Source organism: Lonchura striata, chromosome 24, assembly GCF_046129695.1.
Source record: "Lonchura striata isolate bLonStr1 chromosome 24, bLonStr1.mat, whole genome shotgun sequence".
Lineage (NCBI taxonomy): Eukaryota > Metazoa > Chordata > Aves > Passeriformes > Estrildidae > Lonchura > Lonchura striata.
Window position 1 is genome coordinate 5,414,587 of NC_134626.1, and position 139,649 is coordinate 5,554,235.

Below are 139,649 nucleotides of genomic sequence, written 5' to 3' on the forward strand. Positions count from 1 at the left end.
AACAGCATCGAAAGCATTTTGTCAGCAGTATGCTGACAAAAAAAAAATCACCAAATTCTTGTTTATTAGCCAGATGAAACAATGCCAGAGCTTCAAACTTCATGAGGAGCCCCAGGAGTACTAAAGGCAGGGTTGATACATGCTACAAACCTTGGGGTACAAATTAAAAAAGAGAAATGAAGGCATTTCCTGCAATGAGATGTGCAGAGAACCTCATGTTTAAAAGAAGCAAGAAATGAAGAAAGGAGAAAGCCAAGAATGACTTTCTTGCTGCCTTTCTTGATCTATTTAGGCATTTTAACCATCAGAGAGCTCTGCTCCTGGGTGCCCTGGAATACACAGGATCTCGATGATTTTAGGCATTGTAAGGAAAGACAATACTAAATTTCTCAGTAAATCTTTCCACAGCCAAAGAGGACAGACAGGAGGGAGGGCAATGGGATCCCACTGAGACACATCACACAGCCAGTCACTGGGGTTTGAACTGGCTGTAGCTGACACAGTATTTGAATTGCACATGGAAGAAGAAATAGAACCTCATTTATGCCACAGACTGGCAAAATTCCGTCTCTCTATGCCACTCTGGTACTGATATTTATTTGATGACACATGCACTTCTCATTCTTAGAATTAAATATTTGTCAATGCATTTAATTATGTCACTTCAATAGATTAAATGCACTGCAGGTGCTCTTGAGAACATTATCTAAGAGATGTCTTGATTCAGCAATTTACCTTAGTGTATTTCTCCATTGTGATCAACAATTAAGAAGGTTTTAAGCTCTTGTTGCACACTTGTTAAAGTGTAGCAATGGCTTAAAATGGGTTACCATCAGGAAAAAAAAACGTTACCGTATTAATAATAAAGATAACAGATCTTAATTTCCACTTACACTCCTTTAAATGTCATTTAGATAGATTTTATGTGGACAAAAAAATCTTATACCTTTGTTTTCATTATCTCAACTAATAACACTGCCTCACATAAAGGGATAAAACAACTAATGTAACAAAAAAAAAAAGTATAAAATGTCTTTAACTGCCCCATAGTAGCTTCAAAACTAAAGTACATTTTGAGTCAGACTGGAAAATGAGAAGAGCTGACAGAGAACTCAATTCTCTTAAGAAAGCTGGGGCTTCCATGAAAGAAACCAAAATCATATCACAGAATTACTATGTCCACAGGCTGGGAGAGACAGCGAGGGAGAGAGAGAGAAATGACCTTAGAGGAGAGATCACACCATGTCTGTACTTTCAGTAATTCTGACTGCAGCTTCTGGAACAGTTGTATAGTTAACACATGGTCACTCTCCATAGAAAAAGCTTGTGATAAAACAATTTGAAAAAGCACCAAGAGCTCAAATTCTATGCATTTTAATCCCAAATAGAAAATAAGAAAGTTCAAACACAGAAGTAGGACTCATTAGTTCCCCACAGTGTCCCAGACCTTTTTGGGTACCTCACATCCTTTCTTGATACTCTGGTTCTCCTCATCTAAAAGCTGAGTATTAAAGCTTAACTAATAATAAAAAGCAGATGAACTTTCCTTTGTGGACAAAAACAAAAGAAACTTGGGAAATATTAAATATTTTTTGTGAAAAAAATCAAAAGGAAAGATTTTCACTATGTAGTTTTTCCAAAGACTGTAAAACATCTTTTCTTTGACTAATTGAGCATCTCAGCCCTAAAAATTTAGGGTGTAGTTTTCATCTTCCTGGCATCTTTGCTCTGCAGAAACCAATGGAAGGGAGAAAACCAAGTCCTTAGTTTTGCTCAGCCATTATCCAGGGAGCTGCTGAAATTGAGGGGTTTGACTCCAAAAAGAATGGGCAGAACTTCCCGTGTTTTCAAATTTGAGACACTCTGAAAAGAAATCCTTATGGGCCTCGAAAACACAAGTTCCAAAGAGATGAAAACCCCCAAAATCAAAGTTTGCAAATGATTCAAAAAGCAAGTCCAAGCCACATGCAGCTGTTTCACCTGGGAGTTCTGGGGAGAGTCACTACTTGATGTGCTGATAACAAAACAGAACACATTAATCAGCACAACATTCAGCCAAAGCTCTTGATATTAATTCTTACTGACAGCAAGAAACTCCTGATCCTGAGACACCATGAAAATTATCTTACCAGAAGGCAAACAAACACTAAAGACCATCTAACACTGCTACTGAGAAGTAGGCGGGAGCTGCATTTAACAGCTGAACTACATCGCCCCGTTCAAAACAATCACAAATACATCATTTAATGCATCTCATTTGTCTAATTAAGCAAAGCTGGATTTCCCATCTGATGAATCAGTTTTATATATATGCAATACAGTCAGAAAGGGGAACTAAGCCAGCTTTACTACCAAAACATCAGCAAAATGAGCACACACAGAGCCAGCCATCAACAGGATACACAGCTGCCCAGACTGAACCAGCATGTTCCTTAGTGCTAAATATGGGAAAAAAAAAAAACTAAATCCAGGTCCAGCCTACCTCCAGGACCAGCAGACAAGCTATCCCATACTTCTGTGCTTACACAATCAAGCCCAGTGTTTGTATTATTTTGAGGCTTAAGAAATTCTTGGCCTCAAAACATTTCAGTATTTCTAACCCCAATCCCAACAACCCCCCACCCCACTCTCTGTTCTCCCTGGAAATGCAGATCCCAGCACTGGCCCCAGCACAGGGTCCACTGTCCAAGTGCAGAAGCTGTTTTAACACTGACTGAAATGCAAGTTCTCAAGCAGTAAGTAGATGTGCTCCTTTACAATGTCCCCCCAGGTGCCATCTCAGTGTTATCCAGGACTGTGTAACATGCTGCAGGACAAAGCTACCCTGCAAACCTCATTATTCCTGCACAAAACATTCCTGTATCCTCACAGCAACGGGCTGAAAGGGCACCTGTGACTCAATGCCATGCAGTGGAGATGGAGATGTGAATTTAAAAGAGAGGCTCCACAAACAGGAGCATTTTCAGGCTGTTTGAGCTTGCAAATGAAGGCAAGATTAAACACACACACAGACACAAATGTGAGTGAGCAGGGGCAGCATCACCAACTTCTCCCATCTGTTTCTAATGGAGGGTCATAATCACACCTCCAATACTTTCACAAGTGGGAAAGACAATGTATTCCCATCTATCAAGAGACATTTTGAATTCAACATTGGTTCCAACCACAGGTTACTCAATCTACAGCATGACCTTTTCTCTGTAGCGTGGAACAGGCTTGCTGTAATTTATTTCAGGATAAATTAAGGTTTATGATGTCTTGAGTTTGAAGGTAAGGTAGTAAAAATGTTAAATTTGCCCTGTTTGGTATAAAATTCAGCACCTAGTGTTCTATAGCCACTGGATTATTTTATTTTTAAATTAGTATTTCCAATAATGGAAATTATGTGACCGATTCCGTTCAGTAGGGCCTACAGATACATAACCCAAAGCTAAAGTCAAGCTAAGTCATGCTTGCAATATTCCTCTCCTTGTTTAAAAAAGTCTATTCATGCATTTAATAAATAATGTATTTCATATAAAAGTAAGTGAATGCCAGGAAGCTGCACAAACCAAATTCATTCTCTCAAGTTAGCTCCCTAAAATACATTTGAGGCAGGAATTTCTGTTTCAGAAAATTCAAAGCAAAATAAAACATCAGTTTTATTGTTTTCAGACACGGAAAGTAAGACTGGTCTATAAGGTTCAGACAAATCACACTATGTGAAGTAGTTTGTTTTAATACAGTTTAAAAATTCTAAAATGCTTTTTTGGTTTATCTCCAGAAAACTTGGAAAAGTAGAGGTAAGCAAAATATGCAACCATTTTAAGGCATTATCTAGCTCATTGATGAATAAAATCTCATTTTAACTTTCTTTTCACATTCAAAGTTACTCTGATGTACTACACTCTGTAGCTACACACATTGCACTGAGAATAAACTAGATTTTTAAAATTTTTACAAATCATTGAGGGACTCAAGTTTAACACGCTAGAAGATTGTGTGCCATGTTTCAAGTATTTGGAAATAAACATATGTATAAACACAGTGGAGTGTTTCACTCCACTGAGCCAGGCCCTTCACAGGCCAGTTCCTTACCCTGGCATTCAGAGTTTATGCTACACTGCTGGTTACTCAGCTGAGGTGGCAGATGCACTAATGATCCTGCACACATGACTTTATCCAGCCCTAGCTGGGACACTTCATGCAGCTGCTCAGAAGTAGCTGTAAAAGGCAAAAAATGCGAAGTGAACACAGTGACTGTACAAACTCAGATCTGTGTATTGGCTGCTCACATACACCCACGACTACAAAAACTGGGGAAAATCTGTCCAAAGAGTTATTTTTATCCAAATTGCTTTGTTCCTGAGTTGTTTCCACGTGCTGTGCCCATCCCTTCCCCAGGGCAATCAAGTCATGATCCAGAGTGTTGAGGGAGTGGGGTCTGAACTGAGAGCTGCTGTCTGGTGCCTGGGTTTGCTCTGCTACACCTCAGGTGTGCCAAGTGAGGCAGGTGTAGAAACTTGTCAGTTCTGGCTTCTCCTGACACTCTGGACACCGAGTCCTGGAATCCAAATAAAGAGGATGTTAATCAAAGAATGCCAAAGTGACTTTTCCCATTTTGATGAAGACTGGTGAGCTGAACAGGATTTTGCCTCTTACTCAGCTCCATTTGCTCTTTTGTCTCTGTGCACACCAGTTAGCAGAGGGAAAACATTTCCCAGCAGTGATAAGGAGATACTCTTCCAGGAATTTCTGTTTGCTCAGCCCCCAGTAATCACACCCATTAGAGATGGGGCTGCAATTTCCATTTGTGCAATTCTCAGCATCTCCTGGGACTTGTGAGGCTGTGCTTACCAGGTGAGGACAGGGAGAAGCCTTCTCTTCCAGAGAGGCTCGCAGATCCAAACTGCTGAGCAGGGTGTTGCTGGAAGGAACCATGTTTTCCCAGCCAGCCAGGCAATGCTGTGAAAAAAGATGAGAATCCTTTTCCCTTTTTTTATCTATTGTGGCCCTGTTATTGTTTAGAAGTAACTTCTGCACAGGGAGGTTTAAGTGAGTAATTAATCTATTATTTTTTGAGGAGTTTTATATGACTAACAGGAAAGAAATGAAATCTCAAATAAAGGAGAACTTCCGTCTTTCTAAACTGACTTCCCATTTTGTCAACTCAAGCACCTGACCCCTCTGAACCGGTCTCGACTGACTCATCCAGTTCCCTAAACCACAAACTAAGCTCCCTCCCACCTCTTTCCTGGAAATCTCCAGGCCTGGGCTAGGTTAAATTAACAATACTGCCTGCAGCATTGACTACTGGCTGGAATACAGGACCAGCCATACAACAGCAGCTTTAAATCCACCCTTGCCACTACTGATTTTGTGAATACTTTACACACACCTGCCTTTCAGACTCCTTAACATCTGTGGAAACAAACACAGCTACTCTTAGCTATGGTTCATGGTGTTGAGAGGCCAATGCCTGAAACAAGTCAGCCAAATCTCCACATGGCATTTTCTTTTGTGCACTGTAAAGCATTGGAAATACATCATACATCTTATCTCACACACAAAGGCATGAACTCAGAACCTACAAAGGACATTCTGGCTATCTTACAGATGCACATCAAAAATTTTAGTGGAAACTCTGCCAGATTCTCTTTCCTTCTTGCTATAAAGCAAGGACCACCTGGGGCTGTGCCATCAACAGGAAGACAGGAACTTACCGAAGGCAGTGCCAGATCATCTGCTGGCTCAAAGCTCCTCCTGCGATGGGCTTTGTACTTGTAGGCTGGCAAAAGGGCAGACCTGGGAATGCTGACCCTGGAACCACACAAGGGAAGTAACTGCCTACACCTCTGCCGAGGCACAGGGAATCTGCATGCCTTCCCACTCAGAATCCAAGGGTCTAGCCCCAGAGTGAACCAAGTGAACCATTCTGGGTTAGGACAGTAGACACTTCACATGTCCATTCAGATTCTGGACCAAATTCAGACAAAACCTGCATTTCTCATTGATTTCAAGACTGTTTGTGCTTAAGATTGGGAAAGAGTTTTTAAGCAAGAGATCTCTGCCTTGAGAACAGGAACCTTCTATAGAACTGTTGGGACGCTCTTTTTTCCTTCCCCTGATCAGATTTTCTTCTCTGTTGTTTCCTTGGGTTGTGCACATTACAAAGCAGTAATTCTTATTTACCTGACATAGGTTGGCTCCTCCAGTGTCCCTGGGGGCTGGTGTGTACGTGGGATTTTACACACAGGGCAGGCAGATTCTGAATCCACAGGGACAGTAAAGAGGCGCTGGTTTAATCCATAACAGTAAAAACCTGCACGGAGGAACAAACCTTCATCATAGCTCTTGTTTGTCACAAGGTGCCTGAACCCAACCAAAAAAGCTGTTTCTACCACACTGCCACATCTGCATTCTATAAAAAGAGCTGCTTTTCCTGAAATATCCTATACATTTCCTGTCCCGAAGTAAGTTCCTAAAAAGCAAAACCAAAACTTCAATCTCTTCAATTCAGAAACAGAACATTAGCCAATTACAAGAAACCCTGACAAATTAAAATGACACTGAGAGTGGATCCTAGAAGACTCAAAGTATCTTTGGAGTAGAAAGTTCAATCTGGTTGAAGAGCAGCAGCTGAAAATAACACACTCTTGCTGGTCTTGCATGACGTGGTGCTCTCACAGGATGACAGGTAAAGACTGCTTAGTTGTTTATTCACAGAAATTGCATTAGAAAGAAATATGATCTTACACTTATGAGAATCAGTTATCAAATCCAGTTCTTCTTCAGGACCTGTGCAGTCCAGAGCCTTGGGCCTAGAGAAACACACAAGAAAATCAGTTAGTGACACAGGGGCTGACCCTCTGAACAGCACTGCCTTTTCCAAGCACACATAACTGAGAGATAAAGACCCTCAAAGCCACGCTTGCAATGTCCTGCTCCAATCAGACTATGTTTATCATTACTACAGGGATTACTAAGGGATTGAACATTGCTGCTTCAGCCGTTCTCCATTCCCACTTACTCCAGATGCTGCTGATGAATACAGGTCTCTCTGTTGGACTGTCGGAACTCTTGCAGCTCAGCGAAGTATTGCTCAGATTTTTCTGTTACTGAAGACTTTGTATCAAGAAGCCCTGAGAATACCAAGGAAAAAGTTGAATGATTTACAAAATTTGGGAAAGTACTAAAGCAAGCCTCACAAGATACAGTCAAAGCAAAATAATGATAATGAGAAGGGCAGAACATCATGTCAAGCCAGAGATTTACTGTGTGGTTTGGGTCCCTTATTGCATTCGTTCACTCCAGGTATTTGGTATCCCTTCTGACCTCACTAGGCTTTGCCTTTTGCTGCCTGAATTCCCATACCACTCCACTTCACCACTCCAGGTAAGCACAGATCACCTCTAGTCTGGAGAGGAGCCTCAGAAAAAGCTGCAGCCCCTTTGCTGGGGCCTGCTGCGCTGGCTCCAGGACAGCACTTCCAGCACACCTCAAAGGGGTCATAAACTGTGTTTTATCTCTAAATATCACCACATCACACTGACAACTTTGCTTTAGAGTGAGGATTCACCTGCAATCCAGTCATAGCCCAGGAAAGGACGGGCAGACCAGCTGCTGACAGGTATGGCATCTTCTTCAGGATCAGGCTGAAAAGTGACATGACGAGGTTCCTTCTGAAAGAAAACAATTCATAAAGACTTCCTAATCACCTGACAGGACATTCAAAGGTACAGCTGAGGAGACAGCTGGAAGCTGTTCAGATGGGACAGCTGTGGCTTAGTTAGATGGGACAGTTTGAGACTGGATTCCAGCTATGCCTCTACCAGTAATTTGCTCACCAGCTCTTTGTCTTGTCAATAAATAAAACAGAAAGAGGAGGCAGGGACTTGCCCAAGCAAGGCAGGATTTTTCAGAGCTTTAAACAAAATGCTGAGCTGCATCACACACTGCCAAAGATGAGGCAACCTGTGCTGCCTTGGAGGATGATCACAGCCCTTCATGCCTAAGGAGACAAACTGTGGAACAGCAGCACTGCACCTGCCTGGTCTCCCTCAGTGTGTGGATGGCACATGCAAAAGACAGACAACACTTTACAGTGAAGTGTTATGGATTTCTGGTCTTTCAGTTCACTGGCTAAGGAAAGCAGGGCCTGAACAAACTGCCAACAGCCCCTGGCTGGTATAGCTGGGAAGAGTTCTGAGCCCAACTCCCAATTTACACAGTGGGAACAGGGGAGGTTGTGTTCTCCTGGCCTTTCCTCCTCATCATTCTGTAGACTTGGGAAAATAAGAAAAGCATTGGTTTAATATTTACCTTCAACTCTTTGGACTGAGACATCAGCAAGATTGATTTAGGGATATGGGGCTCTCTGATGACCACATGCTGCTCACTAGTCTCTTTATTTTGCACTCTGCTCAGTGATGGCCCCAGATGACTTCTCTCATGGGAACCATGCAGCAGAGCAAGCTGTTTTCTGTCCTCTCCATGTCCCAGGGAGAAGGATTCTTTCTTTGGACTTCCTTGAGCACCACCATCCCCATCCACGCTGGAGATTTCTCTGCCACATGTAATGACTGCAGACACTGGCATAACATTCTTCTCTTTCTCAGGAAAGCTGGAATGGAAACCTGCTCCTTCCTGTGTGCTCACTTGTTGTTGCTGTACCCCTCTGGCACTGTTGCTGGACTGAGATGAACTGAGGGCTGAGCCAGCTCTGGGCTCCACAGACACCATTATTCCAGGGTCAGCTGTAGGTTTTACTGCATCGACCTCATTTTCCTTCTGTAAGGACAGACTATCTTAACATACATCATCAGTCAGACTACAAACAACTTTTGTAAGAACATTTCACTCATTAAATGAAACTCTCATTCTAGTCTGTTCATTTTTTTGAATTCTTTTAAAGGTGGAAAAAGAAAAATCCTTATGTTCTGGAGAGTCTAAGAAAGAGATCCACTTCCAGCTAAATGCAGCTTTTCCCAATTTGAGGAACCATTGAAATTTCAGCCCTAGTGCTTAGAAGAAACAAAAGGATTTTGTTCCACAATGCTCATTCCTATCTTAGAAGAAGGAACTTGCCTTTCTTAGGCAGGAACTGATCTCCAAACCCTTTGCCAGGAGAACAGATTGAGACCACAGAGCAAACAATAACCAAAGGACAGCTACTTTTCTAACAGACTGCATATTTCACATAGCAATTTCTAAGAGCTCTTTCATGTCCATATGTCTCCTTGACCACACCACACCATAGGCAGAGCTGCTGTCTGTCACAGAGACCCATTTTCTTCCCTGAATTTCTAGCACATACCACTCTCCTGGGCAAGGGGGTCCATCTCTCAGCAGCTGCACTGCCATGAAGAGATGCTGGAAGGAGTTGCTTGCTGGGAAGTCCTTTTCTGATTTCCTCCTGCTTCATTCTCAGCCTTTGCAGAAGGTCCTGGCTGGCCTGGCGCAGCCTCTTCAGGAGCTCTAAGTCCATTCTACAAAAACATTTTAATGTAAACCCAGAAGAAGAGTGAACTACATAAATTCACCACATTAAGTAAAGAAGCAGACACACTCTCAGGAGACTTTTCCTAAAAAATACTCACAGCTGTTGAAATGTTGATTTTTGCTCCTGAGAAATCAGCCAGTCTCAAAACCCCTTATGCCCAGAACCAGCACCACCAATGCTTCTCTCCTCTTGGATATACTGCCAAATATTTTGCACTCAGAAACTGGGAGCTGACTTAATAGAGAAAAGAAACTCTGACAGAGGAAATAATAAACATGAAAAACTCACATCAAAAAGCTAAATAAGAGGCATTTGGTTTAGAGGCTATTATTTAGCCTTATGCAATATACTTATGCAATTCTGCTGTAATGTTCTTCTGAAGCATTTAAATTTATATTGTGGTAACACCAGGATGCTCATAAATTCAAAATATAACTAATTAATGTGAATATATCTGCTACCCCCAAAAGAAATATAGAGTCAAAGCTGTCTTCCATGTTCCCTGGGCAGGAAGGCTCCAAAAGGCTCAACTATGACTCACAACTACAGTTCAGGCAATTCCAATCCCACAAATTAATTAAATCCCACAAAGGGATTACCTTTTATTAGAAGTGGAAGATAAAAAGGAGTTAATAAACAGATAAATAAATAAAAGCTAGTTTGACTGAAAGGCTGTCACACTGTCCGACAGCTTTACAATATCACAAGCTCCTCTACATTTGCAGAAAGTGGATTTTTAAATAAAGCAGCTGCAAACCCAAAACCTAAACTCCCACACTGCTTTTGACTAGACTGATAAATTATCTTCTTAAGAAGACTGTGTGTTTCTCTGGGACCTTTAGGTCTAAAGGATCCCCAAAACTTTCTGCAAAGCTCATCTAATTTGTTTTTGCATCTGCTACCTCGGCAACTGGACATGAGGAATCAAATGCATATGTGATACAACAGCAGTGCTAATAATCAACAAACTACAACATCTCTTTGTTACAAAAAAATAAGGGAGAGGTGCACTACAAAACTTAAATAGATATCCGTGTTGAGGCACTAAATTTGAGATAATTTGAAAAAAAAATGTAGTTCTCACAGCCTTCACAGGACACAGCTAATAGATTTGATGAGCATGCACTTATCATTGCTTATCAGAAAGCAAATACTCGGAAAATAACATCAGTCAAGGGACTTTCTGGAAGGGTTTTACCAGATGACGTCCACTCTTGGCATAATCTACAAGTCCGTCACGTCCAAGCCCGGGGGCTCTGGTTTATGAAAGTGCTGTAATTTGAAACCTTTTTGAAAAGGAGCTTCGCCTCCCGCAGTTAGAAATGAACAACGGTTGTCTCGGGAGCCGAGAACCCTCCTCCCTGCGAGCTGTTCAACACTCCGCGCTGCTCCGGCGCGGACAGCGCTGTAAAACTCCCCTTTCCTGCCCAGGAGGCGGGCAGAGAACGGCGAACCCTTCCTTCCTTCCTGCCTCCCTCCCTCGCAGTGCCGGGAACCCGCGGCGCTCCAAGTCCCCGCGCTCCCGGCCCACCTGCGCCGGCCCCGCCGCTGCGGGGATGCCGGCCCGGTTCCGGGGATGCCGGCCCGGCTCCGGGGATGCCGGCCCGGTTCCGGGGATGCCGGCCCGGCTGCGGGGATGCCGGCCCGGCTCCGGGGATGCCGGCCCGGCTCCGGGGATGCCGGCCCCGCCGCTGCGGGGATGCCGGCCCGGCTCCGGGGATGCCCGCCCGGCTCCGGGGGATGCCCGCCCGGCTCGGGGGATGCCGGCCCGGTTCCGGGGATGCCGGCCCGGCTCCGGGGATGCCGGCCCGGCTCGGGGGATGCCCGCCCGGCTCCGGGAGCCGCCGGGACTCCCCGGGCGGCCGTTCGAGCTGCCCGCCCCGCCGCTCCTCCCGGCATGCGCGGGGCGGCCGCTCGGGACCGAGCCCCGGCCGCCCGCGGCGCTCCGAGCCGGAAGGGACGCGTACCCCGAGCGACCCGCCCAAAACAACACCCGCGGTTGTTGTTTTGAAAACTGGTCACGGGAAATTTGACTTCCCCGATGTAACTTACCGGCCGAGGATACTGATCTACCAGAGTTTCAGGCCAACTCAGTAGTTGCTCACTATTGTTTCCTGCAATATTCTCAAGAAATCATTGATTCAATACTGACAATTTTAGTGCAACTAAAAGCTTTCTATCAGGCAGTTCAGTATCATTGATCTCCTTGTTAATTTTCAAACACAGAAAAAGGTCACTAGTGTCACACATGCAATTCAGTAACACAAAGCAACAAAGCTATACATACTGATGTAAGCTGATACTGCTTACACTGGGAAACTGTATCACAACATGCAGGACACATCAGAAGAAATGTTTTTTCCAATTCATTTTTATTTTGGTTTCCATTGTTTACAGCACTGTTACAGGACTAACTCATGCAAATTTATCACCTTAAATACAGCAGAGAGAAAACCCACTGGTAAGAGTATTTTGAAGAGCTCCATCAACATAATGCAAGAGGAAAAGTAAGTAGCAGCAATAAGATAAAAGTGAATTCAGCTGACCTTCTTTAATGGGAGTTTAGGGAAGACTGTTCCTGGAATCACCTGTTTTAAGGAATAATTTAGCATTCTTTATAAAAATCAGAATAGAACAAACTCATGATAGTGTTCATTCCTCTACCACTCTCAATTAAAGAAGTACAGCTGTAATTTGTTTCAGAGGAATCCAGCTTATAGGCCTGTCTGTTAAAAGTTTGACTCACGATCACTTGGGCTTCCAGGACAAGGGTTACACTCACGTTAGCAGCTCTGTTTCTGAAATAGTTCAAGTGGTTCTTTCCCCCATTCTGTGGGTTAGTGAGTTCTGCAGTGAGAATGCCAACAGCACCCAGGCCTGAGCAGCATCAGACATGCACACAGCAGCAAGACACTGGGCTCTAAGATTCAATCTCTTTTCCCTTCACAGATAAGACACTTGGCTTAAAGATCAGCTCATTTATCAGATTTCCCCTGAAGGCCTGATGAAGAGGTTACACTACTAAGCAGCAGAACATCATCCTCTGCCTTGACCTGGAATTGACAATATCCTTGTGTATTAGGGACATGCTTAGTATTTTCACTCAATAGAACAGAACATAGCTTATTATAGCTGTGTGTGTGACAGCTGGAGAGAGTAAAGATTTAAATTTATTCAACCAAGACCTGCAGAAGACAAGATGATTCCACTTACTCCAATATACTTCACCACAAGCTCAGAGTACACACTTCCAAAAGCAAGGACTCTAATTTCTTCCTTGCTCGTTCTCAAATTTGATCATATCTACATTCTCATTCTGGTGGATGCCTGAGGAACCCAGTCAAGGTCAAAAAAACCTTCTGATAGAAACAGCTTTTCAGTCTGAGTTGGAGTCAAAGCCTTCTACTAGAAGGGAAAGTTTTTCCCTTCTGCATTCTAGGGATGTCTCACTGCCAGGTCATACACAAACAAGATTCCTCAAGTCTTTCTGCAAATCTCTGAACAGCCTTACCTAAGAAGTACTTACTGACATTTCACTATTTTTACTCCCTCAAGTATCAGGCAGCTTCTTTCTGGAATTTCCATGATTTGAAAAACATGGCACTTATCACAGGCCCATATATTTACACCTGATCATGAATGAGAAATCCTAAAGCCATTTCAAGGGAAAAATCTCTTTGTCAATATGAAAAACACCCCACTGCTGAGTAGCTCTGAATTCAGGTGGGACCTCCTCAAAGACAGAACGTATTTTGTGTGTGTGATGCTGCAGAGATACAGATTGTCACTAACCTCAGAACCACAGGATCTGAATCTGGATTCCTCAGACATTTTGTTGGCAACAAAAAGATTATAACCAACATGTGGCAAAATACTGACCCACAAGGAGAAAAGAAGCTTGCAGGAGAGGAACTTAATCCTTAAGGCTCCTAAAATCAGCCAGACTTTTTTATTTGTCAATTCCAACTGGAAAAGACTCAAGTCCTTACAATTCCCAAATATTATATTCTAAATGCATCAGGGCAAAACTCAACAATTAATTTAATGTACTTGCAAATAAATAATGTATTTTAAAAACTAAGTTGCTTTAAGCCATTCTTGCCCTGGCATCAACTACAAGAGCCACAACTCCCCCCACCCCACAGGAGCTGTACTTGCCAGCATGTCGTGATACTTTTAACAGAAGAGAAAACATACCAAATCCTATTGCTGCCCAGACTGTAACATCATGTGGGAACTCTACATGAAGCAACATCTCTTACAGCGTGTAATCCACATGCTGTTCTTGTGGCCACATAGTGGTAAGGGAATTCCACAGGCCTGCTTCCAGAAAGACAGCTGTGCTTTTCCAAAAAAAACCCACATTCATCAGCTGAGCTCATCATGCAGTGCTTTACATTGTGTCAACTGGCTTCTCTTTCCTAGTTTTCTTCTTCAACAAGCTGCCAAATTATCAGCACTATCTCCTTCGCCAGAACTCGTTCTGTCTTTGCAAACTACGTGTCCACGACAGGAAATGGGCTGGACTGTGTTATTAAAGAGCTCTTAAGAGGAAGAAACTAACTCCATATCACTAAGCTTACCAAAGAAAATCTTAATCCCTCTTGCTCCAGAGGAGAACTGGGTTTTGTTCACAGGTTTTAAGCATCCTGAGAGCAATAAACCTTTCTATGCAGGGACATTGTGATTTTCTGTTATGTTCTAGAATAACGGAATGTTAACCTCAGAGACAAGCCTGTGTGGGCTACAAATGCTTTGTGAAACCACCATCATGTCTGTGTGTGTGTGATTTGTGTTTAGTCAACCAGCTGCTTGTCACACATACGTCAACCTGGGGCTTGGAAGTCAAAAGTTATCTTTATGAAGTAAAACAAATTACTCAATAAAGATGTATCAGAATAACTTTTAACCTGATAAACATTTGCTTGATTGCTTTGTTTAAAGCAAAATGAAGTACAGTAAAAGCCCCCTGTAAATGTATATAGCACACACTCCTCCTGAAGTAACCTGGTCTCACAAGGAAAAAGAAGAGTTATTAACAAGTAGTGTTTAGAGGTGGGACACAGAACAGGGAAGCAGAATCCTACTGTTCACACAGCAACTGGAAACACAGCAATATGTTCTTGCTCATTCCCTTTAGAGAATTCCATCACCCACCATGTTCTCTGCAGTAATTAAGAGAGCACTGAAGGGAAACTGTTGTTTTTCTCTTTTTCTCACACTATCTGCTTTGCTGCAGATACTGATGTGTGAACATGTTGAGCTCGCTGTCAAGCCAACCTGCTTTGTTCCTGCAAGGACACAAAGGTTTGTTAGGTGAATGAAACAGCTCTTCTAAAGCCAGTCAGAAAGAAGTGCAGCAAAAATGAGTATACAGCAAGGCATGGAGTGCCAGAGGTTCATTCCAAAAGGCTGCTGGCGTTCCTTTGCAGTCAAAAATGCTTCCCTGCTCTCAGTCCCTAAGCTTTGAGGTTTAAACAGAGATTTGGGACACAACTTCACATTGGCCTTACTGTGTAGGTAAGGTATGTTTGAAAAAGTCCTCCCAACATCCTCTGCAGGGTAAAGAAAGCAGCAGACAACTGAGTACAAAGGTGAAGGCAAGACTTTTTGCATAATTTTATAAGGGCCTAAAGAAGTTTGTAGGAGTGGAAGACTGTGTATTTTCATAAATAGGAAGAACTGTAATTCCAAAAAAATAAAAAACAGGAAGAAAAAAGTGCTTTGTGAGACAGAAGCTTTAAATGACTGTCAACAGTCCACAGGAAAGTACCTAGTGAAAGGGAACATGACTTGGTAGGGAAAAGTGCTGGTATCTGCACATCAAGTGCTATGATAAAGACAAAATGAACTCTAAGCTACAGCTCATATGAACATCCTGGGGCAATCACATGAAAAACAAGTGTATGGAACAATCAAATCTCACCTGAGCAGTTTTGCTTTGCTCTGCAGTGAATCCAAAACTTCTATTTTTTTATTCATGGCAGAAATTTCTTGCTCAAGGTTCTCCCGTGTGACATCCACTTGCTGACACAAATGAGCAAACGTTCCAGCAAGCTCTCTATGAAACAAGAAGAGTTGAGTATGACGGAAAGTAAGATCAAGCAGCACATTCAAGGAATAAATCCCTTTCATGTATAGGGATAATGGTATTGTGACTGAGACACTCATCTTTCCACTTCTGCACAAGAATATATCAGAGCATTTTGATTTGAGACATGGAAGTATATTAAGACTAATACCTAACAGCGCCCAAACACTACATATTCAAAATAAAAGTAATGTTATTACAAAACATGCGTCATTACGTTTTTTAAAATCTGGAATTCAGCATGAAGTTACCTTATTTTTAACAAGGTAAAAATAAAAGACCCTAAACAACAGAATTCCCATAAGGCGTTAGCTGAACATAGGGAACTCACTGCTGGACCTGGTGGCTGCAGTTGGAGCCCGTGTAGCTGACGATGAGCTGCAGCTTCTCCCCGGCGTACTCCACGAACTGCCGCTTGAACGCTCTCTCCTTCGCCTTGGTGGTCCAGGTGAGGCGCTCGTACACATAGAGCAGCCCATAAAGGCCAAAGGAGAGAGCAATCAGCCTCCAGCCCACGGCCTTCCAGACCTGCAGCAGCACAAGGATCAACAAATTACACGGTCATCATCTCACACTGATCTTCACCCCAACAATGGTGCACAGAGCATTGCAAAATCAGCTCACTATACACAAATGGAAGATCAAAGGAGAAAATAGGTTTTCTATTTCCTATCACCTATCTGTCAATAGCAAATATCTACAGGATTCGGCAGTGCAAGTGCTTTTGACATCAGTGTTCCAACTTAAGTTATAAAAATGCTACCTAGAATGCACACATACCACACCACCAACCACGATGATCCCCATGGAAGTTCGGGAGGTTAAAGAGGCCAGTCCAGTCACCATGGACACCATGAGTTCTTCCTGGGTCATAGAGCCCTGAGGCAAAGGAGGCAGACTGGGATTTGCTGGTGTTAAAGGGCGCTGAACCTAATTAAAAAAGCAGGGACAAAACAAAATCAAAGGAGAGAATAAAAGGAGGCGAATCGCTGCTCTTCCCACCAAAGGAACTTCAGCAGCCATTGAAATAATGAATATCTACCCCAAACACTCAATGAGGTGCTCTACCTGGTCATTATAGCCCATCAAGGCCCGACGGCCATTCTTTGGTCCCAAAAATCTGTTCACCAGCATTGTCCATCCAAGAGAGAAATGGAATTCTATGTCCTCCTGGAAGTCGGCACAAAGCTTGTCACAGTTCAGATCATAGCTGAGCATGAAGCACTGCCGGGGAATTAACATGTCTATCTGCCCCCGCACAGAGACTGGGAGGAGGGGTTTTAAACCATCTACACAGAGAGAAAACAAAAACACGCAAAAAACGGCTGTTGAGTTCACAAGAATTCACTGGTCTTGTAGTCTATAATCAGGGTGCTAATGACTTATTTCATCCTCTACACTCAGTTTTCTTAGTATGTTAAATTTCATAAGCCAAGCATATTGCAAAGTAACAGATACATCATCAATTATTATTCAATTCTTGTTTCTTCAAACCAACCCAGGAGAAAATCTTTCCATGGACCCTCCAAAATCCTTAGAGGTAGCTGGTAAAGTTTACAGATTAGCAAAACCTTGGAAAACAAAATCTGAAACCCAGTTCTTTAGGCACTACGGTCCCATATTCAGACAGGCACCTAGTTACAAGTACTTTGTATTTCATTAGGATTTGGTGTGAGAATCTCCCAAATTTCACCACAGTTCCAGTCTGTCATAAGGATTACATTGTGACTGTACATGTTCATCAGGAAATCACTGCTTAAGTTCAGAGACAGAATCTCTGCACAACAACGTTACTCATCAAGATGGAAACTAAGATGGTGTCAGCTGCACATCAGCCACTGGATTAATGAGAAACCCAGAACATCTACCTAGTTACTTCACATTGCAATTCAAGAGAAAAGAAAGGGAAATATTGCCTGTAGAACTGACCTATCATTTCTTGCTGCATTGTCTGCAAGGAAGTTGTGATAGCACTGGAGCAACGATCTGACATGTTACGGCCCAGGCCCTCCTCAATGTGCTTATGCAGCTCCTGACAAACAAAAAAAGGATTATTAAGATGAGAATAAACATAGCTAAGATGCAGGCTGAAGGTGCTAGAGCTTGCTAGTTAAAAAGACCCTCCCAAAACAGGAGCACACAATCTGTCTGCCCAGTGTTCTAACATTAATTTCATACCTCCCCCCAGTTTTCAGTGAAGGGGATGAAAAGGCAAATTAAAAAAAGAAATCTCACACAAGACTCTTTAGTTCAGGGAATGTTCTGTTCAATCTATATAATATGATATAACATGTATCAATTTATTATTGAGATCATTAAAAAACTAAAGCTTTAGCTCATATCCTAACTGGAAGACGGAGATGTCTAACAATAGGCTGGCATAATTACTCAGAGCTAAAAAAGGTCTCTTAAATTGCTTAAGCAAACATGACTTACACTCTTGTACACTTTAAGAACTACTTGAGATGGATGGAAGTCTGCTTGGTATTCATCTACCAACACTGAGAGCCGTCTAATTTCTTCTGCCATTGCATTTGACACCTAGAGAAACAGCACAGAAGAGAAAATAGAGCTTCTGACAGCTTTTCTCCTCTTCCCATATGTATCTCCCACATTTTTAGTACTTCAAAGCTTTGTCAGCACTGCACATTTTCCCCACCATACTGGTAGCTGTTTCAGACAATCCAGTTTTCCACAGACACTCCTCCCTACCTGCCTCTCCACCTCTTCGGTGATTTGTTTGATTTTCCGCTTGTAGTCTTGAGTAAGGAGCTCCAGCTGTTTGTCAATAAACCCTAGACGATCCTGACGTTCCTCACGCATTTCCAGACAGTAAACTCTGGTGAAAAAAACCCTGTCCTTCAAAATGCCACATAAATGCATTTTTGATCTATAAATATATTTGAATTCCAGAAGTAAGACAGATTTTCCTGTCCAGTAACCAAACATGTAAGTATCTGCAATGCATTACACAGTCATGGCACAGGTCCTTTCCCAATACTTCCATAATTCACTAGAAGCAAGACCACCAATACATGTCCTTCCTGCTCTCAAACATGCTGTATTCTGCTTTGCATTTCAAATGCTCAGGTTCCCTTACATCTCTCCCAGAATACAAACTTCAGTTAAACAAGCACCAGCACAGTTCTCACCTCTGTTCCTGGGCAGCAACATGCACGGAGTCCATGATGAGACGAACATCTTCCGCAATCTGCTTTGCTCTCACCGTATGCTGCTCAAATTTTGTTTTTACTGCTGACTGTGAGATACATTCCTGTGTACAAAAGGCAGCCCAAGATTAGCAGCAGGCAGAACTATACTGACACAATTTCTCCTTCCTGTACAACCTATTTCCAAAAGGTGCCCCCATGAATGCCAGTCTTACAGGAGTAAAATCTGACCAAAACATTGGCATACATAATGCTCACCTCAAACCTTCTCTCGAAGCTTTGAAATTCAAGCATTCTTACTTGAAATCCATCTGCCAATGCTCCACCTGAGAGAAGGAACGCACAAAACAACCACTTAAATTTTGAGAAAGCAATCAGAGGTTGGACATCAGGAAATGCTCTTGCTTTACACTGAACCCAATGTAAAAGTGCTACTAAGTCACCCCTTCCGCTGTGATTGCCTTATTAATAATTTGGCCTAACCCAATTTTATACATTTTTTGAAACAAGATGCTCTCTATTTTCATGCCTAAGTCAATAGAAAGTTTCTGCTAGCTTTCCTCACCTCCTTCTGGCATCCCCTGAGCCTTCTGAATCCTGGCATTCAGCACTTCTTTTGCAGACACAAAGAAAATCCGATCCCCTGCCTGGGCTCGATCCACCACACCCAGCTCATCCACCAGGAACCCAGTGCAGCGCTCCATGTGCTGCCGGCGCACCTGAGGGGTAACCACGATAAACCACACATGCAGTTAAATCCACATTATCCACCTCTGAAAGGTTAGACCAGGCACCCAAATGCCCTCTGCTGGTCTAAGCCACCAAAAAAGCATGAAAATAAAATGTTGCTATTTAATGGAATTTTCCAGAGGTTTTCTAAAGTATCTAACTTCAAAGGTGCCCTGTGAGACCTTGATTCCCTGCTCAGAAATGTCAAGAGTCATGTCCTGATCACTAGTCTATGTTCTCTCTAGTCTCCACAATATGGTGATAAAAATCCAACCTGTAAAATCATCACATAGCACTGATTGTATCCCCAAGGACCAGAGTCAAAACAGACTCCATAATATCCATGCAAAGAGAAGTAGTTTAAACACATCACAAACCTCTTCCATGTATTCTGGTTCAGAGGCAGATGCATCCCAACGGTTATTTAAAATAAATATATTGGGTCGAGATAGACGTTCATTCACCTTGTGAAAGAACTGCTTCTCCTAAGGAAAATGAAACAAAACCTCTTTAAATTAATATGTCAAATATTTTTAACCTTTAGCCAAACTCATTGAACAAGTGGAGTTGCACATACAGTTTGCATCAATGTTGATTCAGAATTTGCCACCAGGACAAATACATCAGCATCAAGACAGAATTTGTCTATCCAGCTGTCCAGCTCTGTGGTTACATCAATGCCAGGGCTAGAAACAAAGAGAAATGAGATATTACTGTGCTGTGAATACAGCAAAGACAGAATTTAAGAAGTTAATAAGAGCTTTTCAGAGCATTAATATCCCATGTCTGACCTACACTGCCCTGAGGTGACAGAGTACAAGCTAAAAGGAAGTAATGACCAAGAAAATCGCACTGTTAATTGCAGCAAGGGACTTTGGTCACTACAGGGTCAATTCCCCTGAGGTTTGTTAAATATGTACTAGAAAACATTTCCATAATTAGTCTGTGATAAGCAGGAAAGGAAAGAAAGTTATTTCTCACCTGTCCATCAGCACCAGGTCGTCCTTTAAGAGAGAACATTTGGAATTGGGCCACATTACACTGACTAGGCTGCCAGCATTCAGATGTTCATCCTGATGAAGGGCATGAGCCAGCTGGTTTACAGTCTACAAAGAGATGGAAATAACATTTCCTGTATGCTAAGACCCACTAACACAATTATCCTCCATTCAGAGCTGTTCACAAATAATTTGAGATAAAGCCCAAGTTGAAATTATTTTCTCTCTGGAATGTTTTCCAGATAAAACCTTCTTGAGTGTCCTAGTAAAAAGGCAACTGCTAGTGAGAGTTTAGGAGAGAGGCTACTGTCAGGAAAGGCTACTGAGGAATTACCAGGAATTACCATGTCAGTTATACAAAGCTCAGAACTTCCCGAGTCATTGTTCCCTGCTATCACTAACAAATACAACATACCATCTCTTCCATAAAACAAACAAGTCCTCATTCTGCAACTTGCTTCATTCCTTATTTCCTGCATCTAACAAAGACTCATTCGTCATCTTCACTCCTTTAATGAGTAGAATCCTTAAGTATGACATTTTTTTTCTTTCCTTTTCTGACATTTCTGAAGAGCTCTTATCCTTAACCTTATGTTTAAGGAAATTGTACCTTAACACTCTTCTTTTCCTCTGAACCTTCAGTTAGCAGGAAAGCCTCATGTCCATCTGTCCCTTCTACACGCAAGAAGCAATTAGTGGTGTGGCCAATTCCTGAAGGAAGAACTTTGTCCCACAGCATGGCATTTATCACTGTGCTCTTCCCATTGCTTGTCCTGCAGTCACATTAAGGACAGTGTTTCAGGCTTCCAAGAACCAGGTGTGCTCATTTCAATATTACAAAAAGCAAGTTTGCTGCAGCCAAGTTGTACCAGAGCCATTAACAATTTAGCTGCTAGAAGCAACCTGCGAAAAGACTTTTCTATTTCCCTGTTTAAAGAATTCTTCAAATTGAAGAATTATGTCATACAATACCCGCTTCCAGTTTACAAGAGCACCTGTATCAGGGACACGGACATTGCAAGCAAAAGCTAAAGCACTAATGTTTATATAAATGTTTTTTACTTGCTACAATACTCAAATGCTTTGCCGAATGGGGAGCGTAGGCAACACAAGCATGTGACTCACCTCCCAAAAAAAGCAACTTTCATATGTCGTCTTGCCAACACTTCACTAATACCGCTGACTTTTGACAGGTAGCCTTTGACTTCCAGTACCTGCTCTTCTGTGGTGACAGGATCAAGCTCTGCATTCTTGTGTGTTTCTAAAATCAAAATAGATCATGTCTCTGAATGCCAGAAGCCATGTGGGTCAGACCTGGGTGAAACCCCTCTCTGTAATGCTATCAGCTAACATCTGTGTCCCACAGCTTACATGGGTGTTCTTGACATAGGCAATTACACCCTGAAGTAATTTTACATGAGGATTTATCAACTGGATGCTTTTGTGTATCTCATAACTGTTCACCCTTGGGACTGCCTTGAACAGAACAGGCAACACTGGAAACATTCCAGCACCCTTAGAGGTAAAACCTGTGTGTGCCTTAAGCTGTTAAAGCCAATTACTGGCGTATGTTACATGTCAGTCACAATGATCTGTTCAGGCAAGAATATTGAAAGGATTATAGGCAAAAAATACCTACTGGAGTTGTGTCATTCATTAAAAATCTCCCAAACATAAACACCAAGCATAGCTCCCTAACTAGCTCAGATTCTTAACATGCATGAACTTCTCATCTTCAAAATATGAACCTGAACTCCACACAAATCGAACAAAATAATTTTTGGTTTTTCTTACAAACATGAATGCATAAACTGACGTGCATGTCTAAATAAACACAGATTTAGCAGTGCTGTTTAACTGATTGAGGGGGTTGGTGCATATTCTGGGGGAATTCACATGTAGGTAGAGCACTCATAGTTCAAGAACTCAAATTACCTTCTAGGAACAAGGAGCTCTCATTGATGTACGCAGCCAACTGTTCAAAGATACCATTGATTTTCTTCTTTGCAGTGACAAAATGTTTAAGTGGAGAAGCATTTACCTCAGCCATGTGTCTTTTATCCTTCTTCACTGCAACTATTGAGTTGGAACGAGTAAACAACAGGGACATTGCGCTACAGGGAAAAATCCAGCAAAGAGCAGTGTCACCAAGTGTCAACATCTATCCAAGAGGGTGTAGTGACAGGACACAGGGCAAAGGCTTTCCACTCACAGAGGGCAGGAGATGGGATATTGGGAAGAAATTCTTCCCTGTGAGGGTGGGGAGGCCCTGGTTGTACAGAGAAGCTGTGGCTGCCCCATCCCTGGAAGTGTTCAAGGCCAGGTTGGACAGGACTTGATCCACGTTTGGCAGAACGTGCCCCTGCCCACAGCAGGGGGTGAAACTGGATAATCTATAAGGCCCTTTCCAACACAAACCATTCCATGATTCTGTGATCCAACCAAGCATCTTTACAAGAATTAGATAAATATGAATTTTAAGGACTATCTTCTTTCTTTCACAAATTGTTCCACTTTATACAACTCATGCATCAGAAAAAAAAAATAAATAACCCAAAACTCTTTCTTTCTCCCTTCCAATAAACAGGCTAGCAGTGATCACCCCTCCCCATCCTCTGCTTACTTTCAGGATGAGTTACGTTTTCACAAGTCACGCATGGCCAGCTTGAGGCCCTCTCGAAGACAAATGACAGCAGCCTTCCCTGCCTTCCGGCCGCAGCCCCTTCAGCGACGCCGAGTCCAGCCGGTCTCCGGCCCTGTGGCAGAGTGACCGCGGATGACGGACACAGGCTACCGAGCTCCGCCGTCACGGGCTCTGCTCCCCGCCATCCCGGTGTGCCTCAGGGATGCTCTGGGCTCTGCTGCCCCGAGAATGCGCTGGGTTAATGCGGCGGACGGACGCCGCCGCCGCCTCCCCCTCAGAGGAGAGAAAAGGGCGGGAAGGGACCCCTCATGCCCGCCTCGCGCCCCCTCAGGACCCTTCCCCAGAGGGTCCCGCACTCACCCGTCCCTGCCCTTATCCTTATCCCTGTCTCTGCTCCTCCGGAGGTGACCCTCAGAGAGAGCGGGCCGGCCTGGAGCAGCTGCCAGGTCCCCTCGGGCCGGCCCCGCCCGTGGCTCACCTTCACGGCCGCTCCCCCACAGCCGCCATGTCACCCCGCCGCCCGCGAGGCGCGGGCCGCGCGCGTCACCGCCGCGCGCCGCGCGCGGGGCACGCTGGGAGTTGTAGTTCCGGAGCCTGAGGGCGGCGGCGGCGGCCCGGGCTCCCCTCAGGAACAGAAGGCACAGAGCGAGTCACGGGAAAAGGTTTAATGCGAGCTCCCCGTGCTCAAACCGTACAGCTCGTTAGCGCCCACCACCGCACCGGCCCGAGGACAAAACAACAAACAAAATAACAGCGAAATAAAATACACAAATAAACAAAACCAACAAAAAACAAAAACCCCCAAACCAACCAAAAAACCTGCTGCTGAATAAATACGTAATACACATTTTGCACATCTCGACGACTGGCTGATCAATCCCTTCGTTCAGTAAAACGCAGTTCTGGATTTCATGTAACAGGATTTAATACAGTTTTACTTCTCAAATGCTTGTCCCCCTGCCTGGACTTTTCTCTCCTGGGCACGGGTGAGTGTATGGCCTCAAAATGGACCTAAAAAGCTCAAGGAAAGCAGTCGGGAAAGCTTTCAGTCCCTTCCGTGTCTAAAGCTGTTCTGCCCCCACTAGAGTGACCCATCCAGAAGAATGGCTCGATTCTCACAATCAGGCAACAGAAGCTGGAGACAGACAACTAAAAGGCACATAATTTTTTTTTTTTTTTGTTTTCCCCTAAGGACAATCACTCTATGAATTTATTGCTTGTGAAACACACTAGTCCGGCGTAATGGTGTCTGATAAGCAGAGCAGGTATCCCACAGGCACAGGAAGAAAAGGTTTCTGCCCCTTCACTAACCACAGGTCTAGTCTAGACATATTTTTACAGCTGCTGGTTCACCACAATGCCTCAGCACTTCCCAGCCACTCATTTCTATCAGCCTTGACCCCATTGGAGAAGTTTCTGCAATGGAGTGTTTTGGTTTTCAATCTCAAATAATAGAAACACTGAATAATTATTTCCTCTAAGAACCAGAGAACAGCTCTTTCCATCTAATGTGAATGGGCCATCAAATAAAATTATTAAAACAATCTCTGACAAATGGAATGAGGACACCAAAGACCACTGGGACATCTGGGCTATTATCCAGAGATTGATCAGAGCTTTTGACTATTGTAACATGGTATAGAACAGAGACTAATTCTGCAGTGAAGCCCCCTGACTGATGTAGCTGTTCCCAGCCTTCCCTTTCTTAGATTTAATCTACACATTCACACATGGCTTGAATTTGTGTGGGTATGCCTGCTGCTCTTAGCTGGAGAAACAGAAGGTAGGGAGGTTTTTATCTCTTCAGTCTAGTCCCAGAGATAAAGCATCGTCAGAGGACCTTCCTTTAGCTAACCAGAAGCACCTATGTTGCCACTGCTGCTGCTTTGAACTTTATGATTTGTTTGCAAGGACAGCAAAGAGGTAAGGAATCAGATGATCTTCAGGCTCTTCCAACTCAGTTTCATTTGGTGTGACACTTAACTGTTATGACTCCTGGAGTCAGCTCCCTGATTGGTTTATATTTGGAATAATGTTCAGGAATTATTGTGTAACATCCAGTCCCATATACGCTGTGGATGAAAATAGGCTTCCAGCTTGTAACTTGCCTCCAAAAAGCTGGATTTACGGTCCAAAAAAAACCATTTTTTTAAAGCAAATGCATCACTGATGAAAGTTCAAGTAAACAGCACTTGCAAGAAACAGTGGATGAGGAACAGAATCAAAAATGAAGGCACAAAATCTCCTTTGGACTTCTACAGCAATATTCCTAGATATTACCTGCAGTATCAGAGAGTGGAGTCCTCCAGTAGTGGAGTCTTAGAATATCATTAAAAATCATATTAAAAATCATATAAAAATCAAATCCAAATAGCTTTGAACAACGCCTTAGAAACTTTCAGCAACATTCCCTGTCTCTACTCAAAGTCAGCAATGAGCAGGACCAGGGAAAAGTCCTTCCTGGGAAGCAGAACTCTTGTCTAGGGGTCAAGGAAGGACACTGCAATGTAGCGGGTTCCTTTGGTGGTTGGAAGACCTTCATGGTAGTGGGTCAGGCGTCCTGGATGCATAAGGGTCCAGCCTTTCCTTGGAGCTCGAATGGAGCAGTTGTAGCGCAGGAACCGGCAGCCTCCTCCCTGGGAACACAAGAGACACATCAGCCTGGAAAAAGCACCTCAGGGAAGGGGTCCCTGCCTTCTGACAGCACTTCTGAAAATGTGACAAGGTGCCTGGGGAACCTCCCGTGTTCTGATGTGTTCAAAAATCTTCTTCCTAGCCTGAGCCAGCCATTAATTGTAATCTGTTGGAATCTGAGGTATTGATGATTCCAAGATTGTAGAAAGTCTCTGTCTTTCTGCCCCGCTGCCAAAGAAGTTTGAATTCATCTATGCTGATTTCAAGGTTGTTGATTCTGTTTATCTCTAACATGTTCTGCTGCCCTGCCGCAGCTCTGTCCTGCAGGGCAGCGTGTGGGGCTCTGCCCTCAGTGGGATGCTACAAACATTAAATAACAGAAACTACCTGTGCTGTCAATATCTGTCACTTACGTTGAACAGTGTGTCCCTAGCCTGAACCAACAGAAAAATGCCAACACCACAGTGAAACATGGAGGGCATGAAGAAGGAGAAAAAGGACAAGACACACCCAATTTCCTCCATCTCGTCCCCTTTGAACCCCTCATCTAGAATCCTAAAATTTTACTTTTGCACCTGTGCCACACAATTATTACTTATAGCAAACACTCAGAGCTTGTAATTCATCCTGCAAGACTGAAAACTCTTTTCCATGCACAGAGATCACAGACAGTGTCTCTGTCCAGGGGGGTTCCTGACCCCTGCCAGGGTCCCAGACCTGCCAGGGCAGCCAGAGGGAAGCTCTGGATTCCCACAGTAATCCTTAGTGCAAAAAAGCCTGATGTGGGTGGGGAAGGGTTTTCAGCTGCTCCAGGTGGTGAGCTGCACTCCTGAAGCTCTCACTCACCTCATAGTCGATGCCAACTCTGTTCAAGGCAATGTTGATGGTGAAGGTGGACGCGTCGTGGTGGGGCACTAGGGATGGCTGCTCGTCGGGTTTGTAGCGAACCACGAAGGCCAGTTCAAACTGGGTCTGGGAGAGAAGCACAAAGCACACTCTGTTAGAGGGCCAATCTGTGGCTTGTGAGCTGCAGAGAAGGGTGTAACACCAAAATTGCATCCCACTGCTAAAGGAGAAAGGCAACACTCAGGCAGAAGAATGGCAGTGAGAATTGGGTCACACTGCAGGGTCAGTTCCTCTGTACTAGGAAATAGTGTGTGTTGCTGGAGGATTCTTGTCACAAAGCTGCAGCTGGAGGAGGTGCTGAGCTGACCATGAGTTTTGCTGTTAAGGTGGACATACCTTGGTGTAGTATCCTGGGTACAGCTTCTCTGTGATGGGTGCAATATAGTCCAGAAGAAATTTATACCATTCTCTTTCAAAGCCAATTTGGTTCATGTGTATATCAATAGTTGGGACATTCTCATATCCACCTTGTATTCTGCTGTCCTGAAATAGAATTAACAGAAATACCCATAAGGATGGGAACCTTGGAGTTCAGGAATGAAAAGTACTTGTTCCTGGTAACTACAAATAAATATTATGTTTGTTTATCAGAATTTGCAGGATGGAAAGTTCATTTCAAACCATAACTAAACCCTAAAGGAAACAATATTACCATCAGAGAGGCTGAATACTGGAACTTCAGAGGACACTAAAGAGAAAAATCAGAGTTAATCAGGAGAAAAATTAAAGTATTGTCTCTACTTTTCTGGTTTAATTCAGGATCTAATGCCTTTCCACAGGAGGCACTGCTATCACCAGATATGCACAGAAAATGGTGTAGCCCAGAACTCAAAAGAGCTCCTGCTTTTACTTACCGTGTTGTCACCTGTGGACCACTGGCCATAATGCTCCATTTCTTCCACCAGCTCATCACAGGCAGTGTCAGTGAATATGGGGAACCAGTAAACATCTGGGCAGGGCTGCAGATAGCAGACAGGTGAGAACAGCAGAAACAAGGACAGGTGCTTGAGGCAAAAGAAGTAAGGCTAAAATAAGTGTAGACTAAGTGGAAGGAAACTAAAATATTGAGGACAGAAATTTGTCTTCTGATTTATGTGCCCCACTTCCACTTAAGAGAGCTGGAATGATTTGACTCTAAAAGTACTTTCAAGGCCATGTTTCCTGTGTTCAACTGCTTATACATGAGAATTACAATAACGACGATAAAGCATTGTCCTAAAGCTCATTTCCCATTCTGATGGATGAGTGATGTTTTCTTACCATTTCTACCAATTTCCCTTTCAGAGCTGCTGTGTAGTTTTCATGGATGTACTTTTCTCTCCAGTCCTGCAATTAGAACATAAGCAAACCAGTAATTTCTGTGGGGCCCCTGCTTAAAGAGGTAATAAAAGGCCAGGCATTCATGCAAGCAGTATTTCACAAGCTTTAAAGACCCATGTGTTATGAATCCCAAAAACATGTTCTCTTCAAATTTTGTGCCTGTGCTCCTCATTCCACCTGAGAGTGGCTATTATTACAAAGCTTGGGCTTCCCATAGTGATGAAGCTAATATCAGGTCTCCCCACATTGCTGTGCCTTCTGAGTATGCAGGTTATCTCACCTCAGGATTGCTGAATATTTGCCAGAGGTCATTGTGGAGGTGACTTGTCTGGTAATTCTCCAGGGACAGAATGTGTCCAAACTGATGCTGGTTTGTCAGGTACATAAAGACTCCCTGTAGGACAGAGAGAAATAATAAAGGCCTTATATTTCTGAGAGCCACTGTGAAATCAAGCACTGGACAGTTCTCCAAGCTGTTCGTATACTCATTCTTTCTCCTGTGGGTTTTTGGTTTTATTTCCACCCTGGATATGAGAAATTCTGAAAGGTTACAGGCAGAGACAGTAATTCTGTCCTGTCAGCCAGGGCTGGAAGCAGAAGAGAGCAGCAGCTGTGAGATTAGGGTCTTCCTTCTTACCCTGTCAATCCCATATAGAGCAGTCCTGAAAAGGCCTAAGAACAAAAATGTTATCCACGTTTAGTGGTTCATGCTACACATGGTTTCACAGCAAGACAGAAATCCCATGCTGTTCCAAAGTCTGCACTGTACTGACTAGTACGAGTTCACCCTGCCTTGGCAGAGCTGAATGCCTTGAAACTGCTTAATCCTGTCCCCTTCACCCTGGCACGCAGCTCTCCCCTCCAGCCTCTCTCCTTGACTGACCTGATTGCGAATGTTGTGGCAGAAAGCCATGTCAGCATCCAGCTTGCCACTGTGGAACAGATCTCCCTGCTCAAGCTCCGAGCGCAGAGCCTTGGCTTTAACCAAGTAAACACTGCTGATGTAGGGAACATTCCAAAGCCCACTGAAACACAGCAGAAGAAAAGTGAGACTTGAAATACCATTGAGACAGATACTGCTGCACTTGACAGGATGACAGGCAGCACTGCAGCATCAGCCAGGCTCGCCTAAATGAGCCAACGCAGAACAGCAGGAAGAAACCATACCAATAGAGATTGGCATTCCACAAAAAATCGCTTATATTGCCCACAGCTTTTAAGCGACACAAATGCTAGTCCACCAGGAAAGCAATTAATTGCTACTGGGTGTTTTTGCTAGGGACATAATTAGTGGCTTGAATCTCTTCCCAGAGAGATCAACATTTTTTTTTCCAGTGATTTAAAGAAACTGAACCAGCCAAAAGTGCATAAGCTGATTTCCAGCATTTACTGCACATACAATGGCCTATAAAAAAGAGAGTCCCTCAAGAATATGAATGAATCAACAATTCTATTTTGTGAATCTTCCATTCAAAGATCACCTGAAAATTGATGTGACAGAGATTAAACAGCACTTTACAGGATTTTAAGGATCACACTAACTATAATCCCCAGGTGGGAAAACATGACATGAGTAAGATGAGATGATTTCAGCAGTCAGCACTCTCCAACCCTTACTTTGATCATAAGAAAGTGCCCCAAGTATGTTATTGTCTCTGCTTGGGGGAGAATAAAGCAACTCCCAAATGGGAGCAGAGACTTCTTTTCCTTCCCTATACACAAATACATTTGCACTTTCTGGTTCTTTGAAATCAGTTTGATGACAATGTGCTGCAGCAAGCTTTACATTTGAGGGATTTTATCAGGGAAAAGCTCTCTTTGCATACTCACACTCTCCGCCTTTGAACAATATCCACATAATCTTCTGAGCGGGCGTAGTACCCATCAGGGCTCAGGGCTCCCCAGAAATTGGACCACAGCTTCTCGTGACGGCTTACCAGGGGGGCAATCACCAGCCTGGAAGTATGAAAGAAAAAGGAATTGCAGGACAGGATGTTACCACAGGAAGAAAAGGAAAATATTTACAAACCACAGTACTGGAAGAGCTATTCCCTCCCTCACTTACAGAGTTGCTGTTTTGTTAACTCTGTTGGAATGAAATGCCACATAAGAAAGGGTAAATATGGTCCCAGTCTCCTCTCTAACTACACCCTGCACCAGGTCTGTTAGAATCTGATTTGTTCTAGTGACTATAAAAAACAGGGATTACAAGTACAGTGGGAGAAAAAAAAAAACAACCCAAACATGTAAAAGGTGTTTGGCTAACATCCCATCTCTGGCATAGCTCTCCTGGTTCCCTAAACAGCTCAGGGATGTGCACTGAATTCCTCATGTGAGATGACCAGTAAGCATTGCTCAGACCAAAGAACTCACTTGTTCTGTTCAATCAGGATCCTCAGAGTCTCTGTGTTCTTCAGAACTACCTCAGCATCCAGGCTAAAGTAATAGTCACAGTCAGGATCCTTCCTGCACAAATCCCTACAGCCAGAGAAAAGGAAAGTCACATCCTAAACCAGAGGAAGACAAAGGACAGAGCACCAAGAATTCCTTCACCTTGTAGTCTAAAGGTCTTCCAGGTGCTCCGAGAAGTTTGGTTTAATGTAACAACCCAGAGGGCCAGCAGAGTACAAGCACACCAGATTCAGTATCCAATAACAGATACTGAGACACAGCCAAAATCACATTTAGCAAACTGTTTCTTCAGCTCAAACTGAAGAGGTTCCCATTTACAGCTGGCCCAGATCCACACCTGAGCTCAAACCTCCTGAACACAGACAGGAAGATACTCTCACACTAGTTCTTAGTTTTGCTTCAACACTCATCCTCTTCAGAGATATGGGTGTATATCCTTTGTGCTCTGTGACTGGGTATTTAGATGAGATCAGGAGATACAGGGCTATCCTTCTGTCAGAACAAAGGACCAGTAAGAATTTAGTTTCTGAAATTGGACATAGTGAGCTGGTATGGAACCTGATTTTTTCCCAGTATATAAGGGCATCAGAGTTAATGCTAGAAAAACTGAAAGGGTGACTGAGACAAGAAGAGCAATCACTTGATAGGGATGATCCTCAGAACAAACAGATGTCCTAGTTTGGACACGGGCTGTCTCTGCTAGCTATCATGCATGGCCTCTTCACTTACATGCCCAAGTTACGTGCCTCAGCATTCTCCACCTCATCATCTGGTCCGATCACTTGGACAGTGAGATATTCTCTGCCATGCTCTTCTACAAAAGAGTCCACCTCCAGCAGGTGATGTTCCTCCTATTGCAAAAATAAGGAAAAACACTTAAGATGGGCTCATCCAGGCCACTGAGCCTCCTGTGTTTTAAAATGAGTAGCCAGGCAACAGCTCTTAAGCCCACTTCCACAGCTGGATGGATGTCACTGCAGGTAAGTATGCAATCTTGTGGGTGCCATTGCAGGTAAGTACTGTGATTACACAGCCTGGAAGTCTAACCCAAGGTTGCAAAAGTGCTTGGAGTAGAGGACGAGGTGTACATTTTCCCCACATTTGCTAAGACTATCACAAGCCAACTTCACTTACATGGTTGTGAATGAAGAGCTGGATTCGTTGCTTTGGGTAATGAAGGTTACGGAGCCGCAAGAAAAACTGGGAGAGGAACGGGGTGGGCTGCTCGATGAAAATGCCAACGAGAATCATTGGCAATGCCTCATCCTACATTCAGGGACAAGAGAAGTGATGAGTCATGTTTAACATCACACACATAACAATTGTAAGATTTGTTTTGAGAGCTTTGAATAGACACAGCAGCCTTACCTTAAACCCTGAGAGGCTTCGCAGACCTTCATCACACACCGTGCAGCCAGTCTCAAATGTCCATATTTGAGGAATGTAGTTTCCCAGGTAGTTCAGCTGCAGCTGCAAAAGGAAGTTTGCCAGATTATGCATTACAGGGCAGAGGAGTTTCTTTGTGTGCACCCCCACTGTGGGGTCACATTTGAACTTTGTGTACCTTCTCCATGAACTAATGAATCTGAAAAGCATGACAGCCTGATCATCCAACTACATCTGAGTCTTTGAACCAGACCCATCTTACTGCTATGGGCCTGAACTGCTTATTGTTTCTCAAATGTAAAAGTACACAGGGAAAGTCAGTATATATTGAGGCAGTAACCTGATCCATTGAGCTTATAGAGTCACTTTGCAACAAACACAGACCAAATCTTTCTCTCAGGACAGTCCACTTACCTTGGTGGGTCCATTTCCATGGATCACCACAGGCAGAGTGTCATATAACAAGTTTCTTGCTCTCACTCGTGAGTTTTCAAACTTCAGAACTATCTCATCTGGAAATGACATTGTCATCATGTTAAGGCTTTTATTGATAATTAGAAGCACAATGCCTCATTTATACAGAAAAGCTGCTGAAAGATGAAAGTGTGAACAGTGGATAACCGAGCACAAGTAGTTTAAGGGCTACAAACAAAATCTTTAAAGAAGAAATAAATATTCAGAATGATCCTGTGAAGTAACAGGAGGATGCCTGGGAAGCTGGACAATGACTGGAATTGGCAGAAGCCATACTGAAAGATTCTTTCAAAACTGGCATTGACAAACTGCAGTGAGGAGCAGCTGCTGCTGATAAGGACAGCTATTGATGGGAGGACTCAGGCCCTTCTCACCTAAGTGGGATGCACCTAAGTGCACTGATGCATCTGATGTCTCTCTTTGTCAGCCCTCACAAAAGTCCATCCTCCCAGCAGAGATCATCGAGGATATTGCCTCAACACAACCATACCAAATAATTTGGAGAAAAGACTAGCAGAGATACAAGCTGCAGTCTATCATTGATGTAATGAGCACAGGAGCCAAAAACTACACTGCAATTATCACTTTTTACTTGACCAGAATAAAGATGGAATGGTGCAAGACTGAAAACATTAGGCAGCACTGACAAGAAAATAAGTGAATCCTTCCTGCCAGGACTAGCAAAATCAATCAGCAGGTCAGGTCAGAAGCCTGGTACAATCAGTGAGTGCTCACAGGCATATCTGAATGCTTCTCACCTCCCGTGGCATTCCAGCACGGTTCTGAAGCAGAAAGCGAGCCCTAGGCAGGGCTCTGTGTTATTACTTGCATTGGAAGTCCCTTCCAGTTTCAATCCCCAAGGCTAATGCAATCTGACATGCCTGGAGATCAAAGTGGCAAGGAGGTGTAAGATGAAAAACCTGACCTGCATTCCCTGAAGTGGAGAAGGAATTGCAATAAGAACATAGCTGGTCTCAGTGGAATTGCAAATAAATCCCAGAACTCTGGCAGAGACTTTTACTAAAGCTTTTTCTGTGGGGACAGCCATTTCTGACCATAGCTTTATTTCTGGTGTCAACATGCAAGCTGCATTCCAAGGAGAAATGAGCTCCTTTCTTCCATCTCACCTAATGCTCCATTTAGGTTTTGGAAGATCCGGCTTCTATGGTCTAGACTGATGTTGATACTTTCCTTTAAAATAATTAGATAAATAACCTTAATTAGAACACAAAAGGCATCCATTCTTTACATACAACATACCCTATGCTCAGTGAAGATGTGTCCCATTCCTACAGTCATTTGCAAACTCTCCAAACTCTGAAGTCTTAAACATTCCCAGATAATCATAATTTTCATTCAAATCTGGGACAATTCACCATTTTCAAGAACAAATTAAATATATTTTATTAGGAAAAACTATTCAAACCCCCTCTCCCACTCTTTTAAAGCTGCTGTGGGTGTGTCCATAAAATCACATCATATGAATGAAGTAGACTTACACACAGTCATACAAATCCCACAATGCATATAATACACAGTAATGCCAGAGAGCAAAACCATCTGCTGTGAAAAGTTTCTTGCCTTCTATGCAAAGGGCAAGTGTGACCCCAAGCACTACCCCAGGTACCAGTGACAAACCAGAGGACAGAAAAGTGCAAGATCAGCTTGTGCAATCTTTGTTTTTATCCCCTGCAGCAGGTCACACTCTGACTGAGTAGGACTAAAATGTGGCTCTGGCTTAACAGAATTCTGTGTCCCTGCAGGCATCTGTAAGACTGATTACTGGAAAGGACAGCAGGGTGCTAACATCCACTGTCTGAGTGCCAAGTCAAGGGAATTACTCAGCCTTGTGTGGCACAGGGCCAGAACTGCAGATGAGAACATTAAAGGAACTGTTCATGTTAAAAGATCGCAGGCCATACTCAGATTTGGGGAACTAAAAAAGTCCAGCTGTTCTAAATTTTCTATCAGCCTTGCTGGTAAAGAATTGCAAGTGTCTCTCTAGCCTGATAGCAGTTCCCTATTTCAAATGTTTCCTCTTGATTTAATTTAAACTAGTTACAGTTTGAGTTCTCCATGCATTTGGTCTATCCCCAGGGACAGACTGGCCTCTGTAATGCACCAGAACCAGAATGGCCTTTGGGCTGGCTGGTCTGCCCAGTGCTGGAATCACAATGCTGCTTCCAGGGTCCATTCCAGGCTGCTGTAGGATGTTACATGGCATTTTCCTAAAATGCACTTCAGTGCTAGGTTAGCTAAGTCAGAACTGCACTCTGCAGTTTCACATCCCCTTAGAGGAGGCTGGTTAGTTCCTCCACACTCAATGGCTTTAAACACCAGCACTATACAGATATGGTCTGAGCTCCAGTAAGACTTGTTTTCAGACATCTCTCTTCCCATTCACATTTTATGCTTAAATATAAAAACTGCTAATAACAGAAAATAGGGCTACTGGCTAGAATGCAAATTTTCAGAAACCCATAATCTAGATACACCTACTCTTTTTTCTGGATCCAAGAAGATATTTGTATAGAAGAGCTGGTCACTGTCATCATCCTGTCCTTTCCACTCCTCTACCAGCTTCTTCAGGTTTGGAGCATAACCTATGAAGCCTGTGGGAATAAGCATGAGGAGGTGTTTCAACCCAGATGACCAAAAAATAGAAGTACTCTATCTGTATACATGTACTTTCACTTCTCTCACATAAAATCTCACTACATCCTGTGTTGCTGCAGGACTCATCAACTTTCAGTTTGCTTTGCCACTTCTCCCACAGGTCAAATAGGAGGAGAAAGCTGAAAGCAAGCTCTGTGTCTCACCTCCAGAACCCAGGAAGCGTTTTCCATCTCGCACCTGAGGATACTTGGCTTCCACCTTTCTGTCAGGATAGATGTAATTCTCTGCTGAGAAAACCACCTTGCTTTTGGCTTGTTTGAACTTCTTCAGCAGTTCTGTGGGGCCTGAAGCAAAGAGCACATCATAGCTAGAGAGAGAAACAGACAAAAAAGGGACAAAAGGAATGGAGTCAGAAAAACACTTAATTGAGAAAAGTTTCTAGAAACAGTTCTTTGGAAATCCCTTTCTTTTAGTACAGTATTACATTTTTGGTAATGCAACTAATTAAAGTGTAGTCTTATTTGTATGCTGGGCATATGAAAAGACACTGAGGCTCCAATCCATCCTTTTCTCTCTTCGGCTCTCTGGAGACTAATTCTTGGCTCTCAGGATGTTCTGCAGCCTACTTCACCTTATAAAACAAATAACTCTGGTAAGAAAGGTCTGCCTAGTTGCATAGGAATTATCTGCTCATTCTCTGCAGATAGAGGCAGCCAAATTCCACTGTGGCAGAATCAGGTACAACACTATCCATTTCATGCAGGAATTGGCATCAGCCTATTCAGATCAGACCTTCCCAACTGCCACGGATGCAGCTCTGAGTGATTCCCAGGAACCTACAGAGCATTCAGGGGAAAAAACCCAGAGATCTGGACATACTTTTCAAAAGCAATTGATTTCACAGTTCATTTCTCAGTGAAAACCTGTCCAAACCACTGTAAGATTCAGTTCATGGCAAATTAATTGCAACCATTACCTTTCTACAAAAAGGATGATCAAGTCCTCCTTATCCACATACTGCTTCAGAGCTGACTTCAGGAGACGGACCTTCTGCCCACCTCCAGCTGGCTGCTGCTCATCTCCACCCTGCCACTCCTCATCCAGCCCCAGCACCTACACAGCAACAGGCACAGGGTCACCTCAACAGGGCACTTTCCCAGCAAGGCTCACAGGAAAGAACCAGAACCCACAAACCTGATAACTCCCAATACAAACCACAGCAAAAATAACAGCCCCAGGACAAATGGACCAGGCAGCCTTTGATCCAGCCTCTGGGCTGGACAATCAGTGTCACACATGACACGGTGACACAGCACACCCAGCCACAGGGACGGGAGCACGCTCTGTACTGTGTGTCTTGGCAGGGCAATGCAAAAGTGCCACGAGGCTCCCTTGAGCAGAGTTATGGACCTCATCCCAAGCCAGCACTCAGGGCACTGCAGAAATACTTTCCAGCCACTTGAGCAGATGCCTGTCCTCTCTTGAGCTTTTATTTCATCACTGTGGGGCCAAGTCTGATCCATTCCACAGTTTGAAATTCCCTTTGACCAAGCACCATGGAAGCTGCTAGACATCACCTGGACTTTGTAGTTGAAGAATTGGGCTGATCTTCTGAACCGCTGGAATCCTTCAGTCTGCTTGGTGGCAACAGTCAGAACCAGCAGGTTTTCTGCACACAGGGGAAAGCACAAGAGATACTCAACTTGTGTGGATTCCACAACCTGCTGTTCCACACCTCACTTGATTGTGGGTATAAAATGAGAGATTATGTAAAGATACAATTTCATTGCCTGAGTTCTGAGCTAAAAAAAGGAAAATAAAATGTATTAGTGGATTTTTTGCTCTGCTAGTGAAAGCTGCAATTCTCTCATATGGAGTACAGAAGAAATTAAATTTGAAGATAAAAAAATAGAACTACTACCAAATGCCCATTTGGAAGTCATCAATTTAATGCAGTTTTGACTTTCTGTTCCCCACAGAGCTGCTTTTTTGCCACTCAGCATTGACTGGATGTAGGGAAAACCAAAATTAGACTAAATGTTATTTTCCCTCTCCATGGCTGCTTCAATTTTCTACTCCATTCCTGAGGCATTTTCCAGTTTTTTTCCTACATATTCAATGTGAATTTAATTGTGCTATTAATTTGCATTCTCCTCCCAAACTTGCTTTTCATTTCCAGTCCCTTAAAAAGGATAAAACTTAATACTGAAGTTCTCTTTCAGAAGTTTCACTGTGGTACCCTGGAATATGATTTTTACGTGGAAGTTCTGGTTTCCTCATTGCAATGATGAAATGTTATACTTCACTTTAACAGTTTTGCTGAAGTAGGAATTTGTATAGGCTCTGGCAACAGTGCTTAAATGCAAATCCTGGCCATCCGTTTTAAACATCAGAAAATACCAGGAAAAACTTAAAGCACATTTTCTCGGCCTCAGCAGGCTTTTTTTGGAGTAATGACTTTTTTCAATGGATGTACCAGATGTATCTCCCTCATGTACCCAATCTGATATTCTGTCTAGTCTTAGAGAGGAAGGATCTAGAAGCTGGAGTCTTAGAGAGACCTCACAAAGGCAGCAAAAGTGAAAAATAAGGGTAAGACTCCAAGTCAGGAAGAAAGAAGATATTACCAAAGAAATTCCTCAAATTCTTTACCTGCATCAGAATAAAAAAAAAAAAGAGAGAGAAGAGAGATTGAGAACAATCAGTAGGTCAGGTCTAATTATATTTATTAGACATACATTCAAAGTGATAAATATAAGAATATGAAACTCATACAGGTGCAGTTTTTAAGGGCAGATTTTTACACATATGAAGTGCATTCCTAATCTAGCACCTCCTGCACACTCCATGCCTTGTGTCCAGCCCAGTCAGAGGGAGTGAACAAATGAGTAAAATACATATATCCTCGGGGAATATGTTAAAGCAATTAAAAGTTTCTAGGCATATGCTGGCACACAGAAAGCCATGGCAACTTTTTCAGAGATCTCTGAGCTCATGGATTCTGGGAAGGTGAGGATCATACTGCCAAGGAAGAGGGAGACAAGCATGGATTTATCAGAGAGGAATGTAGACAACCCTCAAATTCTAGTACATGAGGGGAGAAAGTATATGATAAGAGAATGAAAGAAGGAAAGAAAGGATCCTGACTGCTATGCAATTATTTCAGCCCACAATCTTGGGCATCTCACATTAAATAAATCAGTAATTCATTTTCATGCTGCCATCCCAAGAAAGCCACACACTGTTTATAATTTCACTGCCAAAAGTTTGCTGGACAGGATGAGTGCTAAAGGCTCACACAGAACAGGAAGCGGTGTCCTATTTCTAAGACAGAAAAGTTCTCCCCATGCAGTTTATGAACTCACAGGAGCATGAAAAACCAGCACAAAGACCACTCTCATCCCCAGCAGAATTCCAAAATACAGATTCCCTGTGGGGCAGGACACTGAGAGACACTGAGCTCAGTTTCTGTTCTAAGAACTCTCTGCAGTAGCGATAGCTTTCCATCCTGAGAGACATTCCTTCAGGCCAGCACTGGAAGTTTGTGCTGAGCTGTGTTGCCTCCACTCCTTCTGCTTTAACCCTTTCCTCTCCTTTCCAAAGATTTTGCTGATGCAGCTGACTGATGCTTTCAAGGACAGAGCAGCAAACCCTCTTACTTTCCGTATCAAACACAAACTTTTCAACCCAGAACAGATTGATGCATCCCTGTTTCCCTTATCACAGTCAATTTACTGATGTAGAAATGCAGCTTGTTCTGCTAAGCTGGGCCTCCTGGGCCCTGGGCCACACTAACAATTAGGAATTGTATAAAAACATTTAATAATGGCATGGCTGCAAAATACAAACACACAGTGGTTAACAAAGCAAGCACTGGGCTCAGAACCAGGGGAGCTGGGCTGTATTGCTGGTTCTGCTATGCAACAAGGAACTAATCCTGCTATCCCTGGTTTTCCATCTGTAGAATGTTAGAAGAGGATATTTACCTCTTTTGTGAAGGTTTTAGAGCTCTACAGATGAAAAGGATTCTGTAAGAACAAAGCACTGGAACAGGAACCTTGATACCAAGATCGCAATGAAATGACTCAGTAAACTTCTGAGGTTTTATAAAGAATAAAAATCAGAGACCAGATGAGTTCAGTAACAAACAAACAAACAAAAAATTAAAGTTATTTACTTCTGCCCTAAGTCTACAGGGAAAGCAAAGCTGCAGCTGCATTTTAGGACAAGGAATGAATTTATCCTCAGGCTGTGATTTGGGAAATCTTATTATGTCACTTCCTGTTAAGATAGTGTCTAAGAAAATACCATTAATATGGGATCAAATAGAAAAAAAAAAACAGCACAATTTAACAGTGGATAATATAATCTTACAGAAGATTTTTTTTTTAATTCTATTAACTACAAATAACTATGTTGAGAGCTTTTGCACAGATACAAAAGAACATCCAAGAGAGAAGACAGGTATCATTACTCTCACATTACTCTGGGGAAGCTGAGGCACAGGAAAGATGAATGAAGCATTTTCTCTTTGAGCAATGCCAAAAGTGATGGTTCAGAAAACTGCTAATTCAAAATTCCTCTTCCTAACCAATTTACCTCGTTCTCTTTCCCAGCCCTCAACTTTATAGCTCTAAAACCTTACTAAAACCATAGAAGCTTTGGGATGTGCAAGGAAGGCAGGATAGCACAGAGATTCTTTGTTTTAATTATGCCACTGTAGCCAAAAAATTCCCAACACCCCCGCAGATACACACTAACTGTATTAAGTAATGCACATAAAGGTAGCTATACCCAAATCACACTGTGAAGGGAAATATTACATGCAACAAGATTAAATCTCCTCCTAATTGCCACTTCTCTAATGAAGACAGAGATAATTATCCAAACTTCTTGGCAGAGTGACAGCGTATGAACCCCTTTGTCAGCGCAGCTGACATTCTGAAGCTGCCCAAATCCTCTGCTGTTCTACCAGCTACTCTAGAGCTGCTTCCAACTGCTTACAGCGGGGAGACAGCCTGATGCTATTTTAGGAGCATCCCTGATCTGGAGGCACAGTGTGGCCAGTCCGGAATCAAACACCCTCCGGTTACCTAATTCTGGAACCGCCTGAGTTCAAAAGCAGGGAGGGGCTGACCCAGGTGGGACCGAGAGCCCTTCCTTCACCGGCATGAAACGATGCTGTCCCACCAAAGCCCGAGCCGTGAGCTGCCCGAGGCTCTCGGTGCCCCCAGGGGCTCCCACCCTGCCGCAGGCTCGGCTCGGGCAGTGCTCGGGAGCCAGAGCGGGACGCGGAGGCCAGCGGCGGCACCGGGGGCGGCTGTGCCCGTCCATCCGCCTGACCGCCGGCTCCCGGTGCCGCCGGTGCCCCCGGCGCCCCGAGCGGTCCCCCCTTACCTTCCTGCTGTGCGGCACGGCCGCCGCCCGCCCCGAGCAGCGCCAGCGCCGCCCAGAGCGGCAGCACCGCCGGCGGCACCATGGAGGCGACTTCCCCGCGGAGCCCGCGCCGGGAGCGGGCACGGAGCGGGGCCGGCGGGACGGGGCGGCTGCCGGAGCTGTGCCACGCACCAGACCCGCCCGCAGACACGGGCGGAGGAAGCGGCGAGGCGCTGGCTCCTCCTCCCGGGCAGCCCCGGCCCCCGCAAGAGGCGGGAGGGCTGCGAGACGGGGCAGGACGCGCTGGGACCGCCGAGGGTCTGATCCCGGAGCTGCAGCGGCTTTGCCCGGGCTGCGAGACGGGGCAAGACCCGCTGGGACCGCCGAGGGTCTGATCCCGGAGCTGCAGCCGCTTTGCCCGGGCAGCGAGACGGGGCAGGACCCGCTGGGACCGCGTGGAAACCGAGTGAACGCCAAGGATCTGATCCCGGAGCTGCAGCCGCTTTGCCCGGGCAGCCCTGGGGCACCGGGCAGGGGATGAGCAGAGGGGCAAGCAGGCTTTGAGCAAACGCCGCTATAGGAGGAGAAGAATCGCTCTCTGGCCAGATTCAGCTACTGGTGGACTGATACTTATGGGATATTTACGTATAAAAAGCAAACTAGAAATGGATTATAATGTTATGCACAGCTCTAGAAACTGGAAGCCTTATAAAGCTTCATAAAATACCTTCTTCATACCTTCTTCCTACCTGACACTTTCCCATATTTCCTTGATGAACACAGAATCAGCGGTGGTTTTGTTTCCTGTAGTAGCTGGTTTTCTCTGGCTATATACACATCTTTAAATTTTAAGTTAATCTCTGTGGCCTTGTGCTGGGTTTTCTTCCTGTAGTCCTGATCACTTATCTAGGCATCTTTTTCTATTTCATTCTGGCCTTGAGAATAAGCAAAATAATCCTCTCTTAGAGAGTTACACATCTTAAAATTAACATTTACTTTATGGTCACTTCTACACAGCAGTGAATGTAAGGTTTAGATGTAGGGAAACCCTACTGAGCCTGCAGGACACCAGATGAGTTACCACTGACACAAATCCTATGTGAGACCTGTCAGAAAATCACCTCTTTAAATTAACAGAAATCACAGATATAACAGGGTTCAGGTTAAAAACAAACAAACACAAAACAAGAAGGCATGAAGAGGAAAAAAATCAAGCATGTTAGGAGGGTCACACTCTAACTAACATATATTCTCCATGATCCATAACAGCATCATCCCAAAGAATTCCCATTACTGTTTATTTGTTCACTGAGAATATTCTTGAGTGTGTTCAAAGCACTGTTCCTTCCATTCCTTCTCCCCAGTGCAGGAATTCCTTCATAATTAACAGGCAAACAGAACTGTCCTCATGCTGAAGCCATGAGCATTCCAGGCACCAACCCTAGTTCGCTCTAAGATGGTGATTTCAGAAAACTTCCTTTTGCAAAGCTGCCCGTTTCCCTAAAAAAAAAAAAAAAAAAAAAAAAAGAAAAAGAAAAAGCATACTTTCACTTTAGATTTCTTCAGTGCTTTGCAGGCCCAGACAAAGCCTGTGATAAATCTGTATCAGCTTCAACAGTTTAAGGCATAGCAAAGATGTTCTGTCCCTCACCTTCAGACCTCAGACTGAGATCTGCAACTCAACATGGATTTTTAAAATTGCAAGTTTCTCATTTTAACAAAGTTAAATCTCTCCAGTCTAAAACGAAAGCAGTTTTGCACGCTCAAAATCATGAATGCCTCATTGTTTATGCCACTGTACCCAGGCTGTCTCTGTTTGACAGCTTTGTGTTCTGCAGCTATGCCAGCCCAGCCAGCACATTCCCCCCTCTTTGTGTGTTTGTGCTGCTCTGGGTGCTGGCTGCTGCCCTGTCTTTTTAAACGGAGCCAGCTGCCAATGCAGATGTTCCAGCGAGTACGTGCAACGCGTGCTCCCGGCGGAGCAGCAGCTTCCTGAAAACTGCAAGGCTCGGAGCTCTGCTCTTACAGCTGACTCCACCAGCCCCACTGAAACCTGCGAGGAATGGGATCTCACCCATCGTTTTGGGATTCCCCCCAGTCAAACAGCTCATTCGCAGGAAGAAATTAAGAGCGTGTCTCCTCTGTTTCCCGTTTCTGAGCTGCTTCATTGCCTCAACCTGGTCGAGAATTTCACATTTCACTTTAACTCACAGTGTTTCTGCCCGACTTGCTTGTAACCGTGTTTCTCCTTTTGTCTTTCGAGCACTGCTCTGGATACAAAACTTTCCCGTGCACACCTAAGACACGTGAGAAAGTTTGTTCCTCCATTTACACACAGTAGGACACAGTTTGATAAAAAGAACTTCCTTTCCCGCATAGTCCCTGTGGTGGTAAACCAGTAAACTGCCACGGGAATTACGGAAAACCCCTCCAGGCCGTTTCGATGGGTGCAGTGACCGGGGTAGGGGACACAGAACCTCAGCCCTGGGCTGGAGCTGCTCGGGGACACCCAGGATACAGCAGAGGGAGCGGGGCAGCGGTGGGGCGGCCCGGGACAGGAGCCTGGAAGCCGGGGGATCCCCGGTGCCGGGGGTGGGCGCGGCTGGAAACCGGGGGTTCCGGAGCTGAGGAGGCTCCGAGCCTCCTCCGGTAACGGGAGGGGCCGGGAGCCGGCGGGGCCGCGAGCAAGCGGCGACCTGGAGCCGGGGGGCTGGAAGCCGGGGCTTGGAAACCGGGGTTTGGAAGCTGGGGGATTGGAGGTTGAGGGAGTTGGATGGAAGTCGGTGGAGTTGGAAGCCGGGGTTTGGAAGCCGGGGCAGTTGCCAGCCGGCGGTTGGAAACCGGGAGTTTCCAGGCGGGGTCTCCAGCCGGGGTTCCCAGCCGGGGCAGTTCCCAGCCCGGTTCCCGGCCCCGTTCCCAGCCGGGGCAGTTCCCGGCGCCGTTCCCAGCCCCGTTCCAGCCCGGTTCCCAGCCCGGTTCCAGCCCCGTTCCAGCCCGGTTCCCAGCCGGGGCAGTTCCCGGCCCCGTTCCCAGCCGGGGCAGTTCCCGGCCCCGTTCCCAGCCCCGTTCCAGCCCGGTTCCCAGCCCCGTTCCAGCCCGGTTCCCAGCCGGGGCTCGGCCGCCCCGCGCCGCCCCTCCCGGCCGAGCCCCCCTCAGTGCCGTCGGGCGCGGCTGTCGCAAAGCGCCGCAAAGCGCCGCCAATCGCGGCGGAGCCGCCCCGGGCGCGGCGGCCATGGCGGCTTAGCGCCGGTGCGGCGGGGCCGGGACGGGCCGGGCCGGGCCGGGCCGGGCCGCGGCTCCCCCGCCGCCGCCCATGTGGCTGCAGCAGCGGCTGAAGGGGCTGCCGGGGCTGCTGTCCAGCAGCTGGGCGCGCCGCCTGCTCCTGCTGCTGGTGCTGCTGCTGGTCGCCTACTGGTACCTGGGCGCGGCGCGGGCGCGGGGCGCGGGGCGCGGGGCCGAGCCGCGGGGCCCCGCCGCGCTCTGCCTTCAGGCGGCCGCGGGCGCCTGGCGGGCGCAGACCCAGCGCGGCGATGCGCTGCCGCTGCCGGAGGAGGCGGCCGGGGCCGGCGGGGCCCCGGGGCTGGCGGTGGCGGGGAACGGGTTCCTGCTGCTGGACGTGTCCGCCGGGCGGCTCTGGGTGCGGCCCGCGGGCCCCGCGGCCGGCCCGGCGCTCGCCACCGAGTACCCGGCGCTGGTGCGGCTGAGGGCGCCGGGCGGGCGCGGCGAGGCGCGGGCGGCGCTGGCGGCGCTGCGGGACGGGGCCGTGCGGAGGCTGCGCTGCGTGCAGACCGGGCCCGGCGCCGGGGACTGCGTGACGCTGCGGGAGGAGGTGGTGGCCCACCGGAGCCGGCCGCATCTCTACCTGCAGCGCATCCGCATCGCCAACCCCACCGAGCGGGTGGCCGCCTTCGAGGTCTCGGCTCCCGCCGCCGCCTCCGCGCTGGGCGGGCGCTTCGTCAGCAGCCTGGAGAAGGTGGAGGAGCGGCAGTTCCTGCTCTCCTCCGGCCGCCTGCTGCTGGACGGCAGCCCCAAGGTGGTGCTGGTGGTGGTAGCTGCCAAAAAACTCGTGAGCCGGGTGCAGGTCGCGCCCAAGTCGCACTTTGACGAGACCTTGCTGTCCGTGGTGTACACCTCGGAGCCCATCGAGGTGTCCAGGCTGGAGGAGACCTTCAGCAAGCTGAGGGAGGCAGCCAAGAAAGAGATGCTGGAGGTGATGCAGATGGGGGTGGAAGATCTTTTCCAGGAGCACCAGCAGACCTGGTCTGACTTGTTCATTTCAGGTAAGGAAAGTTGTGCTTTAGTGATGCTCAGCTTCCATGGGGTTGCTTTAGAAGGTGCCTGAAAACTCAGTGTCCTGGTTGCTGTCAGGTCTCCAGAGGCTCTGGTCTTCTCATGGGTTCTGGGATAGTAAAACAGTGTTTCTGGTCTGAAACCCAGCTTACCGTACAAAGTGGAGTACACCTGACTGTGTATAGAAATTGATAGAAGAACATTTATAATCATTATTCTGTGTGTTCTGTGTGTGCTGCTTTCTGTGGCTTCAGGAACTTCACTGATTTGCTGTGCATGTCAGTTGGGAAAAAAGTTGATCTTTAGTGACAGCATAAAAGACAGATCCTGTGTGGAGGTTAAGGGCCGTTCTACAAAGATGCTTTTTCTTAAGATTTTAATGTCTTATGTAAAAGAGTGGCTGACCAAATAATGTACAATTTGTTATTTTATAAAAAGATTATGTTCTTTTGACAGATTATTCTTGCAGAGTCATGACAACAGGCATGTAAGGCGTCTGTATATTAAATTAGCTTTGTAGTGGGAGCTTGGCTTTCAAACTCCCAAGTAGCAGAGAAAGTATCTTCTTAGACAAACACAAGGAAACATTTCACTTTGGTGTTTTATGGACACAGGTTTCTTAGATGTTATAAAGAACACCATATTGAACATCAACGTGCATGTTTGATCTTCTTTTCCTCCTAGTGAATTTCTGACTATGGGTTGTTTTCTTTTGCTACAGGGATTGAGATGAGAAAGATCACAGACGCACACACCCCATCCAGTGAGACTGTCAACATGACCCTCTACTACGTGCTGTCAACTGTGCCAGCCCCGCTGCTGGACCCGCTCCTGGCTGCTGAGGACAGGGAGAGGATTGAGGCCAGCCTGAACTACGCTGACCACTGCTTCAGCGGCCACGCCACCATGCACGCCGAGAACCTGTGGCCACCGCGGCTGAGCAGCGTCACCCAGATCCTGCAGCTCTCAGACCTGTGGAAGCTGACTCTCCAAAAGCGGGGATGCAAGGGGCTTGTGACAGCTGGAGTGCACGGACTCATGCAGGGAATGGTGCTTAGTTTTGGGGGTCTGCAGTTCACAGAAAACCATCTTCAGTTTCAGGCTGACCCTGACGTACTTCATAACAGCTATTCCTTACGTGGGATCCATTACAATAAGGACTTGATCAGTTTAGCTGTTCTCCTGGATGCAGAAGGAAAGCCCTTCTTGCATGTGTCTGTGAAATTCCAGGACAAGCCTGTCAGACTGTATGCGTGTGAGGCAGGCTGCATGAACGAGCCTGTGGAGCTGACCTCAGAGGCACGAGGTCACACGTTCCCTGTCATGGTGACTCAACCCATCACACCACTGCTTTATATATCAACAGATTTGGTCCACTTGCAGGACCTAAGACACACACTCCACCTAAAAGCTATTCTGGCTCATGAGGAACACATGGCCAAGCAATACCCAGGCTTACCCTTCCTGTTCTGGTTCAGTGTGGCCTCCTTAATTACTTTGTTTCATTTGTTTCTGTTCAAACTCATCTACAACGAGTATTGTGGGCCAGGAGCCAAGCCCCTCTTCAGGAGTAAGGTATAAGGCTGCAGCTTTTGCCTGCTGTCCACTGAGTGTTGTCAGCCTGATGTTGTGTCAGCTGTGCCTGGGCAGGCTCTCTCTTAGACTGTGAGGATTTTCAGTCTCTCTTGAAACAAGTGATCTGTGACCTCTTCTTGCAAGAAGGAGGATTAGGGCAGGGATTGGAGCAGTAGGGCTCACAGTTGTTAGCAAAGATGAATTCCTTATCTGTCCCTAGACATTTGTGAGTCTGCAGGTGGAGGCAGACACAGCTTTCTGTCCTTTTGCCACACATCAGTGTAGGACATTGCTTGTTTCTAGGCCAGCAGTTGCAGTTGTCATGAGATGATGCTTCTTGTTATTCAGTACCAGAAAGCATGTGAGAGAGCTGCTGTACTGGTGTGAGCTGCTGTGTGGAGACCTGCAGACCTGCCTGCCTGCTCTTAGCATGTGACATGTCACACAGGAGCACCCAGAGGCAGGCTGGTGTTCTGAGGTCAAGGTGCTGACTTGCTGGGACTTGTGGTACATATTATACACATTGTGCAGCCCTCCATCAGACCACACTTACCACCATCATTTTGGGAGGATGCTGAATTGGTGTTTCTCCCAGTCAGACAAAATACAAAGCTGTGTTAAGGAAAGTACTGAGTGCTTCTTACTGTGAGTTGAAGGTTCTGGCTCCAAGCTCCGGAGCCAGAGCTCCAAGCTCATCTTACCTGGTGTAAAGAATTTCAAGTTGTTTTTAGTTGCCTTGGAAAACTTATTTGCTGTAAAAACTTAGCACAGAATAGACAGCAGATGGTGAGTTCTGCTCTTAGTACTGGGACTTTCTGATTGTGTGTTGATATGAAGTGGAAATGCAAGGCCAGACTGAATTTGCTGTGTGAGCTAGTTGTGCTTTTCAGAGGCTTTCCTCCTGAGGGCTGATCTGAGTTAAATGTAGGTTCATTTAGAAAAAAAGGAGATGATAATTAAACAGAGCTGTCAGAGGAAAGGTTCTAGCTATAGATTGTACTGTTATTCCAAAATATAAAATCAAATTCGATTTTGAATAGCTAAGGCTGAACAGAAGGTATTGAACTAAACTTGACAGCTGGTATGTATGGGGTTTTTAAAGTGAGCTGGAAATTTCCTTGTCAGCTCACTGGTTTTGTAATTTTGAACAGTGGAGATCAAGCCTGATCCCAAGCAGGTCTGAATACCTGTGATCTAATAAAAGATTGAGTGGGAGGTGCTTGTAGCCAGACAAACTAACCTAGGAAGAGGTAGGATAGAATTGTATATCAGACAACTGCAGTTACAAGCCTCTGATCATGATCAGAACATCAGTGCAAAGGGAGGAAGAGCTTAGGAGGTGATGTCAGCTATTGTGCAACAGCTGTGCCCAGACATGCACCTGAAATGTGTCCTTGGAATTATGTAATTATGTCCTTTCACTGTTGTCTGTCCAGTTGCCTTTGTCATCTCCAAGACTTGCCTTCTGCCTTTTACCAAGTGACTTGTTAACCATTGCTGCAGGTGGCTGTCCCCGCTGAAGTGCCCAGAGGCTTCACAGCCACTGTAGGGCTGGCCTGACACCTCATCCTTCTGGGCACTGCACACACCTCATCCTTCTGCTGCCTGGTCTTAGTTGGAGCGACTTCAAATGAAGTTGATGCAGAACTTGATTCCAGAAACAGGGAAGAAGTGGAAGCCAGCTGAAGCTCAGAATCTGTAGCAGTAAGCAAGATAGTCTTGAAACAGCACCCCATTCCATTAATTGAGTGGGAACATCCCCGTGTCCAAGTGAACTTAGTCCTGCTTTCTGCCTCCATTTGCACAAGACACCTGGCAATATTGCAGCTGAGAACAAGGACCATTTGAAAGCAACAACCCTTTTGTGCCTTGCTATTACAGGAGTCTGAGACTTGGAAGGTGTGATGATTCAGTTGTTTATCCCAGAAGCTTGTGTAACAGATGTTTCCTTTCCCTGTAAGCTGTTCAGTTCCCTAGGAGTAATCAATTTGGTGAAAATACTTGAAGATATACTAAGACCTTTGATATTTTGATCTGGGTTTTTTTTGTTTGTTTGTTTGTTTTTTTAATTCTACAGAAAAATAAAAGATGATGATTCCCTTCTGAGAGTTAACTAGAAAACTTTAGTGTAACTTCCTTTCTGGTATACAGTAATTTATTGCTTGGGGGGAGGGGGAGTATGTTGATTTTTGCTCCACTTCAGTAACAGTCAATTGAACTGTCAATATCTAACAATCTTAACTGTTGATAAGTTCTTGTAACAGGTGTTTCATCCTTTATGACTCTAGAGTCCAAAATCAATTTAATGAACTTGTTTTCTGGATATGCACTTGGAAATGCTGATCTACACGTTTCCTGTTCTAAGCTATTGAGACTTTGTGCATTGATTTGTTTTGGCTATGGGGGAAGGTACCCCACTTTCTAGTGACTTACAGGTTGTTTGGGTTTAAAATACCAAAGCTGTTGTTTCTAAATAAATATCTTTCAGTCTAATCTGATTGCTGAAGTGTGGTTGGGGTTTTTGTTGGTTTTGTGTCTGTTCTTTCCTGCCATTGCTCCTCACCCAGTTTAGATAAACAGGGCCTTATGTTACATCTGTGGCCAGTATTTACTGCAAATACAGTGTGGAAAATACAATATAAATGGATATAAACTGGATATAAGACAATTTGGAAGGCACAGCAAGTGACAAAAACACACAGGGTAAAGCTCACCTCCATTTCCTTGCTCAGTATAACCTTGTTTTACCCTGGCGAATGAAGGCCAAGCTTTACTTTGAAGAACACAGAAACAATCCCAGGGAACCATCAAGCAGCAGATTTAACAGCCATCCAGCAAGTAATAAATTTGGCACAGTTGGTGGTTCCAAGGAAAAACTGTGTCAGATTTAACTTCACATTTTCAGAGAGGTTACTGTCTGGTTTCAGATGAAAAACCCCTCAGGAAAGCAGATTTCAGAGTCTAACTTTTCTGCAGACAATTCCATTTACTAATTAGTATAGCAGAGTTACTGCCCATCAAGGGAATAAAGACAGGGAAGCAACAGAATTCATTTTAAGTTGTACACAGGCACATTGTGTATTAAAGGAGGCATTTACTATTCTGCTTTAACAGAACATACCAGAAACTCCTTCTCTTTCTCACCAAAGTTCCATGAGCTGCTTGGTTTCTGTGAAACATCTGGCATGAAGATGATAAGAGCTTCCAGGGGGCTATTTCCAAATCACCATGGTATCAGCTGGAGGAGCCTGGCAGAATTGCCAGCAGCATGTCACCCATGGAGTCCAAGGAAAACTGTTTAGGCCTGGAAAAGATGGATAAGCTACCATCACATAAAGCATGAATAGAACAAAAAGCAAAACAGCTTTGAGAGTGTTTTACATTAAATATATTAGGATTCCTATGAGAATTTCTTCCATAACAAAAGAACTGTTTCAGAATTCCTCCATAAAGGAGGGGAAGAAGAAATATTACAGTATGCAAGAGAGCAGAAGGTCATATCTGTGAAATGCAGAAATTTTAAAGAACTAAACAAAATTCCAAATTTACAAGCACGCAACAATCAAAGCAAGTTAATATAGTAACTGACCATCCAAAATTTATACTTTTAATTGGAATTCAGTGAAAATGATAGTGACATGGAAGTTAAACTGAGCAACATAAGGTTGTTTAGCTTGTAAATTCAGACACTAAGGAAAGAGCCAACAAATGAATGGAAAAAAATTTAGAATCTCAATTTTGTACTGTTAATCCTGGTTTCTGCTTCTGGCAGATAATAAATACAAGATGCCAGAACAGGGTTTGGTTGATCCAATTTGCAATTCAAAATGCAGCTTTCTCAAATGCTGTTGTCTGGGTAGGAAAATACATTATTGAGAAGCAGATGAAACAGCAAAGCATTCTATATTTCTGCCTTCCACATGTGTGCTCCAGGCATCTTTCATCCAGCACAGTACCTGCTGCTGAATGGAAGCTCTGGAAATCAGGGATTTTGCTGCTTATTAGTCCTGACATTGAACATTAGATTTATTTCAGCATTTTTGAACCCCTTGTTTGGTGTCTGTGTACGACACAGCTCTGGTTGTAAAATTGCATTATGATATTTCCATTCTAGTAAGTTTGTTCCCTATGAGTGTCCTGGTTTACAGGAGAGAAATGTTTGTTTTTAAAATAACCAGCAACGGTTTCTCAATGGTTGGTGGATGGAAAGGTGACAGAGGATGGAAAATTCCTGTAGTAGAAGATAAAAGAAAAAAGACAAGGGTAAGCATTGATAGCTAGTTACTGTCAGTAATGAATTAGGACACTTCCTTTTGTGGCAGCATCTCTGGAGTGGTGCAAATGCCTGCTCTTGCCTGCTTTGTCCTGGGAGCAGAAGTGCTTTGCTCTTTTCATTAACAAGCTCACAGTGTGTTATAGCACAGGTCAGCACTGCTCTGGTTGTTTCTAAATAAATATCTTTCAGTCTGATCTGAAAAAATGCTGCAGGGAACCCTGTTCTCTTCCAGGGCTGCTGATCTAACAAAGGGACATAGGACAGGGATGGAGTCTGACTCACCACAACGTAGCAGGATTTCTGCTTCACCATGGACAGCTGGTTCTTGTATGGCTTGAGGTATGTTCCACTTCCAAGTAATTACAGCCTGCTTTATTGAAGTCTGGCATGCTAAACCACACACAACTTGATCTGGGAAAGAAGATACAGGTTTTCAGTCAGTACAATGTGGTAGATACCATTCAGTTACAAAATAAAACAAAAGCAGACCCCAGACCAAAACAAAATCCCAAGGAGTTGTATAATTTAGGAAGGGAGCCTCTAGAGATCAACTAATGCAACCCCACCAACACGTCCAAATCTACCACTGTCCAAATATATCAGACACTGCTGACATACCACCAAGTGTTAGAATAATTAATTTAGCATTTTCCTTCTGTGAATACCTGTGTGATGAACTTTCAAGGCAATGGAAATGCAAACAGCTGCTACAAATAATAAGCAATTAACCAAGTTGTTTATACAGCCTGGATCCAAGGTCTACCTAAATGGGGATGTTTTAGCAACTTATGTATATAAAGAATTATCCCACAGTGACACAAGTTTTCCATTTGTATTGGAACAGATCTGCATTTTAACTCATGTGTCCCAGAGATAAGGACACTTATAAAATGTCATGGAGTTGAGCCTACAGCACACAGCAACTGGCACCATGCTTGGACTCCTCTTTGCTGTGTTGATTCTGGCACCTGCAGGTACGTGTCCAACTTCTACTTTAATTTTAAAAGATTAAGTTAATTAAAATCTAAAAACAACTTTCCTTTTTTAGACAAATTGAACATTCTACATCAAAGAAAAGAAATACAGCATAGGATGTTCATTACAAGGGTCTCTCCAAAGAGTAACTGGGTGCTGTGCTATTTGATACTTACAGATTTTTTTTTTTTAAACCTACTTTCAAACACACATGCTATTTGTATGTCTTCTAGCCTTTGGCTGTGGGGTTCCTGCCTACCCACCTCTCGTGTCCAGAGTTGTTGGAGGGGAAAATGCAAGACCATACAGCTGGCCCTGGCAGGTTGGTCATTCTGTGCTTTCCCTGGAACAACTGGGGCTGTGCTCTGCACAACAGAACAAAACCACCTCTTAAATTCCATTTGATGCATCTTGCCTGACACGTTTTGACTCTTCTGTTCTGATCAATCCTAAAGTTTCCAGGTTTAAAAAAGCTCTGAATGTGCCACATTTTGCAGGTAATGTGTAGGCACACAGTTTGTGGGAGTGGGGCTGCTGCAGAGCCTCGTCCCCCAGTGGGTACAGCTGTGAGGGGCAGCTGAGCAGCACTGAAGGGATGGAGTGCCCAGGTGCACTCACCAAAGGGGACAGGGGAACACACAGTGCACTGCATGAACATCAGGGTGTAAAAGGCTGGGCTAAAGATCAAGAAGGGCATGTGCTTGGAGCTTTCTGGTGTGGTATGAAGGTATTCTGTATGGGCAGATGCTGGAAGCCTTCTGGTGTGGTATGGTGTGACTGTGTAGGGGACAATTTGGAAGGCACAGCAAGTGACAAAAACACACAGGGTAAAGCTCACCTCCGTTTCCTTCCTCAGTATAACCTTGTTCTATCCTGAGGAATGAAGGCCAAGCTTTACTTTGAAGAACACAGAAATGATCCCAGGGAACCAACAAGCAGCAGATTTAACAACCATCCAGCTTAAAGGCTTAAAGCCTTCTGAAATTGCATGGTGGTATTCTGTGTATTGTGGCATATGCTGTGACAGTACTGCAGGCTCTTGTTTTAAGTCAAGTAGACTTGGGCTATTTAAGCAAGATGTATTTAAAAATCAAGCTTCGGATGATAGGGAAGGAGGCAAAGCCTTTCTGTGGCCAGGAGTTGGAAACTTCAAAGCCTTCCACCATCAGCAAGTTGTGTTCTGGGTGCAGGAACAAAGCACAACGATGAAAAATGAATAGGTAAAAGCCTGAGCCTTACCTGGTTCCTTGATTCCAGGCTTCCCTTCAATACTATTCCAATGGCAAGTGGAGCCACACCTGTGGGGGAACCCTCATTGCCACCAACTGGGTTATGACAGCTGCCCACTGCATCAGGTAAGTAATGAAGATAAATCTGACCCAGGAAGCAGCACATGAGCAGAAAGAGATGAATGAAAACCATATTAATGCCAATTCTCCCTTTCCCAGCTGAAAGCTCTGAGGTTTGCATCATATCTTTTGACTAAAAATCAGGAGAATGACATCTCTTTATTTTCTTAATGTAAAAGGGGAAAATACCCCAGTTACACGAATTATATGCTTGTCATTTTCATAAACAAACTGCAAACATCCTTCTGTTTTCAAGTTGCTGTTAAAATTCAGCTGTATTGACTGTTTCTGTAATATATGTCAGTGAGATCCTCAAGCTAACTAATCAATCCACTCCCTGAAAAAATAATCACAAATATTTTGAATATATCAATCATTTTCAATAAACTCTTCATATTATGTGGCCGTGTTACAAGTAAATTATCAGCTACAGCAATGTCATTGCATCATCAAAACTGCTTCCACAAATACAACCCCATTTTGCTCTGGTAGCATATGGTTATTGTAACATTAATTTGTAGCAAACATCATAATATGAATCATGAAGGATTGGCTACATGTTATTATTATAAATCCTGCATATTATATCTATCACACAGTTGTTTATTATTGAAATTATTTAAGCTGTTAAAAAAATGTCCAAATTGTTATTGCATTGAAGAATACGAGTTGAAGCCTGCAAAGTTTGGAAGCACCTTGAGTTTGTTAAAGAAACCTTGAGCAGGAGTTGAGAGGACAGCTTAGGGATGGAATGGTTGTGAAGTCTAGAACACAATCTTTGCCCTTAGCAAATCACTGGCACAGCTCCAGACATGCCTGTGATGAGAGATTACACTCAAGGGTGTTCTTATTGAATATCTCAGGAGCCAAAGATGCACTTGCATAACTGAGTGTTCATCCTTTTCTTGCCCAGTTCTTCTATGACATATCGAGTGTTTCTTGGAAAATACAACCTCGCAGCTGAGGAAAAAGGATCAGTTGCAATTGCTCCAGAAAAGATCATTGTTAATCAGAACTGGAATCCACAGAAAGTTGCAAATGGGTAAGCTGGTGGCAGGTATTTTTTCAGTTTCTAGGAGGGTAAAAATCACACTGCCTGAATCCCACCCACCTGGAGTTATGGTAATTAAATTCATGTTTAGAGCCTCCTGTTACATTGTCCAGTTTCTACCTTCCCCATCAAGAGACTACAGAGCAATTAACAATATTGATTTCTTACTGATCAATAGAAGCCATTTTGCATGTTCATGCTTGGGTCAGAAGCAATGATATTTCTTGCACAATGAAAGGGAATGAAGCATTTCATACAACACCCTTTGAAGCCTTCCTACCAGCAGCAGAGACACAGAATCATGGGTCATTAATATCCATGTGGCTGAAGGACCCCTGTGTCCTGCTGCAGGCTGAGGGCAGTAACAAAGAAATCCCCTCAGTTCCAGTCCTTGGAGTGAGTCCTAATATATGCTTGGTTTTGGTGAAAAAAAACAAACTATAAAATACAACTTTCTTCCATCAGGAAAATGGGGAGTTCTGCAGGGAATAACCTTCAGTCCATGAATTTCCCTGTTGCTTTAGGGTGCAGGAATCTCTGCTGCTTGTGCACTCGCCTGAGTGTTGTGTAACTGCTGAGTACTCAGGCTATTGTGTCTTGATCTGTTTTGCAAACCTTTTCACCTTCCCTTTCTCTCCGACACAGGTACGACATTGCTCTGATCAAACTCTCTGAGCACGTCACCTTGAGTGACCACATTCAGCTGGCCTGCCTGCCCCCTGCCCAGAGCATCCTGTCCTCCAACACTGCCTGCTATGTCACCGGCTGGGGAAGGCTGCAGAGTGAGTACCTGGGTGTTTGCAAAACCGTGGAATAAAAAAAGAACTTTCAGAAGTTCCTTCTCCTCTGAGATTGATGACAAAGACTATTAATGGTGCTCAAGATCCCCTCAAAATTCAGTATAGTGAAGTAGTTTATTATATTAGGCTCCACTTCATTCGTGCATTATGATTTTTTTCCCTTTGAAATTTATTTTCCTTGTAACAGAGCTGGTAATGCACCTGAGGGGCCTTAACTGAGCTTTTAGGAGCTGTTGTAATGCAAATATTAATAGTGTGCAGACAGGTGCATTTGCTAATCCCAACACACCAGCTGAGTATCTGAAGACACAAGGGAATAGATACGAAGTGAAGAAAATCTCAGAGTTGAGCAGAGGTGTCAGCTTGGCTCAGGAGGCAATTCCTCGAGGGATAAGTAAATTACAAACTCCTGAAAATAGAGTAGCCCGTTATTTCTCTTACCAATGAGACATTTTTTAATGGAATGCAAATTTTTAGTAAGTTAAGGTGTATATGAAAGAATGGAACTAAGGGGCATTCATACCTATAACAGCTTCTCCTTTAATGTAGCCCCTGTGGAGTGTTTTACCTGGAGTGATGCTACCCAGATACCAAGAGACATTTAGCAGAGCAGTTTTATTCTTCCTTCAGTGCCAGCTGGTAGCATGAGCCCGTGTTTCTGTTCTCTCAGCTAATGGACCCCTCCCTGATGACCTGCAGCAAGGCCTCCTGCTGGTGGTGGATTATGCAACCTGCTCCAAACCTTCCTGGTGGGGCAGCACAGTGAAACGCACCATGGTTTGTGCTGGTGGGGATGGAATCACCTCCAGCTGCAACGTGAGTCCACCCTCAGGGCTTGGGTTTGGACCAACAGGCCTGATGGCAAGGAAAAGTTAAAAACTCCACTCTAACTATGCTCTCCTTCCTGCCAGGGTGACTCTGGGGGCCCACTGAACTGCCAGAGGGCTGATGGCAGGTGGGAAGTGCACGGCATCGTCAGCTTTGGCTCTGCTCTTAGCTGCAACTACTACCACAAACCCTCCGTGTTCACTCGGGTCTCTGCCTACAACAGCTGGATCGAGCAGGTGAGGAGCTGCTGCAGGGCACACGCTGTGCTGGGGCTCTCCCTGCCATGTACCACTCCTCATTCAACCCTTACCAATTGAAAGTATCCTCCTCTGAAACAGATTCTATTTTTTTTTCACTCATTTGAATAAGTTTTGATAATAGGAATGCATTTTCTCTTTATTTAGATAAAGATTTTTCATATTTATTCAAATTTGCATTCATCAATTGCATCCTAAAAGGTAGCACATGCAGCTCAAGTCTGGAATGTCAAACTTCTTTTAATTTAATATAAACTTTGACTGAGAAGCAAAAATCTTATTTCGCTTATTTAAATCCTGTGACTTGGACACAGCACACACTGTTCACAAATTCCTGCATCTCACGATCTGATTTTTCATTTGTTTTACATTTTTTGTAGGTTATGGCAACCAACTAATCCCATGAGAACTGGATGAGAGATGCCATGGAGGAAATCAGTTTGAATAAAGTCATAATCATGACACCTTTGATCAAAAAGAATTGGGAAATTACGGTTTTAACAACACAAGTATTAAACCAAAAACTAATGAAATAAACTATATTTTTTGCAAACAAACAAAGTGTGTCTCTGTCACTTCTTTTTGACCGTTGGCAAGCCCAGAGCCTGAATTTGGGGATAATTCTGGATATTTTTCCCTGTCCCAGCATAACCTGGGGCAGGTGTGAGCCCGTTCTGTGGAGGGTTGGCAGTGGGAAGAGTCAGAGCATCCCAAAACTCCTCTGGGGTTCAAGAAGAATTGGGAAATTACGCTTTTAACAACACAAGTATTAAACCAAACATTGGTGAAATAAACTGTATTTTTTGCAAGCAAACAAAGCGTATCTCTGTCATTTCTTCCTGACTGTTGGCAAGCCCAGAGCCTGAATTTGGGGATAATTCTGGATATTTTTCCCTGTCCCAGCCCTACCTGGGGCAGGTGTGAGCCCGCTCTGCGGAGGGTGGGCAGTGGGAAGAGTCAGAGCATCCCAGAACTCCTCCGGGGGCTCGGGAGGAGGCTGCAGGGGGGAGCAGCAGCCTGAGGCTGTGAGGAAAATTGAATATGTGTTTCAGAGGAGGATCCTTTCGATGGGTAAGGGTTGAATCAGGACCAGCGATGGCTGGAGGGAAGGCAGCAGAGGCAGGTCCCGGCAGGTGAGTGCGGACAATGCTGCTCCAGAGGGGTTTCACCTCCTGTGACCTTGCAGCCAGCAAGACCCAGCTCTGGGGTTTGCAATTTTTAAAAACCTGTCTCGTTTTTAAGTCATTCAGAGCTCAGGGTGGTCGCTGGCAGCTGGCACGAGCGTGGGGATTTTGGCAAAGCAGAATTGCCACTTTCAGCTCGGCGCTCAATTAAAGACTCTCTTAGTATTTCTTTCACTGTAGAAGATAGGCAGTACAAAATCAAGGTGGATTTTTGTTGTGTTTTTCTTCTCCCCCCGGTGTGTGCTAGCTGTTTCCAAAAGTAAATTACAATGGAGGGCAAGTGACCCAAAGGTAAGCAGTAGACAGTGTAAGGAAAAGGTTGGATGTTTGTTGTGAGAACAGAAATCCTCAGAGGTACATTTTCCAAGCTTGCAGTTCCTTTTAGTTTGGTATTTTGCAGATGTTAACCATTGGACTAAAGTAATTATATTATTAAACAGAAATTGTATTAAATGAATAAGAGAAAGCATGGCTGTATATAATCTCTGGGGACAATATTGTTATCACTTTCCTTCTACTTTACAACCGTTGATCACCATTCTGCTCAGCAAGAATTTGTTTTGCTTAATACCAGCTTCTGCTGAGAAATAATAGCTTTTATTGGATTTTATTTGCCTGACTAAAAGTGTGATTTCCTATATCTAAAAGAACAAGCTATCTGAGGAGGGCTTTTTTCAATCAGTTTTATATGCAGAATTTTGTTCTTTATCAGTAGAAATAAAGATTACACAGTTATTCAGGAATCATCAGCTCCAACATAACATCCTGAGGTTTGTTTTTTTTTGGTTTTTTTTTTTTTTCATGAGTATCATTGGTGTAAGATTGTAAATGATGGAATAATACTTTTGAAAATTAAAATCATTAGAGGTCACTTTGCTCTATGGAGCATGGATGTCCATTATGTGCAGTATGAAAGACAGAAAAGTAATCATGAAGATCAAACAATAAAAATTGGATGTGCAAATGCTTCTGTAAAAATTGAAAACAAATTAGATTCATTTCCCATCTGAAATATATAGGCAATATTGCAAAAAACATCTGAGCTCATTTACCATATCAATAGAAAGTACTCACCATATGGAAGTGCCTATTAAGAACAAATTCTTAAAGTTTGATTTTTAAAGAATCAACAGTTCCAGTTTGTGATCACTGGAATCACTGGGGGAATAAATAACCTATCTTTTCATGGCCTTCCTTACGATTGGAAGAGAAGTATCACAGAGAATAAACCTATAGAAAATAGCTTTTTTTTCCTCATAGAAAAGCTGTATAATTAATCTAGTTTTGCAGATGAATGTGTGTCAAGGAAGCAGTCTCTTAAATACAGCTTTTCTTTTAAAATTAATATCAGGTGGAACAAAATATAAGAAAATATATCTTTAAAAAACACCCAGACAATGCATGCTCCTTTTGCTTTGTTTCAGAACACATGGGAATTGTTAAATATCACTGCTAGATCCAGCTGTGGTTTCAGCAGCTGGAAGAAACACTCTTGGGATCAGACAATGCCACTGGGTTTTTTAAATTATTTTTTTTTTAGGTGTTTTCCTTCTTCCAATGCTGGTGGTAGAAAAACAATTCAAAGGATTTTGACAGCATGCATGATCTCCCTCTGCAGCCTCCTTGGGGCTATTTCTTTTGATTTGAGCAACAGCTTGGAAATATGGAAAAACACAGGCAAAGCCCTTCAGGAACTTGCCTCCTGTGAAAACCTTTGGGCTGCTCAGCTCATCTCTGTCCTGCAGGAAGAAAGGCACAGCTGGCTCTTCCCAGCAGCAGACACGAGGAGCAGATCATCCCATCCTCAGCTCTTGGGGAATTTAAACTCCCTCTGCATGGCAAGCGAAGCAGAGCTGTACTGTGAGAATTGCCAGTGCAAGGAGGAGAAAATCTCCATTTGTAGGTTTTACATGAGTGGCTTGAGACACCAAGTGAACATCTCAGGGGTTACTGGAGCCAGGCAGGTGCTGTCCAGAGCCATCTCTGAACTGCTGGAGCGTTTCAGGAGTTCCCATGAGGACCTCAGAGCCATGAGGCACAATCCTGACTGGGCAGACACGGTCGCTTTTAAACTCTGCCTCCAAATCAGAGAAGCTGTGCTCAAAGCTCAGCCAGTGCCAGCACCTGCGAGCCTTCAAAGCACACTGCAGCAGCATTTCACCACTCTGAGCTATGCTCTCTTCTCCTCAGAGACTGCACATAAGTGCTGGACAGATAATGTCAATCTGTCCCTTCATTTCACCCATCATGAAGGAATCTCTTTGTTTACCCCATTGCCAGGCTTGGGTGACTTTGTGTCCCTGGAAGCCACGGGAAGGGGACTGCATTCTGCACAGAGCTGTCTGCTGCACGAGGGACAGGAAAAGCTGCACAAGAAATCCAGGGAAATCCTGTCCACACTAAGCCTCAAGATCAGTCTGGTGGTGGTCGCCTGTCTCATTTACCCCATTGTACTGATGTCCTTCAAGCAAATGACAGATTGGATACACAATTATGCCAGGAACCTCAAGGAAAAGACAGAGGACTTGAAAAGGGAGAGGCGCCTAGCTGAGGACCTCTTGCACCAGATGTTGCCAAAATCTGTGGCCAAGCAGCTAAGGAAGTGCCAGAAAGTTGAGGCAGAAAACTATGACCAGGTTAGCAAATGGAAAGGATGTTGCCACCAAGGATAGAAAAATACCTAAAATAGCACCTACCTTGTCACAGTGTTGAGGATCCTGGGTTTGCACCCACAGTCGAGCGTGGATGGAAATCCAAATATTCCTGATGGGTTTTGGAAAGAGCTGTGCAATATGCTGTGGAGCACCAAGGCTGCTGGGGAAGGAAGAAGAGTGAGATTTCCAAATTCACAGCTTTAGACCTCAAACATCCTATACTGAAAAATTGTCTTGGTGTTTAGGAGCCTACCCAACACAGCCAGCCAGCACCATTGGATCATGAGATCATAGGAGCAAGAAACAAGTCTCTTCCTTGTAAAATATGAAGAATAAAATAATTGCTGCCATCAGTGTTGAATTTAGCAGCTGTGCTGCATAGCCCTCAGCCCAAATCCTCATGCTACAGTAATTGCAATTCTCTTGTCTCTTTTTCCATGGACACCCCCTTATTTTCAGCTGTGAAACACAGTATTAAATGTTTGCATTTAATCTGTAGGTGTCATTATCAAAACAACAACCTGTAATTGCACAATTAATTATAATCCACAATAGTCATGACATCAAAAGTGCTGAACCAAGGCAGAATGAAAAGGTGGCCCTTCCAGATTAATTGGTATTAGCAAAGATGATTTGAGTTTAAACACTGACATAATTGAGACAGTACAGAGAAGAAAATTCTTTGCCAACAGCTGCAACACACATTTGTCTTCCTCAATTCTATTCTTTCTAAGTTTAATTTTTAAGTGATTTTTTTTCTATAAATTACTTGATCATGACAAACATAATTTGAAAATGAAACAAAACCCAGTTAATATTTTCTAATTCAACAAGAGCAGAGACAGCAACTGAGACTTTATTTCACAGGTTTTTGCTACCTAATTTTATCTATATCACAGTTTAAATCACTGTTAAAGGAAAATGAGACCCTACTTCTATAAGCAGTGATCACTGCTCACAAGATTCAAAGCATTTGACTTTCAGTCTCCCATTAGGATGAGGTACTCACAGAAGTTTTGCAGCTGCTAAACTTCGGAGATAATAATTTTATCTTTCAAAGTAGTAGAAAACAATTCAGACCCAGAGCTCTGAATTAATGAAGTGTGAATTTTTAGTAAGTTAAGGTGTAAGAGCTTGTTAATTTAGAATTGTTTCTATTGAGCTGTGCAAGACTGGTACTACAGGCAGACTGTGGCTTAGGCTGCTGTGCTCAGCATTTCACAAATCCCCAAACTCCCCAAAGGCTTCACCACTGAGATCTTGGCTTCATGCTCTCCTTCTCCCTGTAACAGGTGACTATTTTTTTCTCTGACATCGTGGGGTTCACGAGCATTGCTGCCTCCTGTACTCCCTTGCAAGTGGTTGAGATGCTCAACAACCTCTACGTCTGCTTCGACACCAGGATTGAGTCTTACGATGTGTACAAGGTGAGTACAAACCCACAGGAAAGGAATCTGCAAGCTGCTGAAATCTTTCTTACTCTGTTTTCTGGTGAATATCAAATAGCTGAGGCCAGGAGTTCAAATCCATGAAACACAAGACCTGCCATCCTTCGGGGACTCTGCACCACATTTTGGAGAGCTCTGGACAGCTAAAATAGATTTTACTCTGATTTTCTTTCCAAAGGAAAGCTCAGTGCCTGCCACTCAGTGACACGTGCCCCTTCCTACCAGGTGGAAACCATTGGGGATGCCTACATGGTCGTGAGTGGCCTGCCAGAGAGGAATGGCAGCAGACACGCCGATGAGATTGCCAAAATGTCCCTGGATCTGGTGGCGGCCGTGCGGCAGGTCCTGATCCCTCACATGCCAGCGGGCAGGCTGGAGCTGCGGGCTGGCATCCACACAGGTACAGGGGCTGAGGGCAAGGCAGGAGAAAAACACAACAGGGCACAGGTGGGAATCCAGAGCATCCCTCTGGCTGCCCTGGCAGGGGTCAGGAACCCCCCTGGACAGAGCCCCCAGAGACACTGTGTGTGATCTCTGGCCATGGAAAAGAGTTTTCAATCTTACAGGATGAATTACCAGCTCTGAGTGTTTGATATCAGTAATAATTAAGTGTGGCACGGGTGCAAAAGTAAAATTTTAGAATTCTAGATGAGGGGTTCAAAGGGGACAAGATGGAGGAAATTGGGTGTGCCTTGTCCTTTTTCTCCTTCTTCATGCCCCCCATGTTTCACTGTGGTGTTGGCATTTTTCTGTTGGTTCAGGCTGGGGACACACTGTCCAACGTAGGTGACAGATATTGGCACGTTATTGTAAATGCAGCCCAGGGAGTTTCTGGTATTTAATGTTTGTAACATCCCACTGAGGGCAGAGCCCCACACGCTGCCCTGCAGGACAGAGCTGGGCAGGGCAGCAGAACACGTGAGAGATAAACAGAATAAACAACCTGGAAACCAGCACAGACCAATTATGGCTTCTGCTTTGACAATGAGGCAGAAAGACAGAGACTTTCTACAATCTTGGAATCATCAATACCACAGATCCCAACAGGCACAGTCAGTTCTGTGAGGAGAAGGGAATTCTGCACTTCTGTACGAGTGCAGAATCCCCCACACCTCAGGATTTCTCCTGGTTCTAGCACAAACAGAGTGGTGAAATGAGTTTTGCTTGTATCAGTGTGGAAAGGTCTGGGAATTAATTTAGTATTGGTGATATCACCACCAATTAGCCACAGCAAATCAAATTTTGACTTCTCTCTCTAAGTAAATACTGCGCAGCCAGGCCCCAGATGCACAGAGTACTCCCAGTTACCACATTGTCACCCTAATTCTTAAGATTTTCTAAAACCTTCTGAGTTTACATTCTTGTAGAGAACTTTCTCACACAACTTTCTGTAAACAACCTATTGCTTTACATTCCTTCATAGAAGCAGAGAAATTTGATGGATGGTAGTTTGTCCAGTGTCATTGGACAGGTGGCACCTTCACCCTCCAATCTACTGTCACCTTTGGAAAAGTATAAATGTCAGAGTCAGAAATAAAACTTCCTTTTTTTTACCTTTACAATAGCAGTGGTTCATGCGGTGCTTTCACGTGTCCTATAGTGACACCACGTCTCTCTGAGGATACAGAGTGAGAAGGGTGCTGGAATTTGACACTGCCCTGCACTTTTCACTGCTTCTTACCCCTTGATTCTTTTTGGGGTCTCTCTCTGCCTTGTGTTTTCTCAGGACCCTGTGTGGCTGGAGTTGTGGGGTACAAAATGCCCCGTTACTGCCTCTTTGGGGACACTGTGAACACAGCTTCCCGCATGGAATCCACCAGCCTGCGTGAGTGCCTCGGGCAGGGCTGGGCACCCGGCCAGACCCACACCTGCACCCCTGAGGCATTGGGGTGCAAGGAAACAAAGCCAGGCACCCATAAAACGGGAGAGCTGGACTGGACAGAGCGCACATCCAACCAAAATGATCAATGCAACATCCTCTGTTTATTCCAGAGAAGATGGCAGATTATACACACTTCTATATAATTTACAGTTTACAAAGGCACTCTCATTAGCAAGCTAACATTGTTTATCTTTGTCTTAAGGTGGTCTAAACCTCACACTATAAACCTGTACTACTTCACACCCAGCAGCCCAGTGCTCCCCATCACACCTTAATACAATTTCTAACTGCACCACAAACTCTTAATTTCTGTGTCACAAACTCTTAATTTCTAACTGCGCCACAAACTTTTAATTTCTAACTGTGTCACAAACTCTTAATTTATAACTGTGCCACAAACTCTTAATTTCTAACTGCGCCACAAACTCTGAATTTCTAATTGCACCACAAACTCTTAATTTCTAACTGCGTCAGAGGCTGGAAGGCCTCACAAGGCCCAGATCTGAGGCCTAGGCTGGAGTAGCTCAAATCTCATCCCAGACATAAATGTATGTTTTCATCATCATTTCAGAACATCAGTTCTGCTACATATGAAGCCCTTCTCACAGCAATGTCCAAGAAAAAAAAGATGGAAAGTAGCCAGGGATCTGTCCAAAAACATACATAAATGTATGTTTTCTCTGGGATTCAGGGAATCATTAATTCCTGCTCTGCTCTGAATCCTAGCACAGAAGATCCACATCAGTTCTGCTACATATGAAGCCCTTCTCACAGATGATGCATATGAAATTGAGCTGAGAGGAGAAATTGAAGTCAAGGTAACAGTTTTTCTGTAACTTTATAACAATAAAAGCATTTAATGGGATAGGGAAGAGGTGATAGATTTGGCCATTGCTCTTCTGCGAAGACCACATCAACTTTTAACTGTGTCCACAAGGTTCCTTTGCTAATTCAATTGAAAGTGGCTACACATTAGTCCTCCAAGTTGAAGAAAAAGTGTTCTGTGTGCTTTGAAACGTGGCTGCTATGCCTGCACCTGCATGGAACCACATGAGTATGGCCCAAAGTGTAAGGATTCAGTCAAAGACACGTGGGTTTAAACCTTATTTTAAACCCTTAGCAACACTGCCAGTGACCAGCAAGGCAGTGACTTCTGAACAGAAGAAATTATTAGCACTCAAACTGCATATCAATTATAATTTTTTCCCTGATCAGCAACCACTTATGAGAAAAGGGGAGATAACAAATGCAGGACAGGGAGTAACTCTGGCCATAGTGAGCCCTGCTCTGCTTCACATTGCATGAAAACAGCTTTCTTCTCTCTCCTTTTCTTGTCCAGGGCAAAGGGAAGATGAAAACCTATTGGCTTCTTGGAAACAAGAACTACAGTGTTCAAAATGACAGCCTGGTGTGTCACTGGAATCCAGCAATGTCCAAGAAAAAAAAGATGGAAAGTAGCCAGGGATCTGTCCAACAAGTAAGGAGGTGAACACCTGGCTGGGGGAGCCTTCCTAGGTAACAAAGCATTCACTACAGACTGGGAGAGGTGGAAATTGCATCTTTGCCCTGGAAGCAGGGGGCAAAACAGCTCTAACGTGTGTTTCTGTCTGTCAGCAGGCTGGTGTGGGAGCAGCTCCAGCTGCACAGAGCCCTGCCTTGTCCTGGGATGAGCTGAGCCCAGACCCTCACACTCCCAGGAGCTCCAGACCAGACCAGAGCCCTGAGAGTGTCACCCATGGAACGAGCCAAAAGCAGAGCAATGGTTTTCAGCAGAGCTCCCAAATCAGCCTCCAGGAGCAGCTCCTTTCTCTGGGCTCACCTGCTTTGGGGGAAGGTGACAAAGGTGCCAATTTAGAACACAGGGCACATGGTACTAAACCATCATGGAAAAATGAGCTTCTTCCAGGTTTTGTCAATGAGATGTGACAGTAGAAGAAGCAACTGGACTGTCCCAGGCACACACAGCTCCTTTAAATAACATTCTTTTTTTGCTCCTAGCCACAGTTGTTTTTTTAGCTAGTATGTTAATGTGGGAACCTAAAACACCAGCAGAAATTTAGGAGGGTGTCTGAAAACAAGGAGAAGCTACTAAAGTGCAGGTGGGGTTCCACCAGGAACATGACTAGTAGGTAAAAATGTACAGCAGTGTGACTCTCTCACTTCACCAAACCCATCCTAGATTTATGCCTGTAGGTGACACAGAATGCAGCAATCAAAGCCCAGGGCTTTGAGACCCTGACATTACAACAAGCTGCTTCTTTCAAGATGGCCTTTACCACTCCCCAGGGAACCATAGCCTGAAAAATGTGTAACTTTAGATAGTAGGAGAGAGAGTAGCAAAATCCTGATGGAGAAGGGAATAACTCTTTTTGATTATTGTTTTGGAGATACGAATGAAGTAAGGACAAGACTGAATTTCTTCTAATATGTTTCTGTAGCACTTTGTCTTTCCAGCTTCTCTCCCCTGCAGTGGAATCTCCTCTCCATACATGGATTTTTCCCATTATCAGTCTCCTGAGGGCTTGGTGGTGAGGCAAGGATGCAGTCCAGCTCTGTGGAAGATATGAGAAAGACAAGCTACTTCTCCCATTAAACTGGAATTTGCTATTCTTTCCTTGTTGGAGGAAGAGTCTGTAGTGAAGAACAGTAAATTCCTCTTCTATGTATGACTCAGAGAAATCAAAGCAAACTGAATTACTTCCCCATGTTGGCAATTAGTAACTCTGTGCAGAGTTCAATTCATTTGCAAGAGAGCTGCACATCTAATTAACCCCATCCTGCCTGCTGCCTTCTTTTAGCAATTCCAGGAAGAGGGAACAGGAGCACAAGGGTGGGGGATAGGGTTTGGCCTGTCTCTTCTCCCAGCTGACAGGTTCATGTAGAGCATAAGAGAGATTTAGCAGATTAAAGTTCTTTCTAAAGGAGGCAAGGCAGTGCTTAATGGCTGCAAAAGGCAACACAAATGAAAGTGTGAATTTAACAGGAATTCAAGCTTGAAAAGCTGCAATGCGTCTTGGTTTTAAAAATTTCTTGGTCTCTGTTTTTAATAATTTATGTTTTCCTAAAATAAAGTAGCTTCATGAGTTTCAAAGGAAGTTGGCTGGAGCATAGCTCATAGAAGTTGACTCCTTGCAGAGTCAAAGCCAAGAGCTGTTTCTTTAAGCCAGGTCAGAAAGTCACTGCAGGAGTGTGGGTGTGGCTCCAAGCTTAGCCTAAAGTAGGATCTCTGAAGGTTAGCTGAAGAAATGTTTGGTTTTGTACAAAAGTAAATAAAATTGGAGGCTGAAGTCCTCCTGATAAATGTAACATGCATATTACTACATGAGAAAGAATGAAACACAGAACTAATTCCAGCATTGGTGTTTTATGAATCAAGGTCGATGTTCTAAAAATATATTTGCCAGTTTAAGCAAAAAATATTTCAGGGAAATTCAATGCTTCAATTCATGCAGGACTTTGCATCAATGGCCATAATGGTCACTCCAGGCTTATAGCCTAATAAAACAACCTAATAAGGTACTTCACTAATCTCAAGCACAACCTTCCCTCCCAGCTCCCCAAATCTCAGAATCTGTTTACATTGAATATTTATGTACATGCAAATACAATTTAATTTCTGTTGAAAGGTATCTACAAGTATGTAGTCCAGATTTTTCCATTAAGGTAGCTTGGAAGTTGCTCCAATACTTTCACACCAAAGAAAACAAAGGTAAATCACATTACATCGTGCTGCATCCTGGAAATCCACTTCTAAAACAAACAAACAAACAAAACCCCCCCAAATCCCTCTTTTAAAAGTTAGTCTCTTGAATCCAGGGATGTCACTGTAAGAAATCAGGGCAACACAGGGAGATGGTGGTGTGTTTTTAAGATGCCTGATGATGATTTTACTGGAGATGTATGGAACCTGCACAGGTGTGCTCACGGATTTAAACACACAATCCCAAACATAAATAAATCTAGGCTGATGTCCAGTATTGACTGAAAGGCTGGAATATTTTCATCTGGTTCCTGTCAGCACTCAGCAAGTGGGATCAAATGTGGAAAAAACCCAAAAAAAAAAAAAAAACCAAAAAAAAAAAAAACCAAAAAAAAAACAGGAAAAGAAGAGACAGAAATAAATGTGTTTGAAGAGACATGACTTTCAGCTCAGTGAAGGGAAATGTCTCAGGTGCACATATCCCTTCAGAGCTGGGCATGAAAGGAACCCCGTGGGGAGAGGGACAGCTGGGTACTGTGGCTCAGAGACACAGCAGCCCCATGTGTCCTCCAATTGTTATGAAAATCCTGGGTCAAGATCAGAAGCAAATTATTTGCATGGAAAATTGAGCCTGTTCTGATCTTCATCTCTTCAGAGGCTTCAGTGTGGATTTTTAAATTAGGAAAAAATGTGTGTGCTTGATAGATGGCAATTAGGATTTAGTAACAAAACATGCTTTGGTTCAACTCTGAGCAGTCCCTTTCCCTTTCTCAGGCAAGAAGGAAGTGATGTGTTCCTTGCTGTGCATGTGGCTGAATCTTTGACATGGTGGCTTGCTCCCAAAGATTTTTGTGTTGTTTTTGTCTAACATATAGCAAGGCTTGGACTGAATGAAGGTTAAGGCTGTACCAGGTTGCCTGGCTTAACTCAGAGATTGGCTTTGGCCATGAAACATTTTCTGGACTGAAAACATTTCTCTGGACCAGGCTAACTCAAAGTCCCAAGTTTATTATGGGGGATTTCAGCCTAGCCAAAGGCACAGGTATATATCTTCAACGAGAGAAATCCTGCAGGAATAAAAGTTCTGAGTGTGACAAACAAAGAGAGTTTCTCAACAGCAAAGGTTACACTTCATTTTCATAAAGATCAGGGATATTTTAGCCATCCTTCACCAGTCATACCGCTGAGACACGTGGGATGCAAAGGCTGGAAAATGAAAGGTGGGGAAATGGAGTGTCCGGCTCCTCTGGCCAGATGTGCCAGCGCCACAGCTGGATCCTGGCACGGCTGCAGACTGCACTGCCCGCGGCGGCCGCTGGGCGGCGCTGCGGGACCGGACACGGCGGCGCTCCCGGCAGGGAGAGGGAAAAGGGAAAGGGAAAGAAAGGGGAAAGGGAAAGAAAGGGGAAAGGGAAAGAAAGGGAAAAGGGGAAAAGGGGAAAAGGGGAAGAAAGGGAAAGAAAGGGAAAGAAAGGGGAAAGAAAGGGGAAAGGGAAAGAAAGGGGAAAGGGAAAGAAAGGGGAAAGGGAAAGAAAGGGGAAAGGGAAAGAAAGGGGAAAGGGAAAGAAAGGGAAAAGGGGAAAAGGGGAAAAGGGGAAGAAAGGGAAAGAAAGGGAAAGAAAGGGAAAGAAAGGGAAAGAAAGGGAAAGAAAGGGAAAGAAAGGGAAAGAAAGGGAAAGAAAGGGAAAGAAAGGGAAAGAAAGGGAAAGAAAGGGAAAGAAAGGGAAAGAAAGGGAAAGAAAGGGAAAGAAAGGGAAAGAAAGGGAAAGAAAGGGAAAGAAAGGGAAAGAAAGGGAAAGAAAGGGAAAGAAAGGGAAAGAAAGGGAAAGAAAGGGAAAGAAAGGGAAAGAAAGGGAAAGAAAGGGAAAGAAAGGGAAAGAAAGGGAAAGAAAGGGAAAGAAAGGGAAAGAAAGGGAAAGAAAGGGAAAGAAAGGGAAAGAAAGGGAAAGAAAGGGAAAGAAAGGGAAAGAAAGGGGAAAGAAAGGGGAAAGAAAGGGGAAAGAAAGGGGAAAGAGGGAAAGAGGGAAAGAGGGAAAAGGCCCCAGGAGAGCCAGCACTGCAGGCACAACACAGCACAGCCAGGGAAAGGGAAGGGAACACCACTGAGCCATCACAGCATTTTCCTCTTGAGATGAAGGACAGAGAATCGAAAAGGCCAAAAGTCTTTGTTGACAAGACAAATGGGAATGTGCACTTGAAACCAGAGAGCAGGGGAAAAAAAGAGGAAAATTGAAAAGGTGAAACAGCAAACAGCACATACATGTTCTGGATTATTTGTCAGCTTCTAGCTTGTCCTTATTCCCAAACCCACTAGTAAGCTACTCAACCTGAAAGCTCTGCACTGCTTCTCAGGGCGTTAAGAAGTTGCCTAACAAAATTGTGTCAAAATGAGAGGAGGATGGGAATCTGGAAACAAAACTAGCTCATTGAAATCAATCAGTTTGACAAAATTCTTGACAGCGACATTTCAAAGATCCTGTATAATCGTGCTAGAGAGCAAATGCTATGCCAGCCCGTGCAAGAGTTGGGGTCATTCAGGTGCTCACCCAGAGTGGATAAGTGCATCCCCCAAGTCCCTTCTGCCCTTTCACCCCCGTGCTGGTGTGCTCCCTGCTCCTGCTGGGATGCTCAGCACATGGAGCCCTACTGCCACATTTGTTCTCATCCACTGAAGCCCAGCTGGGGCCAGGGGTTCGACCCTCAGAGTATCCAGTAACACCAAGCACTTTGAATTCACCTTATGTGAGCCAGCACTGTTTTAGTCCTCAGCTGAATGGGGGCCAGCTGGGCAGCTGCTGTGGCTACCAGGCTGGGCCACCTCACAGGGATCCTCCAAAGCCCTGGGGATCAGCCTCAGGAGATGCTGCTCTGCTGCTCTTTGCTTGAATTTCTGCTCATAAAAGGCCCCATGGACAAGTCAGGCTGGGGTCTGGTGAGATCCCCAAGGACTTTTTGCCTTTTTCTATTTATCCTTTAAGCCTTAGTGCACTGGATACTGCAGGGGTCCATCACCCGATGAACTGACCTGCAGGTACAAGGAGTTGCTTAATTACCAGGCCTAAAGGAGCTTAAGTCTGTGTGGCACTCCCAAGAGGCCAACATAAAGACAGCAGCTGCCTGAAAACACATTTTCCTTTCCTGTTTAGAGGATTCTTTAAAGATGTGGCTTCTTACACTCTGCTAATTAAAAACAGCAGTTCAGGCTTGCATTGATCATTCAGTACAAGAGCTCACATATTCACCTCCATGGAAACTGCAAAAAGCAGGAGCATAAGTCTCCAGTGATTGTGTGGAGTTTGTACTCCTTGTCCTCATCTCACAATAATTCCTATTTCTCCTGTGTTTTTACTTGCTCTCAAAGCAGGTCACTGCTGCTCGTATCCTCCAAGGACAGCATAGCCAGAGAAGAGCTGACATCACTGCAGGATCAGAAATAGCTTATTGACTCCTAGGCCAAGGCTCACCTAGTTAGACCCCAAAAAAAGAAAGGATTGTGATTAAAGCACAAGGATTTTTAATCACAAAGAACTGTGATTAAAGTTCTAGGCACACCACAGAGGACACTAAGCCCATTTATTGCACTTTTCAATGTCATATCTGGCTTCAGCCAGTCCAGAAAACAACAAGTTCTTTCTGTTGCAACATCCTTGAAATACAGAACAACTCATTCAGGTTGGATCAGAGCCAGGCAACTTTGTGCTGTGCATCACCTGAGTGTGTCTGTAGAACATTCCTGTTCTCAGCACGGGTCTGACAGCGACAGCATTTTTTGGCACAGGCTCCTGCTCCTTCCCACAGCTCACAGCCTTAGCTCTGGGCCCTGCAGATGAGGGATTTTGTTTTTAAACTCTCAAGTACATGCACAAGGCAGGAGAGAGTAAGAACTTATTTCAGGAAGGTGTTTGTGGCAGGAGGGTTAAAATTAGAGCGTTTGTTCCTAAAAAGACCGCGCAGAACGACAAGGACTTGGCGAGAGGCTCTCCAGTGGGGAATGTGACACAGGAAGCTCCTACACGGGCTTTGGCAGTGATGTCACCTGGCTGCCCGTGGCTGCTCCATGGCAGGGCCTGGGAAGCTCAGGGATGGAGCACTGGAACTTGTTCAAGCCACTCTGTATCTGCAGGCAGTGAGTGCCGAGCAGATCTGTCGACAGGAGCCACCACCAGCGCTCCCAGATAAGGGAATCTGCAGCCAGGATGGAGAACTGCTATTCTTGCACTATTTCTGAGGGCCTCTTCAGCAAATATCAGCCTCCTCTTCCTGTCATGCCTCCCTCCTCTTACTGCCCCAGGAACTGCTGCCTTTGGAGCTTTCTGCCTTCCACACATGGCCCAGCAGCAGTTGTGCTGCACAGGCACAAACGAACAAAATCATTAGGGAACAAATTGGTGGGCACTGGGCCTAAAAAAGCTCAGCCTGAAGGGCTGGGGTGTTTCCTTTCCTCTGTGGAGGTGCTTGCTTTGAAGCTAAGCTAAGGAGTACCAGCTCAAGCTCTCAGACCTGCACAAGCAGAGATCTGCTCTGGTTTAAAGCACAGTGGTTAGGGATGTGTGAAAAATAGCTCAGCAAAGCCACACAGTGTTACGGTGGGGAAGTTGGAAATGCAGACTCTCTCTTCCAGTAGAAACTTTCTGGTCATGAGGCAATTACTGAGTACCTGCAAAAGCTCTTATTCATTCTTGCCTCTGTGACTGTAAAGATGCAGAGACAACAGCCTTGTTTTGTGCCACACACACACACACACATCACATTTTTTAAATACAAACAGTTGTTTGGACTGCAGGCCAGATCATCAAAGTGGCCATTTCCACTTCTCAAAGCAATACTTAAATCCTTGGTCAGTCCTTGGCATACAAATGTAATTGCATGCCCCTCATACAATTACAGCATAAAAGATCTAAAGCAGCTAAGTCTTGGTTTAAGTCATCCTGCTCTCAATACTTGCCACAAGGTGAAAGATGAACAGAGTGATAGGTGCTCTAGCAATTTAGAGAACAGAGTACCTACAAAACCAGCAGCAAGAGACCACAAGACTTACCTGGAAGTCAGGTCTGTTTGAACTTTAATGAAGGTTTCCTGTGCTATGGGGAAAATGAGTCCAAATGACCCAGCCCATTAACCCAAAGGTTCATCTTGGCTCTGACTTCAGTGATCAACTCATGGAACCTTGGACTGAAAAAAGCCCTCAGCTTGGTAACCCAGTCAGTGAGACCTCACAGATAGTTTAGCTTGTAAACCTCCCTGACTCACTTTCAAAAAAATATTTTAAATTGACTAATCTTCTTTTAAAGATTAAAAAGTAGTTACATCTGTTAAAAGTAGTTGAAACTATTCAGTTTATGAACCAATATTTATAATTACATATTTTTTCAAAACACCATTAAATCTTCTAGAAAATATAACTTGCTGTTTTTCTCCTATTACTATCTTCCTTCCCTCCTACCCCCCAAAAAGCCATAGATAGCCATTAATATATGTGTCTTTTCTCACTGGTAGTTTTGCTGTTCTAGCTGTGTTTGGAAGTTGGTACCCAGAATTCATTTTAAGCCTCCTGAAGTTAAATAAAGATCAGGTTAAATAAATATTCAAGTCCATCTTCCCTTTACTCCTCACTTTGTAAGAGCAGCTCTGCTTTATCTAGAGGATTTGCACCCTGATTCACCTCTGCCTCTCACAAACCATCTCTCTGCACTAAAATATCATCATGTGCTACAGTGTGAAAGATCTCCTTGTCCTATTAGACCTGTCAGGTGCATCTGACCTATCTAGGCTAAAGAATGTTCATTCTTCCCCTGGCCAATATTTTTGGCCTTCTTGGTCATTTCCTGTTCTGCTCTGGCCTGAGATATGATGTCACAGCTCACAATGGTCTTCACACTTCAACACTATGCAAAAAATGTGCTGTTATCCTCGGGGAGGTGACAGGGTAAAACAAATCCTCTTGGTCAAACATCACAGAAGTTATGTGAAGAATCTCCAGTGGGAAAGGAATACTAAAAACATTTTCTGCCTCTAAGGTTCCGTGGCCTCTCTCTGTGCAACCCGTACTGATGTGTTGGTTTTAACTAAACAGTTAAGGTATTTAAAGTGTAGGCAATTGTTCATAAAGCAGTTTTTTTCTAAGATGGGTTTTGAGTGCTCAAATAAAGGCCCTTTGGAGGGTTCTCCCATGTTTCAGAAAGCACTGAAGCACTATTTTCTATAGAAAGCAGATTGTGTGGCTGTATTCTTACCCCACCTTCCATTACTGTTATTCTTGCGTAGCTTTCCCATCCAACTTTAAAAGCAGAGCAGATAGAGCCCAGCCTTGGAGGACAGAATGAATGAATACACAGAATAAATTGGTCCCATGATCAGGAAGTTCAGAGAGACAGACCAAACTCAGACTTGGACATTCTACTCTCTCCAGAGGGGTGCAGCAGTGTTACCTGGGGTGTTTAATTTTGGCTTTAGGGTGGTGTCTGGAGCCCCATTTTAAGAGGCCAGGGAGGAAAGTGAGTCCAACATTTCCTACAGCCTACAGGCACACACAGACACTGTCCAACCCTGCCATGTGCAGCTGCTGCTCAAGCCTGACTGCTCCACTGAGTAAAACAAACTGCAAAAATTCTACTTGCTGACTGGCACACATGAAGGTGACTGTGTTCACCAGGAGCTGTAAGCCAATGGTTTTATTTGTGCAATGAGCCAAAGCCTTCCCTGCAGTCAGAGAGGATGTCAAGGTGTGTGTCTCTGCCTGGGCCGCTGATCAAACAGCCACAGCCTGAGAAGAAAATCTTTTAGATAACTCACAATAAACTGCCTTGAGACCAAACAACAATGTGAGAACCCCAGGCTTGGTCTGGGGTCTCGTGTGGTGGAAAAGTCTCTCCTCCAACCCGTGCTTCCAAAGAAAGGCTCAGCAGTCTCTGTTGTTTGGTCTCAAGGCAGTTTATTGCAAGTTATCTCAAAGATTTTCTTCTGGGGCTGCTGTGGTTTGCTCACAGCTCAGGCAGAGGCACACACACACCCTGACATCCTCTCTGACTCCCGACTGCTTCTTCTCTCCCCACCAGGGCTGCTGCTGTCTTTTATATGATATATTATGTATTACATGTTTATAGTTTTCCCCAATACCTACTACCTATGTTCAAGGTGCTTTTCTACTCTAAACCAATCTGTGAGTGCCAACATCACCAAGAACATGGAGGCAAGGAAGAAGAAGGAGGAAGAACAGGATCAGCCCACTTTCCTCCATCTTAGAATATCTGACCCCCATGTACAAAGTAAAAACCCCCCTGTACAGGTGCTAAAACCCCCCTGTACAATACTAAAAAATTTTCCCCTCTACTTTGTAACTACTTTTACTATACTATCTAACCCTTTGTGACTGTTTGTTACACCTTCAAAGTTGGTAACTCATTCCATGGCTCAAATCCAAAATCACAGCTGTTTCCAGCTGCCTGCCAGGGTCTCAAATGCTTCTGACCTGGGCCCGGAACATCCAAAAATGTGTGAAAGACATTTTGAGTTCCAACAAACAAGAAGCTACAAAGTTTTTCTTTTGGAGCACAAGTTAGAAAAGAGACTTTACCACCACACAAGACCCCTGAACCGAGCCCAAAGTTCTCACAAATGTCACCACAAGGGCACAGGGAGCTGTGCAGCCCCTGGGCGCAGAGCACAGGGCCGGATCCCCCAGTGCTGAGCTTTGCAGCAAGTGACTGGTGGGAATGGCAGGACCACGGGCTGCCTGGTGTGACAGGGGAGGTGTGAATGTGCTGCTGACAGTGGACTTTATCTCAAGCATGAACACAGCCTGCAGCCCTGTAGTCTGAGCACCTTATCACAGCTTTAGGAGTGTTAGTTTTTGAAAGGCTGCTTGCCAATCACGCTGTGCTGAGAAGCAGCAGCTAAAATATCCTGCCCGTCCAGCCCACAGCCATGCCACCCTCCACCACAAAAGGCTTCAGCTATTTCCAGAAGCTTGGCAATCACACTGAGTATTTTCTGGGAAAACAAAGAAAGGTTGTCAAATCAAGAACAGTGGGTGATAAGAGCCACCACAGCCACACCGAGTTCCTGAGGGAGAGTGGTTTTTCTAAGCTCTGGATGAAGCTGCATCCTTCCCCCTGCAGCTCACCCACCCAAGGCAAGAAGAACCCCCTGTTCACATGCAGCTAAAGTTCATCCAGTGCAGAATTCCAGGATGGCCATCCTGGCACAACCAACTGCTTGCAGTTCTTGACATGAAGGATTTGCCTTCTAATCACAATAAGCAAGAAGGGGTACATGCAAGTATGCAGTTGTACCTGAACTGATGAGAAGCATTGATGAAAAGGACCATAAATGTTAGCAGGAAGAAGACGAATACATGCATGAATCCCAGGCAAAAATCAGGGTAGTTCACCTCCCTAGTCTCAAAACACAGGGACTGACCTACACCATTCTCTAGTCAGGCACAGTCCACACATCTGAGACATGTCAAAAGTAATGGACAATTGGGATCCTGCTCTGGGAATACCAAACTGAGGTTATGTACAGTGCCACTCTCACAGGCTGAAGAAAATCTGCTGAGGGTTTTGTGGAGGACAGGCTTTATGTAATGATTACATTTTTAGTTTGTTAGGTTATTTTTAGGCTCATCACCACTCTGTTAGGGGAGGGAGAAGGGAAGTAAACAACCACTGCAACTTCTAGGACAGGAGCCATTTCATTCCTGTAGCTGTTTGGCCATTTCTAGAAATGGCTTCACCTTCTGCAAGCTCCACACTGACAAATGGCATGCAGCAATAAATAGCACAATGGGATAGTGTGACCTCTTGCCCCTTGATTTGGCTGCTTGGCAAGAAAACCTTGGTCAATGGGCACTGGTGACACTGTTCCCAGCTATGCCAGGATGAGCTGAGCTGCAAAGAAATACCTGGCAAGTCTTATCCCAGACAAAATGCTTAAGAAATTTCCTCCCTACACCCATCTCTTCCTACACAAACTTAAATTCTGCAAAATCCATGACGAGAGTCCAGATCAACATATTAGTGTTGAACTCAACCATCCGTGTGACACTGAAACTTTTAATAAATTTAATGTTTAAATAAACAGCCATTCATACACCATATACATACCAAGGGCCTTCCCAAGACACGAGCACTTACACACACTTCCATGGCTAAACCCTGAAAAATAGACACTCAGAACCTTGTTGCAGTGTGTGTTTTTGATTAGGAAGTAATAATTTTATTGAAATCTCTCAGTGTCTGGTCTATTTTCTGTTTTTAGCAGAAGTTGCTCTCGAACTTGAGGCACGTTCTGCATTCACCAGGAGAGGTCACCACACTCCTCAATAACCAAACCAAGAGCCCAGATGGGATCTCACAGGAGGGACCTTCTAGCTGAGCTGGGTAAATGTGCCAGCTCAAGACAGCTGGGGATATTTAATGCCCATGCTACCTACAAAGGGTCCCTTTCTCTCTCCTGTGAGAAGTCAGGAAGTGCAGATTAATGCCACAACTTCCCTGTGAGCAGCTGCTCCCACTGCAATCCCAGCCTTTCTACAGTAAGGAAATGAGACAAATTAGACCTCGGTCCAAACACCAAAGATATCTCATAAAACACAGAGAAAAACTTGGATACGGAGCAATTTGGTAAAAGATCAGCCTATGAATTTCTGAGACCCACCACAAAGATCATGGGGAAGCAAGAATGGCTGCCACAGGACTGAAAAGACCCACATGGCTTAGAACCACAGCTAATCCATATTTTGGCTGGAGTGTGAATATCTATTTGTCTTTGTAGACATTCCCATCTTTCCAAAACAAGATGAACAGATGCTGTTCATTTTGCTAGAGATGAATCTTAGCCAGAAAAGGAGTTTCAAGTGAGGATTTGTGGACCATGAGTACTTCTTTAGGCCTCTGCCTCTCACCAGGCTCTTCTGCCATTGCTCTGAATTCATCACCTTGCTTCATGTTTATTTGAGGATCCATGTTAGTCTCTCCCCTTCATCACTACAGCTTCCCTGTTTGGCTTCATTAACATCAGAGAATGTGATAAATGTGCCTAACAAACCTAAAATTAAAATTTTGAGATCAAAACCCAATTCTCCAGAACCACCTACAACCTGCTACTAAATGCCAGCCTGCTGCCCTCCCTGTCCTCAGGTGGCCTTGGCCCCTTCTTTTGCCAAAGGGCTACAGAGGAAAATATCCCCTCTTCATCCATCAAAGAGATCAGTGAGCAGTAATCAGTGAGCACAGAACAGATCAAAGGCAAACACATCCTTGGGACCCCAGAGCAGAGTAGTGCCAGCACTGACTCTGTGCCTTTAGCATCCCACAGAAGGTGCTGCAGGACAGTGTGCAGTGACCATGGGGGATGACCAGCCCACGAGGAAAGCTCTTTCTGAGTTACCTGATAGTGAAGGCTTGGTTTATTCTTCATGGATGGGCTATCTCAGACACCAGGAGCTCCCAGTTCCTCCCAGTCCTACCATCCCTAAGGCAGGGAGCAAACTCTCCTTGGCATTGTGCTGGAGCAGGTGCAGCCAATGGAGGTGAGGGAGCTCAGGATGGAGAAGTGCTGCTGCTGCAGGTCCCCAGCTGTGGCAAGCACATTTCTCTCCCTCTCAGGATTTTTCATAGAGGTGCATAGAGAGAAATGAAAGAGAAAACTATTTCTATTTCTGCTTCTTGTTTTTCCCATGTGGAATGTGTTTGGAGAATTGTTTACCTGGGATGATTGCTTGATTAGATTCTGGTGAGGATTGTTTGAGCCTGATGGCCAATCCAACCCACCTGGGGCTGGACTCTGGAGAGAGGGCCACGAGTTGTGTTAGAGAAGATAGAGTCAAAGTAGTATGTACTTTGAGTATCCTCCTTTATATAGTATATTAATGTATTTTAGCATAGTTATAATAAAGAAATAATTCAGCCTTCTGAATTGAGTCAGACATGAGCATTTCATCCCATTGGGCTCACCTGCATTTACAATACCCAGTGTCACCTGTCACAGCTGGCTCTGCTGTCACCCATCAGCAAAGGTGAAGTGCCAGAAGAGCAAAGGGAGCTCCTGCAGCTGGCACTGATGGGCCAGGCCTGGGCTCGGGGTGACACTGTGCACTGAGCCCAGCTCCAGCCCTCAGCAGGGAGGGGACAGTAGGAAAATGCTTGGGGATTACATCTAAATGTTAATGTCTCAGTGAAGGCCCCTGGTGCCAGCTTCCCTCACAGATTCAGCATCTGGAAAACATTGTTTTGTAGAACGTTCCAAATCTCACTCCCTGATGCTATCACAGCCACTAGATGCTGCACAAAACCAAGAACCCCTGCATTTGTGCTTGTGAAACAGAACATGGATGATGTAAGACAGACTTTGCAAGGGAATAAATGTGACAGGGACCAGAGCCACCAGCAGTCAGCAATTACACAGGTCAGCAAAAATCTAGAGGTGCTTCCCTCTCCACCCAGGCAGAGCAGACACAGGACTGTTCAGTGCATCACTGGAGGGAAAACAGACCTGCCTCCTATTCCTCCAGGATTTGCAGGAGCATGGGGGATGGATCTCCTTTGGCTACATGCAATCCCAGCAAAAAACTGCTTCCACAGGCTTTGTGCAAGGAATACTTGGTCTCCTGGGTGAAATGTTTTGGAAAAGGTCTTTAAAATGTGTCTGTAGAGTGCTCCCCTTCAGCAGCTAGTGCCATAGCAGTCACTTTAAGCATTATTGAGGAATAACATCCATTAACACTTGCAGTTTTCATTGTTTCCATTGGAAGCACTGCAGAAACACCACTGCCCTTTCAGCCAGCCAGGGAATGTTGGCCTGAGCAGCTGGGAAGGAGAGGGATGCTAAAGGGGTCGCTGAGTTTGGGAGGAAGATGAGTTACTGCAGCAGTGCTCTGATGATGCCTCACCCAAGCCTAGTTGATCAACTATCAACTGAGCTATCAACTTCAGGGCTCAGCTTCCTCACAGGATGAGGCAGGTACATCCCCAGAGGAACAGTTTGCCCTAATCCTACTCTTTAATCAGTTTCTGATGATACAGGAGAAATATCTCAGGAAGCTGGTAAACAAATTTTTGTTGGATATGAGCAACACACATCAACCTGCTTCCTTCCACCCTATATGAAAGACTTGCCACACAAAGTAACATTTCAAAAAGGGACACAAAACCATTTCTTAACTCAAAAATATTTTCTGCTGTTCTCAGGGGTTCCTCCCTTCTTACAGACTGATGTTTGTGCTGAAGTCTCCATCTTAGCTGCACCACCTCAATGATAAATCTCTGTGAATATTCAGACACTGAGTTTGATGCTCATCTAAGCCCTGAGAAAATCTGGAATGTAGAGCAGAGACATTTGCTGGATGGCTTTCTGTTTCCAGCTACTTGCCACTGCACCAAATCTGAGCTGAAGCCAGCTGTGGGTTACCTGGACTGAAGCTGCTCCTGCTGTCTGGGTTATGCAGCACCCTCTGAAATACAATCACATGGAATGTCATTGTCTGGGGAGAGGGAACATCCTTTAGTTGTGCTTATTGACAGCATCCAGCTGCAATGCATTAGGATGAGAGGCAAGGACACAAATGGCAATGGGAAAAATTCTGAGTAGATGTTAGTAAATCGTTGTTTCTTGAAGGTTTTCAAAATTCACCTTGACAGGGCATTGAGAAATTTCATCTGACTCTGCTTTAGCACAAGATTGCACCACAGACTCCTAGAATTCCTGTCCAGCCTTAATCACTCTTTTACCAACATAGTCATGGATGAGGCTGTACTGGTGTATGAATGTCCAACAGCAACCAGAGAGACAATTCAGAACAACAAAACAACTTCAGAGATCTCAAAGTCCAGAAGATTTATTATCCACTTTATTCAGACCTGTGACAAGCCAATCAAAGCAACAAAACTATCCTGGAGAAATGTGAACCTGAAACTGCCCTGACCTTTTCTTACACTGAGAAGTCCACACTTCAAACCTCTGGGATGATGATTTCATCTACTAATAAGATTCATACCAAATGTGGTTTTCACCATCATCAACAACAAAAAAACCCCAACAATACAATTACATGAGACTTCCTTTTCTGTCACAGAGGGATGTTTCTAAGCTGTCTCCTCACAACACCCATTTCTAGAGACACTTAAAATTATACCTCAAACTGATGTGCACATGAAAAGACATTGAAAACATTAAACTTGCTGGCACATCAAGAATTATTTTTTTCCAAGCTTCCAGGACCAACAGTTGATACTGAAAACCGGTTTGTAAGCTTTCAGTAACTCAAATATCAGATGAAAAATGCCAGATGGTCCTTAATTTCCATTTCCTCTGTGTAGATCCAACTTGATGGCCTTTTACTCTGTGCATCACATGTGTGCAAAAATGCCATGAAAGGGCAAGAAGTATTATTGCATTTCAATTTTTCAGTGAAGCCAATTTCAAGCCTGTTCTTCCTTTCAGACTGATATCAGATTTAATAGAAATAGTGTACAATAGACTGAGAAAGATCCCATAAAGGAACTATTTTAAGCTGGATCCAGGTAAAGAGGAATTTCTTCCTCAAGCCTTGTGGAAGCTGTCTGTGCATGTCAGCTTGGTTTTGGCCACACTCACTGTCATTCAGGCCAACAACCACTGCAACTTGTCATATTTGTAATACTTGGTTTTCCCCTTCTTCTCCAAATCACACTCTTTTATCTCTTAAGTCAATAATATCATATTAATAAGTTGTATTATTATGTTATGGTAGCATTATTGTGTAATAAACTCAGTTCTTACACAGCATGTTTTCTTAGCCCATCCCTCTAGTATGGTGAATGTGCTGGGGATGCCACTCACTCCCTTCCTCACTTCACAGTTCTCTCACAGTTATTTTTCTTTGGATGAAAAGAAAGGGTGAGCAGTCAGCCCAAGGAACACTGAGCTGTGCTCACTCATGTACATCAGAGGCACCAGGACAGCAACATGGTGCTGCACTGCCTAAGTGGAAAATGCTCCTTTAATTCACCACCAGAAAAGAGAACTATTTCTTCCCTCCTCCTTGTCTTCCTCCTCCTCCTCCTGGCTGGATGAAAACAGATCAAAACCTCAAACCAATCCTTGCACTAGCAGGAACTCAAAAGGTAGATCTGGGAGGGGTTGGAGGAAGATATAAATGCTGATAGCTGGAGACACAGAGCAACACTGAACTGGAGAGACTTAAGGGAAGAGGAATCAGACACCAAACATGAATCTGAAACTTCTTTTTTGCTCTGGATTCCTTCTGCTGCTTATTGTCAGTCAAAACCAGGCAGGGGCCAGATCCATTTCCAGCTTCCAGGTAAGTGACTGCTCAACAGAGCTGAAAGAAGCTGATGCTTCCTTAGGAATTAGACACATCAGATGAGCTCTGTTTCTTCCAACCCCATCTTAAAGAGACATCATGAGAGCAGGAATGCTGAGACAGGCAGACACAAAGTTATTAAACAGAGGAATCTAAACACATTGATCACTGGGTTTAAATTTCTAATCACAAGAGGTGATTGAAAGAAAAATGTTTGGGGTTTCTTTTCCTGCAGGTTCAGTTAGGGGATTGTACATTTAGGGTCATCCTGTGACTGAGTGTAGCAATAAGCTTTTGGATTAAAATAAATTATTCTGGAAGGACTGTGATCTAAATCCCTAGAGCAGTCACCTGCATGACATTAATGTCCCTGAAGCCCCTGGTTTTAGCTGAAAAAGGAATTAAGGGGTTTTACCTGTAGGATCTCCTCAGCTCAGTTGTGCAGCAATGCAGCCACTGCTTGTGACTACCAGGTGTAGAATATAAGAAAGAGTGTGTATGTGTACCTCTGTGTATTTGTTTGTGCAGGAACTCCAAGTCATTAAGAAAAACATTCCAGTTTCTGCACTAGGGAGCTGACATTGCTGTATATGAATTAACTTCCCACTGTGCAAAGAAATATATAGCAATGCTTCAGAACCAATTTCAGCATATCTCCTGGCATTGCATTAATTCTCTTAGATATTAACTATTTTTTTCTTTTTCCTTATTCACAATTTACCAGGCCTTTAAAAATTTTCATAATTTATCCATCTGCCCAGTTCCAGGAAATACTTAACTGGCAGTCTGGCAGCTCAGAAATATGTCCTCAACCTTAGCACTGTGTATAGCTTATATGGAAATAATGAGAATTTCCAAACCCCTTCCTTCTTGTCTCTTCCCTTTTCACCTTTTACTCTTCCCTGTTTCCAGAGCCTGTCCAAATTGTTAGATGAGGACCTGGAGCATCCCCTGGACTCAGAAGAGTGGGACCATGAGGAAGATGACCTGATCCCAGCAGGTGTCTTTGATCAGCAAGACACTGAACTCCCCTGGATCCAAACCAGCAGGGAGCAGCCCGGGAGCAGGGAGCAGTCCAAGAGCATTTCCCTGGGAGACAGCGCCATCCAGAGATTCTTCAGCGACCTCCTGAGCTCAGCCCGGAGGCAGAAGCACAAAGGCAGAAGCAAAAAGGGCCTCTCCAGGGGCTGTTTTGGTGTCAGACTAGACAGAATTGGATCCCTGAGTGGATTAGGATGCTGACTCTGCTATGGTAAGAGAAAGGCAGAGGCTGCTGGGCTGTGTATTCATGTATAACTTGCAGAAATAGGCAAAAGAGCAGAGTTAATTCAGCTTCAAGGAAATGATGCCTTAAAGTAAGTTTTATCCTCCTATCACAAACACAGTTTATTATTTTACCTTTCTCAGAATTCACTGTCATCAGATGTAGATTTAAAACCTGTGAATGCCTGAATGCCACACCTCTGTTTTACTTGCTTTGCCTCCTTCCTCTGAGTCAGCTGCAAGCATTTCATCTTGTCCTAGAAGATCAGAGAGGTTTTTCACCAGCTCCCCAGGGATACTTATTTCATTCCAAACAAACTCTAAGCAGAACAGTGGAGGTAAATCTGCCACTAGAACAGTAAGAAAAGAGTTAATTTCCATGTGTGAAATCCTGTACACTTCTCTTTCTATTATTTATTCATCTTCTTTATTGACAGGACTGACTTTGGGGTTTCAAAGCACCCCTTGCCTACCACTTTGTACTGAGCAAATGCACCCACCTCTCCCCTGATATCCCTGGCCAACAGAATGCAGCTTTGCTGTACTGCCTGTTTGTACCAGAGTATTTATTTGTGAACATGTATCTGAAAATTAATTGCAGGAAACGACCTTTGTACTGTTTGTTTACTGAATGTATAAATAAACAAGCCTCATTATGTCACAGGTAATAAACTGTTTTCCATAATGTAATGAATTTGTTCCAAGGTTTGCTGTGTGGTTTGTTCATATTTCATTCCTGAAACAGAGCCCCAGTTTGCAGTTAGACACTGGAATTCAGGAGCATTTCAGAGAGCTGCTGTCTGGTACACAGAAACCAAGACACAAAACCCCAAGTCTCTGACCCAAAATGTGAACAGACATCACTAGAAAGCAGTGACTCTGCATTTAGATCTGCCACTGATGGACAAAACCAAATTTTTCTTAGTAGCATACCTCATTTTATTAAAAAAAAAGAAAAAAGAAACAAAAACCCCCAACAAAAAAATAAAAACAAAAACAACAACAAAAAATGAAACAAAAAAAAACAAAACAAACAAAAAACAAACAACCCAAAGAAAAACCCCACACCAAAACAATACTATCCTTCTTGGAAGGAAATTCAAAGACACCCTACTTTTCCATAGGTAGATCCAGGTATTTCAATACACTGAGAAGAAAATTGAAAAACGTATCCTGAAGGCTTCTTTGTTTAACATTTTTGGTTAGGTCTTATGTTGTTTGCTAGTTAATCTGTTTAAGTTACCTTTATTAACAAAGCAGCAGCAACTGTGAAAATGCACTGAGCAGATATTTGTTGCCATATGCATACACAGCCCTGAGTACAAGCTCTCCAATGATGGGTTAGTCCATAATGAATTTATTACACTCTGAATTGTCATGCCTAAGAAAAAAAAAAATCACAAGAAAATTAAGATTTCTACCAAACAATAAACGAATTAAAGTCCAGAATGAAAACTGTGTTGTTCTTTCATCTTCCAGCATAATTCCATACCAATAGTTAGTTTATACATGGCTTAAAACCAACTATTTACTCAGGTTAAGAAGAAGCAGACTTGCTTACTTGGGAGAGCTTAACAGAAAGCATCCAGCTTTTTTAGAGTCCCTCTTCAGTGTGCTACCCCAGGTCAGAGTAGGTTGAAGTCTGAGCTGTAAGCACTTGTGAACAGAATCCCACAAAGATGAATAAGAAACAGATAAGAGTTGCAATTACAGAGGTCAAGCTGGTAATGTGCCATCCCATCACCTGGCATTTTGTGGGAACATTTTTAAAAGGCACTTTTCTCAAAGCAAGAACAATTTATTTCACATAAAAGGCTCTATAATTAGATCCCCAAGACTGAAGCCAGGTGTGTTTGTAGTTTAGGTAATTTACTGAATTCTATTAGCATTTAAATAATCAAAGCTAAGCTTTGAAGTGAGGATGCCAGTCAGATGAGGGAAGCTCACCTCTAGCTGTGCCATTTCCATTTCTGCTAAGAAGGAGTGCATGAATTTACAGACCAGTGTAACAGAAGATGCTGAGGAGAAAAGCCTCCAGTAAAAGTACTCCAACATGGAAAGAAACATACAGGTATCTTTCTCAAATATGTGTGGTTTTGGTGTACCTGATTTTAAGTGATTTTAGGCAGCAATTGAGATTTGGTCTCATTCAAGACTCACTTCTGGCTAGCTTATTAATAGAGGGCCAGTTGTATTTATTCCCCTTGATCATCACACAGATCCTGTTAGTCTCACTGCTTTATCCCTTTCCACTCCTCCTTTAGTACACACAAAATTGAGGATGATGCACATCCTCACCCAGATCTGTTTTCATTCTCTATCAACAATAACCCTCTCACATGCCATGATCTGCCTTCATTCAGATACTGCACTTTCAAAACACACCTCTCCATTCTCTGCCAGGTTTTAAACAAACCCACTTGCCAGCTGTTAAAACAGCTGGATGCAAAAATCACTGTCCCAAAAGAGTTGATATTGCTTGTTGCTTCCATTCTAAGCAAATGAAAAGGGCAGAAGGCAGAGGCTTAGTGAAATTGCTTTAATATTACCCAGGCAGTGAATGAAAAGACCCTGTCTGCTGTTCTGCCTCTTACAGAGGGAAGGACTATAAAGGTAAGAAGGGAGTTGGTAACAATGCCAGAGAATCATCATCAGAGGAACTTTCAAAGAAGAAAACTCTCCTAAACCCCAGTCTCAGGACATAGTCTACTCACATAGCACAGAAATTTGTATACTGAGAAGAAAAAGCTGTTGTCCCAAGAGCTGCTGCAGACAGATGAACATTCTCAATTCCTCCCACTTGTGTCCCCCACGGAGAAATGATCCATCCCTCAGCCCCTTGGAGGGGAAATCAACCCAGCTCTCAGCTCCTGTGTATCTGAGGCAGAGCAGACAGGCTGAAAGTGCAAGGTTCTTTCACTGCATCAACTCCTTCCTAACAGTGATGGAGGGTGGAGGGAGAGGAAATCACTGGAAAAACAGGTGCTGCCAGTAAGGGAGATGACTAAGGACAATTCTTTCCCTCTGGAGCAGTTGCTGCACTCAGCAGACCCCCAGCTCCTGAAGGGTGACCTGTGGGGGCAGTTGCCAGCAGTGCCCTTATGGAAGCCAGAGGGTCCAGGGCAGCATTTTGGCTCCTGCAGGGATCTGGCAGGAGGCAGCTGAGCCTCCTCCGGGCAGAGTGGGGCTATACGGAGAGACATCCATGGGAAAAGAAGCAACACAGTATCGAGATGATGATGGGGATAGGGAAAGAGAAAGGGATAGGGATGGGGATGGGGATGGGGATGGGGATGGGGATGGGATGGGGATGGGATGGGGATGGGGATGGGGATGGGGATGGGGATGGGATGGGGATGGGGATGGGGATGGGATGGGGATGGGGATGGGGATGGGATGGCGATGGGGATGGGGATGGCGATGGGGATGGGGATGGGGATGGGGATGGGGATGGGGAAAGGGATGGGATGCAGTTCCCGGCTCTCTGCTGCTGCTCGCGGTGCCGCGGGCAGAAGCGCAGGCGGCCGGCCCGGAGCGCAGTGCGGAGCTGCGCTCCCCGCAGGTACCGCGGCCGGGGCTCCGGGGCGGCCACCCGCACCCAGCCCGCCGGGGCCAAGTGGCAGAAGGGCCCTCTCAATCCCTCCTCTCCGTCCTTCTCCAGAACCTCCTGCAGCCGCTGCGGCAGCTGCGGGAAGAGGAAGGGGAGCCGAGCCGGGGAGCCGAGCCGGCGGCCGGGGTGAGGGCGGCCGCTCCGGGTGGGAGCTCCCGGGGGCGGAGAGCGGCCGGGCGGGGACTCCGGTCCTGGCCCTGAGCTCCCCAGCCAGCAGAGGGACGGAGCCGGTGGAGGAGCCTCTCTCAGACGGAGACACTTCTCCTGCCGCTCTGGGACGAGGATGGAGACGGGGCTGATGCGAGCAGCGCGCAGCCCGTGGGCGCCGGGCGGAGCGGGGCTGGCCGCGCAGCCGCCCGGAGCTGCCGCGGCCCCGGCTGAGAGCCACGGAGCTGCTTTTACAGATTTCTGGAGCAGACGGAGAAGCTGAAGCCGGGACCGGCTCCCAAGCGCTTCCTGAGTCTCCAGGCCGGCGTTCAGCAGCCGTACCACCAGGCTGCCCTCGTACCGCCACGGCAGTGGGGCACGGAGCAATAAACTTTGTGCCAAACCTACATCACCTTTTTTGAGTGAGGTTTTTTTTTTTCGGTCATGGCTTAGCAAATGGTCAGAAGATACAGAAATCCCCTCCAGAGCGCTCCTCTCCCTCTGCTCTGAGGGCTCTGTCCTGACCCTGGCCAGAACATCCCACCCGTTCTGGAAAGCCTTTTGCTGGAGGGTCGCAGCAGCAGGGAGGATGGTGATTGCATCCTTCCAGGACTGTGCCAGTGACCCTCCACGCTGTACTGGAGTGGCACTACCAGGCACCGTGGCAGTGAGCCAGCTCGCCTTTCCCGATGGCTTCACTGCTGCTACCAGGGAATGCTCCCCGGAGGTGGGCACGGGGCTAGGGGTTAATTCCAGCTAGTGTCCTACACACGCCCCTGTGCCACGGGCTGGTATCAGTGCCAGGCTTGGCAGATGGGCACAGCGGGACTTCCTAGGACAGAGGGGCTCCGTGGCTTTAAAAATACACCTGGTAGAGGCTGCCGCTGCAGGAGAAGGGCCGGGAGGGCTTCAGCACCTGGGACAGACGCCAGTGGCCCCGCCGGGTGCCCTCCCTGCCCGGGGCTGCCCTCCCTGCCCGGGGCTGCCCTCCCTGCCCGGGGCTCCCTGCAGCCTGCGCTGAGCCTGGAGGCTCCAGCGAGAGAAGGAGCAGCCACAACACACGGATAGTGTATCACAATCACCGGGAGAAACAATCCGTGTTTAGGATGAAAATTAATTTACCCCCTTGGAAAAAGGGGGTAAAAAAAACTGTAGGATGGCCACTACTCCAGACATTTTTACGTTTCTGGTTTGATTTTCATCTGATGGCCTCATCGATTAACTTCCTTCTCAATCTATCATGCAGGGAAAGAGAGGCTGGGTGGGGTGTGGCATAGTTTTGTCAAAGGTTTTGTCACTGGGAGATGAATCCAAATCCAGCCTCTTTCTCTGAACAGGAGGCTCTGTACAAACAGCTCACACTCTCCAGAATGGCAGAAGGAGAACGGACACGCTGGAAGGATGTGCAGCAGGTCAGGGCAGAACTTCAGGCAGGTCTATCCATCAGCAGATGGAACCCACATGAAACCAACCCCCAGGGTTATGGTCCTTAGCCTCACAGGGCTGAAAAACAAGGACACAGAATCATCTTGCTGGGGAAAGGGCAATGTCACCTCAGCTGAGCTCTGTCCATCCTCCTCATCACAGGATCCACACACAGGCTGCCAGTACCATCTCTCTGATCTGAACCAGCAGAGCTGCTCTAATGGGGCCTCCTGTCACCACACCTCCCATCCCATACCCTGGGGAGCAGGGGAAATGTGCTGGATTTCCAACCTTAAAACCAGTCACAACCAGCTTTTTAAAAGAACCTGCTGCCCTGTTAAGGCAGACATTTTACTAGGGAAATACCCAGCTGAGCATAGGCAATGCCTGGGTCTTGACTCTTTATGGCTGGGCTATAAAGCCTAAAGTTCATATTAATTTACCAGGGTGGTGATAAGACTGAGATAAACAAGTGACTTTTATAGCTTAACAATGATGAGCTGAGTTCTGACATTTCACACTCCATTTGCTTTGGCAGAACTGCAAGATGGATAATCGAGGGCAGAATTTGGCTGTGAAAATACAACTGCTACTGTGACAGGCAGCCACTTTATCCCATCTCTACACTTCACTACAATGTACATGGAACAGAGCACAAAATCTTTCTGTCTTAGGAAAGTATTGTCAAGGCTCAAGTCATGCTTCTGCATCTTATTTATCTGCCATGGAACACAGAAGATGAAAAGGAATGAATGAGTAGAGAAAAGACTATCATGAGGTCTGACTTAATGACTAAAATCCAAACAATTACATTGTTTCACAAGGACAGGTCACTCGAAGCAGAATGTTAGAATGTTTCACATCTGAGATTAATATTGTGTCCCTCAATTTCTTGCTGCTGGGTTTGTGCCCTGGGGGCTGCTGTACAAAAAACAAAACAAAACAAAACAAAACAAAAAAACAGACACAAAGGAAATCTCAGAACAAGCTACAAAATGTTTTTGCACAGAGAGCACTAGAGAATACTTTGTGTGGGAGGCTGTGAAAGGAAAGAAACAAGAAATATAACAATAACTATTTCTAATTATCTTAAATTGGATACTCAAAATTAATTAATAATTCTGGTTTAACTTCTCCCACTTTTGCAGTTTACAAAGCAAAGTAACACCTTGGCACAAACAAACATACACAAACCAAGAGCAGCAGGAAGAGAATACTTGTAACTAACAAATTATACAGACACTGCAGTATAGAGTGTTAATTATAAAAAACAAGATATCAGGATCTTAATTCTTTTTTAAAAGCACAAAATAAGGAAGTGTTGGAGCAGACAATAAAACAAAAAATAGTACTGCCTTTATGTTCCAAAAAAAATAAAGCATTGAGGAAAAATAGAGAGCTCTTATAATAAAGGGCTTCATCAGAACATACACAGAGTTGGGCTGACTTCAGGCTATATTAGGAAGAAATAGCATTTGAGCATGACTTCACAACCTTGAGAATGTCCTTTCTAGTATAATTTTGGTAGCTGATCATGTGAACAGTATGTGCACATGTTTGTACATAAACACCCATGTTAAGACATTTAGGACATGGGAAATACTTTACCATTTTATTATTAATTTGAAAGTGTACTCAGAAGATTCTTTCAAGATCTATGTTCATATGAAAAGCCAACAAATTATTACTAGACTGACATTCAACTTACCCCTACATTTGTTTTTGTTTCAATTTAAAATAACAAGAAACATTAGGAAAATGAAAAAAAAAAAAAAAGCCATTGCTTCGTGATTTAGAACTCTCTTGCATTCCTGTAAAAAGATTGATTTTTAGTTATACTATATGTACAAAGACAAAAAACGGAAGAGAAATCAGAAGTATTTCTGTACTTTCATAATTTCTCATCTAGAATAGGAAGTTTCTAGCTAATTTTAAGACATTCAGCACTTAAAGAAATATTTTTAGTTTTTAATATATTTCAGATTTTATTTTAACTCCTCACAAAACACACATATATACAAATCCATCCATTCTTTCTTTGGGATAGATTCTGAATAATACCAGCTATCTATTTAAGTTCTCATTGAACAAGTTTCTTTCTTGTATGATGGTAAAATAAGATTATTGCTGAAACTGGCTGCCTGTTCTTTAAATTTTCTTTATGCAGGGTCAAGCCTTACCATCAATGCTTACAGAAATCCCATTTTCAGTCCCAGAAATTGAATTTTTATAAACACTAGTGTTTTTCAGCGGTGCCGGAGCCGGCTGTCACGGAGGCTGGAGGCTCTCCCCACAGGCACAGCACTGAGGTGCAGATCGAGGTGCTGCTCTTGTTGGTAACACACAAATACAAAATCTCAGTGGTGATATCACCTCAGTAGCAATGGGAAAAGTGGCCCAAATCTGGGATTTTCGGCACACTCTCTGGTATGCGGTAGCTGCACATATTCCATATATAGAAGGGAAGTGTGCACAATAGTTTAGGTGTCCTGAAAGATGATTTATCTTCATTCTTGACTCTTCACCAAATACTCATCTGAAAGCTCGTTGTTTCCCCTGTAAAAGGCCATTTCCTTGTGGAAATCTTCAAATTGAGCAAAGTTGAGAGCAGTTCTGGGATTGTTTCCCATCTCTGTAAATCTGACCATAGGGGTCTCTTGAAAGAGAATTGCTAAGAATTTCCAACTGGACTATGTAATCAGAGCGCCTGGTATCAAGAGGAGGGGGAGTGACATGAAATCACTGACTTGTGACATACATTCCTCAGCAACAGCAGCTGCTGCCTAATGACAGCTAATAAAGGGAATCTTCCCTTGACAGAGCTGCATGCCTCCAGTGGGACTGGAATGTGCCCAAGATAAACCCACTGATAACCTAGGAAGCAGGGATCACCCAAAGAGTATAAAAGATGAGCTTCAGAAGAGACACAACAGGACAAGGAAGAAAGAGACTTGAAGGGACATCTCAGAAGAAACAGCTTGAACTTCCCTATTCCCAACAAAGTCAGCGCCATGGACACTAAAGGCTCATTTTTCTATGGCTTCCTTTTGCTGCTGCTCATCCAGCTCCAGCCCAGCAGAGCCAACCCCATCTACAGCCTCAGCCCTGCCAAAGAACTGGCCAGCATGGAGGTGAGGAATCTCATTTTTCAAGGTTAAACTTTTGGGGTGCTTAGCAGAGTGTGAGGTGGTGCTTTGCCTTCCTTTTGCATGGTTGCATGGCAATAATGCATCAGCCATCACATGCTGGGGCACAAAGCCTCAGCTTTTCAAAGGGGTTCAGAGAAGCTCTGCAGGGCAATATCCTCCCATGCTGGGTTCACCCGAGCTCCTGGGCAGTTGTGGGAACCAAATTGTGATGTTGTAGGATGTCTGCTTTGGTGTTTTGATTCTTTTTCTTTTAAAGATAAATCTTCTTGGGAACTAAGTTCCAGGGGAGGAAAAAATCATCAGAGTAGCTCCATAGGAACAAATAGAAAACTCTGAGGTGGGGTCCTGATATATGTATACCCCTGCTCCATATGGCTCTAGCTTTGTGAATTTGAGAGATCTGGTTGTGTATGGATGAAAGATGAGGAGGTAAAGTGGAGCACCCAAAGACAAACTTTTATAAATATTACTAGAGGAATAACACAATCATTTAGTGTGGCTCATCTAGAAAAGCTTTCGGAGCTATAAAATTACCGCTAAGCATTTTAAAAAATAATAGAGAAAATCCATTGTTACAGCACAGTACAAGCTTGAGACTCTGATGGGATCTGAAACTCAAACCTTTCCTTGGGCTGGTTGGTACCAGTAACCAGCTTCTCAAAGCTGTTCTCAGGCCTAAGAACAAACTCCCTGAGCTTATAAGGACAATTGAAGCTAAAGCTGCCTCTGGGCTGTTTCCAGCAGCTAGGAAGAGTGGCTTCCAAATGCACTCACTATCAGGCAAGCCACAAGGCTCATTCCTCTATATTCATATTCTAGAGTTGGGCAATTAAATTCCTCTAATTGGATGAGGTGCCCTTGAGGAGGTTATCTGACCCCAGTTACACAAAGCTTTACAAATTACCAAGAATGGTACCCAGGAAGCAATCATACAGCAGGCATGAATTTACCATACACGTATTTTCAGTTACTTTTAGGAGTAGCAATCCTGTAATCCCAGGGGCAGAAAATACTGAAAACACCTAGAGCTTCTCCAAGTGATGTGATTGAAATAGCCAGGGGTGACAAAGCAGCAACTTCAGAGAATGTGGGAGTGGGCTATGTGGCTAGAGGTTCTCTCAGACTGTACCACCAGTGGGCTGAGTGGACCCGGTGAAACTCATATCTTGCATTTTCTTCTCTGCCAAGATGTCTTCTAAATTTACCAGTAAGATACACATGATGGCAAGAAGCTTCATTTAGTTCACAAGGTGAAGCTATGTCGTCCCATAGATGGAATTACTGTGAATAGGGATATAATGCAGAGGACAGAACTCAACGACCACCAGGAAGGCTGGGATCCAACCTGTCAGTCTCCCTAGGGTGGGCTATGGGACCATCGATGAAAACGGAACAGAATGACTGGAAGAGTTAGCAAATGACCACAAAACAAGGAATTTCATTATTTAATCCTTCTCTTATAGGCTCTGCTGGAAAGACTGGAGGATAAGTTTGCAATGATGGAAGCCCTGGAGTCCAATCCTGACCTGCAAGAACCCAAAACCCAGGAGGAGATCCCGTCGGAACTCGCCGATGACAGTGACAACCAGAAGGCTGAACCCAGGCTTGCACCCAACACCCCTCTGTCCTACAGGGACCCCTTCCTCAAGAGACTGAGGGGGCTGCAGATGCCCAGGATGATGAGAGATTCTGGCTGTTTTGGCAGGAGGATTGATCGGATCGGCTCCCTGAGTGGGATGGGCTGCAACGGTGAGTCCTGTCTAAGCCATTTCACCGCATAGCACAGACCGTGTCCGTGCCAAGGGACAGGGAAGGAGCAGCTTCTTATTTAAGTTTTTAAGAAGACACAGTTTCAGAATGGAATTAATTTGAGCCTAGTATTTAAGCTAGTATTGGTTTTTCAATTGTGACACGTACCAGAGATTTTGTGACACAAAACCAGATTTTAGTAACATTTATTTCATGTTTGGTTTGCAGGTTCCCGGAGAAATTAGGATCAACCTCCCTAGAACCTGCTCTGAAGAATGCTTTACAGTACCCCCTTCCTCCCAAGATGAAAGCCAGATGCTTTCTAAGCTCCTCAACAGAAAGTTATTACTATTTTTATTTATTTATTTATTTATTTATTTGATGTTTTTTTAAAGAACATTTCTTACGCTAGCACTGACAGACCATCTTTAAATAAAACTAACACATTAGACATCTGTGCTGGACCTCTCTCCTGTCTGTTGCATTAAGTTTTCTTGTATTTGCCTAAAGTCAAAATCTTAAATTTTATTGATATTCTGGCACTCACAAACCTGGATCATACTTACATGAGATAGAGAAAACGTAGTAAAAATGAAAATGAGTTTTTGACTAGAGGCTTTTCCTCTGCAGTAAGAAATGCTAACAGGTTATCAGGAAAAAAAAAAAAAAACAACTTGCTTAATATTGAAAGATCATCATGAGTCCTCCTGTAGACAGGGTTTCAGTGATAAGAGAGTCCTTTTGCTGGTTTAAATTATTCAGTCATGGGAACTTCTACAAATGCCTCATGTAAACAAAAGTTACATGAAAAGAAATAAATAAAATTATAACACTCCACAAGTTTCAAGATAACCAGAGGGAGGAAAGGGAATTCATTGTATATGCTTTCTAGCAGTGACCAAATAAAGGTTACGAGCATCAACAGAAAGATACATCATTAACTGTGTCTTGTCTCACTCTGCATGTGGCTGAGATGCTGATTCCCAGAATTTCCTGAAGGATCCTCAAAGATTTGAGTATTATCATATTCCTCATGACAGGGTAGGTGTAGGATCACTCTACTACACAGCAGCTTGTATGGAGCATTTATCACTTTCTGGGAATGGTCCCTTGCAAAGTTGTTCTAACATGGTTGATGGAAACACTAGAAATCTCATTAAGGCTTATTTAAATTTAGTTGCTAGATTTCACACCTAGGAGCTGAACTTGACCCAAAACATATTCTAGCACCCCACTAAAGAAGGTAATATTGCCAAAAACACATTCAGTCAGTCAGTATCCCAAGGAACAAAGAGCTTGGTCCCCATGTGAGCCCCAGGAATGGCATCAAGCCCAGCTCAACACAACTGTCCTGTGGTTGACTGCATGTACTGCTAGGAACTGTGTTATTCTGAGCACCTCATGAGTCTCATTCCCAGAATTTCAGTGCATTCCTATGTACCTGAGTATCCTGAGAAGCTTGTTCAGGGTTTAGAAGGCAGCACCAGGACAGACTGAGCTGGAACAGTCCACTTCTGACTTTGCTTATGCAAATGCACATGGTGACAGAAACTGTACCTGGTGAACACAAGGAACTGGAAGGCAGGTGTTCCAGAGCTGCTGACAACAGCTCTCAGGGACCACAGCTCCAGGGAAAGGGTAAATTCAAGCACACACCCCTCCGTGCACAAGGCCAGTCACAGCTAAGGCTGCTGCAACACTTGAACAGGGCTCATGTCACACATCCCATTTCTGACAAGCCACCCTCCCAGTCACTCCCTGCAGTGCTGACATGGCCTCCAAGAGGGATCTGTGTGCTCCTCTCCACACTGGGCCTTGTGATTCTTTCCTAGGGAAGTGTAATCTGAGGGAGTAATTTTGCTACACTCCAACAGGAAACCACAGTGTGATACAAATCCTCTCCTTCCAACAGCACCAGCAACACATAAAATATTTTGTGGAATAGTGTCCACACAGGTTTCCCTGACAGAATAAACTCCCAGGTTAAGATTCCCAGCAGTATCCATGGGACATCTCTGCAGTGAAAGATACAGTGACTTTGCATTTACTCAATTTCACAGATCATGGGGTGTGAAGTCACCTTTTGGGGAGTCCTTATGGGGACAATGGGGCTTTGCCTTCTGAAAAGACCCACTGCAGCACAATGGGAACATGCAGGTGAATCCCTTCACACCAGCAATGGGCAACAGCCTGACTTCCCCTGTGCTGCTGAAAGTAAAAACAACTCATGTATTCTAACAATAGCTCTTGCTGGAGCTGAATTTTACCCAGTCAAGCACAACTTGCACAGACACTGTAAATTGTCCCTCCCTGTCAGCCCCTCAAGGCACAAAACACCGATTAGTTCAGTGGAATGTGCTAAAAATGGCAAGAAGAGGCAATGCTTCCTGACCTAAAGCCAGGTGGGTCCAGTATTAGCAGCAAGCCAGTTCCTGGTGGAACAAGTCTGTATTAGCTTGCAGACAATAGGTTAATAGACCCTGCAGTCTGGGAGAACCTAATTAAGGGTAAGCAATCGAGGAAAAAAGCATCTCTGACTGGATTTTTACTGCTACTCCCATACACACACTGAGCTGTAAAGCACCCTCAGGGAAATCTTGCTGCCAGGTCACAATAGTGCTGCACTCAGGAGTAAGCACTGGGAAAAGCTGAATGGGAGAAACTCGACACTGACCAGCTCTACAGGCAAAGAACATCACCCCCAAGGATGGAAAAAAGCTGCCACTGTTGCTGTGAGTGCTGGATCAGAGAGAACAGGGAACAATCCTGCAAACAGCCATCATGTAATTGAAGAAATATCCCAGTGGGACCAGAGAAGGACCAGGCTAACACCCTCCACACAGCTGTAATGACATTTGCAACCTCTTGCCCTGCCAGACTTAATTCTAACTTCTGAACAGTATTTGGCAGTACCCATTATTGGCTGTGCAGAATTCAGCAGCTTGCTTTCCTTTGGACTCTGAACACAGTAATTCCATTAGTGTGCTCCACACACTCTGTAAGGCATGAGCCTTGTTTGGAATGGGGGTCTGCTTGGCATGGGGTATATTTGCAAATTAGATTTGATGGTTTCTCTGTCCCTCAGACACTGCACTATCCCTATCCAGCTTCCCATTAAACAAAATGCTTCCACTGAAATCCAAGTTAGCAGGCAAGAATGTCAAGAGGAGCTGTCAGCACTGCTTGGTTTCTCTAAGAAATCACATGTGAAGTACAGGGCACACCTCCTCCACTGCTGCAGGGAGACATGGAGCTGTGCCAGTTCACATCCCAGTCTGGCCACAACCAGCTTGCTTGATTTACTTCTCCTGAATCTTGGCCCCCAAAGGCCTTTGCTGATTGACATCTGCTTGATAAGTGTGTCCCACACTTCTATGTGGGAAGGAAGGAAGGAAGATTTTTAAGACTTTCCCCCTCTACTACCATCTCCTGACTGCTCTCTCAGAAAACCAGCACAATCCTGTACATAAAAAGCAGAGTGGGGAGAAGGTAAAGTTCATGACAACAGAAGGTGGAGGAAAGGCAACTAGAGTCAGGCCTGCTATGCTGGGAATTGGGAGACAAGAAAAGAATAAAACTGGTGTGTTAATTCAGTCATCCCAGAGAGATATTCTCTAGTATAGGCATCAGAGCTGCTGGGGGAGTCAACAAAGGTCTCCAGGTTGTCATGTCTTAGCTGTTAGTCATGAGTTTTCAACACAATATTGTTTTCTACTGAAACTGGTATTTTTGTGTTCCAGTCTCTGCTTTGAAATGTTTAAAGTGTGTTAAACCATACATAGCCCATACAGCAATCAAAAACAGCCTGGAGAGATTCCTACTCACTTTTAAACTGTGATCTCAGCATCCAAACCTCACTGACTGACTCCCCTCCCTTCCCAGACATCAGTGGAGCTCACTGATGTCTCATCCCAGTTCCCAATAAGCCTTTTCAGACACTGCCTTTGAACAGTGGATGCAGAGGAGACTGAGTGTATCCCACTGCTGTTGAAAAGCCCTTCAGCACCCTGGACAAGAAGAGCAGCTTCACTCTCTTCTCACACCCCTGCAACAGCCAAAGCTCCAGGCAGCCATCCTCTGCTCCTTCCAGCACCTGCTGCATGATCCACAACTGGGAATGCACACGCCTGTATGGCACTGAAGAAACAGCTTGTAGCCTGCTAGCAAAGCAAAAATTTAAAAAATATTAATAATCTCACTGAACACCACTAGGTTTTTTTCTGCTAGAGCCCCAGTGCATCATTACAGGGACAATGACACATGGTTGGATTCAACGAGTCTCTAAACCTCTCCCACTCCCTCCTATGTTGCTGCATTTATAACCAAAGGCAGCACAGAGCTAAAGCAGCTCCCCCAGTCCTTTCTCCTGATGACTCCTACCCCTGCTAGAGCATCCTTCCTATTCCTTGCTTAGTTAAGACTGCTGTGGCCCTTCTTTAGCTCCTCAAATCAGATTTTCTGCCTTTCCCTCCTAAGAGATGGGAGGTTTTACTCATCTCAAGCTTTCCCTGGCATTACATACCCAGTAAGGGAGGGCCAGAGGGCAGCAGCCAGACAAGCTGCTGGCTAATTGGGTGTTAGAGTGCCTCAGAGAGCTACTGTGTGCATCCTGTACAACACAGCCCCCAATGCACAGAAACATGGAAAGGCAGTGAGCTTTTGGGTCAGTCAAAGACTGTAATTACATTTTTGGCTTGTAAGTATGAGATGAAAGCTCAAAAACTGTCACTAATTCTTTTCGGTAAGGCAGACAGCAGGACAAAGCAGGAAAGATAGCCACAAACTAAATAAACATTCAAGATGAAATTAAGACCCTTCATACCCTGGAGAAGCCAACTGTAAAACAAGAGGTGACACACTATAGTTTAAACCTCTTTCATTAACTTACTGGGAGGAAGGTGAGTTCTCAGGTGAGAAAAGCAGCACAATGTGCACAATTTAGTTCCTTATCAAACATGGCAATTCCCTCCTTTGAAACAGCTGTTGTGAGAATGTGGAACTACAGTGTCACAACCTAATGGATCACAGCCATTCCTCTCTGCCTAGTCTAGGAGCACCTTCTGCACAAACTGTTAGATCCAGATAGCTCATAAATAGCAACTACTCAACTACCTCAAACCATGCTCTTGGATGTTGCCATGTTCTGCTAGTTTTATTATCATAAAGGGCAAAAATAAAACAATGCTAGAAACATCAAAAGGCCTTGAAAGTGCTGAAGGAGACACACATTTTACTCTCAGACATGTTACAGCTACATGAATACTTCCCAAATGCCATAGTTCAAATAAAAATATATTCATACAAATATAAAAAAAATACAATTTATATACACACACCATGGTATTAGCTTACATCATTTCATAACAAAAAAACAGTGCAAAAAAAAACCCAACAAAACAAATGAAAAGGTAAGTTGCTACCATTGGAATGGTTCACAGTAATTAATAATTCAAAACTGCATAATTAACACTGCACAGGAAGCCACAAGGCAAGGAGGAAGGCCCCAGACTAACCCCCTAACCTTGCCATCAGTTCTGGGTTATTTTTCATCAACCCAGCTCCGGGTTATTTTTCCCTTAGTGTTGCTCTGTTAAAATGTTCCTGGCATCTATGTTAGAATAAGTTTCTTAGTAAATCACTTAGCAACTAGAGTCAGGGTAGAAGCAGTGTGTTGTAAGAAAGGAATTAAGTAACTGAAGTGTGAGAAGACTGATTCAACACAAACCCCTGGCATCAGTCCTCATCAGAAGGGAAATGCTGCATCTCCAAATGTCAGGTGAACTTGTAATTCCTTTTCTGCAGGCTACAGAACAGTAACTGCACACTGAGATTTACCATTAAAGCAGCTGTCAGGATCACCCACCAACCTCATTGAAAATTTCTTCACTGAAAGAATGACATAGAGTGTTTTTCAGCTGAAACATTTGAATAAGATGCCCAGGCAGGGCAGACAGTGCTGCCAACAGCTGGAAGGCAAAGTGCCTTCTCATGGGGAAGCATCTGGTGCCCAGAAAAACCTTGACAAGATTCTCCAGCCTGACTTGTCTGGATTGCCCAGGTCTAGTCTCAGTAGCAATGACAAAGACATCCTGCAGCAAAATACCCTGCTGTTTGTGTACAGATATAAGATGGGACCAGCTCAAGGCAAACAACCCAAGGAGCCTTATTCATGTGCAGGAAGAGAAGGAACATTCCCTTCCACACACATGCAACATGAGCAAGAGGAGAAACATTATTGACATTATTGACAGCTGTTCTAACAGTACAGGATTGCCAATTCCACCTAAGTAATCTGAAATCCCACAAAACCAGGATTCCTGGTGATTCATAACTACCCAGGAGCACAAATCCTTTGAATGAAAAGTAGCCTAACATAAGCATATTTCAAACCTACAGTCTAGCCTCAGGGAGTGCAGATGGGTGCTGGAAGCTTCCTGGGACAGCTCAGTGTAAGACCAGAGCTCAGGGAACACAGGCATTTCAGGCAACACCTGTAGAGACTATCCAGACAGAACATCCTTACTCCACTTACAGGGAAAGAACTCACAAATCAAGAGTAGAAACTGATGCCAACTCCTACACTCTAAGGAAATACAGAAAATCAACAAAGTCTGCCTTCTGTCCCAGTTCCCACCTATCCAGCTCCTTATGGCAGACAACAGGTTAACTGAAGGGCTCAGAGGCTGTGTAGAAGCTTTTCTGGAATACATTCCCCATGTAACTTGTCCCGGTATCTTGGCTGAGAGAATGCTCTGTGCTTTATCAAGCCAATCAGCTCTGCAGTCCCTGAGGCACAGCACTGGCTTCCCACTGAGGGTTATCTGCACAGAGAACTCAGGAGGGCAGGTGCCTGCTGGAACAATACAGGTGCTGGCCAGGATGGTACCTGCTAAAGCACTGAACTGGCTGCAACTGGCTCCTAAGTGATTTTACCCTTACAGATTGTTGCAGTTGCAAACATTATCCCAAGCATTTTTAGAGCACAGACAGCCCTGCTTATAACCTGCTGGAGATCCTGCCTTAGTCACCAGCACCAAGTATCCCTCCTTACAGCAGCCTGAAACTACAGCAACTTATCTCATGACACAGACAGAATTCAACCAAGCCCAGAGACCATCAGTACTATTTGCTTCCAGAAAGCAACACTTCTCCATGCTCTCAGGATGTGGAGTTCCCTGGTCTCTGATTCCAGTTGGAAAGGTGCCCCACGCTCTCACTGTTTGAGCAGTGCAGGGACAAAGTGCCTACAAATGCCAAGAAATGCAGGAATGTCAAAGTGGAGTGCCACCAAGCATCTTAGAAGAGTCTCTTACAGGGAGATAATAGCAACAGCTAACAGGGAAGAGAGCTCCTTTCTCTGAGATGCTTCCAAATGTATTAAATATTTATAAACCCATCAGTAACTGAAATGTAACCATTTTGAACTCCAAATCTGCTGAGCTGCTCTCAAAAGTCATCTTCTGTCAAAAACATTACAGCAGAAACATTTCCCCATTAAAGAAGGAGAGAAATTAAGCACAAATGAAGCCAGAGTGAAAAAATATGGGCAAAGGGGAACACTTGCAAAGACAGGTATATTTCCAAAATGCTGGATTTTTTAATACTGTTTTTGCAAGAAACCATCCTCGAGAGCAGCTATTTGGTATCTGCAAACTTCAGTATCTCCTCTTAGCGGTGACAGTAACTCCCTCCTCACACAAATAAGGCAACAGTTGCAGGAACAAGGGAGGAAGAAGAAAAGGGAGTCACACAGGAGAAAGGGAAAGATACTGCTGTTCTTTGCCCAGGACACAGTGGAGGGAAATGGTTCTTTTTTCCAACTCTTCACAAAACCACAAAATAAAATGGCAGAATACGCAGTGCCAGGACAACATCTGATGGAAAGAGATAACCGGGGGACAGTGGAAGAAAACACCTGGATCAAGAGTTGTCAAACCAAGTGCCTGAGGCCAATCAACAGCGCTGGGCTCAGGCAGCTCCTCTAATTCTCTGGCTAGCAAAATGTTTTCCAGTTCCCCAGGCTTGATATGCACGTGAGAAGCCAAACGGGAGGTCTCGGGCGTTCCGAGCAGAACGCGAGCGTGTGTGCCAGGAGGGAGGGAGCCACTGACAGGGGCAGGGCCATCAAATGGTCTGGTAGTGTTGTCTCAGTCTTGCCTGCAGGAATTCATGGGTCAGGTTGTGCCGAGTGATTATCCCAACAACCTTAAACAGGAAGAAAAAGAAGAAGAAAAGATACCAAGTCTGTATCAGAGATGTGCCACTGAAAGACATCCATAATAAAGTGGTCATTCTTTCAACACCCCGAAAAGAGGAAACCTGAGAGCAGCTCTTGACCAATGCTGAGTTAGAGAGGATTCAAGTAGAAATTCACAGAAACAGCGTTCCTTCCTCTACCAACACTTACTCTTCAGGCAAGAATGCTGATTTAACTACACCCAAACAAACAGCTTAACCACTGCTGTGGTGTCTGGCACCAGTAGGACCCTCTACCTAGGAAGGGAAATCTCTTCCATGTCAGACAGCATGAGGATATAAAATCCTTTGGGAAGTAAAAATTGCAGTTGAAAATAACAAAGCTGTCTTTTAGGGCTTCATTCAAGACATTCCTGGTATTCCATATGGCATGACTTCAGATAGCTCATTCAGATACATTGAGGGAAGCTCTAAAGACCAAAACAGGGAAATGGTGAAGACTAGCTAAGAGGTGACTGCACACTGTCAGGTGACAAAAGGGACTCCCAGCCTGCTGTGGATAAAGTCAAACCACACATTTCTGCTGGTGATACACCTCTCTGATTTTACACATGGAAAGAGTTTAGAACTAGGCTGTTCTCCAGTACCACAAGAGCATCTTGTACTAAGATGGAACAAGCCAACATCTCTTGTTTCAACTCACAGGCCCTGCAGAGTAACTATGGGGAACTCTGAGGCAGAAAAAGCAGTGCTGCCTCACACAGAGCAGGTCAGGCTTAGGGGAAACAGTTTATCATAATGGTTATAGGAGGTTGCTGACATCTACTGACTGTTCCTAAGCATTGTAAATGGCACAGAGAATAGGACAGTGAGTCAAGCATAGACCATTTAAACACTCCTTTGCTTTGCTGCTCCTGTGAGTAGAAATAGAATACAACTCCCTTCCTACAGAAAAACCTCTTGCCCCAACATAAAGGAAATGTTGCTCTTGGCCTTGAATAAATCTGTGAAATGAAAGGCAAATTAGTGGCCTCTGATGAGCTCAAGGCCTCTCAAAAGATAGAAAAGTAGGACAGCTTCTATAGGCTGCACACCTGAGACAGGAGAGATGCACGTCCTGTTCTTCGCAGGTAAAAGGAAAACAGACTAGGACATGAAAGATGACAACAAAATCAGAGTAATCAAGCCTTCAGGGCCCTAAAAAAATCCTATTCTGATATCTTTAAAGCATTTCTGTTTGATGTTAAAAGAGATCTTAATTGTTCCAAAGATGGAAAATGTGGCACAACCACTGTGGCTTCCTTGCTCAGCTAAGCCAAGACAAGGACTCACCTCTCCAACTGCATTCACAACCGGTAAATGCCTGAGTCCCATTGTCCTGAACAGGTTGAAGACTTGTGACACATGAGTATTTGGGGAGACAGTAAAGGGTGATGGGTTCATGTATGGGGTGACATCCTAAGAAAGAAAAACAATCGTTATTTACAAGAAGCATTTTCAGTATCTCTGGGAATCACTAACACGCAACTCCTACAAGTCCTCCATGGTAGTGATGCCCAGAGTATTTGACTGTGGTCATCCTCTATTTCTGCACAAATATGACATTATTTTCGTTTGGTTTGTTGAGAAGTTAAAACTGGACAGGCAACACCTTATTCTAGAAGTAAAGCACCAAGGGACTCTGTTACCTCATAGCAGGGGATTTCCACATGCAGAGAAGGCTGAGTGCTTGAGGAGCACAGAATGTTGGTCACTGTGCTAAAGGGTGTATTAAAACATACCCTCAATGTTTTTTAAAGGCTTTGGACAGTTGTAAATATGTATCAGGAGGCACTGCAGTGCATAACTTACCACTATCATACGAGGGTTCAGCAATGTGAGGTCCAGATCATGGATATCTGGATAGTGGGGATAATCCTCTAACATCTCTGCATAGGACAGACGAGGCTGACTTGCACTCTGTAATTCAAATAAACCCTACTGAACCCATGTGTCACCATTCCAGACAACACAGGGGCTGCAAGCAGCACAGCAAACCATGCCTCCTAATCACTCCCCTGAATCTCCTTCTCCTCCCACACCCACACACTTTCTGCAGAAGTGCTGTTACCCAAACCTACGCAGGCCTTTAGCTGAGAGAGAATGACCTGCTCCCCAACCTCTGACAAATCTACACTCGACACCGGAGGGCAGCAGGAAACCAGCCTTGTGGGATCTGGGCCTCAGATACTCTCACTGATCTCAGTGACACAGCTGACATTTTTCTGCTAGGACCTCAAGACACAGCAGTAAAACAAAAAGTATATACTGCTGGATGCTCTATTTGCATTTAATATCTGCCCTCTATTCTCGACTTCTGCATATCTTTATGTCATATATTCATATCATATATTCTCTGCAGCTTTATGCAACAAACAGGTCTGTTGGATTACTTTTTAAACAGTGGCTGTCCTTTTCCTAGGGATATTTTCTCTTTACTCTAAGAGCTGCAAGGGAGAATTCACATTACCTGTCTGCAACTTTAAAAACACACATGCATTCCTTAAAGTGTAAAAATAGATATATCCTTTTTGGCAGCTCATGAATATTGTTCCCAACCTCCTGAGGAGGCAGGGATGTCTCTGCTGCAGTTCCTGAACAGGAAGACTCACCGACTGGCTCTCAGAGTAGCAAACCCCCCGGTCAAGAAGGGTGACCAGCTGTGAGCGCAAGATCAAGCCGTGGAAGGTCAAGGGTCTGAAGCGCTCCTCCATGGTCCACTCCTCACTGGGAGACTGGTCGGGGTACAGGTTGGGGTAAGGAGTGTACCTGTGAAGGATTCAACACCATCTGTTACAAGCTTCATATACCTCAATGCCCAAAAGCGCAGCTATTTCATCTCTTTGCAACCTCCCCATTAACATTTCAGGGACTCTTGCTAGGGACAAGCAAGACTTCACCCAAAAAAAAAAAAAAAAAAGAGAGAGAGGTCAAGAGCCATTATGTGGTCAGAGCAGCAGAACAGGACAGTCTCCTAACTCAATTTCAAATCACTTGCTTTTAAAGCACTTTTCAGTGCCAAATTACTCAGATTCTAATAAAAGCTGAAGTATCTGGCAAAATACTAGGGTCAGGATGCCATTCATGACAGTCACGATCACTGATGTAGCAAATGATTCACTAGACTGGGCTTCTACTTGGAAGTAACAGCAACACAAGCCTGGTGACTCAGCCCAATTACCAGAAAGGTGGGATCAGTACCATGGCAGCAGGTCATTAGCTGGGATAAGTGAGCTTTCCAGAGCTCTCACATTTTTGCAGACAAGAGGACATTGATTTCTACAGAAATCTTCCCAGGTACTTCATCCTCTCAAGGAAATATGCCTGTATAAGTGTTTGAAGGAAATATAAGAAGTTGGACATAACCCACTTGCTTGGGACTTGGTCACAGGTGTGAGACACAGCATTGGCTCCTCAGACCTGACAAATCACTTCTAAATAATGGATATCAGCACTGTTCCCGCTGACATATGGATAACACAGACTGTATGAAACATTCTTTACAACTCATCTCAACATATGGAAAAACCCTTTCTGGACATTTGTGCCTACCAGGACCTCACCTTCTCTCCAGCATCTGTTGCAACAGATCCTCTTTTTCAGGAGGCTCCTCTGTTGCTATGTGCTCGTCACACATGTTACGCAACTCGCTCGAAGGGTAGGACTTCATGGACTGGCTACGCTTGCGCTGCTCTCCAGCTCGGGTGAGGATGCTGGATTTCTGGATACAACAAACAATTTTCAGATACCCACTAAGCAAGTCAACAGTTATCCAAGAGTGACTGTGAACTACTAATCATAGCTTTCTCCAACCACATAACATGTTCATTAGCCACTGCTGCTGCAGGACTTGCAAAAATAGCCAATAGGACTGTGCAATTCAATAACAAATCCAAACGTTTCCATGTCTATGCTAAACAGATTACTTTTTCCTCTTAACTTTTGCCTCTAGGAATGCAGCCCAGTCTTTTGTCTCTACCATCACTCAGAGAATAGAATGAAATGGAGCTCTTAAAAATTTTTTATTGCAGTAGGTGCTTATCTCTGACCCAAATTCTACCCAAAAGCTAAAATAACTAAAGCAAGGCCATTTTGAATGCAAAACAAAGCTCTCTACTCTTCAAACTATCAAACAAGCAACCCTTTACCTTGAATTTGATGTTGTTACTTATCAGTTGATTTCCCTTCATGAACTCCCTCTCGTTGCCCCGATTCTCTGTCACCACAGGGAAGGCATGATGAACAGTGGTGCGCAGGATGCTAACAAGGGACTGGATCCGGGTGTGTGGGTACACGTATGTCAAGTTGGGTTCCATGATGTCACTGGCTTGTAGTCTGAAGAAACAGAAATCCAAGATTGCTGCATGCATCACTCAGTGATGAACAAATTTTTTTTTTGTAACATAACATTGTATCAGTGATGCACTTGAGGAAAGGCAGAATGTTCTAACTTAAAATAAAGTTTCTAAACACTACTGGGAAGAGACAACAGGTGGGAAGATGACATTCCACAAGAAGCAAAGTCCAATGGAATGTTTTCACAAAGTTCTTGCTGAACTTCCCAAATCCAACCCACAGATTTCCATCCATCCACACCCTCAGAAAGGGCTTCAGCATCTCTTTCCTGCTGCACAACTCCTTTCACAGCAGCCCTCTCAGCTGCTCCTCAGAGCAACCAGGTTAGTTGAAGATGAAGCATCATCCCCCTGCATTAACACATTCCTGAGCAAGAATCCCCACCACAAACTCTAACCCACAGCCTGGCCAAGAGGAGCAGCCTTACTTATCCATTTCCACCCCGGTTTCCCACTCCAGAAGAGGCACTCCTCGCAAGTTCACATGGATGTCATAGATGCCTTTGTTGAAAAAGTCTCCTGTCCACTTGGCTACCTGCATAGCAAACACGAGGTCCACTGAGTTGTTGTTCCAAGTGCAAGACTCCTTAGCTTATGATAGCCCTGAAAGTAACAAAGATTTGTGGCCAGCATATGTTCAAGCAGTCTGCAAAAAGCCAGAGCTAAGGTCCTGCACTCACCATGAGGGTGATCATTATGGGGAGCCCGTAGGTGATCTCATTGGTGGACTCAATGAGGATGACAGTCAGGCTGATGGTCATGCGGACCACTCCTCCCAGGAATGCTGCTGCCCCGATCAGTGCAAAGGTTCCTGAGTAGATGTGATCCAGACCAATGTAACTAGAGCAAAGCACAGAGCCCTCAGATTAGGAAAACCTGCCTGAGAGCTCATGGTGCACCTGCAGCATGTCCCTCACACGCACACTTGATGCACCTTTTGAGGAGGTTGGCGACCAGGCGTCCGAAGGCAGCCCCACAAAGCAGTGATGGTACAAACAGCCCACTGGGCACAGAGATCCCATATGTCCAGCAGGAGAGTAAGAAATAGAGAAGGAAGAACAGGGATAGGGTGACTGGGCTGAAAGTACCTGCAACACAAGAAGAATCATGACTAAAGGGGTATATGTCTGTCCAAGATAGAGTTTTGCACCATCCACCCCTCAGCTCACAGCAGGCTCATCTCACAACAGCTCCTTACTCTCCCAGTCCAAACACACATGCAGACAATGAGTAAGTGAAAAGAGAGGAAAAACAGTTGTACTAGCAGTCCTCCAGAGCCATGAAGGCCTGAAGATTCTGCTAGCCTTGTGGCGCTGTTCCAGCTAAGAGGAAGCACTGAAGCTTAAGCGAGGGACCAGGCAGTCTCCTAACTACTTACCATCCTGGTGGAAGAGCTGCAGGATAGCTGACTCCTGAGGGTTGAAGAAGAGTGTGGCCATGTCATTGTACGTTTCATTTGGGCAAAAAAAAGTTTTGATGCTTGAATTTACATCCTCTGATATATCCTAATGCAGGACACAAAAGACACAAAGTTAAAATTCACTGTCTCCTACATTAGCCTTTCGGGAGAATGGGAATAACACTTCTGTTACTGTTAGCCATTGTCATCACCTATGCTTTGGGACAGCCATGTTTTGGGAAGCTCAGGCCAAACATCATAGCAGAGATGGGGCCTACAACATTAATGGGCTTCTTGACTCAGACCCGAGTTCCTTTGTGCAAAAGCACAATGTAGGTTTTATCATTAAAACCTAAGCTCCTGCAACCCTCCATGGGCTCTCACTGCAGTCTGTTATGTACTGCATGCTGTCAAAAGCTCATTACATTCCTGTGCTTCTCTGCAGGGTGAACAATATGACAGGGAATACAATATTCACATAAGAATCCCTCACCTGCAGGCTCAGGGTGCCATTGCCACTGCTGGAAGATATCTGCCGGCATTCCCCCAGAACCATGGAGGCTACAAAGACCACGACGGTGGTGGTCAATGACACAAGCAAGCTCTCCAAGACTCTGAAAGAAACAACAGAAACCATACACTGAAGCCACACTCAGCACTGTAACCTAGTCCCAGCTCTGCAGATGACTTTGACAAGGCTGCAAGAAGCAGTAGTAACCATAGCTTAGCATCAGAACAAGGGACACTGCAAATCAAGTTGAATTTTGCCTTAGGTTCCCTTGGTTCCCAGGGGTTCCTTTTTAACTGCTTGCCCCAAAAAGAAGCTATTTCTGCCCAGAGAACACACAGCAGTCACACATGAAAAGCCCCAGGGTTCAGTAATGAGGCTGCTCACGTGGAAACGATGTTCTGTACATCCTTACAGGGTAAAAGGGTAGATAGGACTGGGCAGGGCAATGCACAGTCTCTCAATCTCTTTTCTAACTGCTGAAATACACTTATTTATCTCTTTAAATCTGGGCTTTGTGTTTAGGAGCTGTCTAGAGCAAACAGCTGCTTTCTGAATAACACAGAAGTTCCCTCTCTAAACAGCACAGATATTGTGGATTTAATTAACCAACAAGATTTTAAAAAGTGAGATCAACTATTCCTTCCACATCAGTTTGGACAAGGACACATAAAAATTCTGCATGGAGACAAAGCTCTGGTTTGTTCAGCCTTTATGAGAAAGAGCTCCCTCCACTTCCCTTAGATGAAGGATTGCAATTCTTTCTCAAAGTAATCAAAAAATTACAGAGACTGTAAAATTTGGTTTCTGGTATTCACTGTTAAATTCTATGGAGGATTGATTTAGTGATTTTTAAAACAATCAGTCTGAGATTTCCTCCAATCCTACTCAAAGGATCTTCTAGAGGAACACTTTTGCTTTGGGAGCAGAGATCCCTGTACAAACTCAGGAGAGCACATATACCTGACCAGCTTTGGCTTGGGATGCACATTGCGCATGCGGTACTTGGCGAGCCTCTTGTTCAGGCAGTTAAAGGTGGCTCCAAGAAGGCCTCCTACAATCCCCATCAGAATGAAGAAGCCCAGGTCCACAGCTGTCCAGAGGTGGCATTTCTTATCAGACTCAGAGCACTGTGCAGAAAAGTGTACAAAAAAGCATGACAGCAGTTGCTGCAATTTCCTACCAACACTTTTGTCTCCACACCTAGAGATTTTGAGTAGCTAAGATCAAAGGGCAAAAATTCTGTCTGAGGGTATCAATGTATTGCAGCTAAGTATAAAGTGCCTTCCACTGAAATACAAGCATGTGCCAAAAGAAACCTCCAAACTAGCAGACAGAAGCACAGGACTAACAAGAGACTGGAGAGTGGGGAAATAACAGTAAATCTTACCTTAAACTCCCCAAAGTTCAGCAGCCCAGGGAGCTGGAAAGACCCCCAGCTTCCAAACTGAATCCCAGAGCGGAAAAAATTCAAGGTGAAAGTGGCAGCCATAGAGCAGAAAAGCTGTGAAACAAAAGAAAAAAATAAGAAAAAAAAAAAAGGAAGTAAAGGTTTCCACAATTAAGATTGGCATAGTCACCTCTTCCTTGAGACCTGTGCCTGGGAAAAGGAACTGACTGTGGAAGTGATCAGACTGCAGAGAGCCCAGGCACAAAAGCCCTCTCTCCCAGGTACACTAAATCTGCTGCCTAGAGCTATCCCACAGTTCCAGATAATACCAGGTTCATCTCTGCCCTTGATCTGTAGTAGTTCTGGAACACTGACAGAGCAGGCAACCTCCCTCCTGCCACGACAGCTCAGGAAGAGACAGGATAATTGAAATGCCCTCATGGATAAGCCCTACCAAGAGGAGCCCTCTTCTCAAGGAAGAGACACACAGACAGAGTCAGAATCATCACTCACCACTTTCCATGTAAGTCCCTGGTTCCAGAAGGAGGAACCTTCTTCCAAACTAAAAAGAGTGCCTCCAATTGGGGCTCCAAAGGCAGCTGCAACTCCTGCAGCTGCTCCAGCAGATACAAAATCCCTTTTATCCCTACAAATAAAGAGAAAAACAACCTCAGTTTAGCAAATTAGAGCTCTGGAGATGCTTAGGTTCTGCAAAAGTAAGAGATCATCCCCATTTATGGAATATCCCAGGGATTCAAGAATGAGAGCTGGGAGCAAAGCTGGCCATGGCAGACACCACCATTTGTTCATTGAGCTGCAGCATTGTGCTCTTTCTGAAGAGCACAAACACAGAGCAGAATTCTGTTACTGCACAACTGCCCAGTATGTGAGGAACCATCCCAGACCATGGACTCCAGCATCACTTGAAAGAATTAAAGAGATGAAAGGGCAAGAATTTGTTCATATTCAGGAGAACTAGCCTTCTCTGTAGTATATCCTAACCATAAGGGGTGAGTTTTCAGCCATCCACATTAAAGGTTTGAAATGGGTAGAGATCTGCTGAGCAGCACAAGAGAACTTCTCTAAACAGGAAGACCAGAGCAGCTTGGAAGAGTGACACCCTGATGTTGTCTTGTTGCAGAATAAACTGCAGGAGTCTAGAAAGAAACTGATAAAACAACTGACTGGTTCACCCCAGCCTGCCACCCTTCTCCCAAGGAAGTCTGCTCACTCATCCTCCTCCCCCCTCCTCCACAACCTGGGTACAGTACCTGTCACTGCAGAAATAGGGAAAGTTAAATTGGATCTTCCTCAAAGAGATGCTCTGGAACTACAAACAAAGTAAAGATTTAGAAACACAGGAGATGGGAACTTACTCTTACAAAACAGCGACGTGACCAGGACAATGACTCAGGCCAGCACTAACCTGTGGCAAGCCTGCACCCACAACAGCACCACTGTGAATCATTGGACCCTCCTTCCCGACAAAAAGACCTGGAAAAGCAGGGCTTATTAAGGGAATGCACTTTCCCCATCGTCACCCTCCCTTGCTGACAAAGCCAGAATAAATTAGTTTAACACTCCCATGCCATGGCACATCTCTCTGAGCTGAGCCTGCAGCTCCTCACACGGAGGTGCTGACCTCCTGCTCCCTCAACAACCCCAAATGTTTGCAAAGACTTGAACAGATTCTGCACTCCAAATGAGTGGAATAATTGAAAAACAACTGTTACAAGGACTCTGAACTCTCCAGGTTATTCTGCCCTCAGCCTGCTCCTGACAATGTGTCCTGGAACATTTCCAGGTCTCTCTCTTGGATTCTGCCACAAAGAGTCACATGTGACTAGCCCACTCAGAAAATCACCTGTTTCCCTGTTAGTCCTGATGCTTCTGTTTATTCTCTACTCTGCAAATGCACTCAGGGCTCATGACTCTGCTCCAAATCACCAAAATTATTTTACTGGAAAGGCAGGGCCTTCTGTGCCTTATATAAGCAGAGAAAACATTTTTCCCCTTCAGTGACTCCTTCACCCAACACGATCAACACATCAGAGCCTTCCTTACCTCCTGCCACACTGAAGAGCACTCCTGTAGCTTTGCACACCACTGTCCGCAGACGCACAACCCCTGGAACCTTCACTCCATTGAGGTAGCACTTGATTTCAGGAATTCCTGACCCAGCTGCTACAGGCTGCAGAAAAGAAACAACTTTTCATCACAGAGCAAGGGACCAAGAGACCCTGTGTAGCTACATCAAATAGCACTGTGAAGGTAGTTTGATGCTTTGGGGCAGAAAGTATTTCTAACAAGAGTATTTCATATCAAGGACCTGTGTGAGAGGAAAAGAAGGTTGTGTAAGGAGTAGCAATGGACTGAACTCTTACTTGGATCAGGACCAGAAGACTGGCAAGAAAAACAAAGGTCAGGTTGAACCCCAGCAGCTCCAACAAGGACAGTGCCAGGCAGCCTTTCTCAGTGCATTCCTCCACCGCTGCAGGATGGTCAAGGAAAACAACATTCCCCACAACAACACACATCACTTGGTAATATCTGGGCCTCCCACTGGCATCAAGTTGAAAACTCGCTTAATTATGAACTACATGCCCACTGGCAAAATTATGAAAGTCAGCTGTTCTGGGCAAAACATGGGAACAGAAAGGAAAAGGTCACTTGAGTCTAGCAAAGGCCCAAGGTAAAAGATACAGCTTTGTACCACCTGAAACTTCAGCTGGGTAAAGAGCCGCACGAAGAAATCTACAAAGAGGCCCACCTGGGAAAAAGGAGACAGAACTGCCATCAGAAATTTCTACATACAAATAATGAAGACCACCCTCTAGATAGTTGTACCAGGAATATGTACACAGGGGAGAACAGAAAATGGAGAAAACAAAAGCATCATTCAGAGTAAAGCAGCTTTGAAAACTGAGATTTCTTCCCTCTCTCTCACTGGGACAGATCCATCCTAGCATTATTCCTGAAGAGATGCACTTCTGCCTCTGATTAGTACCCACTGAAGTACTAGTTTGGCAGCATTTTTAACACCCTCAACATACTTAAGGGTACAGAAGAAAACTGGTATTTAATTGAGGCATACAGTCAGCTGAGCTCATTTTCACAGTTCAGCCATAAACTGTCATCCTTTTTTACTATGTTGTTTGCTTTGGACAAGTTTTCCTGTATGCAAAATTAAAGGATCTGCCAGACTACAAAGAAAACCCAGCAAGTTCTGACAGAAACAAAAAGGCTTCCTGAGAAACAGTCTATAATAACATGCTATAATTCCCAAAAGACAACTCCATCTACTAAGCGCTCATCACCATGAAAGAGAATGGTTCCTCTTAACTTTACTCCTTAGCCATTGACTTCTAAATTACTCCTGCTTAGTCTCCTGAATTTTCCTCATTGCATAAACAGCATAATCCTTACCAGTCCTGTACAGACTCCAATTGCAAAAACCAGTACCCACTTCACTGCTTCATATCTCTGGGCTTTCTGTTTGGAAAGAGGATGAAAAAAAATTAGTAAAATAAAAGCAACACAGAAACAGAGATTTTCTGGAAGGTGGGTTTAGGCTTCACAGCTCAACAGCCAGAGGGATAAATCAACAGATGATTGTGACAACAGCAAATTGAAAACAGGAAACTGAAAGACTCAACATCTTGCTCACTTTAAACCTGAGGCTCACAAGAGATGCTGGGAGCTATTATCTCCACTTTTTTTTTTTTTTTTGTAATAGAGAGACCAGGAGAACACAGAGAATTTCAGTCATAAAGAAAAACAAAACAAAACAAAAAAAAGCATTAAATTTCCTGCAGTGCATATTTAGAACCACAGAATGATCTGGGTTGGAAGGGACTTTAAAGCTCATCTCCTTCCACTCCCCTGCCATGGACAGGCACACCTTCAACTTCCAGGCTGGTCAAAGCCACATATAAAAAGGTTTTAAATACTTGCAATCCACAGTTTCTCTGAACAATTTCCATGATTTTAGCTTATGAAAGAACAAGGTCCTACCTTGTTGTCCATGCTTTCCAAAATTTCCAAGTACGGGTCATTGATACAGCGATCATAATCCAAGCTCTGAAATGTGAAAAGGTCAATAATGTAGGAGAATCAGCTGCAACAGGTTGTGAAAAAAATTATGTCTAGAAGAACTTGTTAAAGACTATAGGAGTCATTGCTACCCCCACAGTAGATTCTGCAAACAACAGTAGGAGAAAATACTCCTGGAAACAACTCAATTTAAATATTTAGATCAGTCAGACCCTGAAAATCACAAAGTGAAAGAACAGAACAATTTCACTGCTCAAGCTGAGAGAGACAGTTAAACAAACAGAAGCACAACTGATTTATACACCTTTATATTAGAGAAGTCACATTGTACAGTTTTAGACTTCTTTATGTGTCTCCACTTTGACAGTGCAGGGGACAACACTGGATCTTTATACTCACCCTCTCACTACAACAGGAGCACTAGCTAGGAACTCCTGTGCAGATGAACCATATCAATTCTTCAGTTTATCACAGCAGGGAGTTAACAGCAAGTTTCCCCACTCACACTCACACAACTCCACTAGTTCTATCCACATCTTCACCTTTTCAAGCCAAGCTTGAAACACCTGCTGGGCTGGTGACACCCACACTGACAGCAACTGTTCTAAATACTTCAGGGCCACCAGACAATGATGCAAAAAGCAAAAAACCTCCTGTAAGCAGCAGAATCTGATATATGGGAAGATCTGCTGTGAGCCAGCATGACAAGGCAAGTGTGACAAAGTATCTACAGATACTTTCTACAGTCACCAGAAAATAAGGCCACCACAGCCTATACATCTCACATTGAAGAAGTGGGAATAATGCACCAGGCTCTGAAAATGAATTTTCTCAACAAGAATCTGACTTGAGACCAAACATGCAACCTACTCACAGAGCTTTATCCCAGAAATATACAAAGATGAGGAACCGTTCTCTGCAAGCACAGCAAGTTTTGGTATTTCTGCTGATGCCAATAAAACCTAATGATCCACATTGAGTGTTTACCCCATTACAAACTCAAACAGATCAAAACCTGTCTGCAGTTCTTATCATATTTATATCAGAAGTTGCTACTAATTAATTCCCCACCTCATAGTCTTTGCGTGGAAGGATCTCATCCTCCTCTTCATGAGTTTCTCCTAGGATTGTCTGCAAAACAAACGCAGGAAAGGAAAACCATGAAGGGAACAAATGCATCTACAGCTGCTCATGAACACTGGTAGCAAAGCCAAAAAGAGAGAAATCCTGTACCACTGTTGCTTATAAATTGAGAGTGTGGGTTACCAGACCACCACTTACTCTGTGGTAACACTAAAGAGTCTTACCCTACAGCTGTCCCTCACCCAGAACACACGTCACTTCTATATAGAGAGCTAAATCCTAACCCAAATCCTGTTTCCTTCATAGAAAAGGGTTACAGGGGAGCACAGGACATTTTTTAAGAGAGCACTCTGCAGTGCTATAGCCAGAGAGAGCCCCTGCCAGGACCACTCCCCCTTCCAGCTGCGAGGGGCAGCTGCTCCAGGCGCTGGGATACAACAAAGGATGCGGGCCGGGCTAGGGGCAGCGCGGGGCTCGGGCACCGCCGGTGAGGCACCAGGCCCGGCAGCAAAACGGGCGGGAACGGGCTGTGGCACCGGGACAAGAGACTGGGCCAGGAGCAGCCCCTAAGGCGGCGGCACCGGGCCCTGAGGCGCGGGGCCCGACACTACAGCACCGCTCCCCGCCCGCCCTCGGGCGCTGCCAGAGCCGGCTGGGGCCGGGCCGAGACGCGGGTGAAGGACGAGTCCGGAGAGGCGCAGGGGGCTGAGGGGGCGGGCGGGGCGGCGGCCGTACCAGCTCCTCGGGGGTGCGGCTCTCCCGCTCGCCGCAGCAGCAGCACAGCCCGGCCCCACAGCCGCACCGCGCCATCTTCGGCCGCCGGCCGCGCCCCCGCCCCGCGCGCGTCACTCCGCGCGCCGCCCCGCCCGCAGCGCGGCCCCGCCGGCCCCGCCCGCACACGGCCGCGCCCCCACACCCGGCCCGGCCCCGCCCGCAGCGCGGCCCCGCCGGCCCCGCCCGCACACGGCCGCGCCCCCACACCCGGCCCGGCCTCGCCCGCAGCGCTCCCGCGGCCCCGGCCGGCCCCGCCCGCACACGGCCGCGCCCCCACACCCGGCCCGGCCTCGCCCGCAGCGCTGCCGCGGCCCTGGCCGGCCCCGCCCGCACACGGCCGCGCCCCCACACCCGGCCCGGCCTCGCCCGCAGCGCGCCCGCAGCGCTCCCGCGGCCCCGCCGGTGCCGCCCCCGCGGCCCGCTCTGGCCGCGCCCCCTCGGCCGCTCCCGGCGCCGCCGCCCCGCCCCGCGGCGCCATGTCGGGTGAGGGCAGCCGCAGGGTCACACGTGCCCCGCCCGGCCGCGGCCGCCTTTAAAGTGCGGCGGGCGGGCGGCGCGGGCAGCGCCCGGCAGCGGCCGCAGGTGAGCGGAGCGGGGCGGGGACGGGGATGCTGTGGCTGCCCCGGCGCCGGGGATCGCTGCCGGCGCGTCTGTGTGCCGGCTGCTCCGGGCCTGGCGGGGTTAGCTGAGGTGAAGGCGCGATCGAGCTGCAGTGACCTGCCTGGCTCCGACCCTCTCGCCGGCACTAGGGACCGCAGGTGCTGCTCCTCGCCTTCTTCCGGGGCTGCCAGGCTGTCTCCGGCCCGTCGCGTGGCCGAGCCGCTGCCCCATCAGCTGTTCCGGCGGTGGATGCAGCCACGGGCCCCGGGCGCCCTGTGTGCACCCTGTGAGAAGCGTGCATCTGCTGCAGCCGAGTGTAGCGAGGGTAAAACTGAGCTTAGGGGAATGCAGACTCCACGCTCTGTGTGTCGGTGTCAGCTCAGGGCTGGGAGGAGTTTGAATACCACCAGCATCATAAAAACACAGCAGGTACATCCATGGTGAGCCATCAGAAAGGTGCTGAGCCACGGATCTTTGAGCTCTGCAATGTGACAAAGACAGGAGCAGGAGTGTTGACAGGCGTTATAAATCGTCTTACTTTGCTGCTGTTCTTGTTGTTTAGGCTTATCTTTTTTCTCTTTGCAATAACTAGAAGCATCTGCCAACAAATCTGTGATGCATATCATGGTAAGGAAATTGTTCCAAATGCTGCCTGTAGACAAAAATCTAAGTTTGCCTTTTTCATGTCTTCATGATTTGATATTGCTCGTAAGGTAAGGCCCTTTCCTCAACAGCCAGTCTCATTTTATAGAGATTGTCTTTATACATGAACCCTTTTTCCATGTGATGGGTGTTAAAATCTCAAATCAGAAAACAAAGCTCCTTTGATTTGCCTACAGGGCTGTGCCATGCTTGCTAGGAATGCGGTATTGGGAGTTGACAGCACGTGATTGTGAGCCGCTAGCTTGATCACCAACGTGTGCTTGGGGATTAATTCTCCCAGATTAGTACATGTGGATGTCAGGCAGATTCCTCTGAGTTTAGTCAGGGCTGTGACTGTGCACCCACTTGGGTTTGCTTCACTTGTCAGTAGGCCTGTGCTGCTGAATTTTACTGCAGCTGCTGTGTTGGTATACAACAGGTCTAAGGCTCCCAATTCCTCTTGGAACAGAAGGCCTGCGGTTTTTTCTCACATCTCCTGCCAGCTGGAAAGGTTCCTCAGGTGGTAAAAGTAGACTTTCTCTCAAAGGGTTTTGCTTGATTGGCAACTCAAGTGTAAACAATAGAAGATGAGTTCAAAGTCTTCTTGGCTGAACTAAACCCACAGACCTTATGATAAGGACTGAGAGTGCGGTGGTTCACGCAACTGCTTCCTCCAAAACAGGCTCCAAAGTTATGTAATGCTTGGACAACATGCTGCTTCCCAGTGACAATTTTAAGTTTTGGCAGGTACTGAAGCAACACAGATCTAAATTTAGTGGTAGCTCTTCCATAACTGTCTGTATTCCATACCTCATTTTAAAAGCACAGGATGTGACATTTTGCAGAGCTAAGTGGAGTTGGGCATCCTAAGCCTGCTTGTACCCCTGACCTGCAGTGCTGTTTTGCTCTCTGAACGCCAAGGAAACACAGCTGATCTTGTTGCAAGACAGTGAGATGAGGATGGTCTCTGGTGGCCTTGTTTCCAAACAGCCACAATTGTTGAAAAAGGGAACAGTGTGCCTGGTAAAGAGTTGAGTGTCTGGAATGGGACTGGCTTAGGGGACAATTGTCTGTGGAAATGGTGTGTCTTGTGGACAAGGCTAATGGTTGGAAATGCAGGTGTGAAGCCAGCAAAGAAAAAAAAGGACAGTTTGTGGGGATGGCCTGGTCAGAGGGGATTCTGTACTTTGTTTCTGACAAAGCAATAGTTTGTGCATTCTTGAGTATCTGCCCCACTAGCACTGACTTTCCTGCCTACACTGTAAAGCAGTGCTGCCTTTTGGGAACAAACAGGGTGGAAACTCTGAGGATGGATACAGTCCAAGAAGCAGCTGCAGTAGACAAAAAAATATCTGCTGGCATGCCCAGCCCAAGGCCACAATCACTATCAGCACTATCTAAACATATGCTTTTTCTTGTGTTTTCACCAGATTTCCCACTACAGCTTACAGTAGAAGCTGGCAAAAGGGACTGATGGCGATGAATGTTGGGTCTTGACATAGGTTTCTTTAATCATCTGCTGCTTACCCCAGCAGTACCTGCTCGGTGCAGAGACCCATGTAGCGATCATACTCTTTCTGCTCCCCTCTCCAGAGCTCTCACCATGGTTAATGAGACCCAGCATACCTGCAGTGCCAGCTCCAGCTCCAGGTCTGATGGCGGCAGCAGCAGCGGAAGCGAGAGCTCCAAGGACAGCTCGCGCTGCTCCACCCCCGTCCTCGACGCTGACCGCCACGAGCGGCTGCGGGAGAAGATGCGCCGCCGGCAGGATGCTGGAGACAAGTGGTTCTCCCTGGAGTTCTTCCCTCCACGCACAGCCAATGCTGCTGTCAATCTCATCTCCAGGTGGGCACTGCAGGGTTGGAAAGGGGAGAGGGGAAGTATCTGTGGTGGAGGGCAGGGAAATAGCTAACGAGGCAGGCTCTGCCCCATGCTGTCTCCCCTTCCAGGTGACGAAGCAGGTAATGGGGCTGTGCTTTCCTGCTGAGGAGGGTAATGGACACCAAGTAACTTGTCTTCCTTGGAGGCCCTGAAGAGTTAAGTGTCACGGTGGGATTACTGAGTGGCCAAGTTGTTTCCCTGCTCCCATGCCCTGGGAAGATGGAATAACCCCAATGTCATGTTCTGGGTCTGAAGCACAATGCTGGGGCAGAAAAGTACCTAGTAAAAGCAGAAAATATTCCTTGGTGGACAGTGTGGCAAAATCTCTGAAACAGATTTCTATTTCCTTTCAATATTCATCCAGGCACTATGGTTTGTGCCTCAGTACTAGAGTTTTAGCCTCTGACATAGGTATCCACATCTAAGTGCTAAATGAAACCTGATAGGTCACAGCAGAGCTAGGAGTTATTCTGGAGCCCCAGGAGCCACCATGGACTTACCTGGTGGACAAAACGGTATTTCATAATTCTTTTTATAATTGCTATAAGCCAATGCCATATGTTGAACAGAAGGGCCTGTTCTACCTTGGAGCAGGAGAGAGACAAGTTGGGAAAACCTGTGGCCTCTGCAGTTCAAGCTGGCAACAGAGGGCTGCAGCATAGTCTCCTATTTCAGAAGGAATGGGATTTGCACTGCTGTCTGTCACCTGTATCAGTCTATTGAGCATGCAGGGAGAAAGTCTGTTGTACAGACAACACCTCCATTGCCTCTTTTATATGAAATCGTAAGCTCTTCCCCATACAGCCTTCAAGGATGGCTTTCCTTATTTACATCAGCCACCTACTAAACTCTAAACAAGACTTCTGTAGTCTGTCCTGTTGCTGTCATCCAAGCTCTCTCTGCCTGCTGCTGGCATTCTAGCAGTGAGCAAGCTACTTGAGGTACAGGGAGGGGATTTGGCTATCTGGTGCAGGCTAACACAACTTTAAACCCCACAGGTTTGACCGCATGGGAGCAGGTGGTCCCCTCTTCATTGATGTGACATGGCACCCTGCAGGGGACCCAGGATCTGACAAGGAAACCTCTTCCATGATTATTGCTAACACAGCAGTGAACTACTGTGGCCTGGAGACCATCCTGCACATGACATGCTGCCACCAGACCAAGGATGACATCACAGGGCATCTGCAGAAGGCCAAGCGGCTTGGGTTGAAGAACATCATGGCACTGCGTGGAGGTGAATCCTTCTGTCCTGTGATGTGTAGTGCAGAGGCTGTGTTGCTGTTGTGTTCGATTCCAGAGTAAAACCAGAGAAGATTTAGGGGCTCCTTCTGCAGGAATTAAATGCTGAGACTGTGTTTCACCTGAGCCCTATGTTAGCAGTCCCTTCAGCTCCAGGGCAGACAAAACCAGTCCATAGGTAAATCTGCAGATTTGGGAGTTCATCTGCCTTCCTTTCGATACCAGGGTTTTACAGAACTAGCAGATCTGAATTCAGCAAACAGTTGGAGAGAGAGCTGTGGATTTGTTCTCTTTTCAGATCCTGTTGGTGAGGAATGGGAGGAAGAAGTAGATGGTTTCAACTATGCTGTTGATCTGGTTAAGCATATTCGCAATGAATTTGATGATTACTTCGACATCTGTGTGGCAGGTAAATGCCTTCTATTGCAGGGTGGCTGAGACAGGGAAATCAGCTCAGCAGTCCCTCCCTGGACCTGGGCTGTGACTGTACAATCAGAATGGATACTTCCTAATTTCTGCATGTTGTCCTGACAACATTTTTCATTTTTTTCCCCCCTTCTCCCCAAAGGCTACCCCACAGGTCATCCTGAAGCAGAGAGCTATGAGGCAGACCTGAGGCACCTGAAGGAGAAAGTATTTGCTGGGGCAGACTTCATCATTAGCCAGCTTTTCTTCCGATCAGAAACATTTCTCAAGTTCATGAAGGATTGTCAAGCCATTGGCATTACCTGCCCCATTATTCCTGGCATCTTCCCTATACAGGTGAAATCCAGCAATTTGGATTTAGGGAGGGAATAAGGATCTAGGATGTTAGGTATCTTTGGGTCAGGGCCTGAGAGAGGTCTGTAAATATCCTCCACAAAATTTCAGGGAAGAGAGACTGCTGAATGTAGTAAGTCTGTTGGTGGTTTGCCAGATTAAGTTCTTAGGCAGCTAATAACAAGCTGAAAAGGTTTCTTGTGCCCATATGGCAAAAAGGGATATAAAGGACAACGACCTGCAAGTCCTGAGATCACTATCAGTATGCTGTGCTCAGGCAAGGACGTGGGGAGAAATCACCTAAAGTGGCATGACCTGGACTGTGTTGCCATCCTAGAGATGAGGCCTGGGAGTTGATTCCAGGAGCCCCAGTTCTAAATCTCCTGCCACAAAAATCGAGATAAAGTACCCGTGTTACTGGGATGGCAAAAAAGGGTCTTGGAAAAATTGTAATCTGCATCCTCATCCAGGGTTACCACTCCCTGCGCCAGCTGGTGAAGCTCTCTAAGCTGGAAGTGCCTCAGGAAATCAAAGATGTGATTGAACCCATCAAGGACAACGATGCAGCTATCCGGAACTATGGGGTGGAGCTGGCAGTGTCCATGTGCCGGGAGCTTCTGGACAGTGGAATGGTGCACGGGCTCCACTTCTACACCCTCAATCGGGAGGTGGCTACCACTGAAGTCCTGAAGCGCCTGGGCCTATGGAATGAGGACCCAAGGTGAGCAGAATGTGTTGGCTTCTGTTACTTTCACTTTTCTGTCCATCCATCCCATCCACTGAAGGTACAAATAATGGATGGGTCAATACCTCTACTCTCCTTTTTTCCTTTTTTTTTTTTCTTTTATCACCTTTTGCATTTAGTAGTTCACCTTCCCCAGATCTCCAACAAAAGCTGGTTCACAGATCTCCAACAAAAGCTGGGAGGAATAGAGGAGACAGCCAAAGGAGGAATTTGTTTTAGTCAAGTAGCTTTAAAGTAGGCATTGTGGGACTTAAACTCAGAGCTTAGAGCTGCCACTTGGAAGAAGCATGTTTTTGATGCTCATCACAGCCCCTTACTGGTTAGGGCTATGCTCCCACTGTGGATTTCTAGGGTTTTCTGCAGCTGAGAAAGGGAATGTGGATTTCTCTCTGAGTCCACAGGCTTCAACACAGACAGGAAGAAGCAAAGGAAAATTGACAGCTGTTTTTTTATTTTTCTGTGAAGTAGCTTCCCATAGTGCTTTGCCCTTACCTTTTCCAATTTTAGGTGTCTGTCCTGTACCTTAACATTAAATAGACCCTACTGAGGGTGAGGGAACTGAGTAGGAAATATATTCCATAAAGGAAGAAGAGTTCCCTGTCATACTTCTTGACAACCAGAACTCTTCTCAGCCCCTGTTATTTCTCCCCAGGGGCAAATTGCACCATGGGAGAGGCTTCCAGCCTTTAATGGAAAGTCAGCAGAGGAACTGTGTTAACATCTGCTCATCCCCTGCAGGCGGCCTCTGCCTTGGGCAGTCAGCGCTCACCCCAAGAGAAGAGTTGAAGATGTCCGGCCAATCTTCTGGGCCTCCAGACCAAAGAGTTACATCTATCGAACCCAAGAGTGGGATGACTTCCCCAATGGCCGCTGGTAAGCTGTCATGTGCAGTAAGGCAGAGCTGTGGTAGGAAAGCCTCATGTCCTGGGCACACATGAGGTAGCTTTGTAACAAAGTGGTCCCCCGTTGCTTGGATTTGGGTGAGGTGAATAGCACCAAGATGTTGAAACTTTTGGTGTCGAGGTGGGTTTTGTTGTATACTTCTCTTGCTGGTTGGCTGTCTTCGTGCATCACCAAATCAGCTCATTTTCCTCAGTGACTTCAAGTCTGTGTCTTCTCCCCTTACAGGGGTAATTCTTCCTCTCCAGCTTTTGGGGAACTGAAGGACTATTACCTCTTCTATCTGAAGAGCAAGTCTCCCCGTGAGGAGCTTCTGAAGATGTGGGGAGAAGAACTGACTGGTGAGGAAAGTGTCTTTGAGGTGTTCACATGTTACATCACTGGAGAACCCAACAGGAATGGGTACAAGGTGAGAGGCCAGGAAAGGATGGTCAGTGTGGCACAAACAATAGCGCACGTTTCCTCTTGTTCCTGGTACCACATTGTTTTTCTGAAGAAGAATTGGCAGTTCTCTGTCCAAAAGGATTTCCTGGCACACTGGTTGAAGGAGGTCCAGCAGCCAGAGTTAAGGCTCAGCATAAAAGGAAAGGTGCTACAGTATGATAGGACCAGTACTGACTGATTTCAGCAGTCATTCTTGCAGTTGAGCATAACCCTTGAACCAAACCTGGAAATTCTCTTCTGAAGCAGGTGTGTTTGAGGCTATTAAGGCACTGCTGAGTTGCTTCAACACCCAGATGGTAATCAAAGAGTTGTTACATCCATTGTAAGCCATCATTTCTCCTCATGGTAGGTCACTTGTATGCCTTGGAATGACGACCCTCTTGCTACTGAAACCAACCTTCTGAAGGACCAACTGGAGAAAGTCAACAGACGAGGAATCCTGACCATCAACTCCCAGCCAAACATCAATGGCAAGCCATCCACAGACCCCATTGTAGGCTGGGGGCCCAGTGGAGGTTATGTTTTCCAAAAGGTACTGTAGTACTCTGGGCTAGGCAGCGAAGAGTTTGACCTAGTTTGGCCTCTCTTAGGCTGGGAGGTTGCAGGCTTACCTCCACATAATCTTTCTGCACACACCTATCTTACTGCACACTTGTGAGATAAGGCAAAGCTCCTTTGGTATCTTAGGAGCCACAATACCACCTCTATGGCTGACTTCACAGCTATTTTCCCCCTCCTCAAAATACCTATTGAACATCTGTAGAGTTTCATGGTTTTATTCTGAGCAAGTAATTGTTGGCAATTTATTTCTAGAGCAGGACTGTGACAATTTATATATACATGTGCCTGCCCACTGCATCTGATTCAGTGATGTAAAAAGCACCCAGATTTTTCACAAAATTTTCACAAAAAAAGAGGTAAATTCCCATTTACCTCTATCTGGTGGTTTCTCTATTACCCAGCATCTCATGGTGATAAAAAGATATTTTAAAATTTCCTCTGTATGTCGGAGATCTCCACAGTTGCCCCCAGCCCATGCACTGTGCTGTACTGTTTAGACAAGTGTCACGTTCCTGCCCTGGCGTGCAAACAGTCATGCCTGCCATGCCTGTCTCCCCCTGTCAGGCATTTCAGGCCCTAGAGCCTTGTCTAATGGCTGTGATTGGAACATCCCATCAAGGTAAATGCCAGGCAAGTAGCTCATACTGAAAGACAAAGCTTCCTTGTTCAAAAGGGATCCAAACCAGTAAAGCCAGAGACCAGCAGATGGCAAATGCATTTATGTTTTCAAAGGAAGAAATTCCCCTGAGGTGAGGGAAATCCATCATCTCATGCAATTACCAGGAAATGAGGGAGGGGAAGCAGTTGTTGGGAGCAGCCAAGCACAGAATTTGGTTGTATAAGCACATGGGGAGAATTGTGAACAGAAGATGAGGACAGGGAGTGGTGCTTGGGAGAGCCCAGCTGAGACCCCAGAGTTCTGCTCTCACCAGGCTGGGCTGCCTTGGCAAGACACTGCTGTAAAATAAAGTTTAAGCTCGGGCTTTTTCCAAGCATTCTGACATAACTGCTTCCTTATGCAGCAGTTGTGGTAACTCTGGAGTTTGTTCCTGCTTGTCTACTTATGTGGATGTAAAACAGGAAGCATGTAGCTTCCTGGGCTGTTCCCTCTGCTCTCCCCAATTATTTTTTCACCTAGCTCACTTACTTTGCTCAAACCTCTGTAGTTTGTGTTTCTGGGAATGAACCTACAAGGCAGACTAGACTCTACAAATGTTGTTGTTTACCTGTATTTGTCCAGTTCTGTTGTGATTTAAGGCTCTGATTCTCTTCCCCCTTCTCCATCCCTCCCTGCAGGCATACCTGGAGTTCTTCACCTCCAGTGAAATTGTCACGGCATTGCTCAAAGTGCTGAAGAAGTATGAGCTGAGAGTGAACTACCACATTGTTAATGTCAAGGTAAGGCCGTTATTCACAGGACACTTTCACCACCTTGGGAGAGAGACAAATACCAAATATTCAGACATGAGGGCTGATGAAGGGAAGTAAAGGAAAGGGATGAAGGGAAAGTAAAGCACATCACCTGTGGTGTGCAGCAGCTTTCTGGTCCCTAAACAAGGAGAGGGTAAATACACTTTTTCCAGCTAACTCAGTCCCTCCTCCAGCAGTTGCTTCAGAAAGGTTTTCCTTCCTTTGGCAGGGCCAGAATATCACCAATGCTCCAGATCTGCAACCCAATGCTGTCACCTGGGGTATCTTCCCAGGAAGGGAGATCATCCAGCCCACTGTGGTGGATCCTGTAAGCTTCCTCTACTGGAAGGTGAGTCCTACCTTCTGTTGAAAATGTTGCTGTGATGCCCTGGAAGTTCAGAGTGTTTGGTTTAGTTTTAGTCTCTGACACTCCTCACAGTTGGGGGCTGTTTATACTGACTTGCAGAGGTACAGGTCTTGCTCCTCCTACTTCCTCAGCTCCAACAAGAGCTGTTGCCAGACACAAAGCACCCAGTAACGGGACTGAGAGCTGCTACTGTCACTGTACCAGGCCTTGGAGTGCTGGACAGTGGCTCTTCCTCCCCTCTTACACACACAGGGGCAGCATTGAGCCATCCACTGTACTGCAAATGTGTCTCCTTTCAGCTCTGAGCACTTTACGCTGACTGGAAAGCATAAGGCTCCTTGCTCAACTCTTGCCGTTTTTACTGTGAAGAAACCAGCCACAGTCTGGCCAGCGATGTGTAACACTGGCTATCCTAACTTAAGTAACATGAGGATGTTTCACAACTGGCAATTTTTTTGTTCCCGTGGCAGGACGAGGCCTTTGCGCTGTGGATCGAGCAATGGGCCAAGCTCTATGAAGAGGAGTCGCCCTCTCGCATGATCATCCAGTACATCCATGACAACTATTACTTGGTCAACCTGGTGGACAATGACTTCCCACTAGAAAACTGCCTCTGGCAGGTTGTGGAGGATACTTTTGAGCTGTTGAACTCTCCAACTCAGCAGTGAAAATTCTTCTTCTCATCTCCTACTTCCTCCTTCCATCCACTGACTTCGGGGAAAGCAGCAGCTGCTGTGTTGACAATGAACACACTCCTAAACCATGACCGGGGCAGTGCTCTGATCACAAAGTGACCCACACTTTGTGCTCTTGTGTCCCCAGCACAAAGGCTCCCTGAGCCATTCTCACTGAACATCAGCCAGAACTACCTGAACCTCTCAGCTGAGGCTCCAGACTAAGCCCAAAGGCCATGGTCTGCAGCATGAAGAGCTGCTAATCATGGTTATGCTAATTACAGTAACAGAAAACGGATTCTGGTGACTTTCCCCTCTGGTAACGTTCCTGTGCCAAAAATGCTGGCGAGGGAACAGAAACACTCCTGTCAGCTGTACCTGTGCAAGGGGATTATATCAGCAGTTACCAAGCTGGAAAAGAAGGTCAAATTGCTTTTATATTGCACTCTTAAAATGTATTTCTTCACAGTTCATCATCAAGCACTTTTGTACTCACTCCAGAAGAAGGTTCAAGTTTCATTCCTAACTCTTTCCCTTGTATTATATTTCCTGTTATGGGAATTTCCATTCTGGATAACAGTATTTCCTAGATTACATACAATAAAATTCATGCATACAAGTGTCTATTTTACTAGGTCATGCTCTAGCAGAGACTTGTGTTGTTTGCTAATTCATCACCTGGCACGAGGGAAAACTTTTAAGAAAATCAATTTTTTCTGGGACAGTTCTGCCTTCACTTTCAATGCATTTCCTGAGTATGGCCCAAGTTCCACGGTAGAATGGAGAAAGTGTAAATCCTAGAATTTACCAAAAGTAACCAGCTACACCATTTAGCTCAATTCTGCAAGGTCACATATTCTTTTCCAATGCCTGCAGGGAAAGATAAGCTTAGGTCAGGAAAGATAGGTTATCTTTCTAATGACTCTTAACAGCCTTAGGCCCCAAGGCATTGGAATAAGGGGCAGGGGAAGCTGCTGAGGCTGCTTTGTTTACTTAACAATCCTGCAAAGCTGCCACAGGCTAGGAAAACTACCTTGGAGTAGTTCCCAGTGGGGTTTCAAGATCCCCACCATGCTGTGAGCATCTCTTTCAAACAAGCACGGAAGAAAAGCCTTTTCCAGATTGTTCAGACCCTCTTGTTACAGCTGTCCAAGACCGGGCTCATATATCCAGGGTAATTACAAGGCATCAATCATAGAGGCAAGTAATGGGAAGGCTGGGGATCAGACACGCCTGTCTCGCCTCAGCAAAGCTTTTGGTGCTCAGCTGTTCCCAGCAGGTTTCTTCATACCTTGCCCATTCAGCACAGAAATGAACCAGCAGGAAGCAGTCAGGAGGTTGGCCACCCACTGAAAGGCTTAATGAAGAGCTGATGGACTAGACAGGGGGAGGAGGTGGGAGCCATGTAGAAATCTGACCCCCCTCCAGGGTAGAAGGGAAATCTAAAAATAAAAACCTGTGTTTGCACCTATCCAGTCTAGACTTTGAAATCAACAGGATCCAGCACCCACAAACTCCTGCTCATCTCTAAGACTGTATTTGCATACTCCCCCCTTGATACCAAGCTCCTGTCCAGGGAAAAAACACTGAATAAAAGGAAATCAGAACTCCAGCAAAAGCATGGTCCAGAGAAGAAGAGAATGCAACGTCACAACTCTAAGTAACTTCTCAGTTTGTGTTGCTAAGGAGGTAAAATACAAGTCCTTTAAAGAGAACCTTTCACTAGGTACCATCTCTTCCTGGTTGTTCTTTGGCTGTCACCCTTCTGACTGGCAACACTGCTTTTATCATAAGAGCAGAGTGTTCTTTCCTGATAGCACAGGACCACCTCTTTGTTGTGACAGGAGCCACATCCTCCACGTGTCCTGAATTGAGCAGCAGCTGCAGGCAGGCCCCCTCCATTCAGCAGGATCCTTTGTCCTTACACTGGAATGCTGTGAGCTGCCACCACCTTCCAAAGGCCTGAAAGAGGGAAGTGTACAAATCAAACACTTGGGTTACCCTTGAGGGGCTGCAGCCATTCTTACAGAACCCGTAAACATAACTTTCCTTCTAGCAATGGCTCTGCCACCTGCCTTACCCTTCACTCAAAACCCTTCCCTGTCTCTCCTGGAGCCAATATGGGGCATGCAGAGTACAAATCAAAGTGAGAGAAGAAAAATCAATGGTCTCTAATTTCAGTACCTGCTCCTGTCTCCTTGAAGGAGGCCATAATCCTGCATGAATCTTCAGGAGGCAGGCAGAGGAACAAACTGTATATGAGTTTGAAGGCTTTGCCTGCTTGCTCAAATTCATAGTGATTTGTTTGCCCCTGGATGCAAGTCAGCACAGTCCTCCTGCACCAACGTGGAGCCTGTTTCTTCCCTGAGTGGGGTCTCAAGAGGCAGGGGATTAGGGGATTAACATCACTAATAACAGCAGGAAGGGGGCACATGTCAGGGAAATTGACTCCTGACACAAAGCTTTGAAAAAAACCCATAGATGAACCCATGTAAAGCTGGAAGCTTTTTTCCTTTTTTACTGGCAAGTCCCATTCCTTGATGTATTCAACTTCTCCCTAAGCAAGTGCATTGTGCAGGGAAGAGAGATACAGGGAACACCAGTTGTCTCTTTGGGGTTCTTTTTGTACCACTGAGGTCCACTGAATTGAAGAAGGCATAAATGCTTACCTGAGACAGGAGGCTCCTGGCTTCTTCCTCCAAAAGCTTCTGCACCACACAGCTTTGCAAGTAGCTTCGTCTCCACACCCTCCAGGCCTTTTCTATCAGCCGCTGCTGGTCCTGCCAGGAAAAGAGGCAGCACACAGATTAATGGGGCTCTGGCAGGCACGTTACCACACTTCCCTCCAGTCCCAGCTTGTTCCAGTTGCTTTCTTGAGTCTCTCTTAAAACACTTTGCATTGGTAACAAACAGAGCAGACTAATAACAGAGCTCTTGCTGAACTACTCTCTCCAGCACAGTGTGGCTGAGTAAGTCCCTAAGTCCCAGTACCCTGGGGAGAGGACAATGCCCCATTGTGCTCCAGCACAGTTCCTCAGTGACTGTGGATATGCTCACACTATACAGGCATTATCTTGTTACCTGGGCAGGCCAGAGCACATCTCACACAGCTAATGCCCAGGAACCAGGCAGAATATGGATATGAACAGAAGGGGAAGCCAAATGACAGCTCTTGGTAAACTGTGGACACCAGTGGGATGTATCAGGAACACAGATGAGGACAAAGATCATAACAACTGCTGTGAACTTTTTGCACAGTCAAATCCTGTTTCAGCTTCCCATCTGTAAGGGCAAAGCACAACTAAATCTGTGGATACACCAGTCTGTCAAGCTGACATTTCAAGAAGAACAATGGCCAGGATGTAAGTGGCTACAGGCAGAGCAGGCTTGCCCAGTAACACCCCTCACTGCCACCCCAGTGGCACTGGACACTCACCAGCACGTGAGCCAGTATCACCCCCCTGCTGGCTTCCCTCCACTGATGCCATCCCCTTGGCAGACAGAGCAGTTTCCTGTCATGGTGGCACTGGTGCAGTACCACTGTGTGATGCCACCTCTTCAGATATTTCCTTCTGCAGAAAAGAAGCAAATAAGCTTTACCAGCCATACAAGGGAGCCCTTCCCTGATGGGATCAGCAAGAGGAAGCCCAGAGCCCTGCACTACAATTACCCAAGCCACTTCTTAGCCCGCTCCTCCAAGTCCACCTCTGCTGTGTTCTCCTGGATCCTTGGATGTGCACAAGAGGGTCCTACCACATCAGGTCTCTCTGGCAACCTTTCAGCCCTTTTTTGGCTCCTGTAGATCACCAGCCAGCGCTGAATGGCACTGGGAAAATGTCCAGTTGGTGCTGAATGTTCTTCTCTGCCTCTTCTGCTTTCTAAGAAACAAAAGAGGAATCACACAGGAGTTAATCTTGGAGCTAGAGAGGGAGCCATCAGAGCTGCCATGAGCCCTTAGTCCTTTAACTCCTGAACACAGAAGAAATCCACTGTTTGATTGCCATGAGCTCCTACTCCACAGAGGAATGCCAGTCATTAAGCTGGTAAACACCAATCCCCTTCCTTCACACTCCCCACATGGGTCTGTGAAAGGAATAGAGGAGGGAGAATCTTCTTACTTGTGGGCCAAGAGAGAGACATCTTCCTGCTTTTCCTAACACCTATGAGGGTACTGCGCTGCCGTAAGCACTGGGAAAAGGCAGCTGCTCTGGTCCAGTAGTTGCAGGCCTGCAAACAGAAATAACACAGCTGCAGCCAAGAGTAAACAATGCACACAGCACTCACACAAACCAGAGAGACAGGCTCACAGCTCTGCAGGTAGCTTAATGTGCTAGACCCCAGGCTGGAAACTGCACAGATGAGATCCCAGCAGGACTGACTCAGCTCTTCCAAATCAATGGACCTCTTTGTAGTTTGCTAGCTGTGAGTCTTTTGAAAAAAGCTGTAACTCTGGCAGCTCACTCTGCTCTGCAGGGACAGTGATTATCCCATCTTATCTTTGAGCAGAGAGGAAGGAGTGCTCTCATCTCTCTGGTCAAAATGTCCCCTTTCCTTATTGCTGTGCTCCATATGGTTGCTGCAATCAGTGCCAGATTATGGTGATGAAGTTGTGTGCACAGGCTGTGAAGAATTTCACAGCAGGGACTAAGCAGTCACCACAAATCAAACCAGGTTTTTAGACAAGCTTTGTCACACTATCTCAGTGCCTCATGACTCACTGAGTTAATAATAACTGTCTCATAGGGACCTTTATCTTCTCATACTTAGGGAGCTTTATCTTCTCTTACTTGTTTGACAGTAGCCACAGATCCCAGGTGCAGGGCTTGCTGTCCTCTTGTAGCCACTCGCCAGCGGTGACAGGCTTTACCTGGAGAGGGCTCCTGCCTCTTGTGGTTTCTCCCTCCTGGCACTTGTTCAGCTCTCCAGAGTTTGTTCCTCCACTTATTAAAGCTCACAACCAGGAGACGGTGCTCTCTGACTCTTTTTAAATAAAAGAGGGCCTCATGCTGCCTCAGTTTACATGCAGTGACCTGGGCCCAAGTGACAAGGCACCTGAAAAACAGTTCCAAGCACAGAAAAGAAGCAGATGCCTAGAGTAACAATTCCATGTCAGACCAAATTTCACCTTCTCACCTGCCCTGCAGTATCCCACATAAATGGCCAAAACAAGCCAAAGAGCATTCAACAAGAAAAAAGCCTGTTCCTATTACTCCTGCAATCAAGATTTATGCATTGACCTCTATGCTACGTATTTTTCCAGTGCCTCATCTTTGGGAGGTGCAAGTTCAGACTCTTAAACTATCTTTCTGCTGAAAACCTGTCCTCATTTTACTTCAAGTTCCCAGCACTGTTACTTCTCACCTACTCAAAGCCCAAGAAACTCTGCTTCCCTCTGGCCATTTTAGCATCCTCCTCTTCAAAGGCCTCTGCAAACTGAATCCAATCTTACACTACACTTTTCCTTTGCCTACAATTTGCCTACAAAACAAATGCTTTTCCTAGGCTGCTTTGCAGTACACATACTCAGTCCCTCTCACAAAAAAAAAAAAAAAAAAAAAAAAAAAAAAAAAAAAAATATTAGCCAGTCTTCAGTCTATCTCTGTGCTACCAGCTGACCAGAAAGATGGTGCTTGATGAAGGCATTTTTATTTTTTCATTATGGGATGAGAGTAAAACTGTTAAAATCTCCTTCAGCATGGAACCCAGCAGATTCCTGAAGTCTGCTTGCAGCATTTATGGCAGCTGCTTGTTGACAAGATTCAGATTTTGTTTCTTGGCTGTCACAAACTAAGGCCCTGCATACATGGTATGTGCAACTAGAATCTTTACAAAGGCAATTTTATTCCAAAAAATCAACAACTTCAGGAGTTACTATTATCAGCACTGTAAATCTACCCCCACAATAATCTCTCTGTATCTCGCAGGCTGATGCACAGGAGGCCAATCTTCCTCTGCAACCAGAGAATGCAATCTGCTTTTAGCTCTGGCTTATCCTTTTGGTTCCTTGTTCCATTTGGACCTTCATTATGCAAATCAGCCCACTGTACCATAGGGCAGAGGTGTGAATATCCTGTGCCTGGCAGGCTTTTTGGAAGATCAAGAGAAGCTATTCCAGGTTATCCTAGCATGAAAAATGCCCCTCTCAAAAGAGACAGAGCTCATCCAAGTGAGAAATTAGAAGTACTCTTGTCAAAGGAGACTCAGAAGGCAGACATACTCAACAGGAAAGAGCAACATTAAGGGCTTCTCCTAAATACAATTCCCATGAGGGAGTCACAAAGATAGATTTGCAGAGGAAAATGCAATTGGGTGGGGTAAGTGCAGAGTCTAAACACCACAGCCACCAAAGTTTTACCAGGTTTTTAGTTGCTATTTCCTCTGCAGATCTCTGTGTCCTCTCAGTCTGAACCTACAATTCAAAAGAAAACCTGGTAGGGCCAAACCTGCACTACTTATGCCTTAAATGAACCCTTGGCATAAATAATCTTATTCATTCTTATCCTCCTGAATTATTTTAGAGAAACACTTCAACAATCCTGGTTCACTACAGCTGGACACCTCTCTGCACTATGTGGTAGGCACTGGCCCCATACAACATAAACAATGAACAAGACTGTTTCCAATGAGAAGGCCACTGAACACAGTTAAGAGAGAAAAGAAATTAAATTCTTGTGTTTTGGGGATCTGCCAATATAACATAAGACTCAAAGACAGACTACAGCTTCACCTATATTATAATAACACCAAGATGAGTTGAATATCATGGTTCTCCCTTCATAAGCTTTATATTGCTTTGCTGCAGGAACAAATCAATCTCAACTTTTCACATTAAATTAAAATCAACACACTGTGTTCAGAATCCTAAAAGACTAACTTTGTAAATGTCAGATTTATGTAAGCTCTCTGCCCACTACTCCTTTCAGCAAATACTGAAGTGCAAATAAAGTTTTCAATTTTTAAACTACACAAATTTGTTTGCATCTCTCCCTTGCTTAGTGCACAAATACCACCCTGCATAATTAAGACTGAATGTGAGTTCTGGAAGGAAAAGGATTTTTGAATGGGAAAAATGAGGTGGGGTGTGAGGCTTTAGGTAAGAGACCCCTTTAGATAGACATCCTCAGAGAAGTGCTCCTACAGAAGCTCCATTTACACATGAGCCATCCACATTTTCAAACCCAAGCTCTGCTTTTAATACTACTACATAAATTACTCTTCATGCAGAGCTTCCCTTGGAAATGCTTTGAGAGCAAGAAACAAACCTGTGCAGGAGACGACGTTCCCAGAATAAAACAGCATATTTCTGCTTCCTTGTTTGGTCATACCATTTCTGCAGGATCAGCCTCTTCTTCTCTTGGCAGCTGTGCCAAGCCCATCGCTGCTGCAGTTCTCCCAGAGCATGCCTCCCTGCAAGAGAGCACACCTTCCTGAGCTCAGCCCAATGACTCTTTCTCCATTGCAGACAAGAGCAAACACCAAATGGGATCAAACTTCCTAAGATTTCCTGTCCTCTCTCTAGAAGCTAAAGAGACTTTTCAATTCATCTTGTAAGTTTTTGTCTGCAAGGCAGTAAGACCTTCTTTCAAATTTTCCCTGCAAGAGATCATAGATTATTTCCACTCTTATCTGCAAGGCAGTTTTCCATTAAAAATTGGGAGTTTTTTCTTCCCTGGCACAGTGCAAGTACTTGCAACACATGGAATTCCTTGAGGAATCAGGATTGCAAGCCACCCCTAAAGATACACCTTGTTCCCACTGAAGCAAAACCAGACTGCTTGGTCTGAGGAGACATGTTCAAACTTGAAATGCTGCATGGAAGTCCATTTAACTCCCCAGCTGCTAAAATACACTGCTGAACACTCTTTTTGCAGGTAGTGCAGGCAGAAGTGTCAAGGGAGCATCTTCCCTAATACAAAGCATGACAAAACAGTAGGTCACATGTCCTGCTGATAGCCAGAAGAATGCAGTGACACATGCACCTACTAACTCCTGGAGTAGTATGTGCCTTTCCAGAGGAGCAGTGCACAGAATTACAGCCAAAAGTGTCACCTTCTCCATCCCAACTACTCCAAGAGCTTCTCTCTTCTATAGACACAAGTGATGTAGTGGGATGGGTAACTCACTTTGCCAGCAGGAATGCCAATGCCACAGAGCATCAGCAGTCATCTGGTGAACGTGACACCTGAATCTCCGGTCAGCTTCCACTTTCTGGGCCAGTCTCCTTTTCCACAGGCTGAAAGCCAGCTGGAAATAATGAACTCCATGCTTTAGGGCTGCTGCTGCTTTTTGGCTCTTATTTTCCATGACCCAGTGGTGCCAGCTGAGAAAGGCTCTGAGAAGGACAAAGGTGGCTGCACTGACTGTAGGAACAACTCACAGAGATACACATCTTTGCAATGGAAAATTTAACAACAAACATACACATGAGGAAGTTTTGGTAACAGATCTCGTCTGTTAACATCCTTTCCCCATTAAATATCAGGGGAAATGATGGACAGGACAAGCTGTTCAGAGTAAGGTTTTCTGTCCTGGCTGTGCCAAGCCTGTTGTGTTCTTTGGAATCAGTAGAGAGCAAGGCTGGTTCAGTGGATAGGAAGTTACCAGAACTTGTTATCAGCAGATCTGGGCTTGCTCTAATTTGTGAGACATTCCATCAAAACAGAAATTATTGTGTTACTACATAGTAATTTGGAAGCTGAAAAACCCAAAAATAATGGGCTGCAAAACTTCCACTGAAGACAAAATAAAATAGCTAGAGGAAGAATTTTTTTCCTTTTTTTTTATTAAAGCAAGTATAAAGCTTTCAAAACAGAGAGCTTTAGGCAAATTCTGGAAAGCATGATCCCTACCTAGACAGCTGAATGCGCCTGCAGTACTGCTGGGCCTTTACATGATGCTGAGTTTGAACTGACCAGACAATGAAGCACCTCTGCAGGCAGTATTTCTCTGCTTGCTGCCAGCAGCTCTTCACCTCCTTGTCAGAACTGCAGCCCTGTAATCCAGAAAGGCAAAAAAGGGCCTTGAACTGCTATTCTATCAGTTACTCCACACAGCTCAGCAGTCTCTCCTTGCCACTGGCACTTCTGTGTGTGCCCAGCTCTGTCACTAACCCATACAACCTACATGAACACCCAGACATGAGGGTCTAACACATCCCTTTTAAATCCTTGTCACCTGCCCTACTTCCACTCAGCTGATAAATGATAGGGAAGAGTTACCCTGAGAAAAGCCTCAATCTCCCAAATCTTCTATTTGAGAGAGAGAAAAATAGCAGTGAGACCTTCCATATGCTGATACTGAAACCCAAAGTCTCTTTGCTAAATTTGAATATGCAGAAAACACTTGTATATTTACATTTTTCACAGCAGTTTCTAGCCTCACCTCTTCCCACGCAGAGTAACTGGTGAGAGGCTGGGAATTATTATCTGGACTCTGGAGCACTGAAGACTGGAACTGGTTTCCCACAAACCAATTTGTTCTGTAAGACAAAAGTGTTGGGTGAGGAAGGAAAGAAAGAAGAAGATAAAGTCCCCTGAAAGGATGGTGTGACATGACATGAGGGATTATCCAGAAGGAAGGAATTCAGCCAGTCCAAACAAGGGCTCACTCCTACCAGCACCCCAAAAAACCAGTCTCCAACTCACCCAGATCCAGGGATGGAGGTCTGCAAGCACAGCTCCCCACCCAGCTCAGCTGGTAGCTCTGTGCACTGGTGGAGTTGAAGGACAGAACTGTGACAGGACAGATGTGTGACATCCTCAGCAGTCAGAAGGGAGGAGAAGCCGTGCTGGCTGCTGTCACTAAGGCTGCATTCCTGCAGGTAGGAAGGGAGGAACATGCTGTGAGGTGAAGGTCCTCACAGTGCAAGAACCCAGCTAACAGCTCTAACCATGCCTTTTTTTTTTTTTTTTTTTTAATCAAGGATTCAGGCAAATCCAAAATGCATCCAAAGGAATTGTAGGCTTGTCATGACACCTCTGGAGTGGGAACATGTAAGTGATGGGAAAGTTATTTCTATACTAATAATTTCCATACCAAATCCAGATATACATATATTTCTATATTGAGAAAAGGGGAAATGAGCATATGCACTGTCACAGTGAGGAAGCTCTTTATATCTCATCCCTTCTACCTTGCAGCCACAAACAGAAGCAACTGTACAAGGGAAACTCATTAGCTCAGCACCTTCTCACATCTCTAAATGATGAACCAGAAAAGGCACAGAGAGCATTGACTTCACACTTTCAGATTTCATTTCAGCTTCAAGACCACACAGATTCCGCACTAAATTTTAAGCAGAGTTTGCTGATGACAATACCATGTTGAAGTAGAATTTTTTTCCCCTGAAAAATCCCAGCAATTTAATACCTGTGAGCAGTCTAGGTGTACCAAGACCTTCTCACCTTTTCCAATGAGCTTTGAGAGGTCAGAGTAGCTGGTGCACTGCTGTCAAAGCCAGATGATGTTGAGAGGTCCTCAGAAAACAGCATGGCAAGAGGTTCCTCATAGACAGCTCTATGCAAGTGCTTAGAACTTTGTTCAATTGTCTTCAGCATGATATACTTTTGGTGCCATAATTTCAGAGTTTTTCTGAGTTTACACTGCTCCAAAGTCTGACAGAAAGAACTGTGACAGAAGATACTGAGACAGTAAATTGACAAAAGAAGAACACCAGAGGAGGTGACTATCACAGACATGATGGACAACAGATGGGGTAAAAGGGGCTCTAGCAAAAGGTTCTGAAAATCAAGTGGACACTACTAATGGGGGCAGGGCTCAAGGGACTGGCTCTTCTGTACTCACTCAGCCTTGTGATGATCACACAGCCTTGTTTTCCACAGCAGATATACTCTCTGCAGCTTCAGTTTTTGGCAGAAGTCATCAAAAGAATAGACTGTTTTTTCCAGAAACTGTCTCTCTCCAGTCCATGATGTCTGACCTTCATGCCTCTTTGTCACAGTCTTGTCAGCTACTGAGCTCGTAACTGCTCCTTAACCAGTTACATAAAGGAACAAGAGATTGTTTGTCTCAAGGAATTCCAACCCAGCCCAGCCCAACCCTCAAATTTCTTCTTTTCAGCAAGGTTTAAGAGTTTATGTTTGGTTTATGATGCAGAGTGACAAACCTCCCTGTAGCTTCATTGACACACCCAGAACCAGTCCTCTGCCCACTCTGGTTTGTTCATACCCTGTATCATCTGAGCCCCTCTGTTTTCAAGTGCACAAGAAGAGGAAAAAGCCTAAGCACCTCTAGAGCTTAGATTCTGCACAGACCCCAAACTGCTCACCATAATGCTGCCTCCATTGTAGGAGGAAGAGGTTCACCACTGCCTGCTTATCTCCTCCTCTGACCTGCAGCATCTCAACCCACTGCTGGAAGTGCTTCCTCAGTGATACTGCTCTGAGATGGGCCAGGTTGCACCTGTCAAGTGCCTTCTGCTCAACAGTCTCCTTCCATGTACTGAAGCACCTGAGAAAACCAAAGAAAAATGCTGAAAAACACTTATACAAGCTTATGTGTTCTTCCTGAGACTGGGTTTAGTTCAGGAAAGACAGACACAATCTGTCCCCTGAGCTTCTATTTGTTTATTTCAGTAAAAAGCCACTGTCATGCTTAGAGCACAGCAGCACAGTGGCTGCTCTTGGGTTTGGTCTATCAGGACATCAAAAGCTGGGACAAAAAAGTTTTGGCAGTGCACAGGAGGCAAGTCATAACATCTCTGGCCACAGCAGTTCTTTTATGTTTCTACCCCTACCTTCATCTTTATTAACTCCTAAAACAAAAGGATAGATGGTTTTAATATGGAACAATTATTACTGTCAGGGTTGGCTCTGTTATTCCATGGACTTTCACAGAGAACAGATTTTTCACATGAAAACCAGATCTCATCAACTCACCGGGAGACCAAGTTTCTTTGGATTTGAGTTGACATTGTTAGAATCTCTTTCATTTCCAAGCTTTGGGAATGCCACATCCAGAAAATGTTTCGTAGCTTCTTCTTTTCCAGCAGAGCACGGGCTTCCAAAAGCCTGGCTTCCTCTTTGCTCAGCAGCTCCTTCTGCAGGCGCCACAGTCTGAAAGCTGCTGTGTCGAAGGGCAGGAAGAGATTGACAGGAACAGAAATAGCAGAAGTACTTAAAAAAACTTTGTTTCATACAGCAAGCATTCCCTAGCTTAAATCCAAGCTGCCAGAGGGAGGACACTTAAGGGAGGCGGCTCACATTGCTGGAGCAACACATGCTGCAGCTGAATTCATACAAGGAATGAGGCAAAACTTGTATGACGTGGTGAGTGGCCATCCTCCACCATCACACGCATTGGTCCAGCTACTTACAAGATCACACTCTGAAAGAGCACAAAGCAACAACTAGACACAAAACCTGGTGAAACAGTGAATACCTCCAAGCTGTTCCAAGGCTATGGAATGTGTGCTTACCAGCCAGCCGTCTCATGTCTCTGATTGCTTCGGCTCTCCAGCAGAACTCATCTCCTCTCTGCCTATGACGAAGCTGTGTCCACAGGTTTCCCTCCATCCTGAAACAGCCACAAACATGCCTTGACATCCAGCTGCCCAAAGAGGCCTTTATAGAACAGAATCCAGGGCTTTCCTCTCTCTTTTTGTCTCAACTTGTTTTTCTGCCTTCAGAATTAGAAGCCTCAACAAAAGGCTTTTCTTTTGACACCTCTACTGTCAAACTACTGCTAGAGACTATAGTTACTGCCTGACTCCAACCTCATTTACCCCTGTACCACATATGCAGGTGATAGCTGAAGCAAAGAATTAGTACAGGAGTATTTCTGTCAGACACTCAGACTGCAAACACTGGTGCACAGAAGCTCTGAAATATAACTGTTTAATTCTTAACACTAAACTGCTAATTCTTGCAGCGTTTACCCATAGCAACACATCCAAGGACATGGAAACAAGTCTGCCATCATTTGAGAAAAAAATTTCCCTGTGTTTGTAACAAAACCTTTGCCCAGGATAACAGAAAGAGAATGCTCTCTGCTTACCTATGAGCCTGCTCCACTTCCTTTGAGTATCCTGTTGCAAGCTGGTGTTGAGCTGAGGTTTTCATAGTGGCTAATCTTCCTACTCCAAAAATCCCCGCTGATGAACTTTGGGTATAGGAGTAAGGCTCAGGCTGCAGAGCTTCCTTCTTGCTCTGTTTTGCCATAGCTTCCTTCCACTGAAGAAGAAACCACATGATCAGAACAAACTGCAGACAGAGTATTGGAACCAGGGTCTACATGACAGAATTTCACACAGGGTACCCCTTCCTCCTCCCTATCTGAACAGGATTTGTGCCTTCTCTGACTTCAGAGCAGAAAGTTCATGGCACCAGTGTCCCTAGCCAGTGCTCACCCTCTGGAAGCTGGCAGCTAGCAGAGTTGAAGCATGTTTCTGCTGGGCCACCTCCAGTTGTGTCCTCCTTGGGTGCACAGTCCACTGCAGAGCACCAAAGCCCTTCTGAAGCAGCTGGTGTCTGTAAAGCTGCGTGGCTGCCCTCTTCCAAAGGGTATGTCTCCTCCAGGCTTGGAAATACCTTGTTAGGATTTGTTTGTCACAAGAGTGCCAGGAACTTAAAAATGAAAAACAGAGGTGAGTTCCTGTTAACAGAAAGGAAAGTTAAACCAGCCAGGAGGTGGCAATCAGAGTTCAGCCATCAAGCTGTAAAGAGGTTATTTCAAATCGTTCTCTCTAAAGAATGGAAAACATGCAATCTTTTACCAAATTAAGGAATCTTAAACTGTTGCTAAACTGGTAGCAACTTCATTCACATCTTATCCACAAGTTTGAATTCCATCTCATGGATAAGTCTAGCTCTTGATCTTCTCTAACTGGGCAGTGAGCACATTGGAATTTGCTGCATTGAAGAATAGCACTGATGATACCAACACTTCTTCATTTCTAGCAACAACCAAGGCTGAATTTAGAAGATAGCATTGAAAATATACAGAAATTATTTTTTAGATTATGCTCCATTCTAAATGACAACCCTTTGAAAGGAAGTGGATGCAGCCCCTCAGCCAACCACAGCGGATTAAGGTAGGCTAAGCCCTAAACCCAAATGTTCCCAGGGACATGACTCCTTAGTCACTTTCCAGAAGTGCTCCTTGGTTAACTACTAGCATATTCATACCTAAAACACAGAGTCTTTTTACCTTTGCTCATTCACCTTTGACGACCAGAAGCTGTTCTTTGAGATCTGCAAACACACAAAAGACAGTAATTCACAATTATTTTGCTCCACTCTGTTAAGAATTTTTCCTTGTGGCACACATCATTTTGGATGGAGAACAGAGCAGGACTGCCTCAAGATCATGCATGATGTGGGATGCCTTGGACACTGCTCCCACACCAGTGCTCTGTGGATATTCTTATATATGTCAGACATAAAAAGGCACAAAAAGCCTGAAATCTCAGGGCCCTGCAACAATGTGCAGAGTAAAATCCAGTTTAATGCTTTCCCTAGGCATGCCAGATCAGAGAATATAAACAGGTGCTTACATTCCCAAAACCACCAAGTTGACAAGTGTGTCTTTAGGAATAAACATGTGAGATGCAAAGATGCATACATTGGGATGAAGAAGGACTGTAAGAGACGAGATTCTGGGCATTCAGTGACAAGAAAAAAACTATAGGACAAGCATCCCCATCACTTGTACCTCAACTCTGCACCTCTAGCAAGTGGCAGAAACAAGCACAAGTAATACCTGTGAACAGAGATGCTTCGCAGTGACCACACCCTCACCTCTCTGGGCACAGTTTTCAGTGTCTGGCTCCCTTCTTCACAGCACCGTGGTTCTTTGGCATTCCTTTCTACAGAACATTCTTCAGACTGCTCGAGATTGCCTTCAGCTTCCAAATTCCACCGGCTGCTTTGGTAGGAGTATTTGTTTCTCCTTCCTTCTCTGCTCACATTCATACAATCTACATCAGAATGTTCATTAAAGCCTTCTTCAACTGGTGTACCCAAAGGATTGGACTGGTTGCTGCCCACTGCAGCTGTTCTTCTGGCTGCTCGTGATCTGGAGTCACGCACCTCTTCTGACTCTTTGCTGCACTTAACATGAGAGTTGTTGACTTCTACAGATTTAACACTAAGCTGCTGGCCTGGTCTAAACTCTTTATCTCCAGGATGAGAAGCAATGCTCACATACACTTCTGTAGGAGTCCCACACACGGCTACACCAACATTCCTCTGAGCCCCCCCCAAATCTGTCTCCAGTAATACCTGCAGACCCTCTGGATCCAGACTGGCTGAAAGGTCTTTCTTCCAAGACTCAACACATGGAGACCCTTCATTAGATGTCTGTTCTCCTTTAACAACTTTTCCAGGAGAATGACTTTTTATATGAACATAAAGATTACCAGTTTCCAGAGATGGCTTTACCAGGGACTGGCATCTGAAGAAAGGGGAGCAATTGAAGGAGGAATCTGCTTCTGTATCTACTAGCCTGCCAGAGCCTAC

At 45.0% G+C, this 139,649-nt stretch overlaps 8 protein-coding genes and 3 long non-coding RNA genes across 16 annotated transcripts; 4 read left to right on the forward strand and 7 right to left on the reverse strand.

The window, feature by feature from the left end:
• Window positions 1–3,616: 3,616 nt before the first annotated feature.
• On the reverse strand, window positions 3,617–10,940 carry MIIP (migration and invasion inhibitory protein). Of its 3 annotated transcripts, XM_021547207.3 has the most exons (11): window positions 10,680–10,939; window positions 9,579–9,715; window positions 9,296–9,467; window positions 8,302–8,769; window positions 7,559–7,661; window positions 7,010–7,121; window positions 6,736–6,800; window positions 6,172–6,301; window positions 5,703–5,799; window positions 4,837–4,944; window positions 3,617–4,543 (listed from the first exon to the last, which is right to left on the reverse strand). In XM_021547207.3, the coding sequence occupies exons 3-11, from the start codon at window positions 9,464–9,466 to the stop codon at window positions 4,394–4,396; spliced, it is 1,404 nt and encodes a 467-aa protein (XP_021402882.2). In that variant the 5' UTR covers window position 9,467; window positions 9,579–9,715; window positions 10,680–10,939; the 3' UTR covers window positions 3,617–4,393. The 3 variants fall into 3 exon arrangements, with proteins under 3 accessions (XP_021402882.2, XP_021402884.2, XP_021402880.2); XM_021547209.3 differs by having other exon boundaries at window positions 8,302–8,766; window positions 9,579–10,940; XM_021547205.3 differs by having other exon boundaries at window positions 9,579–10,939.
• Window positions 10,941–11,834: 894 nt separating this feature from the next.
• Window positions 11,835–23,662, reverse strand: MFN2 (mitofusin 2). Of its 2 annotated transcripts, none has more exons than XM_021547201.2 (19): window positions 23,592–23,662; window positions 23,093–23,225; window positions 22,405–22,583; window positions 21,595–21,730; window positions 21,080–21,242; window positions 20,453–20,577; window positions 20,049–20,157; window positions 19,849–19,956; window positions 19,308–19,461; window positions 19,001–19,068; window positions 18,725–18,846; window positions 18,285–18,411; window positions 18,009–18,113; window positions 17,502–17,604; window positions 16,641–16,861; window positions 16,353–16,502; window positions 15,904–16,100; window positions 15,408–15,542; window positions 11,835–14,772 (listed from the first exon to the last, which is right to left on the reverse strand). In XM_021547201.2, exons 3-19 carry the CDS (start codon window positions 22,577–22,579, stop codon window positions 14,703–14,705), a joined length of 2,268 nt encoding a protein of 755 aa, XP_021402876.1. In that variant the 5' UTR covers window positions 22,580–22,583; window positions 23,093–23,225; window positions 23,592–23,662; the 3' UTR covers window positions 11,835–14,702. The 2 variants fall into 2 exon arrangements, with proteins under 2 accessions (XP_021402876.1, XP_021402875.1); XM_021547200.2 differs by having other exon boundaries at window positions 23,474–23,651.
• A 351-nt stretch (window positions 23,663–24,013) lies between these two features.
• PLOD1 (procollagen-lysine,2-oxoglutarate 5-dioxygenase 1) lies at window positions 24,014–40,417 on the reverse strand. The gene is made up of 19 exons (XM_021547199.3): window positions 40,259–40,417; window positions 36,439–36,530; window positions 35,838–35,974; window positions 35,065–35,228; window positions 34,745–34,857; window positions 33,373–33,436; window positions 32,186–32,283; window positions 31,754–31,855; window positions 31,520–31,651; window positions 31,115–31,236; window positions 30,347–30,451; window positions 29,804–29,929; window positions 28,857–28,998; window positions 28,254–28,367; window positions 27,914–27,979; window positions 27,508–27,612; window positions 26,990–27,136; window positions 26,594–26,719; window positions 24,014–25,749 (listed from the first exon to the last, which is right to left on the reverse strand). The coding sequence occupies exons 1-19, from the start codon at window positions 40,338–40,340 to the stop codon at window positions 25,594–25,596; spliced, it is 2,193 nt and encodes a 730-aa protein (XP_021402874.2). The 5' UTR covers window positions 40,341–40,417; the 3' UTR covers window positions 24,014–25,593.
• Window positions 40,418–41,470: 1,053 nt separating this feature from the next.
• LOC110479717 (uncharacterized) lies at window positions 41,471–43,222 on the reverse strand. The gene is made up of 2 exons (XR_002466982.3): window positions 42,449–43,222; window positions 41,471–41,737 (listed from the first exon to the last, which is right to left on the reverse strand). It is a non-coding gene; the product is annotated as an uncharacterized LOC110479717 (long non-coding RNA).
• A 328-nt stretch (window positions 43,223–43,550) lies between these two features.
• On the forward strand, window positions 43,551–48,600 carry KIAA2013 (KIAA2013 ortholog). Its single transcript, XM_021547211.2, has 2 exons — window positions 43,551–44,517; window positions 45,249–48,600. Exons 1-2 carry the CDS (start codon window positions 43,551–43,553, stop codon window positions 46,106–46,108), a joined length of 1,827 nt encoding a protein of 608 aa, XP_021402886.1. The 3' UTR covers window positions 46,109–48,600.
• Window positions 48,601–51,309: 2,709 nt separating this feature from the next.
• LOC116184394 (chymotrypsin-like elastase family member 2A) lies at window positions 51,310–56,036 on the forward strand. Its single transcript, XM_031506633.1, has 8 exons — window positions 51,310–51,352; window positions 51,587–51,675; window positions 52,611–52,708; window positions 53,616–53,744; window positions 54,399–54,535; window positions 55,224–55,369; window positions 55,465–55,617; window positions 56,019–56,036. Exons 1-8 carry the CDS (start codon window positions 51,310–51,312, stop codon window positions 56,034–56,036), a joined length of 813 nt encoding a protein of 270 aa, XP_031362493.1.
• On the reverse strand, window positions 52,695–74,962 carry LOC116184395 (uncharacterized). Its single transcript, XR_004149164.1, has 3 exons — window positions 74,925–74,962; window positions 59,519–59,636; window positions 52,695–52,727 (listed from the first exon to the last, which is right to left on the reverse strand). It is a non-coding gene; the product is annotated as an uncharacterized LOC116184395 (long non-coding RNA).
• Window positions 74,963–90,264: 15,302 nt separating this feature from the next.
• Window positions 90,265–92,183, forward strand: NPPA (natriuretic peptide A). The gene is made up of 2 exons (XM_021547210.3): window positions 90,265–90,384; window positions 91,866–92,183. Exons 1-2 carry the CDS (start codon window positions 90,265–90,267, stop codon window positions 92,181–92,183), a joined length of 438 nt encoding a protein of 145 aa, XP_021402885.2.
• A 5,178-nt stretch (window positions 92,184–97,361) lies between these two features.
• On the reverse strand, window positions 97,362–114,011 carry CLCN6 (chloride voltage-gated channel 6). Its single transcript, XM_021547222.3, has 23 exons — window positions 113,910–114,011; window positions 113,163–113,222; window positions 112,053–112,118; window positions 111,465–111,530; window positions 110,742–110,808; window positions 110,423–110,529; window positions 110,103–110,229; window positions 109,465–109,532; window positions 109,310–109,368; window positions 108,552–108,684; window positions 108,039–108,152; window positions 107,612–107,778; window positions 106,634–106,754; window positions 106,120–106,246; window positions 105,676–105,829; window positions 105,422–105,581; window positions 105,170–105,276; window positions 104,535–104,721; window positions 103,950–104,107; window positions 102,999–103,155; window positions 102,199–102,306; window positions 101,680–101,805; window positions 97,362–100,356 (listed from the first exon to the last, which is right to left on the reverse strand). The coding sequence occupies exons 1-23, from the start codon at window positions 113,982–113,984 to the stop codon at window positions 100,276–100,278; spliced, it is 2,595 nt and encodes an 864-aa protein (XP_021402897.1). The 5' UTR covers window positions 113,985–114,011; the 3' UTR covers window positions 97,362–100,275.
• A 409-nt stretch (window positions 114,012–114,420) lies between these two features.
• MTHFR (methylenetetrahydrofolate reductase) lies at window positions 114,421–124,792 on the forward strand. Of its 3 annotated transcripts, none has more exons than XM_021547225.3 (12): window positions 114,421–114,530; window positions 116,784–117,035; window positions 118,070–118,308; window positions 118,612–118,722; window positions 118,882–119,075; window positions 119,543–119,793; window positions 120,556–120,690; window positions 120,946–121,126; window positions 121,511–121,693; window positions 123,019–123,120; window positions 123,362–123,481; window positions 123,970–124,792. In XM_021547225.3, the coding sequence occupies exons 2-12, from the start codon at window positions 116,794–116,796 to the stop codon at window positions 124,165–124,167; spliced, it is 1,956 nt and encodes a 651-aa protein (XP_021402900.2). In that variant the 5' UTR covers window positions 114,421–114,530; window positions 116,784–116,793; the 3' UTR covers window positions 124,168–124,792. The 3 variants fall into 3 exon arrangements, with proteins under 3 accessions (XP_021402900.2, XP_021402898.2, XP_021402901.2); XM_021547226.3 differs by lacking the exon at window positions 114,421–114,530 and adding an exon at window positions 117,140–117,226 and having other exon boundaries at window positions 116,926–117,035; XM_021547223.3 differs by lacking the exon at window positions 114,421–114,530 and having other exon boundaries at window positions 116,594–117,035.
• A 6,540-nt stretch (window positions 124,793–131,332) lies between these two features.
• On the reverse strand, window positions 131,333–133,073 carry LOC110479733 (uncharacterized). The gene is made up of 3 exons (XR_002466984.2): window positions 133,023–133,073; window positions 132,297–132,505; window positions 131,333–131,580 (listed from the first exon to the last, which is right to left on the reverse strand). It is a non-coding gene; the product is annotated as an uncharacterized LOC110479733 (long non-coding RNA).
• Between the last annotated feature and the right edge of the window lie 6,576 nt (window positions 133,074–139,649).

Excerpts from the sequence above, each read along its gene's own strand:
- MIIP (XM_021547207.3), bottom strand. The coding sequence starts at position 9,466 with ATGGACTTAGAGCTCCTGAAGAGGCTGCGCCAGGCCAGCCAGGACCTT. Across the intron at positions 7,662-8,301 it reads CTCAGTCCAAAGAGTTGAAG|AAGGAACCTCGTCATGTCAC; the intron begins GTAAATATTAAA and ends GTTTTCTTTCAG. Across the intron at positions 4,544-4,836 it reads CTTCTCCCTGTCCTCACCTG|GACTCGGTGTCCAGAGTGTC; the intron begins GTAAGCACAGCC and ends TTTGGATTCCAG.
- MFN2 (XM_021547201.2), bottom strand. The coding sequence starts at position 22,579 with ATGTCCCTGTTGTTTACTCGTTCCAACTCAATAGTTGCAGTGAAGAAG. Across the intron at positions 21,243-21,594 it reads AAAGTTGCTTTTTTTGGGAG|GACAAGCAATGGGAAGAGCA; the intron begins GTGAGTCACATG and ends ATGTGACTGCAG. Across the intron at positions 16,862-17,501 it reads AATGCAGCAAGAAATGATAG|ATGGTTTAAAACCCCTCCTC; the intron begins GTCAGTTCTACA and ends CTCTCTGTGTAG.
- PLOD1 (XM_021547199.3), bottom strand. The coding sequence starts at position 40,340 with ATGGTGCCGCCGGCGGTGCTGCCGCTCTGGGCGGCGCTGGCGCTGCTC. Across the intron at positions 31,652-31,753 it reads GAAGCCTCTCAGGGTTTAAG|GATGAGGCATTGCCAATGAT; the intron begins GTAAGGCTGCTG and ends CCCTGAATGTAG. Across the intron at positions 27,137-27,507 it reads GGTCCACAGGTGACAACACG|GACAGCAGAATACAAGGTGG; the intron begins GTAAGTAAAAGC and ends ATTCTATTTCAG.
- KIAA2013 (XM_021547211.2), top strand. The coding sequence starts at position 43,551 with ATGTGGCTGCAGCAGCGGCTGAAGGGGCTGCCGGGGCTGCTGTCCAGC. Across the intron at positions 44,518-45,248 it reads GTCTGACTTGTTCATTTCAG|GGATTGAGATGAGAAAGATC; the intron begins GTAAGGAAAGTT and ends CTTTTGCTACAG.
- LOC116184394 (XM_031506633.1), top strand. The coding sequence starts at position 51,310 with ATGCTTGGACTCCTCTTTGCTGTGTTGATTCTGGCACCTGCAG. Across the intron at positions 53,745-54,398 it reads CCACAGAAAGTTGCAAATGG|GTACGACATTGCTCTGATCA; the intron begins GTAAGCTGGTGG and ends TCTCCGACACAG. Across the intron at positions 55,370-55,464 it reads GAATCACCTCCAGCTGCAAC|GGTGACTCTGGGGGCCCACT; the intron begins GTGAGTCCACCC and ends CCTTCCTGCCAG.
- NPPA (XM_021547210.3), top strand. The coding sequence starts at position 90,265 with ATGGACACTAAAGGCTCATTTTTCTATGGCTTCCTTTTGCTGCTGCTC. Across the intron at positions 90,385-91,865 it reads AAGAACTGGCCAGCATGGAG|GCTCTGCTGGAAAGACTGGA; the intron begins GTGAGGAATCTC and ends CTTCTCTTATAG.
- CLCN6 (XM_021547222.3), bottom strand. The coding sequence starts at position 113,984 with ATGGCGCGGTGCGGCTGTGGGGCCGGGCTGTGCTGCTGCTGCGGCGAG. Across the intron at positions 110,530-110,741 it reads GTTTCAGGTGGTACAAAGCT|CGGTGGAGGAATGCACTGAG; the intron begins GTATCTTTTACC and ends ACCATCCTGCAG. Across the intron at positions 104,108-104,534 it reads GTAACAACATCAAATTCAAG|AAATCCAGCATCCTCACCCG; the intron begins GTAAAGGGTTGC and ends TGTTGTATCCAG.
- MTHFR (XM_021547223.3), top strand. The coding sequence starts at position 116,674 with ATGTTGGGTCTTGACATAGGTTTCTTTAATCATCTGCTGCTTACCCCA. Across the intron at positions 119,794-120,555 it reads CTATGGAATGAGGACCCAAG|GCGGCCTCTGCCTTGGGCAG; the intron begins GTGAGCAGAATG and ends CATCCCCTGCAG. Across the intron at positions 121,694-123,018 it reads GAGGTTATGTTTTCCAAAAG|GCATACCTGGAGTTCTTCAC; the intron begins GTACTGTAGTAC and ends CCCTCCCTGCAG.